The 138,540-nt window shown below is 19.3% G+C and overlaps 10 protein-coding genes across 33 annotated transcripts in view; 4 read left to right on the top strand and 6 right to left on the bottom strand.

Annotated features, from left to right (window-relative positions):
* The first annotated feature begins 22,397 nt into the window (after positions 1-22,397).
* Positions 22,398-27,857, top strand: LOC122714148 (mitochondrial-processing peptidase subunit alpha). Its single transcript, XM_043935225.1, has 11 exons — positions 22,398-22,658; positions 22,800-23,050; positions 23,235-23,314; positions 23,386-23,571; positions 24,989-25,081; positions 25,164-25,336; positions 25,541-25,664; positions 25,764-25,972; positions 26,055-26,220; positions 26,311-26,443; positions 27,508-27,857. Exons 1-11 carry the CDS (start codon positions 22,603-22,605, stop codon positions 27,684-27,686), a joined length of 1,650 nt encoding a protein of 549 aa, XP_043791160.1. The 5' UTR covers positions 22,398-22,602; the 3' UTR covers positions 27,687-27,857.
* Positions 27,858-29,438: 1,581 nt separating this feature from the next.
* LOC122714129 (60S ribosomal protein L5) lies at positions 29,439-36,517 on the bottom strand. Its single transcript, XM_043935194.1, has 6 exons — positions 36,429-36,517; positions 35,710-35,895; positions 35,507-35,641; positions 34,850-35,055; positions 34,411-34,588; positions 29,439-29,676 (listed from the first exon to the last, which is right to left on the bottom strand). Exons 1-6 carry the CDS (start codon positions 36,429-36,431, stop codon positions 29,488-29,490), a joined length of 897 nt encoding a protein of 298 aa, XP_043791129.1. The 5' UTR covers positions 36,432-36,517; the 3' UTR covers positions 29,439-29,487.
* Positions 36,518-46,971: 10,454 nt separating this feature from the next.
* LOC122714149 (nucleolar MIF4G domain-containing protein 1 homolog) lies at positions 46,972-50,839 on the top strand. Its single transcript, XM_043935226.1, has 8 exons — positions 46,972-47,632; positions 47,895-48,406; positions 48,510-48,794; positions 48,881-49,068; positions 49,140-49,315; positions 49,378-49,730; positions 50,345-50,476; positions 50,549-50,839. Exons 1-8 carry the CDS (start codon positions 47,152-47,154, stop codon positions 50,837-50,839), a joined length of 2,418 nt encoding a protein of 805 aa, XP_043791161.1. The 5' UTR covers positions 46,972-47,151.
* A 262-nt stretch (positions 50,840-51,101) lies between these two features.
* On the bottom strand, positions 51,102-53,805 carry LOC122714145 (lysozyme-like). Its single transcript, XM_043935218.1, has 4 exons — positions 53,498-53,805; positions 52,260-52,448; positions 52,085-52,158; positions 51,102-51,290 (listed from the first exon to the last, which is right to left on the bottom strand). The coding sequence occupies exons 1-4, from the start codon at positions 53,562-53,564 to the stop codon at positions 51,150-51,152; spliced, it is 471 nt and encodes a 156-aa protein (XP_043791153.1). The 5' UTR covers positions 53,565-53,805; the 3' UTR covers positions 51,102-51,149.
* Positions 53,806-56,067: 2,262 nt separating this feature from the next.
* LOC122714139 (elongation factor 1-beta') lies at positions 56,068-57,613 on the bottom strand. Its single transcript, XM_043935208.1, has 3 exons — positions 57,458-57,613; positions 56,322-56,740; positions 56,068-56,239 (listed from the first exon to the last, which is right to left on the bottom strand). The coding sequence occupies exons 1-3, from the start codon at positions 57,535-57,537 to the stop codon at positions 56,085-56,087; spliced, it is 654 nt and encodes a 217-aa protein (XP_043791143.1). The 5' UTR covers positions 57,538-57,613; the 3' UTR covers positions 56,068-56,084.
* A 573-nt stretch (positions 57,614-58,186) lies between these two features.
* On the top strand, positions 58,187-62,252 carry LOC122714141 (NADH-ubiquinone oxidoreductase 75 kDa subunit, mitochondrial). The gene is made up of 12 exons (XM_043935209.1): positions 58,187-58,384; positions 58,605-58,800; positions 58,922-59,029; positions 59,136-59,501; positions 59,717-59,938; positions 60,002-60,137; positions 60,345-60,697; positions 60,786-60,971; positions 61,057-61,246; positions 61,339-61,514; positions 61,715-61,849; positions 61,984-62,252. The coding sequence occupies exons 2-12, from the start codon at positions 58,639-58,641 to the stop codon at positions 62,131-62,133; spliced, it is 2,184 nt and encodes a 727-aa protein (XP_043791144.1). The 5' UTR covers positions 58,187-58,384; positions 58,605-58,638; the 3' UTR covers positions 62,134-62,252.
* Positions 62,253-63,207: 955 nt separating this feature from the next.
* LOC122714144 (general vesicular transport factor p115) lies at positions 63,208-67,055 on the bottom strand. Of its 3 annotated transcripts, none has more exons than XM_043935215.1 (12): positions 66,891-67,055; positions 66,469-66,697; positions 66,151-66,407; positions 65,839-66,040; positions 65,623-65,774; positions 65,312-65,502; positions 65,047-65,219; positions 64,497-64,924; positions 64,239-64,419; positions 63,990-64,174; positions 63,523-63,882; positions 63,208-63,413 (listed from the first exon to the last, which is right to left on the bottom strand). In XM_043935215.1, exons 1-12 carry the CDS (start codon positions 66,966-66,968, stop codon positions 63,333-63,335), a joined length of 2,517 nt encoding a protein of 838 aa, XP_043791150.1. In that variant the 5' UTR covers positions 66,969-67,055; the 3' UTR covers positions 63,208-63,332. The 3 variants fall into 3 exon arrangements, with proteins under 3 accessions (XP_043791150.1, XP_043791151.1, XP_043791152.1); XM_043935216.1 differs by having other exon boundaries at positions 66,469-66,647; positions 66,891-67,038; XM_043935217.1 differs by having other exon boundaries at positions 66,469-66,693; positions 66,891-67,025.
* Positions 67,056-70,682: 3,627 nt separating this feature from the next.
* Positions 70,683-73,454, top strand: LOC122714170 (protein charybde-like). 2 transcript variants are annotated; one of them, XR_006346590.1, is made up of 5 exons: positions 70,683-71,018; positions 71,927-72,107; positions 72,272-72,427; positions 72,499-72,665; positions 72,761-73,454. XR_006346590.1 is itself a non-coding variant. In XM_043935271.1 (4 exons), exons 1-4 carry the CDS (start codon positions 70,970-70,972, stop codon positions 72,584-72,586), a joined length of 474 nt encoding a protein of 157 aa, XP_043791206.1. In that variant the 5' UTR covers positions 70,683-70,969; the 3' UTR covers positions 72,587-73,454. The 2 variants fall into 2 exon arrangements, 1 of the variants encoding a protein (XP_043791206.1); XM_043935271.1 differs by having other exon boundaries at positions 72,499-73,454.
* A 3,006-nt stretch (positions 73,455-76,460) lies between these two features.
* Positions 76,461-121,254, bottom strand: LOC122714169 (glutamate synthase [NADH]). 10 transcript variants are annotated; one of them, XM_043935262.1, is made up of 35 exons: positions 121,146-121,254; positions 120,790-121,067; positions 116,077-116,262; positions 115,586-115,716; positions 110,921-111,047; positions 105,364-105,489; positions 102,039-102,182; positions 101,723-101,811; positions 101,427-101,631; positions 101,140-101,300; positions 97,696-97,801; positions 96,676-96,798; positions 95,510-95,512; positions 92,641-92,867; positions 92,280-92,379; positions 91,871-92,205; positions 91,488-91,728; positions 91,220-91,357; positions 90,793-90,978; positions 89,472-89,758; positions 89,132-89,297; positions 88,493-88,693; positions 87,987-88,376; positions 87,524-87,858; positions 87,275-87,413; positions 86,866-87,179; positions 86,073-86,232; positions 85,803-85,966; positions 85,419-85,684; positions 84,898-85,295; positions 84,538-84,783; positions 84,201-84,368; positions 84,020-84,130; positions 83,786-83,942; positions 76,461-77,053 (listed from the first exon to the last, which is right to left on the bottom strand). In XM_043935262.1, exons 3-35 carry the CDS (start codon positions 116,203-116,205, stop codon positions 76,917-76,919), a joined length of 6,210 nt encoding a protein of 2,069 aa, XP_043791197.1. In that variant the 5' UTR covers positions 116,206-116,262; positions 120,790-121,067; positions 121,146-121,254; the 3' UTR covers positions 76,461-76,916. The 10 variants fall into 10 exon arrangements, with proteins under 10 accessions (XP_043791197.1, XP_043791198.1, XP_043791202.1 ...); XM_043935263.1 differs by having other exon boundaries at positions 120,790-120,851; positions 121,146-121,164; XM_043935267.1 differs by lacking the exon at positions 120,790-121,067 and having other exon boundaries at positions 121,146-121,250.
* A 3,212-nt stretch (positions 121,255-124,466) lies between these two features.
* Positions 124,467-138,540, bottom strand: part of LOC122714171 (putative uncharacterized protein DDB_G0282133) — a 49,056-nt gene continuing 34,982 nt past the window's right edge. For all 12 annotated transcript variants that reach the window (XM_043935279.1, XM_043935282.1, XM_043935283.1 and 9 more), the window contains 4 exons: positions 138,410-138,540; positions 138,075-138,337; positions 126,349-126,464; positions 124,467-125,258 (listed from right to left, as the gene is read on the bottom strand). The exon at positions 138,410-138,540 is cut by the window's right edge and continues 695 nt beyond it. In XM_043935279.1, the coding sequence (XP_043791214.1) occupies positions 124,940-125,258; positions 126,349-126,464; positions 138,075-138,337; positions 138,410-138,540 (829 nt within the window). In that variant the 3' untranslated portion in view covers positions 124,467-124,939. The remainder of the gene's footprint in view (positions 125,259-126,348; positions 126,465-138,074; positions 138,338-138,409) is intronic.

Here is a 138,540-nt window from a genome sequence, read left to right as displayed (position 1 = left end):
TTGCTGAAAAAAACGATACATTGCTGAAAAGAATTCTTTCGTTAGAACCGCTTATCCCTATCATTGATGCTCTTATGCTAGTCTCCTGATATATAGCACAAATAAATTTTTTCTTGAATATTCATAATTGTGAATTGTAATGTATTATACAAATAAAACGTAATTATTTTTAATTATGAATCATATGAGAACTTACATCTTATGATTTCAGTAGACCTTATTGTCTTTCTCTGTTTCACAATTGAATTAATATGTATGCCCACATTGAAAAATAGCTAGAAACAAAAATACGTATGAAAATAAATGTTTGTCTTTTATTCCAGAATCGCATTTCTTTTACGGATTTGTAATAATTAATAATTAATATGATTAAAAAATTGTTTTTTAATTATTTATTATTACAAATAAAATTATCCCACTTTAAAAAAAAATATTTTATAACATTTAACTTTTTTTGATGAATTTATAAAGATATTATATTATTGTAAAATATAGCATTAAGATAAGCATTTATTATTATAAAAGAAGACATCTATATTTAACTAAAATTAACTTTAATTTATTTTTTCAAAATTAGATTTAGATAGCAATAAGTTTAGCAATAAGTTTTAAAAAAAAAAGACTTATATATAGACAAGTAAAAATATAAATACACAAGGCTAAGTGGATACTATTATATTTTATGCTAAACAATAAAATACAAAAGAAAAAAAAATTATTAAATTTAATAATTGATAAAATTATTAAAATTATTAATTGACTATTTCATATAAAATCAAATACTTTATTTCAAATTTTATTACATATATGTATATAATATGTACATTTATATGTAATAGAAATAAATAAATTTTATCATGTATATAATTTTACATGATAATAATTTTTTTATCTAATTTTTTATCTATAGATTTTATCTAGTATATATATAATTAATATAATTAATATTTAGTTAATTTTTTTTTTGTTTTTTATTATCTGTCGTAATCTTTTTGGCATATTCGAATTTTCTTAATCTCATTTTTACAATTGATCTTTTTACGATTAATAATATATAATTTTTGTTATATAAATCAATTTTTTGCTCATTTGATCTTTGTATGCTGAAATATTATTTCTTTTCATAATCATTAGATTATATTGATTATAGATATAGATTATATTTTTTCTTATAAAATACTTAGATATTATTGCTATTAATATTGATTTGATATTGACTCTTACGCGTAAAAAATTTAATAATTTATAAAAAAATCTATTCTCTTATATACAATTTTTAGTACATAATCGATTTAACTCTAAATTTTTTGTTTAATTTTAGATAAACTATTTATTTTTCTTCTTCTTCAAAATAAATCCAGAATCATCCAATTGAAGCGATTTATTTTAGTCTCATCAGACCATGTAAATATAATGATGAATTTTAGATTTCTCAAAAAAAACTTTTTGTACAAAGTTTCATGCTGCTACTTTTATTATAAATATAATTACTATTGTGTAAATGATAAATGATTTGAATAATGATACTTATTTTTGTTTTGAATATAATTTTCTTTATTCATTATTAATTTTATCATTATTAAATTTTTTTTTATACCGAATATATATTTATCGAAAATGAATTAAATTGAAAATCAATTGATGAATTGTTATGTTATATTATGAATATAATTTTTTAGTTATATTTGATGTTTCTATTTTAATTAAATGTTTTCGAAAAAAAGGCATAAACCAAAATAGACAATATACTTAGACAATATAAAAAAACTAAATAATTTTTTTTCTTAATAAATACAGCTTTGTTGTGTTGTTGATAGAATAATCCATATTCAATACTCCGAATCAACTACCGAATTACAAAACAAAAATCATTAAAATTGAAATCGAAATATATAATAAGATAATATATAAGATAATATATAATAATAATAGAATAATAGGAAACAACCAATAGATCTACATTTTGTAACAGCAATTGACTCAATTGACAAAGAGAAACATGGAGAATATAGTACTTCATCAATTAGGAATACTATAATTGCAAAGTCTATGTTCTATGTTCATCAAGCTACTTAAATGAAAATATCACACATCAAATAAGTTCTTCATTATAATCCACACGCACTGATATACAAGCACTTTGTATAATAATTATGATACTAGTCTTCAAATTGCTTTGAATGCTAGACACTTTTCTAAACTCATTTTTTTACTATTTCAACACTCAATATAATGTACAAAATGACCTATTAATGATAAAAAAAAGTTTGTAATTCTTTGATTCTAATATCCATGCTAAACATAGGGAAGAGTTAAAAAACATCTCATTCTCATATCATAATACTTATAAATATATAGATTCAGTTTAATCTGACAACTTATGACAAATAATTCATTATAGTAAGTTATTCTAAGAAAAAATATTTTAAAAATTGTATAGTTATAAATTTATATATAAATTCAGAAATATAATAATAATTATATATATGTATATAAGTACATATATATACTTTCATGAAACCATATCATTTTATAATATATATATTATATAATATTATATTATTATATAATATAATATATATATAGTTTTATTAGTTATATATATATATATATATATATATATATATATATATATATATATATAGTATTATAATCAATTATTTTTTTGATATTTTTTTTATTTTTTTGCTTTTTTATCGAAATGAAAGTGATTATTATTTTTTTAAATTGAATATCTAATATGATTCGATTTTGTTTGATATGAAGAAGGATATAATATATCATAAATATCATATATATTTTATATAAATAGATTCATTGAATATAATTCAAAATCATTATAATTCATAATATTTTTTTGATAGAGATGCTGTAATTTTTCTATATCTATCTATGATAATCAATTTTAAAACTAATTCAACGAATTATTATTAAAATTGTTTAATGATAAGTTATACTAATCAATTCGAAACATCCTATTTCTTTTTTTTTTTTTAACACCGCATCGATAACTGATCATTAACAATAATTATTATCTAAATCTCATCTTATACATTTATAATTTGGTGAATTTTCATTTAATATTTTGTTTTGATCTGAATATGTCCTTGAATTCCTTAAGGATTTTGAAACTCTTATATAATTCATTTAATTTTGTGTATTTTGGAATTAAATTAATAATTAAATATTACACTGTGAATAATGTTAAGAATAAAAGTCAGGGCTGACTTATGAAAAGCCATGATAATTTGAATTTTAATAGATTTTCAATAACTTCAATCTCAATAGTTCAAGTTTCCAATTTCTTAAAAGCGAATATAAATTGTTTATTTTATTATTTTAATCTCTCAATAATAGTTATTTGATAAGACATAATATCAATAGTCACTTCATAAATCATATTTGCGTTAAGTACTTTCCGATCGATCACCGACAAAACAATCATAAGAATCCAGCTCTCTATACATTGCAATATAACATCGCGATCCATTTTCAGAAACTATCCTTCTATGCAGACATTGATTTTTTTTTCTTAATTACATTTTCACTCAAAATAATTACTAGAAAAAGAATCAACGCTCGCAATAATTTTTAAAAAGAATTCAATCAAATTTTAATTAGAAGTCGCAAAAGTTAGAATTTTAGTCAGTCCTTAGAGGATTTAAAAATCACTTGATTAAAACACAATCACTATTAGAGATTTCAATTAATTGTCAATCAGCCATCATAAAAAATAATTAAAAATCAATCATCATTAAAGATTCATAATATAAATAATTATACAATCCTATAACAGTATAGCATGGTCTTTTAAAGAACAGTATTCAATTTTTTTACAATATTCAAAATCATTTTAAACTTTAACGTTTGATCCTTCGAGCCAGATATAGTCGGATATAATTATGCAAAAGCGAATATCCATCAACAATAGTGAGTAGATTATTTACGTAATTAATTCAGTATGCAGTCTTGAATAAAAATATTAAATAAATTGAATAAAAATATTAATTAAATAAATAACAATCAGAAGTCCTTATCATTAACAAAATATTCGCTTAATAATTTCACTACCAAAAATTTGCTAATACATTTCGATCTGATTTGAAATATATGTATGTATATTTTTATATATATGTATGTATATATATATATTTCTTTAATTTTTTAAATTAGTTCATCCATTATTATTTTTGAATATATTATTTTTTTAAATTCTATTTTTTTAATTTCTATTTTCTTTTTTTTTCATATCGATTCTCTTTCTCGAATTTTATTAATTTTATTGCAATTTTTATTTTATAAATTTGTCGCTAATCGTATTCCCACTATTTTCTTTCCTTATATAATTATAAATTATAAGTAATTATATAGTTATAAATTGTTACAAAAAATTTAATATTAGTGATATTATATTTTTTCTTTTTTTTTCTTTCTTTTTTCTCTGATCGTATAAAAAAAAACAGTAGTAGTAGCAGTAGCAGTAGCAGTAGCAGTAGCGATGGATTTCCAAAATTTGCATTATAATGCAAAGATGGTTCACTGATAAATACTGAAATATTTTGTATATTATGACCATTCATATAAGCCATATAATGTATCCAAAAATCTGTTATTTCCACAGGTTGTTCATCAATTTTAAGCCCATTAAGGGCACTTTTTTCATTCCCCATTAATTTTATTGATTTCTTGAGAAAAGGAATTTATACACTATATTATTATACACTAAGCAATGATTAAAAGAAATAATTAAATAACAAACATTTATTTTTTATTATAAAAAAACTTTTTTTTATTATAAAAAATTTTCTTATGATCGTTTTAACTTTTAACTTTAAAATACTTCACGGTGACGAATTATGATCAACTATTTTTAATACGATAGATGTCTCAGATACATGATATGACTGTAAGAAAATCTATTTCATCGGTTTTCTGTGTTGTATTAAAAATATATACTTTTATTGAATTTATTATACTATTTATTATTATTTAACATTAAAAAAATATTAAATAAAACATTTTTTATTTGAAAATTATTAAGATAAATTATATTAATATAAAAATTTTTTAATTTTAAAAATATAAAAAAATCTAGATTAATTATCTTAAACATTGCTAAGTATTAAAAAATAATGATTTATAATATTCGTTTTATTTTCATTTTTTAATTATTTATATAAATTAAATTTTCAATATAAATGAATGAAATTATAGATACTCTATAAATTTAAAAATAATATAATAAATTTAAATTTAAAAATAGGTAGCGAGAGTCCATCATGTTATATTATTATATTATATTTTTTAAATTTACACAGAGTAATTTATTGGAAATATGTAATGTATTTCATTACTTTTTATAACATATAAATATAGTATTTAATAATATACATAATTTTGTTTAATAATTTAGTTTCAAATAGACTATAAAAATATACATGCATATATTCAAAATAATAAAAATTATTATAATTACATTTTAACATATATTATTGTAATATTTATATATTTGTATGTTTCATATATGAACAAATGTTTATTCATCTTTTCTAATGTTCGTTTCTAAAATATATAGCATTTCCACAAATTCTATGTTTAATTATAAATAATTATAAATATATTAAAATATATATTTTTTCTATTATTCAATATAATATATGTTATTTATTATTATTATTTGATTGCATTGTAATCGACAGACCCTTGCACCTGCATTTATTCATATTTTTCATATAAAATCCAAAAAAAAAACTACATCGCACACAAACGACAATAGGCAAATTAAATAAATTATGTAAGTTTTTGAAACATTTTCAGATACTTGCATATAAACGATTTCTGTATTATCATTTTACTTACTTATATCTCCTTGATCTTCTTCGTCATTCTTGTGTTGTCTACTGTTAAATATTTATTTGTAAAAATATTATTTGATCACATATGAAAATGATAATATATCATTATTATGATATGTATTATGATGTTAATAAAGTTAAGAATAAAAATATTGAAAATATAATGAAAATTATAATGGCGATTGTGATTATGGAATCGCACGTTATTAATCAAGAAAATAATGATATATCAAATTCATAATTAAAATAATAATGGATTTAATGAAAACGATATACATATATATATATATATATATATAATAATGATGATGATTAGTGGTTATTTTTTCAAATAATATCAATGTAAATGTAAAAAATAATATAAATATGAAATATTATAAAAAATGATAAATAAAAGAAACATATATAATGCAACAAATAAAATATTGATATTGATATAAAATTAATAATGATATAATATGATTAAGAAACTGAAGCAATATTAATAAGAGAATATTATCATAATTAATTACATTATAATAACAATATAAGCAATAAAAGAAATAATTAAAATAATATTATCTGTATACTGATGTTAAATCATTCTAATTTAATAATATTAATCTTATTAATTAATAACAAGAATAATGCTATATAATAAAAAATAGAAAGACTTATACTATTATCATTGAATTAGTATCATTGAAAAGAGACTCGATTCGGAAAACAAAAATTTTAAAACAATATGAGGTAGCATTTTTTTAGATTCAAAATTTTCTGAACATTTTATTCTTGATAAAAATATTCGTGTATGAATCCATAATAAAATTTAAAGAAAAAATTTCTTTCATTACATTTACAATCCTATTAAGCCAATGAAATGGAATGTAAGAAATATAAATTATACGATGGCGAATTCTGAAACAGGATATATCTATTCTATCTTATTATAGAAATATTATATATAATATTATATATAATATTATATTATATATTATATATTGGAAATATTATATCAGAAAATGATGTTCGTCCAGATTTACCAGAAATGAATTCCGCAGCATTTATATCAAAAGTTATTGGATAAAATCTCTGAAGCACAGGGTTACCGTATATTTACTGATAGATATTAGATACCAGTATATCTTTGACAAAAGAACAATGAAATTGAAATGCCACTTGACTGATACTAAATAAAAGTTAACAGGAAAGGTATTCCGATCTTTATGAAAAAACTTAAATTTTCAGATAAAAAAATTTTTGTTTGTAAAAAACGAAAAATCATATTCTTAGCCTGGGAAAATAAGAAGATTGTGTCATTTTTGAATACTTGGAATGATACTGGAATGATAAATTCAAAAAGAATTCTTCGAGGGAATACAAAAGTAAATATTAGAAAGTCTAATGTAATTGCCAGCTACACGAATTCCATAGGCGGTATGGATCAAGCTGTGATCAATACGCATCTACCTATTGTTTTTTGGGGACACGAAGGTATCTGTAATTAATTAATATATCATATATAAAATTGAAAAAACAAAACAAAACGGAAAATCATTGACACACTTGAAATATGTTAAATTACTAATCGATCAACTGATTTAATTCAATATTTTCAATAATTTTCAAGAAACAACAAGAAAAATCTAGAGCTTTTAGAAATCATCTTCTAAGATCAGATTAAACGGGAAACTTCATGAAATGCACAAAGGTAAAAAAAAGAGATTGTGTTGTTTGTTCCAATAGATAGAAAAAAGGTGAAAAACGTAACATTGCCAAGAATGCATCTTGGGGATTCTTTTTCAAAATATCATAAAATGAAGAAATTCAAAAAGTAATTTTTATTTATTATATTTTTATATTTTTTTAATTATATTGTATTAATAAAACATATTTTTAAAAATGTATTCACGTTTTTTTAATGACGAAACAAGATTTTTAATATTTCACGGAGGCGCCATAAATAATCTGGAGTAGTAGCCCATAGTAAAAATGCTGCTCGAAATTGCTGATAGTCATAAAAATTATTCAGAATACAAAGGATTAAAACATAGTCAGACATTAGAGAATTTAGTTAACCATTATAAAAAACAATTAGAAATCAATCACTATTAAATTCGCCAAAAACTTATAATATAAATAATTATGTAAAAATCTGAGAACAATTAGATAGTCCTTCGAAAAACATTCAGTTTAAGTTTTTATACAATATCAAAATCAGACTTTTAGACTTTAGTAGGTTATAGGTTTCACATCACATAAAAGCTTCTCTTTGCAATAAAAATTTGTATTAGTCTTGTGTCCAATTAGCGACTATATATCTTTTCTATAAAATATTGTTTGATAGATATTAAGAATTGTATATTACGAATTTACACCATATTACTATTTTTGAGGAAAATCTATTCTTTAATACATTGACTTGTCATGTTAGTCATTTTGATCGAAGATTGTTTCCTCGATGATGTCATAATAACCGAAATGTCTGAAATGTTTAGAATCAAAATAAAATAATCATAATCAACTTCAAATTTTAAACATCATAACTGATTAGAATATTATGAAATAAAAAGTACATTGTTTAATAATAAAAGAATTTAATGAAACATTATATATTCATTATAAATATTTCATTACAAAAGTTAAATACGATATATTATGTTAAAACATTTTAAGTATAAATAAAATTAATCATCACAATTTTCAGTACGTAGAAAATTTTTTTGTTCGATTTTTATCATTTTTCGAACTATAATTTGCTATATTTTTTTTAGTAATATACTTCGTAAAATTTTTGTATTAATGCTGGTTTTTCTATTTTTTGCATTTTATGATATAATTTTCTTTAGATAGTTATATGTGTTGTTGCTTTCACATTTTTATCATATATTATGAAATATATTGCAAATGGTATTTTAAAATCATATTTTTATTCTTTTTTTTATTGTCTATTTATATAACAGTATATAACAATATATAACAATACATTTGCAATTAATGTATTCAACAACAATTTGAAAGTTAATTTTATATATATCAATTTTATATCAATTTTATATCACTTAATCATTTTTCTAAACAATATGGAATATATAATCATTTAAAAAATTTACAGAATATTTTTCTACGTTTTAATCAATAATTGGTATTGATTACATACGTGTAATTTTTTTTTATATATAATCATCATTTCCGCCGAATATTTTGTAAAAACTATTAAAATATTTTTTTTTTTCCACTTAAAAACCATAATATTTTTCTTCTTTTACATAGCAATCAATTCGCTTCGTTCTAATTTTTTTGATTTTATTTTTTCAGGTATTTCTTTACTATTAATAATTTTCACTTTTCAATACAATTCCGAATAAGTATTAAAAGCAATTAATTATTTTGTTAAATTGAGATTGATATACCAATTATCTATGTAAATTGTATGATCTTTATACATCATTATATATGCGTTACATGTGGTATATTTAATTTTTTCCAAAAAATATTTAAAATTTGTATGTATATACTAGATCAAAATATAATTAAATATTGTAATTCTTCTATGTTTCTTTTTAAAAATTGCTGAAAAATTATGCGTTTTCAAAAATGGTACTAAGAAGTCATTAATACATACGTCTTTATCTAGTTCATAATATTTACGAAAATTTTAATTTAATTCATCTATAATTTTATTTATATATCTATAATTTTATTTATATATCTTACACAGTCTATCATTTTTATTTTATCTGCTGTTTGATTATTATTAAAATAGAAATCATAAGAGCAATTTAATAGTTTTTAAATATAACTGTTTTTGGAAATGATTGACAGTTCGTGTTATCTTTGTATTAATATGAATCAATTTTAGATAACTTCACATCCATATTAGAAAATCAAAAAATCGTTTCATTTTATTTTTATTGATTGTTATTTATTTAATATATTTATTTAATCAAACGAGTTTCTATTTAATTTATAATTTTATAATTTTCTGCAGTATATGCGTTTGTTTCATCAATGGTCATTTGAAAAATCTCTTCCGTAATGAATAAAAAAAAGGTAAAAATCTTGCATTTAATTATTCTCAACCTATACAACAATTTTAGATTTCAAATTGAATTAAACTTAATGCAATTTATATAATTTTGCAATTTATATGCGTTATTGTCTATATTATTACTATTTTCATTTTTATCTGTATCAGTTTCATCCTTGGTATCGATATTAGATTTTATTCGGCGATTTTATGTGACTTATTGTGAGTGATATATGGAATATTTCGCTTCCTGAAAGATATTCGTTGGATAAAATAATTCGTTTGCATAATCGTTGTACAAATGAATCATTTGAATTGTCACTCGAAAAAATATACATCGTTTGTTTCTTTGAGGAATAATCATGAATATTATTATAAATATGTTTCACAAAATAAAATAAAAATAAAAAAAAAAAATATATATAAGAAATATGTAGAAAAAGTACAAGAAATATGTATATATTTTATTATTAGAAATGAACAATTATTGTTTATTAATATCTTCCGCAATGTTTTTTCATCTTTCATGCTTGTTGATCTTTCATTCTTTTCCTCGATACATATATATTATTATTATTTTCATATATTTTCATATATATTATTATATATATTTACATATATATTATTGCAAAAGAATGCAAAAATAGAATAGAAATACTTAAATGTGCGAACAATTTTCTTTTTTGGACAAAGTCATAAGAGAGTTCAAAAATACACAAAATTTAATACTACTAATTACACTAATAATAATAATAATAAAAAACACAAGACAAAATTCAATTAAAATCAGAGTTCAAATAATATACAAAATAAAAATACAGTCACTTTCTCTGTTAATTAATTAAAATCTAAATTGAACGACTTTGAATATTGTACAAATATATAGTCCCTGAACTAATTTTATTATTTATTATTATTTATTATTATTATTATTATCCGAAGAACTATTCATCTATCGTACGGCTGTATAATAATTTACATTGTGAGTTTTGAGTGAACAAATTTACTTTAATTGTTTACGACTAATTGTAATGATTTTAACTAAGTCTAACTGTGAACTGTATCGTTATTGAATTTATTTGATCTATCTGTACTCTATTTCTATTCTAATTGATTTGATCTCATCCTGGGCCTTGATTTTTCCTCCTTTCGTGAAAATGCGCGCTAAGAGAGACCAATAATTGCGAAAGGCGATTTCGAAGGATGAGTCCTCACGGGATCACGTAGCGCGTGAGGCTCAGGATCTTTGTATGCTTATGCTTGTATGCTTTCACGATGATCCATCGCAAGACAAGTATGATTTATGAAATGGTTATCACTGTTATATCTCTGTTTAAATTGAGAATCTGGAAAACATTAGGGAAATATACTTGCTCATAAATTATTGTTAAACTATGAAAATAAAATCCAGGCTGTCTAATCGCTTCATAAAGGTTCTTGGATTTGTCCTTAACAAACTTCTCAATCATCAATTGTTAGAACACGATACAATTAGCAAAGTATAACATAATGCATTCAGTAATAATCACAATTAAATCGCATATATTATAGTTCGAATAACCAAAAAAAATCAATAAAGCAAAAAAATCACACTTATCTGATTTTTTGTATATCAATTTCAATCAAATATAACACAACATAGTAATTTTCAAACAACAAATATCAACAAATATTATAAATATACAATCATTATTCTGCAACAATACAGTAAAAAACTAAACTATTGAGGAAAATTAAAATATTCTTCTGTTATTTTACATAATTTTATTAAATTATTTTACATAATATAAAAGTGTTTTGTTATTTTTTGAGGATTTTAAATCTAATAAATTTCTTTATATCTTTGAAATATTGATTTTATTATTAAATGATAATAAAATAGCTTTTTTAAGATTATCAATTTTCTCGTTACTTATTATACTTTGATGAAAGAGAATAATGATAGTAATTGTATAGTAATTGTATATCCTTTATTAGATGATATTTCCGTATATAGTTCTTATATATTTGAGATTATTTTCTGATTTATTGATTATTGATTAATTCAAATGCTTTGAAAATTACTATGAATTCTATACTAAATATATTTGACATATAATGTATATTAATTTAGATTTTTTTAATGATAACTATTGCTATGTTTACTTTAATATATGTTTTAATATATCCGTAAATATATAAGGAAAATATATAATTATTCAATATATAAGAATATTGTTGAAATTATTGAATTTAAAAATTTAATTCCGATTTTTGTTAAATTTATTTTAGCTCTGAATGAATTGATTTTTTTTTTACAGTTTATATACATATATCACGAGGAAATTGATATATAATGTTTTAAGAGTTCATGCTGGAAAACTATAATTTACATATATTATATATGTCACATATGAAAAATTAATTTGTAATATTAAAATACTATTATTGTTGAAGTAATATCTGCGTATTCTTTAATGAAGTAATTTTGAGAATTTATTTTGTTCGTATTGATTTATTAATCTGTTAGAAAAAATGGTTTTGTACACAGGATTGTTAAACGTTGAAGTTATGGAAATTGCATATTTTAAGCTAAATAATATTTTTCTAGAAATATTTCATCGATATAACAAATTAATAATAATAATAAAAAAAATTAATAATAAATCGTATATAATAAATTTTTAATTGAATTAATTTAAAAAGCATTGTAATAATTCTTGAGAATTTTGAATAGATTCTAACTGTTTAATAAGTTTTATTGAATATACCATTCAATCATAGTATAGTAGTGATCTTATTAATGCTTTATATGTAGTTAACACTAATTATATTATGCTATCAAATAATCGGATTTAAAATTTAATTTAAAATTATATATTCATTGTTATTTTTTTTCTTTATTTAATTATATATAATATTTAACTATATATAAATTCTTATATTATCTGATTTTTCAATTGTTATTTTATTTTTTACTTTTTTTTATTGAAAAAATCTTTTGATTTGTTTACCATGACAAATATATATTTTTTTATAAAGTTTATTACTTAGAATCTTATCTCTAAATTCAACTAAGATCTAAATACCTATAACATATTTCTGAATACAATATGTATTTGGTTTCGCTGCAAACAATTGAAACATAATTTAAAATCTGTATCTATTAAGACATAAACACATATAAAGGATGTCTTATCGAAACTTTTCAAAAAATATCTTCATAATAAACATTTTATAATAAAGAAATGCACATAGATATAACGAAATCTAAGTATTATTTTAAAAATCATAAATATATTAAGACAGATTAAGATCAATCAAATACTAGAAAGAGTGAATAAATTTTATAATATTCAATATATTGGTATATATATAATATTTATATATTTATATAATAGTTATATAATATATATATTATATAAATATTATATAATTGTTTTATTCTATTTCTTTTTATTAATTTTGTTCTAAATATGTTAAAATGTTCAGTGAAGAAGTTATTGGAAAAAATAAAAAATATAAGTAAACATATTGATTATATAAGTAAATATATTGATTATATGAAGGACAAAATTCTAAATTTGAAGATGAGCAAATTGAAAATGAGGATTATTTCTTTGATACTTAATATTTCAGATATTGACGATGGAGAAAAAATATTTTAATGTTTATAAAGAACAAAAGCGCTAAATATTTTTATTAGATTTCAAAAATGAGAGTGAAAATGAGCAAAACACTAAAATGATAACGATACATATCAAATAAACCTGAAAAATTTGGTATCAAGTTTTGGCTAGCGGATATGAAAATAAATACGTCATAAATAAATTCATTTTCCATATTTGGAAAAAAAACAAACAAGACTGTCATCGATATTGCTTAGTGAATTTGTTATTTTAAGATTATCGAATTATTTATTGTATAAAAAATATTACAAAAAATTTTTTCAAATGCATCATTAATGATAAAACTTCTAAAAAAAAAAAAATTGACATTATTATTCAGAATAACAAAAGAGAATTAAAAAAATTTGCAAAAATAAAAGAATAATATGGCATGTTTTTTGGTAATTTATGATATTAATTATAAATCAAATGATTGTATTTTAATAATTTATAAGATCATAATTAAGGAAAAAAATTATAATAAATTTGAAGCATAAATATATAAAAATTAAAAATAATATAAAGCGAATATAAAGCGAATGAAACAATGACGTAAATACAATAATATAAATTCGTCATTGATATAACTAATTAAATGGAAAATCAAAATCTTAAATAGCTTATCCAAATTTTTTAATATCTTTCATTTGACTAGTATCAAAGCGTGGATTCTTTATAAGGAAATAATTAGACAAAGTATATCAAGACTTTTTATTTCAAGCAGAAAAATTTGTCAGATTATTAAGAATTTCAAAAAAAAAAAAAAACATACAAAGAACATCAAATGATATATAATCCATATTTCACATTCAAAAAAAATGCCAAAAAAGATTTTGCAAAGATAATAAAACAACTAAATCTTATATGATAAGAAATATATCTATGGAAAATACGTAAAAAAAGAATTCTTGTAAAATCATTTGCAAAAAATGCATAACAAAACATTTTTAATTTATTTTTAAATGAAATAAATTATGCCTCTATTATTTCCTGTTTATGTTAAATATAAAAATGAAAATATATAATTATTTTAATACTATTATTAAAAAAATTATTATTAATTTATTATTTATTTAAAAATTATATTATGCAATATTTCTTATAATAAATTAACAATCACCTGCATTTTTTTTAAAAAACACAATGTTTATTTCGCAACCAAAATTTTTTTTTTTGTAATGATTTTTTTTTCTTCTAAATATAATCAGTTTTTATAAGAAAAAATTTGAATATCATTTTTTGCTTCAAATAAATAGGTTATCTGTAGTATCTTAAAAAAACTGTTTTTTTATATTTATGTTCTTATCTTTATATATTATGATGAAATCATTAAAAAGTTAGTTATTGTTTCGTATATAAGATGTTCATAAAAATGTAGAACACTTTTAGTAGATTCTAGACATCAAAACGATGAAAAAAGTTATACATTTATGTTTGATAAGGCTTAATTAATGAGTTATAAGCATTTTAAGTTTGAATTAAATGAAATTTATATTAAATGAATTAAAATATTAAATGAATTAAATAAAATAAGACGATAAAAGAGAGAGAATACTCAGCTGGATGCGAGGCAATATTGCAATGTCATTTGCATGGTGGAGCTTTTTAATAAAAATAAATACACTAATATTCTTTTATATACAAATAACTATTTCAAATAAATTTCAATGAAATATTATATAATTCCTTATTTAACAAAACTTTATTTCGAATAAATTTATTAACATACAGAATATTAACATATACATCACTTTATTTATAATTTTATGATATAAAAATTTTATTTAAATTTATAACAGAATCATTGATTTACTGCTTACTTACTGAAATTCATAAGAGCAAATCAAACATTCCCATAAGATTTCAGACTAAAAAAGTTGAATGTTTTTCTACACATAAACTTGCTTATCTTCGTATAAAAAAATCACTAATATTTGAATCAATTTGGATTTCACAGATCAATCAGTCGAAAAATTTTGTTTCTATTTCATTTGAGTTCAATATTTTTCATCTCGATATAAGATTAATAAACAGAAAAAAATAATCAAAATCTAATATCTATATTTTTAACATTTCATATTAATATCGCATTTTATATTTAAAATTCATAAAAAAATCATATAAGCATTGTACTTTTGTTTTTCATATTATTGCATATTAGCGATATTTTTTTTTATTTATTATTCACATTAATTTCTTTGAATAAAATTATTTCAATTATTATTTATTATCGTACAATTTTTATATGAAAATTATTTGATTAATTTAAAATTTTATTTTAAACGAGTATTTAAATATTATGTATTATTTCATCAAACTTGAATTGAACTTGATTCCGTACAGTTTCCAGCACGACAATGTATTTACTGAAATAGTGTTGTTAACAATTAAATGTTGATTGAAGGCATTAGAAAAAGAGAAAGATAAAAAGAAGAAATAAGATAATAATATCCGAAAAAAAATCAATAATCTTTTCTATTGGTAAGATAATATTTCTTTGTCTTAATCTCGATTCTTACTTTATCTTAATTCTGATTCATTGGTATTCGGTTCGTATATTAGAAATAAAAATATAAAAAAAAGTATAAAAAAAGAAATTAGTGAATATGTAATATTTATTCAGGGCATGAAAAAAGCAATTGCAATATGTATGTATTTTTTATTGTATATGTGATAGATCGACTATTATTTCTCTCTACATAAGAATAAAAAATGTGTAAGTAAAATAAAAATAATGATTTGATTAGCTCATGTTTAATTTGAAATTTAATTATTTAAATTGATTTAAGTATTTGATTAATATTTCAGACTTTCTTGTAGATGTAATTAAGCGTATAAAAATATAATCAATCTTTCTAATTTGAAATCTTATAGGAATGTATTTTGATTTGCTTTTATAGATTTTATAGATTATTTTATAGATTACCAAGTACGGCAAGATTTCAATTTGCATAATTAAAAGTGATAATTTTTTTTTAATGATATAAGAATATTGCATAATTAGATTATTTATGTATATTATATATTAATTATATTATACTAAAATTTAGAAATAATCATTTGTGTATAAAAAAATATCAATATATTTAATTTTATTGAGAGGCTTCGTTATGCAAATAACATTGCAATACAATACTACTGCGCACCTAACTGAGTATTCTCACTTTTCTTTCATTTTATTCTATCTAACTACAAATTTTAAATATTTATAACTTAATTAAGCCTCGTCAATATGTGTACATATGTATATGTACTTTTTTTCATTAATTTGATGAATTCATTCTTCAAAAATTCGTTTCGCATTTTTTATGAACACCTTGTATATATTATATATAGATTTTGCAATATATGTAATGATTATTAATAGCTATTAAAAATAAATATTTATTACGAATTCTATTATAGTAAATTTGAAAAGGGCTCTTTTTGGTCTAATCTAAGTTTTTCTTTTTTTTATATATATATATATTTTTTTTTTACATAAGAAATTTTTTATGAAATAGAACATATTCCCATTGATTCTAAATATAAGCACAATTTTAAATATCGTATATCATCATATTATATCATGAACTTTTTCATGTTAGATTTTAGTTAATTATGAATGCATCGTATATATCGGCTTCTAAATTAATCAAGTAATCTATAATAAAGTAATATATTTTGAATCCAGTTTGAAATTTTAAAAGAATCTTTTCTTTTTCTAAGAACAATCGAAGTCATAATTTATTATTTTGTGTAATTATGTTTTTATTTTTTATATAATTAACGCTATTGACTTACAATTTTCAAATTCAATTCCTTTTTTTAATCGATTTTCAAATTTATTGCAAATCTTTATATAAAAGAGAATATTTTATATAGTCAATTAATTTTAATTAAAGTAACTTTTAATTATGCCTAAATTTATTAAAAAATATATTTGGAATATTCTCTAGAAAATTATTTTTTAGTTTGATTCAATATAAACTAAGAGTTTGTTTAGAGATAGAAGAATATTATTCAAATTGATTTAATCAAATTTCAAGGTATCATAATTTTCAGCTTCATATTTATATTTTAAAAAATCCAAATCAAAGTTAGTGTTGTTTGAATTTTTTTGTTTTAAGTAGCAAAGTAATTAAGATTAAAATCTTCCTTGAGATTTATTTTAGTTTATTTCATATTATTATTATTATATTGTGTTTATATTATGAATAAAGTGAAGTCAATCCATGATTGCCTTTTGAGTTTCAATATTTCTGTTAATTTCTTGAATTCTATTGAATTTTTAAATACTTTTTATAATTCTTAAATTTTTTTTTTTCTTAATATTGATTATTCCATTATAGAATCAGTCTTTTACTTTTAGTTTAGTTTTTTTTATTATATCTAATGCTATGTTAATTATCGTGATCTTCTAATTTTTTTAGTTTTTTTTTTTTTTTAAATCTATTCTAGTTAAACGATGTTACAGTATATAACTATTAGAATATTAAAATTTTCTAATTTTCTAAACAATCTGAGCAATTGTTAAATAATATTTTAGATTTTAATAATTTCTAAGTTTTGATTATTTGGCAAATAGATGTTATAAACACATATTTTCTTTTTAAGCATTAAGATAATTGCTACTATTTCAAACTTTGATTTAACTATAATTTCTACAAAACTAATGTTGTTTCTAATAAAGACAACATTAACAATTTCTCTTGCAAATAATAGTATCTGTTATTTTAATAAATTTTATATTTTTTTTTCTGTTTAAATTAGTTATATTTTAAATATTTTAGAGATATAGAATTTCTAAAATAATTTTATTTACCAGTATTTGTGAAATTATATTTTATTATTATAACTCCATACATAATCTCGTATACATTTTCAAAATCAGTATTTTAAATTAAACATTTATTCTTATTCATTTGATGTTTAATCAAATTCGCATAATTTATTTGCATTCAGTCTACTAGTTGATGATAATGATAAAAATAATATAGGTAATTTTTTAGATAATTTTATAGATAATTTGTATTTTCCTGAAAAACATATACTTCCAATTGAAATTTAAAGAAATAGAAAAAAAATAATCATAGTCTTAGCATTTATAAAATGTAAAATATCGGAGATGCGATGACTATTCTAATGTAGCTAATATGAAAATATACAGTCTAAATTAAAATAATAATAATATTCATAAATATAAAAATTATAATAACAACAATATTTTTCTTTCTCTATATAATAATATACTTATGTTATTGAATACCACTGCATAAATAAAATCTATTGAAATCCAACATTTTTTGATTATTTAAAATTAAAACATGAAAAAAAATAATCATTATGATCAAATCATTTCTGACACTGTCAACCATCATAGCCGGCCAAAGAAAATTATGTATTTGAATAATTCTAAAGATATTATTTCATTTCTCAATGACCTTTATATCGTATAAGCATAGTTTCTTCATACTACTTCATACATCTTCATATATCTACAGTATATAGACATAATATAGATTATATAGACACATAGTATAGATACTTTTTTTTATATATCATATAGATTTCAATATAATCAATATTCGCTATTATCGTTATCCGCATGACAAAATAATAAAAAGTATAAAATAATAATCACACCATTATCCACATAAAGAAACGTGAAAAACATCGCATTATGATGTGTCACTGCAAAATTTTGCGAATAATTTGAAAAATAAAATCAATCATCTATTGTATTGTATGAGGGGAAAAAGTTGTTAGAAATGAAACTCTTTTTAAATATATTTTAAACTTATTAAGATCAATAAATGAGAGCTAATTGATTAATTGATTTAATTAAGTATTAATATTAATATTATATATTTATTATATATTTATAACCAAATAGATAATATTTTTTAGACAAATTATCAATTTTATTTGAAACATTTTAAATATCACTATATTATATCACTTGACTAATTGACAATGCAATGATGATTGTAATGAACTAATTGTATTAAGTTTGTAGGCAACATTCAATGTGTTATATCTATACATATAAATAAAATTTAATATATTGTTCCGAAATTTTTTTATTAATATTTTGAAATCTAATAAATGAAGCTCTTTCTTTATTTCCTTTCCTAATTGTGAAGCTTTTTGAAAGAATATCCAAATTTTAAATTTAGAATATTCATTCTTACAAAATTTCAATAAAAACATATGCTTTTCGGAAATATAGCCAATATTACATTCGACACCTACACATTCAAATGAGCAATGCTTGATGATCTGTTCCATGATAGAAAAAAAATTTTATATGCATAATGAAATTATATTTATATACTTATAACTATTAGAATATTAAAATTTTCTAATTTTCTAAACAATCTGAGCAATTGTTAAATAATATTTTGGATTTTAATAATTTCTAAGTTTTGATTATTTGGCAAATAGATGTTATAAACACATATTTTTTTTTAAGCATTAAGATAATTGAAGCAATAAGAAATTCATTAAATAATTTTAATATGAAAAAGAAAATTTTTCTTATGTATCTAAATTTAACTATTTTACTATTTTACTATTTTGATTCATGAAATTGTTTACGGCCTTTTTAGAATTTATTTTTGTATTCTTCATTTGACTTTTTTAGTTATTCGATATTAATAACAACCAATATTAATAAAAATAATTGAAAGAGTTTATTATTAAGTACATTAAGTAATTTTGAATTTCAAATTTCATTGTTTGAGCATTTAAATACTACTAATAAAGGAAAAATATTTAAATATTTCAGCAAAATAAATGGCATTTTTCTTAAACTTCTAATCCAATAGCCTTGCAAATTCCAAAGATAGATAGAATCTTCTCTTGTGGTTTTGGAATTAATCTGGTTGCATTTCAAAGAAAATTTCATTAGTGTTTATTCGCTTTCATTAATGTTATATCGTTTAAATACTTGTTAAAGAATTCATTTTTATATGCTGAATAATCTATTAATTTTCTTAATTATTTTATTCAGATTTCTTATCATCAAGAGATTTAGATTTTTGCCATGCTTTTTTTAATTTTTTCTTTTTTGTAATCTGCTTCATAATAAAATTTGAGTATTTGTTTTGAATAAAATAATTTATTGTAAAAGTTAATTGCTTCAACAATATGTTGTGTTAGATTTTGCTACTTTGTCTATGTTATATTTTGTATTTAATGAAAAGTTATAATTTATTAAATGTTATTTAAATATTCACAAAAAACTATCCAATTTATATATTTATTGTGGATCTATTGTATTACTATTATAATTGATAATGATCAAATGAAAAATCAATAAGGTAAGCTTGAATGTAAGAAGACAAGATACTTTTAATGAAAAAGTATTTTATTTAAATTGATCAATTGATCAAGTAAATTGATTCATCAATATTTATGTGCTTTAATTTATTCACATATTTTTTAGGAATATTCTATCTCTTAAATTTATGATTTTCTATCCTCAAGAATCATTTTTCGCATTGAAATCATCATCTATTTAAAATCTATCGTTCATATTTAAAGTAAAGAAAGCAAAAAATTTTGTTTAGAAATTATATATCTACAAGGATAATATTAGAATGTCAATAGAACTATCGCATTTATTAATTGTAGGTAATCATGCTTATAAATTGAGAGTACATAACATTTTATATTGATCTTGATTATTTTAATTATATTTCCATATGTCTTATTAGTAGGATATTACATTATCATATTCTCTAATCTTTAATTAACTTTTTTTAATAAAATGTATAATTACAATTTAAATTTTTTAACTGCTAAAAGTTTTTTGTTTATGCTTATGTTGCATAATCATAATTATAATCATAATTGTAAATTGTTGAATATAAAAGATAAAGATAAAACTATAAATGATATATATTTTGATTATTTATAAAAAGATGAACTTTTTGTTTTTATTAAAAAAATAATAATTTTTGTATATATATTTTTGTATATAAAAGATGAACTTTTTGTTTTTATTAAGAAAATAATAATTTTTGTATATATAATAATAAAAGCTATAATTAATAATAAATAGTAATTTACCTTTTCAATTTTTTTACATTGAAAATAAAATTTTATATAAATTATTAAATATGATCAATTTTCAAAAATAAGTACATATGATAATGGTACTATTTTATTTAATATTTTATAAATATATCTATTTATTATATATACTATATTTATTTTATACTATATTTTTATATTATTTATACTATATTTATTATGAATTAAAATACTATTTTATATATTTTAATATAGTTTAATGTTTATAATTCATTTAATAACTTTTTCTAAATTATCATTATTATTCATATCATTATTAATTTTTACTTATATGTTTATTTAATTTCTTTCACTTGGTTTTATATAATTTTTTTGTTTTTTCATTTCTATTAACTTATATGCTATAATATTTATAAAAATTGATAAAAAAGCTAATGATAAGCTAATCATTAATAAAGTTAATAAAATTAAGTAATCATAAAAGCTTAAATTTTTTTATTTTAATATTTATTCAATAAATATTTTAAATATAAATAGTATATAATAGTATATTTATAAAATATTAAGTAAATACAATCTCAAATCTATTCAAAATTTATACATTTATTTTATCATTTTCATCATTTTTAATATATATATTATATTCTATTTATTATAATTATTTACATATGATTATTAGAAAAATTATATATATTTAAATCAATTTTTTTAGAAAAATATTTTGTTTTTCAATTTATCGCAAAAAATATAATAATAGACGTTAGAATCACGTTTCTGAAATAAAAAAACAGTATTTTTTATTAAGTTTTACATCACGGATTGTATCTAAAGTAGGTTGTATTCTAACATATTTGAAATTATTCATCACTATGTTTTCAAAAGACTTATAACTGTGGCGCTGTGATTCGTATGAAATTCTTGTTGAATGTATAAGTTCGTTTATTTAATAGGAACTATTTGTTTAAAGTTTTTATCGAAGTTTTTAAGATTGTTCAAATAATCATTTTTTGTTTCTGAACTGTGAAGATAATAAGTTAATTTATATATTAAATGATTTGATACGAAAAATAAAATGAAAATGCTTATGAAAGTGTCGCAAAGTTCCTTGACAGTTGCTTTCACGAAAAGGTAACTATCTCTATAGTAAAAAAAAGCTCTGCAATGATATAAATGTTTTTCACTTAACCTTGTAAAACGACAATAATACGTTTGTTCAATGATTATTTTTCTATAAATTAATTTTTGCATTAATAATGATATTTTTTACAGTGCAATACAAAAAAAGACGTTTCCTTTTCTCAAAAAATGTGATTTTTCCTCTCAAAAGGTATCTAATAATAAAATAACAAGAAAATCAATTGTTACACCATTCCCTCCGTTAACCGAACCGATTCCTAATTTACCTAAAGCTATTTATGCTACTGCTAAAGAAGAACATCAGGGTACTAAAGTAACAGTTTTGTCGAATGGATTAAAAGTTGCTTCTGAAAATCGATTTGGTCAATTTTGTACAATAGGTGGTAAGTTCTAAGAATTATTCTTAGAAATACTTTTATTTATTTGTTATATTCTTTATTTATTCATATGTTTTATATTTATTAAATTATATATTTAATATTATAATATTAATATAATATATAATATATTTAATATATATAATATATTTAATATATATAATATATTTAATATTATAATATTTTGCAGTATTGCTTGATTCTGGCCCTCGATATGAAATTGCATATCCTAGTGGTATTTCACATTTTCTGGAAAAACTAGCATTTAGTGTAAGATTTTTATAATATATTAAAGAATTAGTATTTAAAGCATAAAAAAAATCAGTAAATTATTTTTACAGTCTACCAAAACATATAAAAATAAAGATCAGATAATGCTTGCATTAGAAAAACATGGAGGTATATGTGATTGTCAAGCATCCAGGGATACATTTGTTTATGCAGCATCAGCAGAACGTCATGGATTGGATACTGTCGTACAAATTTTAGGAGATATTGTTTTAAGACCTCAAATTACAGAGGAGGAGGTAAAAAATTTATTGTGTATTATAGTAAAATATAATTTATTTTATAACTTATATAATTTATTTTATATAATTTATTTTATAATTTATTTTTAATACATTTTATATTTATTTTATAAACAAAATGCTTTGTTAGAAATAATATATGTTATTTTCATAAATTTATTATTATATATAGTAATAAATTTTTAGATTTTATAATAGAATTTATATTAGAATTAAATCTAAAAATTTTTGAGTTTTGATAAAAAATTTTTTTAATTTTGATAGAATTAAGTATTTTTCTATTATTAATCCTTAAAATATATGCATAAATAGAGATTATTCATATTCAGATATTTTTGAAAAGATCAAGTTATTCAGTTTATATATTTGCAATAATATTGTTTTCAAACAAATTATTTTAATTTTTAATTTTTATTATTTTAATTTTTTTTAATTTAATTTGAAATAAATTTTCTTAGATTTTCTCAAAGATTTTTAATCTACTGAAAAACTGTCAGATGATTTTTGAATGATTAATGATCTTTTCTGGAATTAAAATTAAATATTTTTTTCATAATAAAAAATTTTTGAAAATCTATAGAAATTTCCCAAATCTTATTTAAAAACTATTATAATTTTTTAAATAACATAACATAGAAATTACTAAATTTAGATGGTTTTATTGAAAATAAATATTTAATGATATATGAAAAATGTAAAATATAAAAAAAATTACATAAATTTACAGTTTTCAAAGAATTTACAATTTATTATATTATATTATTATAATTATTATATTATAATAATTTTTTATTTACTTTTTAATTTAATTTAATTTTAATTTTAAATATATATTGATTCTTTTTTTAATATTATATTATTTGTACTAATATTATGAATTATTAATACTTATAAATTGAAAGAATGGCATGTTTACAAGCTTATTAAATATAATATAATATGATATTAATGATTATCATTGTATTATAAAAAAAAATTTATTTGTATTTATTTTATATTAATTACAAAAAATTATTTATGAAAAATACATCTTTTTTTATTATATCTTTTCATTTTTTATAAAATAAGAAAAAATAATTTAAATATTTAAAATATTTAATTTTATAAAATTATTCAAATTTGTAATAATTTTTATATTATACTATTTAAAAAATTTTATATATTTTTATTTTATTTAAAGATTTTATTAAACTATTAAATTTTTCAAAAAATAATTTATTGTCATTTATAATAATTCAAAAAATATTTCAAAATAAAGATCTGTATAATAAAATATAATTTATATATAAATTTCGATATAATTTATAATTCGATATTATTTTATAATTTTATATTATACATTCTTATTAGTATAAAAATTTATTGTATGCAAATATATAATGTAAAAATTTAGGCAATTTATATGAATTTTTAGATAAATGCAGCAAGACAGATGATCCACTTTGAATTAGAATCTCTACTTACCAGACCAGAACAAGAGCCAATACTTATGGATATGATTCATGCAGTATGTAAATATATATATATATATATATACACATAAATATTTCAGTAAAATTTTAAAAATATACATCTTTTACTGTATATAGGCTGCATATAGAAGCAATACTCTTGGATTTCCAAAAATTTGTCCAAAAGAAAATATTGATCTTATAGATAGAAAAATATTATTTGATTATTTAAAACGCCATTATTTACCACATAGAATGGTAGTAGCTGGAGTTGGTATAGAACATGAGGATCTTGTTGCAGCAGTTCAAAAGTAATTATATAAATAAAACTGTTAAGTATTCATTACTATATATAATTAATAAAATATTATTAAATTGATTTAATTTTTTAAGCTTATAAATTATAAATTCTATATTTATTATATATTTAAATTGTATAATAAATATATTCTATATTTAAATTACAATATTTCATTTTTAAATACATTTTTTGAATTTTATAATAATTATTATAGATATTTCGTCAATGAAAAATCAGTTTGGGAAGAAGAAAGAATAGAAGAAAATTCAATATCCGTAAGAAAATCTTTAAATAGAGTTGATGCTTCAATTGCTCAATATACAGGAGGTTACATACTAGTAATTATTGCTTTAAATTAAATAAATACAATATAAACAATAACATTTATATAATAATATTATTATTATATAACAACTTTAAATTCTATATTTGTATAGGAAGAATGTAATGTACCTGTATATGCAGGACCTAGTGGTCTACCAGAATTATCACATGTAGTAATAGGTTTAGAAGGTTGTTCTCATCAAGATTCAGATTTTGTAGCAATGTGTGTTTTAAATATGATGATGGGTGGTGGTAATAGCTTTAGTGCTGGAGGTCCAGGAAAGGGAATGTATACTCGGTTATACACAAATGTACTTAACCGGTAAAACTTAAAATGCTATTTAAAAAAAAAATGCTATTAAAAAATGAGAAATAAATATTATTATAAACTTATTATTTTACAGATATCATTGGTTATATAGTGCAACTGCATACAATCATGCATATGCTGATTCAGGTCTTTTTTATATTCATGCATCTTGTATACCATCTCATGTTAGAGATATGGTAGAAGTAATTGTGCATGAAATGGTTACTATGACAAATAATATTGTAGACAGCGAATTAGCGGTATAGTTATATTTATTAAATTTTATTTATATAAGTATAATAACTATATTTTTCTATTTTTTTTAATCTTATGTAATATTTTAATAATAGAGAGCAAAGAAGCAACTACAATCTATGTTACTTATGAATTTAGAACAAAGACCTATTGTATTTGAAGATATTGGGAGACAGGTTTTAGCCACTGGTTCTAGAAAACGGCCAGAATACTTTATACAAGCAATTGGTATGTTTTATATTACATTAAAATTCACGAATATTGATAGTTTCAAACAATTAAAAAATAATCTCTCATGCATATACATAACAGAAAGCATGAATTATATAGTCAAACGAATATAGTCATATTTATATTATTATATATATTTTAGTTAAAATTCATTTATTTATTAACAATAACTTAGCATTGATATATCATTGCATTGTTTTGATAGCAGCATAAATATTTTGACTATTAAAATAAAATGACAATTTCTTGTATAGATGACTATTCATTTTATTACTAAATGTACTAATATACATATGTATGTATAATTAATTATATTAATTATATTGCATATGTATAAATAATTGAAATTTAATGTGTTAATTATAATGTTTAATTAATATATGATAATATTTTAAAATTATGAATATATTAATCCGGTACTGTTCATACATTGTATTGTAATAATCTTTATGTTGTTTAATTAATCTACTATCTTTTTTTTTTTAATTGTTTTAATTCATTATTTCAAAGTTAAATGCTAATAACTTTATATATTTCTAACAATTTCATATTATATTATATTAAACCATATATATCATATGGAGAAATTAAAAAACAATTTTCTCTTCATTGAACACTTTCTTTCAAAAAATCTATTCAGCCAATATTCGTGAATTTTAATACAGATTCTCTCTTTAAAAGTTTAGTACTACTAATCATAAATATTTTCGTTTTTATATATATATCTTTTATATAATTTTTGTGTAAATAAAATGTTACTAGATAACAAATATCAATCTTATATATAACATGATGTTATTGGCAAAAGAATCATTCTGTGTAATTATTTTATAAATATTATTTATATATTATTTTTTAATGACCTGACATCAAAGTACAATAGTATTGATTTTCCAATTTTTACTGAATCTTTTATCTTACATTTTATTATAATTATTATAATTTAAAAATTTTTAATTAGTTTAAAAAAATATTAAAATTATTTTCAATATATAATAATTTGATGTCATGTTATCATTAATGATGAAAAAATCATTTTATTCGTTCATATTCATTTGTAGATGAGATATCAAAAGATGATATAAAAAATGTAGCACGTCGATTACTTAAATCACCACCTAGCGTAGCTGCTCGAGGAGAAGTGAGAACTATTCCTTCAATCAGAGATATTCAAGCTGGATTAATTGATGAGCAAGGCAGATTACCTGGTTCCCGTAGTAGATTATCACTCTTTCGTTAATTAAAAAAAGTTATTAATGTAGAGAATATTTTTTGGCAAAATTATTTGCCATATATAAATTGTTGATTTATCTCGAAATTAAGATTTTATATTCTGAATATCATATGTGATTATAAAAGTGTTCTTTAATTTATTTACAATCCATATTTCAATATATTTATTTTAACCTTCTTTCTATGTGTTTAATAGACGACTTTTAAATATTTTTTTTTCCGCATTAAATTTATTATGTATATATTGATATAAATACGTTATGTAAAAATACATGTAATAATATGTATATGTATATGTACATAACGTATAAATAGAAATATAAGCAACAAATATTCTTAATCATTACATATTAAATGAAATATTTATCAGATAATCTAATAAAAATATTTTATGCCAAATCAATTATTTTTTTATGCAATTTTTGGAATTTTATTGAAATTTAAATGCTATAATTCATGCAAAAATAGAAGAGAAAAAAGTTTAATTCATTATTTATATAATTTTGAAATTGTTTAAAAAATATAAATTCAAAGTAGATAATTTTTATTGTTTTTCATAAAAATTATCTTTTCATTAATTATTAAATTTATGAATTTCATTTTTTTATCGTAAGTTTGAATTTATTTTCAAAGTGATGTATTAAAATACAAAAATAAAATAATTAAAAATGTAAAAATATAGTACATTAAAATCGCTATTATGATTGAAAAATTTTATTAATCAAGTTTTTTCTTATTTTTATATTAAACAATAATACCATCCAAAGAATATACATTAATCTTTTAATATATTATTGAAATATAAACATTATATTTGTTAATACAATCAAATATCTTTAGAATATTCTAAACACAAAAATTTATATAAGAACTTATTTATACAGAGTAAGACTGCGATATAAAAAATAAGTTTTATTTTTATTTCATTTCATTTTATCTAATTTAAATTGTTTAATGAATAAGCTTCAATCATTTTTATGTATCAATTTTAATGTATTTTAATTTTAAGAATCGAAGATATCTCATGAATATATTAATATCATATAATTAAATATTTTTCATATAACTGTACTGTTATTGTATTATGATTTATAAATCTTCTAAAATATTAATATTTTGATATTTTTTTGTTTTGTGATTTTTATTAAATTTAATAAAAAAATGAACTGTTATATGATTAATATTATGAAATAATTTTAATAAATCAATGAAATAATTTAAAAATACAATATTCAAAACAGAATACAAATATCTTTTTTTAAACTTTTTAATATTTGAATTTGAAATAAAATTTGCAAAATAAAAATATATATATATTTTTAATAATAATAAATTTTTAATAAAGTTTTATATTACAAACATAATATTATGAAAATTTATAAATTCATTCTTCTTTTATGGATAAAATAAAAAAAAGTGAAATTCATGTCAGAGATAAAAATTGTTTTATAAAAATTTTAACATTATAAATTATAATTTATAAATTATAACATTAAAAGTTTATATTTTTTTAACAATTTCGAAATCAGACAAATTATCAATTAACTTATAATTTATAATATGCCTTTAATATTTAAATTGATTATAAATGATAATATATTTGTGATTAAATATATATATAGATATATATATATATTAATATACATACAACATATGGTTTTACATAAAATCTATATTAAAAGTTGCGATTATTTTTAAATAAATTATTACATAAAAATTTATTATTATATTGATTAACATGATAAAAAAAAATACAAAATTTCTATCGTATATTTTTATTTCTGAACAATTTCTTCCATGAAATACAATTAAGCTTCCACTTCTTCTAATGTCTTAAGAAAAGAAGCTTTCTTTTGAGCAACACGATTCTTTCTTTCTGATAAAGAAAGTTTGGCGCGATTCCAACGTTTTTTCACAGGTATTTTTTCTTTAGTAACCTTCGTATGTTCTGGATTTGCGCGTATAGCTTCATGGGCATTCTTATAAATGCTTTCAATCTGTAGACAAAAATAAGAAAAATATTTTTTTATATAAGTATTTTATGTATAAAATAATATACATACAGTAGATGTAAAAAGTATTTATATAATAATTAATTTCAATAAAAGTTCTGTTTATTAACAAAATTTGAACAAACAAATAATACATTTTATATGTACATATTTTAAAAGTTTTTAGAATAATTTATAAAAAAAAAATTATGCTATTTATATTTATTACTAAAATATTAATAATCCAGAAAGTAGCAAATATATATATATATATATATATATATATATATATATATTATATATATATATAACTATTTATATGGTCATATTTCATTAAACATATGATATAAATATTGTAACTTGAACATAAAAAAGAACAAAATATTACGAGTTGTAATAAAGGTTATAAAATTATTTATAATTATGAGTATTTATTTATTTATTGTAAAAGTTGTTAAGTTTAAAAAGTTTGGACATTAATAAATCTAATATTACATCAATTTTTAATTAAATCAAATATACTATAATCTGTATGTAGTATCATAATAAAATAGCTTGTAAAAAATATTATGTAAAAAAAACTGAAGAAACAATTGCAAATGAAAGAATGAAGTTTTGAAATATTATAATCATGTGATAATGGAGCATTTTCAAATTTACTCTTATCTATATATTTATGAATTATAAAGTTTAATTATAAATCATTTTCTTAAAATTCCAATTTTTTTAGTTTTTATATATAGAATATCTTTTATATAATATCTTTTTCTTTCATATTAAATATGAATGTTTTATCCTTGTGTTTTTATAATTCATATTTTCAATAAATTTATACATTACATTTGTTATATTATTTATATTGTATATGTAATAAAATATGACTAATATAAATACTTACTAGTTATATAATTATAACTTTCTAAATATTTATTAATATATTTTAATAATAAATCTGGATAACATTTTTTTTTAAATTATTCAAATTACTTTAAAGATTTCTAATATATTATTATATATAATTCTATCTATATCTATCTAATCTATATATTATTATATATAATTTATTTGTTGAGATTTTATTAAATATTTTTCGATATGATTATTGATTTTGGTTGATAGCCATCGAATGAATATAAACGATCATCGATTTTAACCTTTTGCGCTCCAGATCTTTTTCACTCGGCCGAACCAACAAATTTCAGATGATTTTTCGCACTCGTTTGGTGAATTTTTTATAGCTAACTTAACACGTTGACTGCCGCATCACCCATATTCAGATAACAACAAAAGTTCTCATCGGGCCGCGTCACCCATTTGGGTGATGCTTATTTGACTACTTATGAACGATCTTCGTAGGTATTTGGAAAGATATTCTGCACGGTGTAATAAAATTATTAAATTGTTATAAAAATAAAAAAATAATTTATTAAAAAAATTATTTTGAATGTAAAATTTTAAAACATTTTATATAAAGCTGAGGTAATCCAAATAATTTGGACAAAAAGTTGTCTTTTTTAAATTCCTTCGTGCGTTTGATCGATCCATTTGTTGTCTTTTATCCGAATAACATAATTTGCATGCAGTCTAATACTTATACCAGAATTATTTTTCCGAACAGCAATATTATGTTGACTCCGTTGAAAGTTTTGACAAGGTTTTGTTGTATTTTCGGATAATCCTAACAATTTTGCAGCTAATAATTCTTTAAATCTTCTAATTTTGGAGTATCACGAGTCTCATGGTAACGACATTAGATAATTTATGAACATATCGTACTCTGACCATTGGACACGAGTACCTGCTGTGACCCTAATCTCTAATAGACAAGCCACACGAATAATTTATATACAATTCACAACTAAGAAGTACATTTGTTACGACTAATCGAAGACATTCAATAGTCATATTATCCAAATTATAATCCAAATTATCCATATTAAAATATCCAAAATATACTATATAAATCAGTACTATTCAATACTATTGTCAATACAATTACTATTATCAAGTAGAGAGGTACTATTGTCAATACAATTACTATTATCAAGAAGAGTAATGATGGAAACAAATGATGCGAGACATTCTTGCAACCATCAAATTAAAATATCGGTAGAACTACTGGATTACGCTTGATACAGCGGCGCACATGGCCTGAAAAAGATTTCGTTAGAAATATGCATGGCAGTCAACAATAATTTCACACACAAATTAACGTATAAAACTTTTATATTTTAATATTTGTATCTTTATAAAGAAAGAAAATTTATTGAATATTAAAGTCTATCTTGTTTTGTATAATATTTTAGTAATAAAATGTCGTTTCTTATGTCTTTCTTATTTCGTCGAGAGTAAACCTTATAATCCCAATAACGTGCTCTCATATTCACTGTCTATTATTCTTATTTTTTACCTTTTCTTATTATATCTCTATTTTCATCATTATTTTCTTTCTCTTATTGTCAATTTCTTAATAAATAAAAGTAATTTTATCATTCAATAATAAAAAATCAAACTCATCTTCATTTGAACTAATTTCATTATCATTTACAAAAAATTCAGAAACTTTCAAAATGATATTTCTATTGCCATGACTACCAAACTCGGATTAACGACGAAAAGTTCGATCTGCGTCTATTTTGAGATAAAAAATCTAGCTATTTAACAGTATATTATTTTATACTTTATAAGATTATATATAGAGTTTTAGGAATCTATTCATGAAGCGATATTTTAAAAAATCAAAGATAAATAAATATTGTCGCCGTTCGAATTGCCGCATCAATCAAAGAGATGCCCGAGAATCACCATTGAAGCGCAAAAAATTAATATCACAATAGATAAATATCGTACCAAAAAGATATAATAATAAATAATAATATAATAAAAAATAACCGAAGTTTTTGTTGAAATTAATTACTACATACATATTTTTTATATTTATTATATACATTATTGAATATGGTTATATGATAAATATTCATCACTAATTTTACAAATTATTTCTTGTTCACATTATTTATTTTTCTTTCATTTATATTTTCAAATTATCTATTCATATAATAATAAAATGAATATTCCTATAAGCAATATTTTATACAAGATATTTGTTTTTGTTGTAAACATGAAAAAAAAATAATTTTGATAATTATTTAAAAAATTAAAATGAAGAACTGATTTCAATAAAAATATGTACAGAGAATAAAATTTTAAATAATTTTTTCTTGTATATATATTTGTTTAGTTTTAATTTTTGAAATATTTACAAAGAAAGATTATTGTTAGATTGTTGTAGAATTTTGTTTACAACATACTTATGTGTTAGCATACTGCCATTTTTCATAATTTATTTTTTTTTTATATAAATATATGATAACAATTGGCATCTAAACATATGTATAAACTATCACTACTCTTAGTATCTTATTAGAGACTTTGGGCATTTTATAAATCTTTAGAATCCATGAAATGCGAAAATAAAATATAAAAATATAAAACAATAAAATATAATAAAATAAAAAATTTTTGATTGAAATTAATCAATACAATAATAAATATTAACTATGAGATTAATATTACTATCATTTTAATCTATCATTATATTTTTGTTTTTTAAAAAATTGTTTTATATTTTCGTTCGATTCAAAAGAATTCGGGAAATGATCAAAATTTCTATGAATAGATACTAAATGTAATTTCACGAAATACTTAAACTCGAATGAGATTAAAATATTTAAGCTTAAAAATTTGTGAAGTTTTTTTTAACCACTTCATTCGTATATTTTAAATTTCAGCTATTCTGATATATTTACATTAATAATGTAAACATTATGTACATTTGTTTACATTAATAATGTAAAACAATAATTAATGCTACTAAGCACACATATATTTATAAATGTATAAATAATGAATATATGTATAAATGTATAATGTATAAATGAAATTTAACATTATATGTTTTATGTCAACAAATTTAATAAATAGTAAAAATTTTTTTTACAAATATCTCAAAAATTAAGAATGATATGCATGTATTATATGCACAAGAAAAAATTGTTCAAAATCTTGTCCTTTATATATATTTAAAAATTAGTGAAATAATCTTTCATATAATCACTATCATTTTTATTAGTAACATCATATTTTAAACTCGTATTTATGTCAAATCATATTATATAAAAACATTCAATTAATTATGAATATTTTTAATTTAATTATATTTTATGATTATATCAAAAATTTTATTTATAAAACTATCTTTATCAATTAATATCTACTTCTATTTATACATATCTATTTCATATAGATATGTATAAATAAATATAATAGAAATGTAGATATATGATAGATATATAAATACATATCTATATATACATCCACCTATCTTTTTCAATTTATATTGATTATTATTTTAGAATTAATTAAAATGCAGAATATAATACAATTGTACTAGTTTTTTTTTATTTTTTTTATAATTTATTGTTTATGAGAATATTGATTAATAAATAACTAGTAAAAACAAATTTTATATAATAAAATATTGATATATAAAATAAAAATATAAATAGCAGAAAATAAATAAAATGTAACATAAGTTGATATGATAAATGCTATATCATGCATTTATTTCTTACAACCAATGCACTTATTATTGTCCAGTTGCGACACTGCAGAAATTATGAAAGTCTACAGTAATTATAAACTGGACGAATCATAATCATAAAATGAACAAATACTTACACTATCAGCCGTAATACCATTTTTTATATATTGTGAAAATTGTCGTTTGAAAGCTTCATCATCATCTTCTTCTAATGTTTTCATATAATTTGCAACATGTTGTCCAAAAATATGTTGTCGATGAACATCAGCATTAAAAGATTTGGACTCGCTATCATAACCAGGAAACCTCTTGGTACTATATTATAAGAATAAGAATAATTATAAATTATATTTGAAATTACTTTATATTATTTTTATATTTAGAAGATATTATCAGAAACATAATTTTTAATCTTTTTATGTCTATGCAAAAAAGTAAATTGTATTGTAGAACACAAATACAAAATCATGTCTTGCTATGACTCAGATGACGCGCATGTATTATATAATCATCATAATATTAATGAATATTATTTTTCTATTTAATATTTCCTAAAATAATTAAGTTAATAAATACCTATGTGGAATATTCAGACCACCATCAACAGCACCTTTCATAGCGCCAAAAACTCTAGCACCAGTAGTTGTACGCATTAGACCAGTATCTAAATAACATCTAAATGCACCAGGGCCTTCATCATCTAATTCTTCAACATTATATTCATCACCAGTTACTTCAGTTGTTCCAGTATATAAGGTATCTAGGCCTAACTTTTTTAATAACTATACAAAAAAAATAAAAAATCATTATTTAAAAGATATTATATTTAATTTAAACTATATTTAACATTATGTAATTATTGTTCAGAATTATATATAACAGGGAACAATTAAAGTTTCTTCAGTTATGTATCAAAGCGAGCTGAGTATTTCATCATCAAATAAATATCTATAATATATAATAGAATATATTAAGCTGAGAAGTTGATATTTGGAAAAAGTATAAATTTAATTGGCCAATTTTAATTAATTTTTATATAATCATAAATACATTAAAAACCACATTTATAACACAACATAATATGACAATCAATGATTAAATAAAAAACTTTTGTCTTCATTTTATTCTAAACTTTCAATTTAGTCAACTTTTCACCTATATATATATTTATATAATATTATATTTATATATAATATAATATATAATCATAAAATATAACTATAAAAATCTTACTCTTCGTGCTAAAAGAAGACCTGTACAATATGCAGAAGCATAATTAGTAAGACCAACTTTAATACCATATTTTGGAAGTTCATGACTATAAGCTGCACATACAATTCTATCTCCTTCAATTCTTGAATATGCAACCTATATATAAAAAAATTTTTAATAATTCATAAATAAAAATTTTTAAATATTTTATTCATTATATTTACCTGACAAGTAATGTATTTCTTTGATAGACGTACAATTAATCTATATTTAGGAGTATTATATTTATTTTTATCCTGAATAGTTAATCGTTTACGTGCATAATAATCAGTTTTTCCCTCACGTCGCCTTCTGAATTTAACTTGATAACGCTTAAAATATTGTTTATTCTTAACAACTTTTACAAAACCCTAAAAAATAGATGATATAGATATATTATTTTTCATATTAAGAACGATTATATATTATGCTTCATTTATGTATAATATTCAGTGACATTGAGACAATTTTCTCATTTCTTTATCAATGTGAGCTAAAATTTTCATCATTCAAGAAATATTATTTATTAAAAATTATATTTATTTTAATATCTAATAATATTATTTATAAAACTAGTATCATTTTTGACTTTATTATTTTTAATTTTATTATGAGTACATTAAACAAATATGCACATTTCAATTAAATAAAAAAATTATTTTCAATATACTGTAAGACATAAAATTAACCAATTCAAAATAATAAATAAAATATTATTGTATTTTTTATTTCATAATATTAAAATGATTTATAACATTCATTTGTATAAGCTGCAATAAATATCATTTTTCAAATCCTATTAAATAACATACATCTAACATATTTATTTATATTAAATAATTTGTACAAATAATCAAAAATTTTATTTATTTAATTATACTAATCTTAAGAAAATTTTGCTTACCATTTTGTTCGTAAATATAATAAAATCTTTATACCGAACAATATTTTCTACCACTCCATATACGAAAAGGAAGTTATCGCTTATGCACGAAACATCTAGGGATGAATCGATTTAAATACGAGTATATTCGATATTTCTCGATACTGAGTATATTCAGTATCGATATTTATAATTCCGATATTTAATTAATATTATAAAATTATTTTAAATAATAAATATTTATTTTTATAAATATTTATATTTCAATACCAAAAATGAATAATTATTCCATTTCAAATTTCGAATTTCAATTCAATATTATAATAATTCTGATATATTTCATTATCTAATAAAAAATAATGGTACTAGAATTCACTAGATAAAATTATATCTTATTGGACATCTGCATCATGTGTTTGATTAATAAAATTTTAGATTATAATATAAAGATAGGAAAATATACAGTTAAAATATAACAGTAGAATCATATTTAAACAATATAGATTTTTGAAAAATTTTGAAAATTTTATATTTTTTAAATACAATTTTTTAAATATTTAGTTTTAAAGAAATAATAAACAAAATTTAAAAAAAAAATCATTATGATAAATAAAAAAAATTATTTAAAAAAAAAAATTTTATATAATTAATATTATATATGAAAGTCAATTTTGATTATTTTTTAATTACGAAAAAATAATTTAATTATTTTTTAATACTTTATGAAATTCATTTTTTACTTTATTTCACATGTATTTTTTTTCTTTATATATATATATATATATATATATATTTATTATAATTTTATATATTATATTTTTGTTTAAAAAAGTGATGAGATGAATAAAGTAAACGAATATAACGAATATATGAATTATGAATTGCTTTTTGAACTTTGGTTTTGCAAAGTATAATCCTAGTTAGGAAAATCCTAGTTAGATAATATTAATGTATATAAATTATTAAGTTATAAATGTAAATTATTTTTTACAATAGTAAGTATATAAGAAAAGTAGACAGAATTAGTCTGAAAATAGACAGAATTGAAAAATGCAATTAAATTTGTTTTAAAAAGAAAAAAATGTAAAAAACTTTCTAAAAATTATAAAATCTCAAACTGTCAAAAATCAAAAATTTAACTTAAAAAAATATATTAAAAAAGAAAAAAAAATGAAATATGTTTATTTGTAAATAAATATAATTTATTTTTTTTTTTAAATAATCTTATAATTTCTTATATAAAATTTTATGTAATAAAATATAATAATTTAAAAAATAAAATTTATACATATAAAAAATAATAATTTATACATATTTTAAAACATTTTGAATTTGTAAAAAATTTATTTATGTACATATATGTAGGAAAAAGTTATTATTTAATTTTAAATTTAGAATTAAACTTTATTTCTAAGACAAAGAAAATATTTATATGATTAAATTTCATCAAATTTTTGCAAAATTCATGGTTGTATTTTTATTTATTTTTGTATTTTTAAAGATATAGAGATACATGATTATGCAAAGAAAAAAAGAAAATTGAAAATAATTTTAAAGATTGAGTTAATTAATTTATATTGATTCAAAAAATTTTTAAAAAGACATTATTAAGACATAATTAAACTAAACCAAAACTAATATTTATTGCAAAAACTAATGATTTTAATAAAATCATTGTGACTATTTTTTTAAGTAACATTTAATATTAACGAAATAAAAATTTTATGTATTTTATGTAAATTTTATGTAATTTAAAATTTCATTTTAAAATATTTCTTGTTCAAAAAGAAAAATGATAAATTGGATCATGAATAAGATATAAATATTATAGCAATATTATGAATCTCAGCAAGAAGTATATATGTCTCCATTATTAATTTTCTCGTGTAAAATAAAGAACAAGGTTGTTTAAATGAAATATCTCTCAATTCATAGCCTGCATTCAATTAAAATAAATAGAAAATTTATACATTTCAAAATTATATCAAAACTATTATTTTATCTCTTTTTCATAAGCATCTAAAGATAATGTTATGCAATTATTAGTTGATTCATTCATAGTTGGACATTCAATATATAAAAAATGTTTAAAAATTTTGAAATTATTGAACTTGTTTAAGAAGATAATTTATTTTTTTCTATATTGTCCTATATATTATCCTACATAATTATCAGACATTTTATAAAATTTTTTATTAGTTATTCTGCAAAAAGTTAATAAATAAAGAGTTATATATATATAAGTTATATATATTATATAATATAAGAGATATTGTTTCAAATTGTTCATTCATTTTAAAGACATTTTTTTTCAATTTTTGATTAAGCTTTCATAAAAGTATTATCTATAAAAATTATAGAAACTCAATAGGTTTTTAAAAATTTAATCTTTAAATTCTTACATGTTTCATAGTGACATTTTTTATTATCCAATTTAGTTTAAATGAAATTAATTCACTTTTGCAAATGAAAGTTTCATTTTAATAATTTTAAAATCTTCAGAACAATTCATTTTGCTTTTAAATTCATAATCTATTATATAAATATACATCAGTAATTGAAATATCTGAAATAAAATTAATGTTATGATCTATTAAAGTAAAAAATTTAAACATTCCATTATTGATAGAATTTTTTTTCAAAAATACTATTAAGATTATGAATATTTTTTAGAAATATTTATAACAGTGTTAAATAATAAAAATATAATTAATTTATAATAAGATTTATTAATAAAATCAAACTTTTGAGATTAAAAAGAAGAGTATAATAAGAAAATTTATAAATAAAAAATCTACAATAATAATATCTTTTGATGAATGAATATAAAACAAAATTTGTTGAACTTATTTAAAAAAAAAAATTATCTGCAATAAAATTAGAAAATAATAAAAGAAGCTTTGTCAAATTGTACTATATGAAAAGTAAATAAGTAGTAAATATAATAGTATAGTATGATTTTATTTTATTATATTATATATAATAAAAAATATATATATAGTATATAGATTATATTATATATATTATAGTATGACTTATTAAGCAAATTAATAAATAAATAATAATTATAAATATTATTATTTATTTCTGGATATCTGAATCTAGATATAGTTATATAATTTAGTTAATTTATTAATTTACTTAATTAGTTAAATATACTAAATAAATGTTTAAACAAAAATAATCTTGATCTTGAAATTCAAGATCAATTTTTTTTTATTGTATTCTATTCATATTCTATTCTATTCATTAGGATAAAAAGTTTCAAAAAAATCATGAATGGCAATTTTTTTAATAAAAAATATTGAAATTATATTATTTTCCAAATTCATCATTATTTATATTTTTTTGATCAATTGCAAGAAAAAATTTACATTTATTATGATTACATTTATTATGATTATTTAAATATCATCATATATCCTACTTTTTTGCTTTTTTTTTTCTCTTTTTTTTCTCACTATTTAAACAACAATTTGACAGGCAATTCGCATATCTAAAAATCATTGAAACATAAATATTGCAATGCATGTATCAATTTGAGTGAAATTAATGACTTACACAAGACTGAAATATTATTCTATCATTTTTATTTAATTGAATTAATTTATCTTATCATTTAATCTAATTGAATTAAAAAAACAAAATTATTGATTACTATTTATTTTTTTATTAAATTGTCTATTTTCTCTCAATCTAAAATCTAATCTAAAATTTAAAATCTTTTGGGTAAAATAGTATGAACATTTTGATTATCTTTTATATAATTTTATTTTTTAAAAGAATAATTTATTTTTTATACTATATTTTTTGTATTATATTATTATCTTGTATTATATTATTATATTATCTTGTATTATATTATTATATTAAATCTAAAATTTAAAATCTTTTGGGTAAAATAGTATGAACATTTTGATTATCTTTTATATAATTTTATTTTTTAAAAGAATAATTTATTTTTACTATATTTTTTGTATTATATTATTAAAAATTTATAGAATCATATATAATAAATTTCAAACTTTATTCTTAATATATATATATAATGTATGTAAAATTATATATAAAATATAATCTTAATATGTATATTTAGAAAATATTATAAATAGTTTATTACATCTCTATATTCACGTGACAATCATTAAAAATTATGAACATAATTTTCGTCGTTCATTAAATGAGATTCATATCGAGATATTATATTCCACAACGCGATATCTATTTTTTTATAATTATAAAAATTTAAAAAATTTCACATCACAAAAAATATATTTTAAAAGTGATGACATTATAGGTCTTTAACTATAGATGATCTCAAAATCGACTATTGATTCTTAAGCTTATTTTAAACTTTTATTTGCAAAAATATTTTCCATTTTCACTTTTAACGAGTTATTAATATAAAACACTTAATAAAAAAATGCATAGAATTGTAATGTTGCAACTTGGATTGAACAAACAAATTGGAGCAACATATATCGAAATAATAATAATAATAATAATAATAATAATAATAATAATAATAATAATAATAATAATAATAATAATAATAATGATAATGATAATGATAATGATAATGATAATGATAATGATAACGATAACGATAACGATAACGATAACAATAATAATAATGATAATGATAAATAATATATTGAAATATATTGAAATAAGTATGCTGGATAATTATTGGACAGATGTTACATGTTCTAAAAAATAGTGTGCAGATATATTTTCGAAAATGAAGTGAACTGAGAAATAAAATGAACAAATAAATTGATAAATAAAAGTATAAAAAAAGATAGATATAATAAAATATAAAATAAAATACAAAAAAAAATGTAATATATATAATAAAATACAAAAAAAAAAGAAAAGAAAAAAAGGAAGAGATTCAACAGTTTCTCTATGTTCTCTAGAGTTGAAACAGTTGAAATTTTTTTTTAAAAATAAAATGTAAGAGAGAAACACTCAAAAAATACTAAAAAATAAAAGAAAGAAAATGAAATGAAGTTAGATAAGAAAAGATTGACAAAAGATTTAGTAAAAGATTCAAATGAAAAAGTTTATCTCAAACTATAAGATATAAAAAGAAATAGAAATAATAGAAAACTATAATAGAAATAATAGAAATAATAGGAAAAAATGAATTAGAAAAAAAAAAAGAAACAAAAGGGATAAAAGAAACAAAAAAAAACCGATGATATGTAAATTGATATGTACTTGTAAACTGAGTTTTTCCAATGAATAATTAGAGAGAAATTTATAATTTCGTTTTTTTAATCGAAACCTTCAAAAGAAAACCTTTTTCACAACATCTCCAAGTATCATCCTACTTTCATTAATGAAAAACACTCTATAAACAGAGAAGATGACTATGAATATTAATTGTGTTCATTAATTGACTACTCAAAAAAATATTAATTCATTAATTAGCGACATTTTGAACAAACTAAACAAAGCGGATGAGTTTTAATACAAAATCAAAACAATCAGGAAAAAATCAATATCAATCATCAAGCAAAATAGAATATTTTCATATATATATTCAATCAACAATGAATTTACACTAAAAAATTGCAAACATTTCATTCATTCATTTTAGAAAAAAATTAGATATTGCATTATTAATTTGAAACAAAATCAAGATACTAAAATCGATATATTATACTATTAGTACGTTTCACAACATTTAATTTAAATGACTCTAATTTATTTTATTATATTATAACAATTTAAATTTTTTTCGCATAAATATAAAATATAAAATAAATATAAATATAAAATAACGTAAAAAAGAAATAATAATTATTTAGAAGTGAATTTGAAGAATTTCATAAATTCCAAATACTGTTAATTTGCAAATTATAAAAACATGACAAGATAAAAAAATATATATTTGAAAATATTAAAATTGGCAAAAATAAAAATTTTTAATGTAAGCATAACAATTGGATATTTTAATATGATAATATAGCTAAATTAATTAAATATTAGCATGAGAAATAAGAAATAAAATGTATAAATTAGTCGGTTTATTATTATAAATTTAAATATTGTTAAAAATATTTAAAAATCTTTCAGAACAAATTTATATAAATAATCATCAATTTTCTGACGAAAATCGTAAAGACCAAATGGAATAAAATATAAAAAAAAATAACAAAAAAATGAAACAATATTATGATAAAAAACAAAATAATGAAAATAAAAACACATATATATAATCTAGCTTAATAAATTCAGTAATAAAAAATAAAAAAGAAAAATATTCACAATGTTAAATATAAACCATTATTAAATATAAACCATAATTTAATTGAAATTCAGAAAAAAAATAATAAGTTAAATAAATAATAATAATAAGTAAATATATAAATATGAAATAGAAAAGCAAGACATTAATTTCATGAAAATATATGTGAAAAACATGAAAGAAAATGAAAAAATTGGAAAAACATACAACCAACAGTGAATATATGTATAAAATTTAATAAGAAAAGACGAGAATAACAAAAATTCTGGCATCATTTCTACTGAAGATGAAAAAAAGAAATTTAAAAAACTGTAGGAAAGAAAAAGAGAAAAGAAAGATTAAGAATTAATTAAAAAAACTTAATAATTAAAAAAACTTAAGAACAAATTCTATTTTTTTAACGATAAAAATTCAAAATAAATGAAAAAGAAAAAGAAAGAAAAATTTTAAGAGAAGATGAAAGAAAAAAAAGATAAGAATTAAAAAAAAGAGTCGAATCGTAATTAGAGATGATCAATGTATAATATATAAAATACAAAAAGAAATAAAAAAAAAATAAAAGATTGTTAGAAGAAATAAAAAATATCAAGATAAAAATTTATATACATATATATAAACAAGATTAATATTCATATAAAATTCACAGTTTGAGAAAAGAAAATATAAAGATATTGAAAAAAAAATTGTGAAAAGTTTATAAAAATTAATAAATATTTATATAAATTAATAATTAATAATATTAAAATAATAATTAATAATTAATAATATTAAAATAATAATTAATAATATTAAATATACATATATTTATATAATAATAAAACTGAAAAACTATAATATTATAAATATAAATATAATATATATAAGTGAATAAACTATCATATTGAAAATATAAGTTATTTTGATATTTTTGATACTTTCATAATTTTGACGGTTTTTAAAAGAAAATTTCAATTCAAAAATTTAACGTAATAAATATATTATATCCGTTTTCCGATGGATGATAATCGATAATAATTTCATAAATCGTCGAATACATCTAAATAATTTGTTAATTTCAGATATTTGTAAATGTTGTAAGTTTAATCATTATTCTGTTATTTAAGGATTATTTAATTTTAAATTTCTATCAGCCTCTCTATTAAATCATATTTGAAATATTTTAAAAGTCATTTATTTCTGTAAAAAATGATCATAATTTTCAAATTCAACTCAAAGAACCTTCGAAATAATAACAAATTTGATCAAACATTTTATTTGAGTTATATTACCTACATTCTTTGATATTTAAAGTATAAATATAGATAAAAAAATTGAAATAAATATTAAAAAATACTACGTAGAAATGCATGAATATAATTGAATAAAATTGTAACAACAAAAGAATACAATATATAAAATATTCTAAAAATCCATATAGAATAAGAATCAAGATAACGAAATAAAGACAAGTATGTCTTCGCTATGACATTTCTATGGCACAAATATATAGAAGAAGAAAAACAATATTTTACTAGGAGGAGAATATTACAATAAACAATATTACAATATTACAATAAACTAAATTAAACTAAAATAATTATTTGACAAAATATTTGACAAAAAATTATATCGAATTGTATTTTATTTATGAATAATGAATAAACTAATAAACTTTGACACATTAACGCATCACAGTATGTAATCTAAAATAATTATTTGACAAAAATTATATATATTGTATTATTTTATTTATGAATAATGAATAAACTAATAAACTTTGATACATTAACACGTTACAGTATTACGCACTAGCACTTAATATAGTATCCTTCGTTAATAAGTTAATAAAATAAAATGAAATGTTTTACAAAAAGTTGCTTACATGAAAAAAAATTTTTAATCCCAATAATTGCCAAAAGCTTTAGATTTTTTTATGTCTAATATTACATTCTGATTTATTTAGACCATATACAGAATATCCCAAAAATACGAAAATATCTGTTAACTAAATATATAATATAACAAATATTTTTTATCGCTAAAAAATTATATCGAATTATAATTTTATTATGAATAATAAATAAATTATAATATTTAACACACTTTCGACGTATATTTGGATTTATTCTTGTTCGATTGATAGTACATAACCAATATGGCGACTTATCTAGGCTATGCACTCTATGATTGGCCAGTATTTTTTTTTTTTGTTAACGAGTTAATAACTCGTTAACAAAACCATAACGAAAGATTTTACAAAGGAAAATATTGCTTTATATAAATAAAATTATCTCAGGAATCTCTTGTTAATAGATATTTCCATATTTTTGAGATATTTTGCACATTTATAGACACAAATAAAAGACAGGAAATAACAACATTACTTGTGGAAAAAAGATAATTCAAAATGATGAATGTAAATCAAATAGAAATTACAAGCAATTACGTATAAGTGAAATTATATATTTGTCTATGAATAATTTTTAAATAATTAATAATGATGTTTAACATATTGAAAAATTATAAAAAATAATAAAAATATAATACAAAAAATTATTATTATCTAATATTCTATTTTCGAACTTACTTCTTTTTTTAAAATAAGTTCTTTTTAAGATAAATTATAAAGAAATAATTATAGATTGAATATTATCAATATCTTAATTAAAATTTAATTTTTTCGAAATAAATTTCTAAGATACATGTTACAATGAGCACTATTTAAAATTATAAGAATAAAGTAAAAATTGACATATAATAAAATAAAATATATATTTTAATCTTAAAAATAACTATATTATGTTTCGTAAACAATAAAAAGAATATTATTATAAGATACAATTGATAGAAATTTTTTTTTCAATTTATACTTATATTTTCTTTAGCTATATTCAATGTAATATAGCTAAAATTGATAAAAATCAATATTTTTTATTTTCTAAACCTGATAAATAATTTTTACGATTTTTTAATATATAATATTTTCCATTTTCATCAAAATATACTTTTTCTAAAATCATTCAACTCTATGTTTTTTACTATGAATAATAATGATAAAAATCGAGCTAATAATTTTTAATGAATATTTATATATTATATAATATAAATTGATTTGAAAAGACTAACTTTGAAAAAAAGCTAACTAGAACTTATATAATGTGATTGCTATCTTCCGATTCTATTGGAACACATTAAATGTTATGCTTTCATTCAACATTAAATATTGTAACTTCTTTTATAATGAAATTATATATTATAATACCAAATTCAATGCTATGATAATTTAACGATGAATAAAAACCATAATATTTATTACAGATATCAAATAGTAAAAGTTATAATAACTAAAATAAATTATAAAAAAATAAAGAAATCCCAGTAAATGGTCGCGTCCTGTTACTCCTTCCTCTTTTCTAATTAACTTTTTCTGTATTATTCTCAATCAAAATGTATATTAAACTTAGTTTCAATAATTTAATCAAATAGTAAATAATTTAGTAAGTTATTATATGTAAATATTAGAATTTAATCGAATAAGTTACTAAAATGATTTGATCGACTAAATTTTTCATTCATTAGTAATCAAATATACTTATCCGGATCCATTTTTTTATTCGAATATTAATAGAATCTGTTTAAAAAAAAAATTGTTTTTGTTTGATTTTATTGTTCATTCTCTTTTTTTATTCTAATTTATTTTTTTTTTAGCCATTCTTTTTTTATTTTGTTTTAATTTTAAAAAATCAAATTTAAAAGGGCTAATATATTTCAAACAATTAAATAATTTAGCATTTTATTTTGAAATATTGAAATTTTTTTAATAGCAAAAAATGTAGAAAAATTATTTTCAACTTGGAATAAAGAATTGGAAAAAAAATATAATAATACATAATTATAAAAAAATAACATAATTTTATAATGAAATAAAAATGATAAATATATATATATATATAAAGAAGATTAGTTTAAAAAAGTATAAAATTTTGAAACCTATAATTAAGAAAGTTTTATTGTGATTTTTTTAAAATTATTATTATTATGAATTTTAAGTTATAAGTTATAATTTTGTTTTTTATTCATAAATATTCTATTTTATTTGAATAAATGAATTATATTTAAATAAAAACGCTCTTTTTTCACAAATTGATGTGAATAAATATTATAAATACTATATTTATATATTTTATATATCATTTATTCTTTTTTTAATATCTTTTTTTTTAATTTTCTTTATATATATTTTCAAGTTCTATTGTTCATTTTTTTCAATTTCCAAAGCTCAAATACTAATTCAAATACTTTTCTATATATTAAATTATTTAATAATAAGTAGTCATTCGCTATTCGGCATATCTAAATTAGTGAACATATTTAAAATCTTTTAATTTTGTAAATTTAGCCAGAGCCCGCTTTTGGGAATTCTACTGATGATTCCCAATTCTTGATTGAGTTAATTCTTATGTCGGTTGAGACATTTTGCATAACCTATATAATTTAATAAAATATAAAATGAAATTATCAAAACAATCAAAATTAAATATTAAGAAAGTAGAATTAAAATTAACAGGAAAATCTCGGAAACAAATGCGCAAAGAACTTAGAAAGCAAAAAAAAATTAATAAATCAATTTATTTTAAAAATAAACGCGAGTTCTGTGTGGATATATCTAATGTTAATGATGATAAAACAAATCATAACAAAATCATTAACAAAGAGATAAATCGATTAGAAAGTTCTAAAAAATGTACAAAAAATAATTGTTTTGAAAAAGTACATCACTCGATAATATCTATAACCAACTGTTTCGAACAGGTTAAAACCAAAAAAAATGAGGAATTTGAATATAAAAAAAAAATACAAAAATGTAAATTACTCAAAGAAGCTAATTTAAAAGAAGATAAAGAAATTAAAAAATTGGAAAAGAAATTAAAATTAACTAAAAGAAAAAAGAAAACAATTCCTAAATCTTTTGTAACTGATGGTTTAGATTGTATCCTTTTTGATTATAAAATATTTGTTGAATAACTTATTATTTTATTATCATTTTCGCTGATTAATTAAATCATGAGTTCATTTATTATAAAGACTTCATCAGCAAATAGAAGAAAATTGCCTATTAACAGTAAAAATATTAATTATATATAAAATATTAATTAATTATAAATTAAATATAAAATATTAATTATATAAATTTTTGTTTATTGTTAATTTTTTGAAATGAAAATTATAATATTTCCTTAATATATGAATAGATCTTTTGGATTTTTGTTTACAAAAAAACAAAAAATATATTATAGAAACAAAAGAAGAAATTTTAGAAGATGAATTTAGCAATCAATTTAATATAAATTCTTTAAAAATAGAAAAAAATATGTATACAAGTAGTGTATTAGATAATATTAAAAAAAATAAAAGTGAAAATATCGAATCAAAAATGTCAAAAAATTATACATTGATTATAGAACAGAATAATAATAATAGTTCAGATAAAGTTTTAAATACACAAACTAAAAAAATTGATAGTATTGACTATAGTATTAATGATAAAGATTTTTGGGAAGATATTTATGGAAGAAAAAGAGATAAAGAAGGTAATGTTATATACGCAAATAATGCAAACAAATATGTTCCACCTGCTATACGAGCAACTATTGCACATAATATAAATTCAAATGAAGATGAAAAATTGCATTTTTTAAGAAAACAATTAAAAGGTTGTTTGAATAGAGTGGCAGAATATAATATGTATAGTATAGTAAATCAGGTAATCATATAATTATAAAACAAAATATAGTTATATAAATAAATGTATATATTTAAAATGAATTTGCTTATTATATGATTTATATTTACATTATATATTACAGATAGAAGCATTGTATATGACAAATAGTCGTAATAATATGAACAATATATTATCAGAATTAGTACTTGAAAGTTTAATATCACATATAATTACACCAGATCGTCTTATTTGTGAACATATGATGTTAATTGCGATTTTACATGCTAATATTGGTATTGAAGTAGGTGCAAATTTTTTAGAAAAGCTTATTAAAAAATTTATTGAAATCACGGAGAAATTTCAAAATATAGCAAATAAAGAATTAGATAATATAGTTCTTATTATCTCACATCTATATAATTTTAAAGTATGAAAATTTTGTTAAACAATAATTTATATTATTATTTATAATATAAGAGAAATTAATAGTTATTTTAATTTTATTTTATACAGGTATTTGGATACAAGCTTCTTTATGAAATACTTAACAAATTGATGATAAAATTTACAGAAAAAGAAATTGAATTAATATTACTTATCTTAAAGACAGTAGGATTTTCATTGAGAAAAGATGATCCAAATGCTTTAAAAGAATTTATACAAAATTTACAACAAAAAGCTATTCATGAAAATGAAAAAAAGTAAGTTTTCTTATATATTTTAACTATAGAATAAAAATTATTAGGAACTAATCAAACGATTAATTGTGCAGTTCAAGAGTTAAATTTATGTTGGACATTTTATTAGCAATAAAAAATAATAATATTAATAAAATACCTCAATATGATCCTTCTCATGTGGAACACTTAAAGAAAGTTATTAAAAATATAATACGAAAAGGCAATACAATAACACAATTCAATGTATCATTAGAGGATTTATTAAATGGTATATGATATTTATAACTTTAATACTAAAGCATAATTTATTTATATATACTTTCATTATAGTTGATGAAAAAGGAAAATGGTGGATTATAGGATCAGCTTGGTCTGGTTCAAATAATATAAATGACAAAACAAATTTAAAAGAACATAATAATTTTAATTTTAGTATACAAATTTTGAAATTGGCACAAAAACAAAGAATGAATACTGATATAAGAAAAAATATTTTTTGCATTCTTATGACAGCTGAAGACTATTTAGATGCTTTTGAAAAACTTCATCATCTTGGTCTGAAAGATCAACAAGAAACAGAAATCATACATGTATTAATACATTGTTGTTTACAAGAAAATAAATTTAATCCTTATTATGCAATATTAGCTCAAAAATTATGTGAATATAATAGAAAATATCAGGTATGTAATAACTATATGTATTATATTAAACAGTACAGAATATATGAAAAAAATTATAATTATATTTCAGTATTAGCAAATTTTTTACTTAAAAATTTGTTAAATAAATTAATATCTAAAAAATACATTTCATATGTATTTACTTATGTATAAGATTATATATGAGATTTATATATAAAATTAACTATTATATAAAAAAAATTAGATACTAAAATTAATAAATTTATAGCTTAGAAGTGAAATAGCACTTAAATATTTATGAAAAAATTACAATTATATTTATTTACATATCAAGAAAAAAAAATAGCACATAAAAAAAATGGTCAAAAAATTGTTTCATCTTAAAACAAATTTGATTGTACATATATATATAAAATATAAAAATTTACTTTAAATTAATATTAGATATCCAAAAAATTAACAATAAATATTTAGTATTTCTATTGTTATAAGATGCAACAATAATATTGTTATTTAATATGTTAAATAATATTTACTAATTTCAATTATTTTTCAAAAATTTTAATAAATTTTTTTGTATATTCTGTGTATTCATATATGTATAAATGATTAATAATATATTTTAATGCTTTAATATAATAATAATGGTTTAGCTTGCAATACAATGCAATTTTTGGGACAAATTGAAAACATTAGAAGCATACAATAATAAACAACTAATTAATTTAATACAATTTTTAATTCATTTACTCATTGAAAAATGTCTTGCTTTGTCAATTTTGAAAGTAAGTACTATATTCTTTATTTAACAATATATATTACAAATTTATCTTGTATTTTTAAATTGTTTATTACAGGTTATTCAATTTACTGAACTTGAAAAACATACTATAATATTTCTCAGACAAATTATATTGGGAATTCTATTGCATGAAAATGAACAGGCTTCTATCCAAGTATTCGAAAGAATATCTGTTTCTTCTCAATTACAGACTTTTAGGGAAAGCCTTCGTTTATTTATAAATTGTTTCTTGGTAAAAAATATAGATATGTGTACAGTATTAGATAAGGAAAAAATAATATTAAAAAAGAGAATCGAAATTGTAGATAAAATATTAATTTTACATGGATCTAAAATTATGTTTTAAATTTTATATATAACAAAAATTGTAATTTTATTGAAAATATAATAAAAAAAAAATCACTTTATAAAAGCACTAAATTATTTAATTTCTCTTATCACTAATCATTTATCATAAATGAAGATTTAAAGCAAAAATTCTTAAATCAATTTCTAATTTTTCAGGATTAAATAAAATTATTATCATATATTTATTTTTTATATATATATTATATATATATATTTATTATTATTATTATATATATATTTATTAATATACATATATATATATGTAAAATATAATCTTATATTTTTTATGAGTGTTCCTGCATTGTTAATTATTGTTTTTCAAAAGTCTGCATGCAAAGTTTATAAATATTTTCATATTTTGAATTTAATGAACCATTGCATCCATATCCACCTAATCGATGAATGCGAAGAAAATCATCACAATTAATATTACCATCATTGTTACAATCCTAAAAATAAACATATAGAGAAGAAAAGTAAATAATTATGTTTTAATATATATAATCTTTTGTGAATCATTTAAACTTCTACATATAATTATCAATCGAATTATTCATTATTACAAAAAATGTTTCAAGTAAAACTCATATTTTGAAATGTTATGCTTTGATGGAAATAATTTAATATAAATGATTTCTTCATTATTAGAAATATAAAGGACATATTTTACTTTTTTTAATAAAATCATATATTTTTTTGATACATTTTTTCATTTCTCATAAAGAAGTGCTATCATTTATAATAAATCATTTTTGAAGATATTTTAATTTTTATTTTGAAAAATTTTGTCATATGCCAAAAAATATGATACATAGCTTTTTATATTCATCTCTTTACATTATAATAAATTTTACAAAATTAAAATGTTTATTAAATTAATAATTTTTTATATATTTTAAAGTTTAATTTTTTATAAAATAAAAATCCAATTGCATCAATTAATATATATATTATATATATATATATAATATATATATGTATATATGTACATATATATATTTATATAATATAAATATATATATATATAATATACTTAAAAAATAAAATTGATTTTCAAAATCTTTTTTTTTAAATACTTTTCACTTATAGAAAAATTATTTAAATTCACATATTTTTTTTAAACAAAATAAAAAATTAGTTATAAGTAAATATAGTTTCTTGAAATAAACTTTAAAATAATGAATTCGATAAGTAATCACATGCGAATGCTTAAATGAAATTTATATTAATGTATTTTGTATACCTGAGCAAATTTCATCATGTAACCTTGTACTGTACGAGCTGCACAATAAGGATCGTTTACACATCGTGCATACGCTAAATGAAAAGCAAATTTTTTTTTTTTAATTATTTCAAATTATTTCACTAATTATTTCATTAAATTTAATTTATAAATTAAATTTTATATATATACTAACCATTTTCGTTTAAATTATCATCAAGTGTTAGTTTACCGGCATCAGCCCAATAATTCCATGTTATACGAAATGGTCCGCAAACAGATTCATCACAACCAATTGTAATATTACATCCAGAAGCAGCTTCACATATACATCCCAGACATACCCTTGATACCATTTCTGTTGCTATTACTAATGTTTGTTGCTCTGTTATATTTGTTAAAAAAAGATTTCTTTGAAATATTTATTATAAATTATATAATTATAATTTATTATAAATTAATACATGCAAATTCAGTAAATAAATTTAAAAAAAATGAATAAAATATATTTAAAAGAATATAATTATGAATCAATAAATAAATATGTCTTAATTATTTTGAATTTTTTTATATATAATATGTAAGCGTAATTTGTCATATGTATAAGTAATATATAATTATATATTATAAAAGAATTATTTCTTTAACAGTTGTATAATTACAAAGAAAATTGCCGAATTCTGAGTTAATTTTTTATTCTAAAGTTAATTCAGGATACTAAAAATTATTGCCTTTTTTATAATTCTCAATTCTCAATTTGATAAATAGATTCTAAAATAAAATATCATTTTTAATATTAAAAAATTATTTTATCAAAAGTTACAAATATTAAACATAAATTAAAATTGATCTAAATCTATATTTTAAATTCAAAAATTAATAGAACTTATTAATCTTTAATAATTCAATATAACATATTATTAAATTCAATATAAACCAAATTTTCAACAAATAAAAATTTAATTATAATTTCATTTGAAATACATACAGAAAACTAAAAAAAACTGTATTATCTACAGTTTCATCAACGAATGTAGGAGGCATTTTTTGTCTACAGGTAGCAAATCTTGTCTATAAGTAGACTTATCTCATCAGCTATATTAATATTAAGTTTTACATATACATAACTGTTCGATCAATTTCTAAAAAATGGTATTTGAAATCTAAATTTAAATATTAGAAAACATAAAAAAAATCTATAATTTTTAAGATCCCAAAAAAAAAAGGACAGCAAAATTTTATTCTATATTCTTACAAATTGATATATATATTTTATTTTATTTCTAAATTGTTATTTTATAAAAAAAGTTTGATTATTTTATACAAATTCAGTTTACTATAAAAATTATATATAAATTTGTTCTAATTTAGTTTATAAATAATAATAATTGAAATTTATTTCTCCTTTATTATTAAAAATAAAATCATGCTTACCATAAATCAAAGATAACAATAATAAGCACATAATCCCGGAAAAATTCAACAAAAAAACCATCCTCATTTTAACTAATGAATTCTTGAAAAACAACAATTTCTTTTCGAATCTTCAATTTTGTTAATGCTATTTGAAAATACCTGCACGATGAATGGAAGAATATATACAGGATTTTTAACGTTCTCTTTTATATATAAGAGAGTTGTCGCTTGTTGAAGTGGGGATTTTAACAGAAGTCAGTGGCAAGGACTATTTCTTGGAAAAAATTATGAAAACGATTTAGAATTCAACTTATCGTGATTTTAAGTATTTTAAAATAGAAATTGTAGATTGATATTAATTATATATTTCGATTGTATATATTGTATATTAATTATATATTGATATGTATTACATATATATATATATATATATATATATATGTACATACACATTATATATTGTATTTATATTTATTTGTTTTTAAAAAAGAAACTATTTTATTATCATATACTATTTCAAATTATATTTTAATATTTATATTTAAATTTTATTGAATATAATTTTAAAAAAATAATTAATTTTTTTATTTACTAACAATCAAGAACTATTCAGTTTCGTAATTCATTTCATTCAAAAATACTTTTTAATTTATTTTTTTTTGTATCATATCTTTCTTTGGCGAATAATTTGCATATGAAATTTATTTATGAAACAAAAACTATACTAAAACCGGATTTCAATGTCAAATAATATAAGTGTTAATATATTCGTAAAAGATCATCTTTGAAGGACCAAATTTAAGAGATATAAACATAAAAATAATAATAAATGTTGATTAAAACTTATTTATTAAGTTATAAATAATTTAATTTTGCATTAGATAAAGTAAATCAAAAATAAAGTGAGATAAAGCTGTCTTTAATGATCTTTATCTTTAACGTAAATTTCAATTGCTTATAACATATTAATAAATGCATTCTATCATTGTCCATGATAGGTATAATCGAACAAGAATTACTTATGAAAAAATAAAGATTTTTTTTCATTTGATTTTCAAAATAAATCTATATAATAAATTTATTTTTTGAAATTAATCAAATTTTTCAAATATAAGTTGGATAGAATGTTATTATATATATATATATATATATATATAATAATTAAAATAAAATAATTAAAAAATGTAGAATAAAATTTAAAAGTTGAAAAAAAAATTTCATTCAAAAAAAATTTCAATTTTCAAGTCTTTATTTTCTTTGAAAATTGAGATTAAACATATGCAATCAAGAAATCATATCAGTAAATTTTCAAATGCAATTTTCTCGGAAATTAATTTTTAATTTTTGTTATTAATTATTAATATTTTTCTATATTTTTTCATTAATCATCATTTTTATAATCTGTATATAGTTTGCAAATTTTTTTAAAATTTGCTTGCAAATAACCAATTCACTGTTTATTAGATAATTCATTGTTCTATATTATCAGCAAATATAGTTCACATTGCGAATTATTTATTATGAGCAATATGAATTCAATCTAATCATTAGTAACAAATAGAACTGGAAAATATCATTTTTAAAAAAACAAAATTATTAAAAATATAATAATACATAATAATAATAAAATAAGTTTAGACTATAATAATAAAAATAAAAATGAAAGTTTTAATCAATAGAATAAACTGCTAAAATATAAAATATAAAATAAATAAAAAATAAAATTTTAAGTTTGATCAAATATTTTATGATATTTAAATACTATGATAATATAGATATTAAAGATTTTATTATAAGTTTACTGAATTTTTTATTGAAATGTTTAATAGGAATTAGATATTTTTAATCATTTTTTTATATTAACATTTGAAACTTTCATAATAAATTTGTATTTTACTGCAAAAGTATTCCAAAGTTTTGATAATATTATATTCTCAGAAGACTTAAGCAATACTATAATTTCAATAATTTTCTTAGAGAGTTTCAATATGTTATACAAGACTTAGTGATATATAAAAAAATTATGTGTCTGCGAAAAAACATGACAATATTTATGTTCTGTCTATACTGAACATAGAGGAGATATCTGGATCTTTCTGTCATGAATAATAGAATATTTGCATATGAAATCTATCTATGTTGATTAACAAAAATTTTTAACTTAATAGATAATGTTCCAAGCATTATATTTACAAATATGTAAAGTATATGTGATAAATAATATCTTGTGATTAGTGATTTTTGATAAAATTATATAGATGAAACATTGAAATTACTATTTTTATTTTGCAAAATCATAATCTGAACTTTAAGATATATTATCAAAGTTTCAGAATTTTTTTATCTTATATGAAGTTGAAATTTAATTTTAAACAATTTGTTTATCATTGTTTTTTAATATTTTTCATTTAATTAAAATGACAATTCTTTTTTATATTTTTTAGTTTTAAGTTTTTCTTTGTAATAACAAAAATATATAAAATAAAATATCAATTTTTAAATTATCTATTATAAATATTAAAGCAATATCATTAAGTAATACTCCAATTATAATTTTNTATTATTTATTAAGTTTACATTGGAGATAATAGATATAAACAATTATTTATAATTTATTGAATGATTCAATATCAACAGATTGAACATATTCTTCAAAACTTTCTATTTGTTCTATCAGTGAATCTACTGATACCTTGTCATCTTCTATAATGCACATTATCCTGAATTTATGAATTCCATAGCCCACTGCAACTAATTTAGCTGGAAACATAATATGTATAAAACTGATAATTTTGTAAAATTGAATTTTTGATTTGATTTTGAAAACAGCAAAATGATTTACATGCTGCCCAAGTTAGACCATCCATTTGAATAGATCTCACAATTTCTTCTATAGCCTTCATGTCAGTTTCATCATCCCATGGTTTAACATCTAATACAACACTGGACTTAGCAATGAGTACTGGTTTTTTAGATTTCTTTTCTGCATATTCTTTTAATCTTTCTTCCCTAAGTCTTACAGCTTCAGGATCTTCTTCTTCATCGGATTCAAAGAGGTCTACGTCTTTATCATCATCTTCTTCATTCTTTCCTGCTATATTATTGCTACCTAATATGACAGGTGCTTTCTTTTCTCCTGGAAGTGTCTTTAAATCATATGATTTGATGTGATTATACCATCGTAAAACATGAGGATTTGAAGATGTTGGAGTTTTTCCTAAAGCTTCTAGAATTACTACATCTGCTTGAGTAGGTTGCCACCTTAAAAATATAATAAAAATATATTAAATAAATAAATAAATAAAATATAAAAAAATATATTAAAAAATATAATAATATATGTTTGACATTCTTATAAAAATTTATTTCTTTATTTATTTTTTCTTATTTATTCTTATTGAATTTAAAATATATAAAATATAAATAATATATAATATTTTATTATAGATATATTAGAATGAATAAATAATATCAGAATGTTTGAAAACAAATTCGAAGACAGTTTTTTCATATTCATTGATGATATTATTCAAAATATTATTCATTTTTCAATGATTTTTTTTTTATCTTCATTTTCATCAGTTTCATAATTCTTTTTTTTCACTTCCAATTTTACTTTAGTTTTCTATGAAAAACTCAAATTCAAAAGAAACTATGAAAATTATTAATTGTCAATAATAATTATTCCTTTTATCTTTTATATATTTATATTTTTTTTAATTTTAATTTATATTTCAATATGCATATAAATGGAATAAATTACTATGTTAAAAAATACTCAAAAGTATTTTTTAAGATAAAAATACGTACTAAAACACAAATATATAAAAAAATATATAATTCAAAGTATTGTATATACAAATTAAATGAAAAAAAAATGAATTAATGGTTCAATGATCTTAAGATTTTGATAAGTATAGAACCACGTGTATATAAATATGTTCAATATAAATTTTATAAAAATAAAAATACACTTACCCTTCGATATAACTGTGATCTGCCAAATAAGAATTCAAATCTTTGATACCTTTATCAGTTTTAAGATCACCAATAGCCATAATGGAAGATTAAATAAAATGTAGACACTTAACTGAAGTTACTTGTAAGTACTTGTTGTTCCCCTTATCTACTTACCGGAAAACGGAGCTATGTTCAATGAAAAATTGACGGTTCATTATTTGTAGCATGACGTCATTCCGGCAATTCTTGGGAAATAATAAAATAACTAGAAAGTAACTATAAATTGTAATTTTTTAATTGCAAAATTATTTTAATTAATTTAATTATTTTTTTCTAAAATATAATTAATTTATACATTATAATATTTCAATTTTTATTTAGACAATATTCTATTTATTTTAATCTCTATTCATTTTATTTTTTTAATTTATTCTACTTCATAAAGATTTGATACAGATATTTATAAAAATCTTTTATCTATTGTACTTTTTTTTTATGAAATTAATTAAATTTTAATTGTAATATATAATTGTAATATGATATTTACTTATTTTTAAATTTCATTTTAAAAATTTAAAATTTATATATATGTATATTTAAGTATATACATATTTATAAATATGTATATACTTAAATATTGCATATGAATTCAAAATTATTTTTAAATCATATAAAGATTGATCATATAAAGATTTTTAAATAAAATTGAATAATTATTATTTATAATTGAATTTATTTACATTAGAGTAATTTTTTTGATAGATGTCGTGAAGTATTCTAAAATTAACTCAAATCATGCAGATACTACTTTGTCAATGCTCGAAAATATATAATTAAACAATATATATATTATTTGTGGTGAATTCTATTTTACATTGATTTTGTAGATCATCCATTTTAGGTTTGCGAAGTTTAAAAGAAATTTGCATAACGGATAAAGATTTGGTAATTTTGATTAAACAAATGAATATTTTAATTATTATTAATATAATATTGTAATTATTATTAATACTTAATATATATTGACTTATTCGTTTTATAACAATTAAAAAAAATATGATTTTATTAATTATATATTTAGATTATTATTTATTATTATTTATAAATTACATTATTATATTTATTATTGTAAATTTTGAAATGGTAAAATTTTCTTACATAACAGCATAACTTTGACATCTAACAGTAATTGGAGCAAAATGTTAAGATTTCCCGTGATAAGATTATCTACGGGATTACAGAATGGCAGATTTCCTACCGTAGGATTATATACAACATCATCTAAATTTCAGCAAGAATTAGTAGAAGTATTCATAGATGACAAACCAGTTCAAGTTTCACCAGGAACAACTGTTTTGCAGGTAATATAATTTTTTTATTGATCAAATATTATTTATATTTAGTATATTAACTTAAGTAACTTAAGTAAAAATATTTAATAAAAAATTTTATATTATTACTTAATACATTTATTACATTTAGGCTGCTGCAAAAATAGGAGTAGAAATTCCTAGATTTTGTTATCATGAACGTTTAGCTGTAGCAGGAAATTGTAGAATGTGTCTTGTGGAAATTGAAAAACAAATTAAGGTATTTATTCTTTTTCTTTTTAATATATATATATATATATATATGTTTATAAACATAATAAATTTCAATTAAAATTATATATGTATTTTATTGTATAAATATTTAGCCTGTTGCAGCTTGTGCCATGCCTGTAATGAAAGGGTGGAGAATAAAAACTAATTCTGATCTAACTCGTAAAGCACGGGAAGGTGTCATGGAATTTTTATTAGTAAATCATCCTTTAGATTGCCCTATTTGTGATCAAGGTGGTGAATGTGATTTACAAGATCAAAGTATGGCATTTGGTAGTGATCGGAGTAGATTTGTTGATATTAATTATAGTGGTAAACGAGCAGTTGAAGATAAAGATATTGGTCCTCTAATAAAGACAGTTATGACACGTTGTATTCATTGCACAAGATGCATTCGTTTTGCATCTGAAGTTGCTGGTATTGATGATTTAGGAACTACAGGTCGTGGAAATGATATGCAAGTATGTCTAACAATTTTTCATTCTTAGTTTTATTATTGGAATTATATAATTATTTCTATTACATCATCTATTAAATTTTATTATTTTATTTATTATATAATTTATTTTATATTATTATATTAATTATATTATTATATATATACATATATATATATATATATTATATATTATTATTATATTATTATATTATAATTTATTTTATATTATTATAATAGGTAGGAACATATGTAGAGAAAATGTTCTTATCTGAACTATCTGGTAATATTATCGATTTATGTCCTGTTGGAGCATTAACAAGTAAACCATATGCTTTTGTTGCTCGTCCATGGGAAACACGTCGTACAGATAGTATTGATGTTCTTGATGCTGTTGGTAGTAATATAGTTATATCTCATAGGACTGGTGAAGTTTTGAGAATTTTACCAAGAATTAATGAGGTATTAATATGATAACTGTTGATGAAATATATTTATAAATATTCTTTATGATATATTATACAGGAAATAAATGAAGAATGGTTATCTGATAAAGCTCGTTTTTCTTATGATGGATTGAAACGCCAAAGGCTTATAACTCCGATGATAAAAATTAATGGAAAATTAGAAGCTGTTGAATGGGAAGATGCTCTTGTAACAAGTATGTTGTATATAATTTTATATTAATTTTATATAATTTTTAATATTAAAAATATTCTAAATTCTTAAATCTTATTATGTTTTTTTTTTTACATAATTTTAATCAATATATATATACATACATACATATAATATATTATATATAATAATATATTGAGATATATTATTTATTATTATTTATTATATTGAGATAATATACTTTTTTTAGCTGCTCAAGCTATTCGCAATTTAGCCCCAAATAAATGTGCTGTAATTGCTGGAAAATTAGCTGATGCTGAAGCTCTTGTGGCTTTGAAAGATTTAGTAAATAGACTTGGCAGTGAAATTCTTGCAACAGAACAAAACTTTCCAAAGCATGGCACAGGTATTGATATAAGAAATAATTATTTACTAAATAACACAATTGCTGCAGTAGAAAATGCTGACGTTGTATTATTGATTGGTACTAATCCAAGATATGAAGCACCTTTAGTTAATACTCGAATAAGAAAAGGATATATTCACGGTGAACAAATCATTGCGCAAATTGGTCCGAAAATAGATTTAACGTATAATTATGAAGTAAGTGAAGAAACTCATAATATATATTTTGATATATCATTTTCTATTAGCTAATATTTATTTAAGATCAATATTATTTAAATATTAGCATTTAGGTCAATCTCCAGAAATTATAACACAATTAAAAAACGGTACTCATTCATTTTCAAGTACTTTGAAATCTGCTAAGAAACCTTTAATTATCTTGGGTGTTGAGCAATTAACCAGAAAAGATGGAGCAAAAATTTTATCTGAAACACAATTATTGGCACAAACTATAGAAGAAAACATAAAAGTAAGAAAAAAATGATAAAAATATCTTTTGTTATTGTAATTATATGCATAATTATCATGAATGTTGATTACATATTCTTTTTTAGGCTCCCAAAGAATGGAAAATATTAAATATTCTTCATACAAATGCATCACAAGTGGCAGCTTTAGATGTGGGTTATTCATCATCTGTTGAAGAAGTTAAGGAGCAACAACCGAAAATTCTCTTTTTATTATCAGCTGATGATTCAAATATTAAAAAAGAAGATTTTCCAAATACTTTTATCATATATATAGGTATGCAAGAAATATCATTATTTATTTTTATAAGTATATAATAATATTATTTATTAGTAGAACATAAATAATGATTTTTATTAATGGTTTAGGTAGCCATGGTGACGAAGGAGCTTCGATTGCAGATGTCATATTTCCTGGAGCTGCATATACTGAAAAAGTTGCAACATATGTAAATACAGAAGGTCGTGCACAACAAACTCAAGCTGCAATTACACCACCGGGTATGGCTCGACCAGATTGGAAAATTATACGAGCTCTTTCTGAAGTAAGTTAATATATAATTAATTACTTTCTTTAGTTAATTTTTTTAGTTTATTGTTATTATAATTATTATATAACATATAATTATCTACATAACATATTATTAATTTAATATTTTAAATTATTAAATTAATGCAATTATTAAATTATATTAAATTAATGTAAAGTAAATTGGAAAAAAGAAAATAATTAATATTTTTATAGATTTGTGGAATTTGTTTACCTTATGATAATTTGGCTGAAATAAGATCTAGATTGGAAGAAATAGCGCCACATTTAATTAGATATGGTAATATAGAATCAGCTAATTATTTCACTCAAGTACTGGAATTATCAAAGGTAAATATTTTTTTAAATTAATTTTAAAAAATTTTTTAAAAATAAATTTTTAAAAAATAATTTTTAAAAAATAATATACTTCAATGAGATTTGTTATATAATAAATAATATTGATTTTTATTTGTTTTTTATAGGAAGTGTCAGGTTCATTGTCTTCCAATCCAATAGAAATTAAACAGAAAACATTAGATAATTTTTTTATGACAGATGCGATATCTCGTGCTTCGCAAACAATGGCAAAATGTGTACAAGCAGTTATTAAGCAACGGGAAAATATCTTATAGACACTTATATATATATATATATATACATATATACATATATATATATATGTATATAGATGTATACATATATGTATATATAATATCTAATATATATAAAATAGTACATATTGTATTATGGTAAATATGTAATAATATATAGTTTTATTAAATATATATAAATAGTATTTAATTTAATAGAATACATATATACTTTTGTTAAAATTCTTATTTTTTAATTTAAAATATTTACGTGTAATAAGTTGATATTTGAGAATTGGGAATGACATGGTAAGGAATATACTTTTTTTTATTGCTCATTGATACATGGTATTTAATAATTTTATTTGTGGATATTTTCAAAATCAATTTTATTTCCTTGATTGCCTTTTATCAGCCATTTCCAATATTTATTTTTATATCGTTTCGGAAAATATTTTAATATTATTATTTAATATTTTAAGATATAAATTTAAATAATTTAATTTAAATCATTATGATTAATATCTATTTTCAATCAATGCTGTTTAAATTTATTTATCCCTTTATTCATGAAATAAATTTTATTTTTTATAATATATAAAATAAAATATATATAGATAATGTTAATATATTGGGATATTTTTAAAGAATCGATTCTAAAACAAACACAAAATTGATGTACAAAAATATTAATTGAGGTTTATTAAGTTAATAACAATTTAAATTTATATTAGACGAAATAAGATAAATATAAAAATATATATAATAAATAATAAAAATAAATAATAATAAATAATAAAAATAGACTGAAGCAGCTCTTGCCATCTTGTTTTATTTCTGCTTCACTTCTAATGTAAAAATAATGTAATCTAATGTAAATCTAATGTAAATTTAAATATTTTAAAGCTTCATATAACCAATTTTTTTATATATCATTTTTTGTATTTATTTTTTCTAAATTCTATATAAATTCTATATTTTAAAGATATTATATTATATAAATAATAATTATCTTGTATAATATGTGTAATAAAAATAATATTTAATTTTTGTATTTATAATTTATCATGTTATAATAATATACATAATATAATAGATCTATTAATTTATTATCAATAATTTATTATTTTAAACAAATAAAGAAGATAAAAACAATAAAGTAAAAAATTATCGAAATAAAAATTTTTTCATCATTATTATTTTTATAATAGTTCTTTTTTAAAATTAGATAGATCTTTATATCAATCAACACGATCGACAGAATTGATATATTCTGGTTGGTCATCAGTATCTATTTCAATAGAACTTTCATCTGTTTCAATCTAAAGATGAAAAATAATATTAAAATTATAAGCTGTTATTGTTTATCTAAATATATAAATAATATATATATAAATATATACATAAAAGGTTTTATATAGAATTACATACTTTTTCACCTAATGCAACCAATCTTTCTTTGTAAAGTATAATTTTACTATCTTGTTCTGTTAAAAGTTCTAGAAGATCTTCTTGATCTTTTTTTAATTTTTCTAGTTCCTCAGATTTTTCTTTTAATTTATATTCAAAATCATTTTCATATTTTTTTATCATTGATGCATATTCTTCTAAACGATTTTCTAATTCTGTAATCAAGGTCTTATTCTTTTCTATTTCTTTTGTGCAAAGTTCATTGGATGCAACATTATTGGATTCACTTTCTTCTAATAATAAATTAGTTTGTGCTGCTCGTAAAACTAAATTTTGATCTTTTAAATGACTGACAGTTGATTGAAGATCATGTATCTGTGCCTATATTGAATAATATTAATTATCAATCTTTAATTATAAATTATAAATTAAAGATTTATAAATTTTATTTCATTATAAAATCTTATTTATAAATATATATACTATACTTCGAGTTCGTGTTTTTCTTTAATGAGTGATTCTGTAAGTTGATTAAGTTTTTGTATTTGAGAATCTTGTTCTCGAATAACTTCTTTATATTGAGTTTCTAAAACAGAATCTGGTAATATAGGAGTTGTTATCTGATTTTTATTATGTAAGCTACTTCCGTCTAGAACAGACTTTATAATAACACCTAAAAATTGCTTATTTTAAAGTTTGCATTAATAGAATAATATAGAAATATGATTAGTAATTACCCTCTAATGTTTTTGATAATCTACAAAATTCATGATCTAATAAAAGTTCTGAAGGATTCTTTGCTGAAGGTTGAGGATGTTTTAAAGTTCTAGAATACACTTCATGTCTAGCAAGACCACCGATAGCATCTTGAAATCTTTCTAATCCTATTCTATTTTCTATTAAATTACATAATTTTTCCTAAAATAAAATAAGAAAAATATAATATATAGTTTTTTAACATGTTTTGTTTCGTTTATATCTCACAATTTCGTTACCTTTGTATAATTAGAAATACTATTGTCATTGAAATGTACACACAATCCAATAAGTATGGCGCACATACTTTGTAATAATGTTTCTTGCAAATCATCATTATTTTCTTGTGATGATAATAAAGCTGTTAAATAAGCTATAGATGAATCGATAAGCAAAAATGATTTTACAGCTTTTAGACAATGTGCAATCCATCTGCAAAGTAATATTAGAAGACCTAATTTGCATTGTGTTTTATTCTCTTGTTGCAGTAACATGACACATTGTTGCATCAAAGTTACTGGTGGTTTTCCAATATTTGTTGCAAGCAATACACGTAATAATTGTTCTTTTTGTGTGTTGTCATCAATCAATGCATAAGACAATGCTACAGCAGAAAACCAATTTGACAAAGAATCCAAAGAAAATAGACCTCCACATAGCAGCTGTCCTAGCAATATTACATTTATAAAATATTTTTTATTCCTTTTATATTCCTATTATATCATTTAATATATTATGAAAAGAAAATTTATAAAATAAACGAAAATAGTTTTTTAAAAAAAAACAAACCTGTCGTTAATGATGGTACTTCATTTCCTTGAGGCAATAAAGTTTGAATAAGTTGACTTTGCCCTATTTCATTTTTATACAAAAAACATTGAAAACAGTAAAGAACAGAACATCGTAAAGCAAATGGCTGTTTTTCATTTACCATAGACATAAGTAAGACAACAATTGCAGGTCTAAAAAAAATATATATGGAAATTTTATAATAATATAATAATGCAATAAATTTAGAATATTTAAATATTTTATTATTAGAGTATGAAAATACCTAGGAGGATTACTAGGTGCCATTACTCCAGCTAAAAATTCTTGGTTATTGGAATTTCCTCTAATAACTTCAGCTACTGTATTAATAGTTTCAGTCAAGACATCTGCAGGTACACCACTAGCCATCAATATATTACACAAAGCTTGTAAAAGTCCACATGCTTTCATAATCCGTTGACAATTTGATACTGCCTTTATATGTACGTATCATAATTAATACATTGGTTTTAAATATGAGATTTTTTTAACACTCAAATATGTAAAAAAACAAGAAATATATACGTATTTATTAACAATATTTATAACAATTACCTGTGCAGGTCCACTTGGTGCCACTAACGCACGAATCACTTGGACCATGCAATGAACATTTGATACTTTTTGTGAACTCCATGCACTTAGAGGATTATCATCAATTTCAGATGATATTTGAAACATTGGTGTTAATTTTTGAATATAACTGCCTAAAATATAATAACATTGATTTTCACATTGATATAGTAAAGTAACTAGCTTAATTATATGTACCTTCTTTAAAAAAATTTTGATTGCTTATATTACCCCTTAGAAGATTTAACATTAGTAATAGACAATCTTCAACAACAATACCACCTTCTATATTACCTTCTTGCGCAATGACATCAAAAATACGATCAAATGCATTTTCAAATGCAACAATTTTTTGAATATTTGCATTACCTTTTGTCAATTGAATAAGAAGCAATAAAACCTATTAAAAAATTACAAAATATAATTTTTAATAAATTTTTAATATTTTAATTCAATAAATAAATAAATAATAAACAAAACTATTTATATTAGAAAATTATAAAAATGTACATCGTTACGTATGACTTCTCTACTATCACCAAGAAGATCCATTAATTTAGAAACACCCATAGGACTAACTAAAATTATTTCTTGTATATCTTTTAGTCTATTAGTAGATAAATACATCAATAATTTTAATGCTGGCCATCTAACTTTAAATTCAAATTCTTCCAAGAGTGTTAATACTAATCCTACACTATCTGTATTTTTAATAAATATTTCAGTAAATTGTTCTCCTATTTTATTATTGGGTCCATGCTTATCAACTGAAAATATATAAAAAAATAATAAAATTTATATAAACATATAATTATATGCAGATATTACCTTCTTCATCAAATGTCTTAGGATTTGTTATATTACAAAGAGTATCTAATGCTAAACCAATAATTTCACAATCAGTTCTATCCATTTCTAAAATTTGTCTCAATGCATCCATTCCTTGAGCTCCTACCTCAACACGGTAAGTTCGTGAAAGAGTTTTAAGTTCTCGACAAGCATCTCGTCTATCATTTAATAATGTCGATGATTGTAACCTATCTACTAATCGCTCTACCTATACAATTATTTTAATTATTTCATGATATAATATATTCATATTTCATGAAATACAATTGTTTAATTAAATAAGCAATAATATAATTGATAATTATTTTTTTACATGAAAATATTGTGATCATGTGTTAGAATACAAAAAGACTTATAAAGACTAAAGGTATAAAATTAATTTATTAAAAAATTCGAAATACCGTATCACCGCCTGATAATTCATTTTCTACAGATGCAGAACCCAAAACAGACTTTAAGCTACTTTTAAAATATTCCATTTTGTTGTCGTCAACTTAAAAATTGTAATATACGTCATAAGATGTCGATGACATTTTTCATTAAACTCACCGAAACAAATGATGATTTAATAGAGGGCGTTAGTAATAAGAATTTTTCACAGTAATCTTAAATATGAAAAATCAACATTTTAAAATAGAATTTTTGATAGATGATTATAATGAACTTATAAAATTTTTTTATTAATGAAATCTTAAAATTATTATATATAATTTATATATAAAATAAATTAAAATTATTATATAAAAAATTATATATATAATATTATTATATATAATAATATTATTTTGTTCTAAGTATGATTTTAATATTTCATTTTCACAATTATTTTTTATGATTTTATAAAAATATTTGATATTTACTTATAAAAAATTTATAAAAAAACATATAAAATATATATAAACTTAAATAAATTGTATTCTATAGTAAAATATGCATAATTACATTCATAATCAAATTATTGATTTAATAACTTATTATCATCAAAAATAATTGTTAAAAATAACAAATTTTATAATTTATTTATTAAATATTACTATCAACTTAAATTAACAAAATAACTTAAAATAATTTTTTTACTTTTCAAATAATCAATATATATAATAACATTTTATATAAAAATTAATATATCTATTATAAATTTACAAGTGTGTTTTATATAATTAAAGATGAAATTTTATTTTAATAGAAATTTTGTTTACATTTTTATATACATTTTAATGAAAAAAATTTAAAAACGTAGATGTTGACAAATAAATTAAGACATTGAGTTAAAAAATATATCTTTATAAATTTTATATTTTTATTATAATTTATGAATTATTGATCATTAATCATCAAATTAATGTCATATTATAAAGAATGTTAATATATTCGTGAACAATCTTTAAAATTTAAATTCTTTAACAAAAAAAATAATTTGAATTTAGTATGTTAATGTTTCTCTTGTCTAATTATTATATAAAATGTTAATATAATGTAAATGTAATTCATAAAATATTTAAAAAACAATTTTATGTACATATAATTTTAAATTAATGAATTCCAAAAATTAAGATTGTTATTTCTAGATTTTACTTGCTAAAAAATATAAAAAGAAGATCAAAATTTTTAGTATTTCAAAATCAAGTTTAATTAAATTAAAAATAAATTAAATTTAAAGAAAAGATTAGGAGAAATGAATTGATGATTTTAAAATATCATAATAATAAAATAATTTAAATTATAATCACTTTAATATAAAATATGAATTCAAATTTTTGTTTCAAGAATCAAAAAAAATTTAATAAAAATATTTATATTTTTCGCTAACATTTATTTATATACATACTTTTTTTATATATATATGCTTATGCTATGAACCTATATATATATATATATATAAGCGCATGCGCATATATAAAGACATATACTATATTATACTATATAGATATAGTATATAGATATACATATACTATATAGATATAGTATGGAAATATTTTTTTATTGATATATGTATACTAAATTACTTAATGAATTAATAAGATAAAATCAGTTGATTTAATTATTAATTATAAATAATATTATTTAATATTATTTATAAATATTATTAATATTATAAATAAGATTATTATTTTATGTAGAATTAAAAAAATTATTAGAATAATTTTATTTTAATTCAAATTGATTTAAAGTAATTTTTATTAATATTATATTAGGAAGAAAAAATCAACAATTATAAAACTTATTATTCCTTTAGAACAAAATTATTCGTTTTTTGAAATATATATAATATAAATAATATAAATAAAATTGATTCAAAAAAGTATTTACTTTTGAAAATAGTAATAAAACAATTGTAATAAAATAAAATCAATATAGTAATAAATCAATTTGTTTATCTATATATATTTTCTTTTAATTCTTTATCAATTCTTTTATTAATAGTTTTAAATGAATATAAACAAACGAATAAAAATAAATTATCTTTTAAAATTATTTAATGAAAAAATAAATATTTTTGCATGAAACATGAATTCATGTAAGGTAGCAATCAAATAACATATATTGTATACATATTAAACATATAATGTATGATAGAAAAGCAGTTGTATCATTGATATTAGTTCTATTTTTATAAAGAGTAGATAAAAACACAAGGTAAGTATTCAAAATATAAGAAACTATAATTACTATATTTATTATAATATATGAATATTATTTTTTCTTCTACTTTTATTTGAAAAATTTTAAATATTTATATATTTTTATGCTAGCTAAAAAATTTTGTTATTGAAATAAAATATATTGCAAAATAAACTCAGGATCAAACTAACAATTAAATCTTGATATAATTTTTATGATATTCATATTTAATGAACATTTAAATTTATGTTTTTTATTAATTTCAATAAGAAACACCGATTAATAATAATATAAAACATAATATCATGTTTTAATTTTTTTACAGCTTCAATTCACACTTCCCTTTTTGATATTACTATTATTACTGGCATTGATATTTTTTACTGGCATTTGATATTAACTACTATTATGTAGTCATCATCAATTATTAACCAATTATTTTTTGTATCGATAATTACTTAATTACTTTATATGTTGTTCATACATATGTAGGACATGAATATAAATTTTTATTAATCGCTATAAAAATATAATTTTTATAATCATGTTGGATAATCAAAAAACAATAAAAAAAATAATATTTGATTCTTTTTATTGAAATCTTTATTATGATATCAAAAATATAATATATTCTTATAAAATTATATTTAACATAATCTTTTAAAATAAGACTACAAATAAAATATATACATATTTTAAGGCATATATATATATATTTAAGACATATTATATATAAAAGAATAGAGAATATAAAAATATATTTTCTAAAAATGAATATTTGGAGAAATATATTATAAGAAATTTTAATTTTAATTATTTAATTTTATTTTTACGAATATTAATTGTATTTTAAATGAGGATATAAATGATAGTATGATTTAATAATGAAATAAATATAATATATTTATATTGTAAGAAGACTTTATTACAAAGTAAGAAAAAAAAGGATTTTTTATTTTAAAAAAACGATGACTTATTTTAAAAATAGAAAAAGAAGAATTTAAAAAGATTAATCATCGAACAATAATAATAAAATAAATAAACAATCAAAAGTAATTTAGAAATAATTAAAGTATAAAAATGTTTAACAAAAAATGATTATTATTATTTTTTAATTGATTTTAAAAATGAAAAATTAATTATAAAAAATCAATTTATTATACATACGTACATAATTAATTAAAATTATATTCTATTAATAATAAATTAGTAATTATAACAAAATTTTTTGCAGTTAGATTCTAAAAAAATAATAAAAAAAAATGGATTAAAATAAAAGAAAAGAACATAATAATGTTGAAAATACTAGTAAGCTACGTGATTAAGTTAAAATGAGATGTTTCGAACAATCAGAAGAAATGGAGGAAAGCATATGTATTAAGAACCGAAGATATCCGAACGACAAGAAACGGAAACACCCGAAGTGGATGCAGTGCGAAACATCACGTAGCTGGTGTTGCTAGGCGGTCTGTTAAAGAACGATGGAAGGGAAAAATTAAGAAGGAGGGGAGTGTTTATATAAAAGGCGTCATCATTGGTCGACAAATCAGTTGTGTCGGCTAAAGCATGATATGAGTAGAAGTGTGTTACATTTGACAATATAGTGTTGCAGTTTCCAGTGAAAGTTAAAGAGAAAGGATAGTTATGATTGTATTGATATTTATATTTAAATAATTAAAAAAAGTGATTTTGTCGGGTTTATAAAAATTGTTGAATTATTATTAGTGAAAATATAATATTGAAGCTCTGAATACATTCACAGCATTGAAGAAATAATATATATATTGTGTATTTCAAGAAGGTCATTCTGACATTAACTGTATTCTGTGTTATTTGTGTATGTGTAACATCTTTCGACATGGAAGTTTTACCATGTCCTGTAAATGTGAATTTTAGTAACACGAGAGGTATATTTTTCTATTTATTCTTTCAATAAATTTTCATAATTTAATATAACTGATTTTCTTTCTTTCAAATTTAACTTTTTTTTCATATTATATCTGTACATATATATATATATATATATATATTATACTTAGCTATTAAGAAACAATAATCGATATTATTATTATTATGAAATTATTTAAGTTTTTTAAATTGACTGATTTTTTATAAAATAAACGAATATGATATTATAATGATGAAATATGAATATGATATTATATGATATTATAATGATGAAATAAATAATAATAAATAATAATAAATGAATATGATCATTTTAATGTACGGTATTTATTTTTTATTTCTAAAACATTCAAAGATTATTTAGAATCGATTTTTTGTCATTTATTCAATTATTTGTTTTTTCGTTGTTTCGTTTCATCATGCTTGAAATATATATGTATAAATCTATATAAAATTGAACAGAATATATATAATCTATAGTTATTTTTTTTTTTTTTTGAAAAAGAAATTTCTTAAAAAAAATAATCAACAAGCAATATTATAATAATTATATATATATGTATTATAAGGAACGTTTTACTTTACAATATCAAAAAAATTTTAACTTTCTAAGTTATTCGGTTACTGGTACAGCCGGCCGGTTGTCATAATATTTATGTAGATATTTGTATTCATACATGCGTGCGCAGCTAATAAAATGCATTTGCTTATTGTTAAATCTATATATAAGGATACATAAGATAAATATATTCTTAATAACATATTTATTATTATTGTTATTATTAATATTAATTATATAATAACATGACATTAGAATTTATTATATAATTGTACGAAAATTCGTTTGTAAAAAGAAAATAGAAATAATGATATAATTATAATTAATTAAATACGTTTATCATTATAGTTGGAACAGCTGAAGAATTTGATGGAGCCTGCCAGGCTCTAGCAAAACGATTGGAAGTTGAATTAAGAAGAGCAAAGCATGTACAGTTAGCATGTGGTGAAGTTTTGTTACCTGCTGATCTTTTGCCAAGAATAGCTAAAAATGTACTTAGCATGGCTGAAAATGAACCTTGTGGTCTTAGGTAAGTTTTGATATTATGTTTAGTAGTATTTAGTAGTAGTAATATTTTTTTTTTTCTCCAAGTGCACACATATATTTNATATATATATATATATATATATATATATATATATATATATATATTTTATATGCTTTTTATATTTTTATTTTATATTTTTATTACAGAGGATGTACATTGTTTATTAGTTTTGAAACGGACAGTGTATGTAGAAAACTATCAAAAATACAATGTGACCCTAATACAGTATCTACCTTTGAACTTTATTTAACTTTGAAACAAGATCATACATCTTGGCATATTCTGTTACCTCAGTTTCTAAAGTAAGTCAAATCACTATAATGAATAATAATTTATGAATATATATTATTGATTTATTTATTTTTCTTTTTAGAAATCTTACACGAGGAGGTACTATTATGATCAGTAGAGATTTTACTTTGGAGAAAAAAAAATTATATAGATCATATCAACAAGTATAATGAATAATCTGATGAGATCTGAGAATCATTGATTAATTTTTTTGATAAAAATGATTATTCTAAGCTCTTCTAACTATAGGTGGGCTCCAACATGGCTATTTTTATTTTCCGAAGATGGATTTTTGTGATTTACATTTACATATTTACATATTTTACAATATATTTGATTTAAAGGTAACCAACATAAGGATCAGAAAAATAAAAATAATGAAAAGAAGATAAACATGAGATGCAAGATAGAATGGGAAGGGGCGAAATTCATGGGTTTTAACAATTGTGATATTAAAAAAAATTTGTAATACTATTAAGTCTGAAAAATTTCTTTACGTGATATCTAGATTTTATATATTGCCTAACATTCATAACTCGGTTTGAATAATATTTTTTTAAAAATATAAACATATCTGATCAAATGATATTGTAAATTAAAATATATTTCTTTAAATATATGTTGATATATTTTGTGAATTAATTTTAAAAACATTGGTGATAAAAATTTCTAGATTCTCGTAAAGAGACATTTTTTCATAAGAGATATAATCTATATCTTCATTCAAAGAAGAAATGACTTGTCATAAGACTTGTAATAATAATTTTTCTGCATTTGTACGTAATAATGCGGTAAAATTTAAATCAAATTTTGTTAGCAAGAATTATTATTCTTGTTAAATGATAAAACTAGTAGTAGTAGTAAAAATAATGTATACATGTGTTATACACTTATAAGCTTCAAAAATACCAATGGATATCTAAAATAATTTTGTTTGATACAAATTTTGTATATTTTTCTTTTGTGACATCCTCTTTTTATATATCGATTATTAATCGATATATATCTATATAATTTTACCCACTTATAATAAGTGGATATAGTTATATTCATTTCTTTATTTATCTATACATATACATATATATATTCAATCCTATCGAAATTTTTTTATTTTCTATATGTTTTGTTTTTGTTTTTTTTTTTTTTCTAAAAAAATTACAATAATTTTAGATATTGATTGGTATTAATCTTGTGATATTAATAAAAAGAAAAAAAATCGCAATTTACAAAATACAAATCTACAATTTCAAAGATTGCAATATCTATAAAATTATATATAATATATAATATCTATAATATTAAGAAGAATAATTTGTCTAATTATCATATAATTCATTGTCATCATTTTGTATAATCATGTTATTGACTAGTTATATTTTAATTTCGAAATTTAAAATAATCGCATTTAAACAAAAAAAAAAAAAAATATGTAGAATAATCACGCGTATAACTTTATAAGACTGATCAGCGTTACAATTTTCCAAACAATGTTTATACCCATCCAAAAGCAATTGAAATGATAAAAATTGAAATATTGGATCACACATCGAATGTGTTACAATTTGAAAAGAATAGATTATGTTTATACGAATTTCGTAGATTAAAAAATAGTTATAAAAAATACGATTTTTTTGCACTTGCTAAGATAACAACAAAAACCAAGAAAAGAAGAAAGAACGCACGATGTTCGTGATTCATTTTGTTATATAGGAGTATTCAGAGTATAAGACGCAATTATATATTTTTTGTATTTCGTTAAGGACAGAAGTATAGTGGAAAAAAGAGTGCGCATATTTGCACGTGTGTGTGTGCATATATTTAATTTTTTTTATACTTAATATATCGTTAAATATTATTTGCTTAAAAAAAAATGGCAAAAAGTGAAATAACAAAAATAGAAATTTTTAAAATTATTATTTGACATTGTTTTTATTCATTTTCCTCATTTTTCAATTTAAATTTATTTAAATTATCCTGTATATTCGACTTTTTGAATTATAAATTTTTTAAAAACTTGTAATAAAATATTCTTATTATATTGGATATTATATTTATATTCTTTTATCATGATCTTACGTATCTACAAAATATTCAAATTTTTTTTCAATTTATTATATGTGATATGAATTCTAATTTGTAATTTTAACAATAAATAAAAAAGTAATATCTTACCTGTATACATAAAATTATTTAATTCATTTTATAGAATTGTTTGACTCAAGTTGTTCGATATGATCTGGTAAAATTGTATACAAGATTTCTACCCTGAAATAATTTTTAATTTTTTATAATTTTTTTTATAATTTTTTTTTCACGAAGAATTATATAAAAATTTTTAAAATAATAATTAAATTTTCATCTTAATTTTTTTTTTTTTTGATAATTTGTATATTACCTATTTGATAATGGTTGAAATTGCATTGTTTCTTTATCATATATTGTAATTGTTTCATTTTGTTGTAAATTTTTTGATAATCGAAAAATATCTGTTATATTTTCCTGTTTACTTTTAGGATTGCTGTTAAAATTACTCTTATGATTGTTATTGTTTCTATTGTGTTTCAAATTTTTTTCAAAAATATTGATTTTATTCTTTTCAATATTATTTGACTTATCATTTTTATTTCCTGTTGGACTATTTACGATATGTTGTTCGTGCAAAGATAAAGAATAGATATTTTTTTTTAAATAACGATTTGTTTTTTTCATTTCATGAATTATACCATGCAATTTTTTTGCTTTGAAAGATGTTATTTTTTCTTTATTGTTTGGTTTCAATTTTTCTTTGTTAATATGTTTTGATTTTATTTGATGCTGTTTCTTTTTGTCAACAAGATGATTTGAAAGTTTTATAGAAGTTATTGATGGGAACAATGGAGAAATAAGTGTCTGTGGAGATGGTTTTTGAGTTAAAATTTGCAAAACATTTTTAAATATCCAAGAATCCATTGGCAAAGATTGCGGTTCAATATCAACAATCAAATGTATTGCTTTTCCAGTTATGTAATGTGTCTGATAAGAATCTAATGTTGAGAACACCCACTAGAAAATAAATAAGCAAAAAGCAAACAAAATAAAGGAATGTTAGAAAAATTTAGAAAATCAATACTCGCATTGAATAAGCGAAGCCAAACTATACGGGCACATTGACTATTAAATTCGAACAGTTTCTTTTCAAAATGATTTTTCTCAAGTCCATTTGCGATTGCTATATTAATAATTTCTTCGCGAATATGTGCAATTCGATGCTCTTGTAATTGATCTTGTAAGAATTCTTGCCACTTCTGTTCTCGGATATTAGACGGAATCAAATGATACATGCTTATTAACTTAGTTGATAATCCAGCCAACTAAAAATAAGATTGCTTTTTATATATAATGAATTCATTTTTTTTTTATTCATTTATTTCAATTTTATAAGAAAATATTGAATAATACTGAAATTAATAATATTAAATAGTTTAAATATTTTAATACATTAATTTTATAAGGGTAAATATATATTGTGCATATGTAATTGTATGTACATTATTTTGTAAATGTAACATGTTACAATTCTACACACAATATAAATATAATTAAATTATATTTATTTAGAAGTTAAATATTTTATTTATTTATTGTCTCGAAGTATTTTCTTTCTCTTCATACAATAGAATATACAATAATATTGTTATATTGGATATTGATATTGAACGTACAATAATTTGCATTATAAATAATTAAACATTATTGAAGAAAAATTTTTTAATAATCAAGAAATTATATCATCATTAGTGTTTTTTATAAATATCTGATAATAAATTCAAAAAATGATACATATGCTATACATATGTTATAATGTATAAACAAATTATAGATTTAAAAATTCATAAAATATATGTAATATTATCCTCAAAATATAATTTATAATTTTAATTTGATTTCAATTTTGATAAAAATATTTAATAATTTTATTTTATTTAATGATTTAATTTAATTTTTTTCTCATATTGATCGTAAAAAATGATTTTAATTATATAGAATAATTTATATTACCTCATGAAGTAAATAAATTTGAAAGAATAATAATATATTTATAATTATTTTTTTTTCGATTTCTGGCTTATAATATTATTATTTAATAGTTATAGTTTCTTTCTTTTTTATAGATATTAATGAATATTACACAAAATGACAATTCAAAACAAAAGAGCAAATCTTCTGTACTTCAACTATTCTATATCCAACTAACATTCTTTTCGTGAATGAACACAAATGACGATAAGATCTTTCGATATCGTGAAAATTCACGATAAAATAATACTGATTTCCTTGTATTGATCGTGCTTTTTTCTTAGTTATTAAATGTACTTATTCTTCTACCTCTATATCGCATATTTTATATAATTCAACTATATGAGAAGATAGAAAGAGAAAAATAAGAAAGTACGGTAGAAGAAAAAGGTTAGAAAAAAATTATTGATTTCTAATTGATTAACAATGAAAAATATTTCTGTTTTAATTCACGACACTATTTATGATACCACCGGAAACAGGAAGACCAGTTTTTCCCATTAAGGCCAGATCTATTTCTCTTGCGGCTTGTCTACCTTCTGTGATTGCCCAAACTACCAAAGATTGTCCACGCCGGCAATCTAGGCAAAACAAAAATTCTTAATATATTAATCACTCAATGAAATAGATAAAACAAAAAATAATAGATAAAAAATAGATAAAAAAAAAAATCATCCTATCATTTTTAATATTTTTAATATTTTTCAAAAAGACTAATGCAATGTATTTTACATAAATATAAATATAATATAATATAATTACATAAAATTATATAATATAATTATATAATAATATAGAAGATTAATCGTAGTTTACATTTTTTTTATAAATTTGATTTGTTTATGAAAAAAACTTTGATAATAGATATAATCAATAAATTTTTTATTGTCTGAGAATTATTACATTTACAAAAATATTTCAAAGAAAATATTTTTTAATATTTTATTTCAATAATTTTTTTTAATATTTTATAAAATTAAATTTGATTTATTGTCATAAGATTTATTTTATAGAGATATTATGTTGTTTTGGAGTTATTCAATTTTTGGAATAATTAATATGAATATCAATATGAATAAAAGTTTATAATATTAATCTTTTATCTTGATATTCTAAATATCATAAATATATGTTTTCACTCTATTAGACTTTAACTCGAAAAAATAAGATTAAATCTTAGTCTTGTTAGTAAATAAAATAATAAGTTAAAAATAAAATAATTTCAATCTTGATTTTATAGAAAAATTATTATTATATGATACAATTGACAAAAATATTAAAAAAACTTTTTACTTTTTACTTTTTACTTTTTCTGGAATATTTTCGTAATATAACATAAATCGATTTTATCTATAATATTTTATCTATTTATTTTTTAAATCTAATATTATTTTTATATATTACAATAATTAAGCTATCTTTCTAATGACCAATAGATTAACATATATATTGTTATTTGTTGCCTATTACCGATCATAGTGAATGTTGAAACGAGTACTCTTTATGTTATATTTATTTGGCATATATAATTATTATTTATTATATTATCTAAACATGTACTATATAAATGTGATATTGACATATTATCCGATATCTTAGCAAATAAAAACTAAAGCGAGCATTAACTAAATAATTAATATATAGTTAATATATGTATTTTATTAATATATAGTTAATATATAATAATATACATTGACAAAAATTTGAATACATGTAGCTAGAATAACATATTAACTAATTTTATAGAGATTCGGATTCAGAACATCTTTCTATTATCAAAACAATATTGTTGATATGTTTTATCGAACTTGTGTTAAAAAATTCATTTGTTTGGAAAATTTAATAAAAATTAGAATGTATTTATTAATTTTTGTTGTAAAATGTTGATTTTAATATTATTGAATGATCTCAAATTAGTTGGATTAAAAAAGAAGGTTCATAGTGTGAAAAAATGGACTTCAAATATTAAATTTTATATTTGATAAATTCAAAATAAATTTTAATTTATGTGTTTAAAAGATATAGAGAAGATGTTTTAAATATAGATTATTTAAAATATTCAGATATGTTAAATACTTCACTCTATTGAGAATAAAATGAAATAAAATTATATTTTATGAACAAAAGAAGGTATGTGGAAGAAAAGAAATATGGAGATCGATATTTTGTTATTTTGCATGTTATATTGCAAAATGTCATTTTTTCATTTCAAAATATTTTTTCAAATAAGTTCATTTTATTTTTTTCAACAATAATTTATTGAATTAAAAACTAATTGACTATAATGTATTGAATAGAAGCATTACATTGATGATATTATAAGTTTCATTTTTAAGTTTTATTAAATATCATCGCGTAACAATATAATATATAATAATCGTTTTAAATGTCCATAATTAAATGTAAATATGAGTTACCATGTTAATTTCAAATATAAGCTAATCAATATTTTAGATTATTTTTTGATACATATTTCAGGATATTCCAGAATTATTTCAATACGTTTGACAAAATAATAGGGAATATTGAAATAAAAAGAATATGAAAAAAAAAATTATTATAGCTATTATAATTAGAAAGAAAAAAATGAAGATTTTAAATGATGAAATATTTCAGTATATCTCGTACAATACTTTAAATTTTAAATAAAAAACTTGATTTTATAACTCAAGTAGCTAATATTAAATCTATAAAAAGAAAATCTTATTTGGATAAAAAAATCTAAGAAGAGCTGATTACTTGTTTGTTAGAAAGTAAAAATTCTTCTTATGTTTATACGAATTTGATGGATGGCATATCAGCTTTTAATTCAAAATAGTTTATAAATTATTTCTCAAATCGCTAAAATTGATAGGACTTGGATAAATTTTTTTTTTGAATCAGCATAAAAATTGCCTATTTTTTTACAAATCATACGAAATTAAGAATTATTAAGAGCATTTTAATAAAGAAAATGTTCAAATTTTTTAAATATTTTATAAGAAATATAATAAAAATATAAAATATAAAAAATAGAAATCTCTCTTTCATAAAAAAATAGACTAAATTATCCAATAAAATAAAATCTTTCATATTATAAGAAAAGATAAAAAGTAAATAGAATTAACAGAAACTTCTACAAAAAGAGATTGTATAATAATTGTATAATATATAGTAATTGCCATATGATGGCAATGCTTCTGGATATTTCATTTTTCCTTTAATTATTTTTAGAAAAGAATAATTTAATAAAAGATACTAATGAAAGAATGTCCTTCAAATTTGGATTGGCAAAGCCTATCCTTTTGGATTCAAAATCATCTTTATTGAATTTGATTGAAAAATTTGATCCAAAAGATAAGTTATTAGTTTTACTAATTTTAAACATTTATAGTCAAATGCTCATGTTTCTTCATCACTGATATGATTAGAATAATAATAATTTCTTTTTCTCTTTATTCCATGGATAAACTCGTTTTAATAAGACATTTATAGGATCATTAAAATTTTTTTATAGCGAAGAAATAAAATAATAACTTCAAAAATAATAATAATAATAACTTCAAATATTGAAATCATTCTGTTTCACCATACGACATTATGGAGCTGTTTGAAAAAGATTAATCCAGATTGGAAAAATTATAATAAATAGATTTAAAACAAGAATATTTTTACTTAATAAATATATTTTTTTTAATAATAATTTTTTAGTTTTTTAGATTGAAATAGAAAGAAGACATATAGTATAACACCGCAAATATAATTCTTAATTTTCAGAATATATATGTTTTGATATATCAATTGAAACTTATTCAATTATTTTTTTCTACTTCAAATAAATTCTTTTGATATTTCTCTAATTCTTTTTATAAAAAAAATTGTAAATTGTAGCTATCAAATTATAAATTCTATATTATTACTGAATAATTATCTGTTTGTTATCTGTTATTTCTAAAATATTCTATAAGGAAGTATTGTTTTTACTTTGAATTCATTTAAAAAAAAAAAGAAAAAAATTAGAATTCGATGATTTTAAAAATTATAATAAAATCAAAATAAAAAAATGGAAATAAATAAAAAACAAAATAGAAACAGTTATTAAGAAATTTAGAAGATAATGTTAATCAAAATCATGATAATAGCGAAATTCATTAGAGGACACGAGTCTTTACAAGTTGTATATTTTATGATGAATTTCAGATGACTCAAGAAAAAATTTTGGATAAAATATTTTTAATTTTATATAATGATACTTATATCTGTTGAAATATATACGTAAATGTTCTAAATAACAATTAAATTAATTTATTTATATTTTAAACATATTTTTAAATATTTTAATTCAATATATATAGTTTTTTTTTCAATTATTTTATCAATAATTCATATCACATTTAGACCATATTTCTAAGACAATTTTTATTTTAAATATATAATTTACAATATATATTGTTTTTGTTTAATTTATTTTGATTTTATGTTGTAAAGTAAATATATTTTTAATATTTATTGAACTGTTATATCTTAAAAATTTTTAACAATAAATCTTTTGACAATAAATCTTGAAATAAAACTGCTAACTCATATTTAGGTCATCTTTTCTAGTGTAGTGTATTATCTTGCTGAGACAATGATTTTACAACGATTGGAAATTTAATATAATATAGTTAATTGAATAATCTTTGTAGTCCGGTCAACACAAAATTTGGAAAGATAATAGAAGAGGAAATATTCAATTACTCCGAAAAGTTTATTCGAAAATTGGATAACTAATTGTAAATAATCAACCATTATTATTTTATAAAAATATTATTGATATTTATTATTAATCAAAGGAATGATTATATTTTGAAAGAATTTAGTTATCATCGATATGATATTTGCTAGAAAAGAAAAGATAGATTTTTAATTTAAAATTTAATTTTGAATTTATTAATTTTTGAAATATTAATAAAAAATTTTCGATATCAATTCAATTTTACATATTCTGCTCTTCACGAAAACTGTTTTTTTTAAATTATAATTTAATCTTATTATTTATTTATCTATTCAAAGCATGTCTAATAATAATATAATAATAATAAAATAATAGTAATTGTGTATAAATAATTACATTTGTCAAATACTTTTATCTGCAAATTAAATTTTTTCTATTCCTGCTCGTACTTGACATCGTACTTAATATAGTAAGTCCAGTGTATTTATGAGATGAATGATTAAATTTTTGATATATTCTGAATAAAATATTTTATAGATAGTGAGTTCAATTAATTAGATATTATTGACAATGATAACTATTATATAATGAAGATTATTTTATTTTAATTAGTAATATCTAGAGGAAGTATTAATTATTAACTTATAATAATATAAATTATAACATTTGTATTTTTATAACTTTCAATATAAAAAATATGTAAATAAATAAATGTAAATAGAAATAAAAAAAATTTAATTAATATCTCAGAACTAATAAATATTTAAAACTAAAGTTTTAGATTTAAAATCTATTTTTCCTCCAAGTTTATATATCGATTGGTAATTAGATCAAAATAATAATTGACAAATAATAATAATTTATTTAGTATCCAGTTCTCGAATAAACGATTCGGATTGATCGAATTATTTTTGTGAACAAATCAAATTCTTTATTTTTAATTTTTTTTTATATTCTTTTAATTTTTTATTTTTTATATTATATTTTTTATATTATATTATATTTTTTTTTATATTCTTTGCAAATACTTGCAAAGATGATAATCCAAATTATTTTTTTCTTCTGAAATTATTTCAGTAACTTTTATTAATATTCGATCGCATAGATCATTTATACATGATTTCTGAATATTTTAATCATTGAAATAGCAATTTTGACTATCTCTTGATAAATCATAATATAATTATTATTATTATTATTATCATATTTAGACGATGCTATTTGTGAATTTATTAATATTAATAATAAAGAGGATTATTTGTTGATTCTAAGTATATTAATATTTTGAGTATAATATTTAATACTGCCAAATATCTACTATAAAGAATGTTAATAAAAAAATTGTGAAAATTTCAACAATTTATTAGTATATTATATAAAATTTAATTGTTAATACAAAATATAAAATAATTATATAAAATAATTTAATGCTATTATGATTAATATTCTTAAATAAATAATTATATAATTAAATAATTATTATTTTCTAGTTTATAGTAATATTAAAATGATCTTTTATGTATGAGTGCGTATAACGCAATATAAATATAATATATTTTTAATAATATATAAAATATTTAATAATTATTATTTATAATTGTTTATAATTGTAAACATTGTATTATTTATAATCGTAAACAATTTATTCAATCGCGAATTATGCAATTTTTAATAAAATATTAACAAAATTTGATTTTGAAATAAAAAATACAGTGAAATGAAATATAAATAGACATCATAAATCTTCTATATTTCTACATCAACAATTACATAAAATACATAAAATTATTTCTCGATAAATCGATCATTTTTTGATATTGTCAAAGTTTTTTTTTACACTTAAATATATAGATTACATGAAGTTTAAAAATAAATTTGAATTATTACTTTGCTGATTTTGAATCTCTTTTAAAAAATATAAAAGTTTAAATTTTACAATTTTTACCAATTTCCATAAAAATATATTTTATTCTAGAAATAATTTATTAAATCGAAATTGCTTTTTTTAAAATTTTACTTCAAAAAATTTAATTTATTTAAATAAAATTTTACAAAAAATTAATAAAATTTTTAAAAAATAAAAATTTTAATAAAATTTTTAAAAATCAATTTATGACAATTTATTTATTTTGTCCAATTATTTAAAGTTTTTAAAATATATGGAAAAATATGGAAAAATTAGTAAAATAAACAATTTTTTTAATCAAATGAATTTTTTAATATTTAAATTGAATAAAATAATTATATAATAATTTTATAGTTTAAATAATTGAATTCTTTATTCAAGAGTAAACAATTATTTAAATTATTTTTCTAATCTAATAGTTAGAGATATTTTATGAAATATGAAATATATTTTCAATCCTTTAATTTTGAAGATTATTTTTTCGACATGAATATTACTATTCTAGAAAAATACATGTTAAATATTTTTTTGAAAATTGCATCATATATATGTATTATTACTTTATTATTTTATTACTTTTTGTGATTTAAATTTCAGAATAATTTTTATCAATATGATTTTCTGGTTTTATTATATTAATTTTTAATAAAATATTGCAATAAATGAGCACAAGAAAACTAACAAACTTTAAAATGTAAAAAGAGAACGTACCTCCTGCTGCATATATTCCAGTTAAACTTGTTTCGTATTTACCAAGTGATGTTTTGAAGTTACCTCTTTCATCCATTGCTATATTTAATTCTGTTGCAATATATTTTTCAGGGCCTAAGAAACCCATTGCGAGTAGAACTAAATCACATTTATAGATCTAAATAAACATAATAGAATCAAAATAAAGTAAAAATTATCTAATAATAAAGAATTGTCATTAATCATAATTTTTACCTTTTCTGTTCCAGAAATTTCTTCCATTTTCCAACGTCCGTTTTCCATCATCCATGATACTGAAATTGTTTTGATACCACTTACGTGACCATTTCCATTATCTAGAAATTCCTATTGGAAGTATGCAAATAATATTTATCAAGAATACTTATATTATATATTTAATTTTTTACATACTTACTTTACTCAATGTACTAAATTGACGAGGATCTCGACCAAATTTCAGGGAAACTTCTTCATGGCCATAATCTACTTTAAATACACGTGGAAATTGAGGCCACGGATTATCATGTGCTCTTTTACTTGGTGGTTCCGGCAAAATTTCAAAAGTGGTAATTGATTTAGCACCCTATAATTATATAATTTATAATGACGATCAAAAATATAAATAGTAACATAATTAATAAATATGAATACTTATTTATTGTATCTTATCATAAATATGAATACTTATTTATTGTATCTTATATTGTATTTTAAATATAAAAAATTATATTAAAAATAAAAACAATGTTAACCTGTCGTAAAGATGTAGCTATGCAATCACAACCAGTATCACCGCCACCTATTATAATAACATCTTTATCTTTAGCCATTAAACATATATCTAATGAGGCATCGTTTCCCATTTGTTTCTTTTGCCAATGTTCTAAAAAATTTACAGCAAAATGAATTCCTTCAAGATGTCTACCAGGTATTTGTAAATCTCTTGGCCAAGTAGCACCCGTACATATTAACATTGCATCATATTGTTCACGTAATTCCTATGAAATATATAAATACAAAAAATTCCATGTACAAATAAGTAATAAATGTTCAATGAAAAATTAAAGATGTATAATTATAAAATGCATAAATAGAAAATTAAAATTTCATACCTTAACAGAAATATGTTTTCCAATATCGACACCAGTCTTAAATATAATACCCTCTGCTGCAAGTAGAGAAACTCTTCTTTGAACAACCTGTTTAGATAATTTCATAGTCGGGATACCATATTGTAGTAGACCTCCAATTCGATCATTTCTTTCATAAACAGTTATTAAATGGCCTGCTTTATTTAATTGATGAGCTGCTGCTAAACCAGCTGGACCAGAACCAATTATAGCTATTCGTCGACCAGTTCTCATCTTTGGTGGATATGGAATTATCCAACCCTGTTCAAATGCATAGTCAATTATCGCGCATTCAATGTTTTTTATTGTAACTGCTGGTTCCGATATACTCAAAACGCAGGCACCTTCACACGGAGCAGGACAAACTCTTCCCGTGAATTCTAAATATATAAATTTTATTATATATATTAAATTATTAGTTATTTTAAAAGATACGAATTAGTTTTTATTAATTTTATTAATTTACGAATAGTTTCTAGCAATTAATATTTTTTTGTAATTACCTGGAAAATTATTAGTTTGTAATAATTGATTTAAAGCTTCTTTCCAATTTGATTGAAAAACAAGATCATTCCATTTAGGAATGATATTTCCTAATGGACAACCATGGCTACTTTGACAAAATGGTACGCCACATTCCATACATCTTGCGGCTTGTATGCGCAATCCTTTACGGACACTTTGAAAGTTATAGATTTCATTCCAATCGGCAATTCGATTTTCAATTGGTCGGTAAACTCCCATTTGTCTTTTGTATTTCATAAATCCTCTAAAACAAAAAATTAAGAAAAAATTACATACCAATTTTTTAATATAAAATAAATATTCAATTTTAAGTTTTAATATTAGTTTTTAATTAAAACATTGAATTTAAAAAATACTAGCACCTTATCTTATCCAACTTATGCTGTGTCATATCAATATTTGCAATAGCATCTTCAATATCTTTAACCTGAACATTTAATGTTTGAGAACTTCCATTGGATATTGGTTGTATTTGTTTAGTTTCTTTGACTTGTTTTAATGCTCGTTGATATTCATATGGAAATACCTTCAAAATAATTAACAATATTAATAATTAGCATGTGTGCATTTTATATATAATAGTTATGTAATAGTTATGTTTTTTAATCTAATTAATTAACGTTCTATATTACCTTAACAAATCGTGTTGTTGGTTCAGGCCATAACATTAAAAGATCTTGAGCTATTAAAGAACCAGTTTTCTCAACAAATTCTTTTAAAAGTTCTTTCACATATGCAATATCTTCTTGCTTGTTTAAAGGAAGCAATTCTACCATATCAGGATTACATTTACTAAATATGAAAAATTATAGATTAAAAAAATATACAAAAATAAATAATGAAAGTATAGTATAGTATATCCGCTAAAAGAAGATGAATATTTATTATTTGTATCGATTTCTCTTTCATTATGTATTTTAGATCAAAACTTTTAAATAAAAATACATTTAATATACATTTAATATGAAGTTAAATTTGCAAACTTAATACATGATCTGCAATAAAATCTCTGAATAAAGAATGATTAATGGAAATGGAATAAATCATCAATATAAATGAAGCACTACTAATATAAACATTATATTCTTAATAAGTTAATAGATGTTAATGAGTTAATAGATGTTATATTTCTGGATATCTTCAGATCAATTTATATTTAAAATCGATTTTAAATATAAATATAAAAATATATTTATATAAAAATATATAAAAATATAAAAAAAAATATAAATAAATAAAAATATCGATTGAACTTATTTATCAAGTCTATAAGCAATTTAAGTTTGAATAAAACAAGCACATATAAAGAATGAATTTTATATTCATATATATTATTCCAAATATATTAACATTCTATATATGTATACACAGAGCATAATAATATAATAAGAAATAGAAAAAGCACAAATTATGAAGGATTCATACCTTTTGAATGATCCATCTACATCTAAAACATAGGCTATCCCACCAGACATTCCAGCAGCGAAATTCCGACCAGTAAGTCCCAAAATTATCGCACAACCACCAGTCATATATTCGCATCCATGATCACCAACACCTTCAACTACTACTATTGCACCACTATTACGAACACAAAATCTTTCAGCAGCAATTCCTCGAAAATACGCTTTGCCAGATGTTGCACCATAAAGACAAACATTACCAACGATTACATTTGTATTGGAATTAAAAGTACAGTCCTTTGGTGGATATATAACAACTTCTCCTCCACATAAACCCTAAAAATTATAAAAATGTAGTATACAATATATAAATGTATTAATACTTATGTTGATAATCTTTTTCTTTTTTTTTGAATGAAAATTAAATTTACTTTGGCAACATAATCATTAGCATCTCCCTCAAGAGTAACATGAACGCCTTTGGTCATGAAAGCACAAAAACTCTGACCTGCAGAACCTTTCATTTTTATATTAATACTACCTTCAGGTAAACCATTTTCACCATATAATCTATCAATGCAAAAATAAAAAGAAAAATAATTAATTATTGAAAGTATATGTTTACATATTTAAAAAGAAATTAAGAAAAAAATTTTAAAATGTAACAAAAATCTATTTACTTTGAAATATGATAGCTTAATGTTGCTGCAAATGCTCTACATTCATTGTTAATATTTAACTCAATATCAACATGATTTTGTTTTCCATTCAATACATCTGTGATCAATTCAATCACACAATTATCCAATCTATTTTCTAATTGAAAATCTTGTTTTACTGATCCTCCCTGAATATTTACTCCTGGCCTGAGTTCAAGTGCATTACGTAAAATATTATCGAGCTTTAATGTTTTAGCCTTTTCTATTATGATATCATTGCGAACTTTTAACAAATCTGTACGACCAATTAAATCTTGAAATTTACGTAATCCAAGATCAGCCATATAAGAACGTACCTAAATAATAATAAAAAAAAAAAATTGTCTTATATGTTTTTTAACATTTTTTATTATAATATATATATTAATAAATATATTTTTAATCAAATTTGGAAGTTTTTTATTTTATTCTTAATATAACATACCTCTTCTGCCAGTGCAAAGAAAAAATTAATCACATGTTCTGGTTTCCCATTAAATTTTTTTCGAAGTTCTGGATCTTGAGTCGCAATACCCACAGGGCAAGTATTTAAATGACATTTCCTCATCATAGTACAACCCATGGAAATTAAAGGTGCAGTGCTAAAACCAAATTCATCAGCACCTAAAAGAGCTGCAACTATTACATCAAATCCAGTACGCATTTGACCATCTGCTTGTACGATAACACGTGAACGAAGATTATTCAGAGTTAAAATTTGATGAGTTTCTGCAACTCCTAATTCCCACGGTAATCCAGCGGACTTTATTCCTGTCCAGGTACTAGCACCAGTTCCACCATCATGACCAGATATTACGATATGTTCTGCTTTACCCTGCATAAAATTTAAATAAAAGAAAATGTAATGAGAGTTGAAAAACGACATAATAAAAGAAATACATATTTTATTAAATATAATTATCTTATGTACTTATTTATTTACATAATTACCTTAGCTACACCTGATGCAACTACGCCTACCCCTACTTCTGATACCAATTTGACAGAAATACGAGCATTTGGATTTGCGCATTTTAAATCATAAATTAGTTCTGCAAGATCTTCAATTGAGTAAATATCATGATGTGGTGGTGGTGAAATTAAACCTACACCAGGTACTGAGTGTCTAGTTGCAGCAATTTCAGCAGTAACCTGTATAAATTGTATTCATATAACTTGATATTTATAATTTTGTATTATATATGCAATACAATTAATTTTTGCTTGATAATTACAATTAATTTATATGAAATTTTTATCTCAAATATACCATCAATATTTGAACCTCATCTATATTGATCAATAATACGATATTTATTTAATGATAAATAACAATTCTTTATAATAAGAACTCGAATAAGATATAATAAATTATTTTAAGAAAATAAATATAATAAATATAAAATATAATAATATATAATAAATATAATAATATATATAATATATATAATATATAATAAATAATAATAATAATAAAATATAATAAATATCTAGATTGTAAGATTGTTTGCTCTAAATAACAATTTCCATGTATCATCTTTTTGATGATTAAATTGATGAATAAAAATCTAATTTAAAAAATATGTTCACCTTATAACCAGGCAATTCACCTCCTTCTCCTGGTTTTGCTCCTTGTGACATTTTGATTTGAAGATCATCAGCATTTGCCAAATAACTCGATGTTACACCAAAACGACCACTTGCAACTTGTTTAATGGCTGATCGTTTATTAAATTCTGGATTTTGATTTAAATATCTAAAAATAATAAATTTTATGTATATTATCATTTATTATATGATTCTTTGAAAACATTTTAGAAAACATATACAAACAAAAAAATTAAAAAAGACTATTTATTTTTTTATATGTATGTATGTATGTAACTTATAAAAAATATAATTTTTATAAGTTTATAGTTTAATTAAATACCTATCAGCATTTTCACCTCCTTCACCAGTATTTGATTTACCGCCGATATTATTCATAGCAATTGCTAAAGTAGTATGTGCTTCTATAGAAATGCTTCCAAAACTCATAGCTCCTGTTGCAAATCGTTTCACAATTTCAGATGCTGGTTCAACTTCTTCAATGGGTATTGACTTTTCTGCTTTTTTTACTAATTCCAATTGACCACGCAAAGTACAAGCTTTTATCATTTCCATTGTAGTTTTTTGATATTTATCATAAGCATTCCAATTCTTTGAATTCACATAATCCTAAAAAAAAATATTGAAAAGAAATAATAGTAATTATCATCTTTCTATTTGTTGAAATAAATGCTTGTCGATATTTTTATATATAGAATGTATGATATATCTCACCGATTTTTCATAAATTTTTGATAAAAAAATTTATAAGAAGAAAATGTTTCAAACAAAATAAATTATAAATTGCAATATAAAAAATTTCTAAATAAAATTTTTTTCAATAAAAAATTAAAATCACATTGAATTTTTTACATGATACTATATTTTCTAATTTCTAATTTTATATTATTGTAAAATATGGAATTAATAAAAAGAAATTTTATTATGATAAATTATTTTAATTGTATCAAATTAATATAATATATATATTAATTTATATGTATCAATATATATGTATCAAATTAATATAATAATAAATAATAATAATAAATATATTTATATATCCAATTACAATAATAAATTTGTTCAAATTGTAATTATAAACACAATTGATGAGATAAGTTAATATTGTTACTATAATATTATCACAACGAACTTCTTAATAATATGAATTTGCTGTATTTGAATCTGCTCAGTATAAATTATAAATTCCATGAAATTCCATGAAAAAAAAATCTAATAAAGACAAATCAGGAAACCAAGAAATAAGATTAATAGGATTAATATGACTCTAAAAATATAAAATTAGGAGAATAGGATTTAAATATTTAATTATTGATCTCAATTTTGTTACAATTAAATCATTTGACCTCATATTTTTAAATTAAAAATCATTTTAATGATATAGAAGTTATTAAATTGTTTTGAACATACAATACTATAAAATTAGAAATACACAATATTATATAAATTTAATGTAACCTTGATTTTTATTTAAATCTTCAATTTTTTATAAATTGTATGCATTTGTAAGATTTTAAAAATAGATTAATTTTTGTTCAAAACATTTTTTTATCAAAAATTCAAAAAAATCATAGTAACAATTATATTTCCTATATATATTAAATTGAAAAATTTTGATATTTATTATTAACTTATTTTACCTGCAAATTAGCAATACTTTCAGGATCATTTATGTGTTTTTCTCCTCCAGATCTCCAATGATAGATTCCTGGATTGCGAATAATAAGCATGTCCATAGATTTTTCCCAATATGTAATTTGATGTCTTTCAAATGCTTCTTTTGCTAAAATATCAAAGGTTACTCCACCAATACGAGACTGTGTACCCTGTAATATAAAAAATAGAAAAAATTGCAAAAAATTAAATATTGTTTTTAAAGAGTTAATATTAAAGTTAAATATATTAAAATTGAATCTTAAAAACAATATGTACGTCATTGAAAGTATTGAATCATAATAATCAATTTTCATTAATTGGATCCAATTCTTAATCATTCGTATTTTTATAAAAATTTTTTAATTATATATTATAATTAAAAACTCCAATAACTCATAATATAATACATACTTTGAAACATTTATCAATAACTTCATCGGATAAACCGACTGCTTCAAAAATTTGAGCTCCTTTATAAGATTGTAATGTAGAAATTCCCATTTTTGCCATTACTTTTGCTATTCCTCTCTCCATTGCTTCTGCATAATTCTGTAATATTTTTTGTTTATTTTTATCCATGATCATTATTATCACTGTTTTTTTATATTTATTTTATTATTAAAATATGTAATATTATACATTATTAATATATTAATTATAGCGTTATTAATAGATATACCAAACATAAAGCATTATCAGTTAATGATGAATCTAATACACCATCCATACGAAGATTTCTTGCCATTTCAAATACAAGATATGGACAAATAGCATCTGCTCCATAGCCAAGTAGCAAACATATATGATGCACTTCTCTAGCCTCAGCAGTTTCCAAAATGAGACCAACTTTCATACGTTGTCGTTCTTCGATTAGATAATGATGTACTGCACCCAATATTAATAAGCTACTTACAGGCACTCTAATAATAATAAAATATTATACTTAGTATAATATATTTTTGTTTTTTTAATATTTATTATAATATTTAATAAATTATATTAATATAAAAATAATAATTAAACGCGTACAAATATATACATATTATTAAATAATAATCTTACCTTTCAGAACTACCTTGTCGATCAGATAAAACGAGAAATTGATAACCTTCTTTTGCGGCATGATTAGCTTCTTGACTGACACGATTTAATGTATCAACTAATCCAGATGGACCATATTGTACGGGATATGTTGCATCAATTATTTTAGTTTTCCAACCGCGATATTTTGTTCGTTTGATTACTTCAAGATCATCTAAAGAAAGTATTGGTTGTGATAAAAATAATCTATGCACTTGTAGTTCATTTGGTTCAAGGATATTGCTTTCTGGCCCAATAGGACAAAGCATTGACATTACGATCTTTTCTCTAAACGGATCTATCGGTGGATTTGTCACCTGAAAATGAATTTTGAAAAAAAACAGAAAAAAATGTTATACTTATGATGCTAATAATGTTTATTTATAAATACCTGAGCAAACAATTGCTTAAAATAATCATAAATAAGTGGTTGAAATTGAGAAAGACAAGCTAATGGAGCATCATTACCCATGGAACCCAATGATTCTTTCCTATATAAAAATTTTATAATTTCAATTCATATGCATATAATAAATAAAAAGAAAGATCAATATACATTAAGCAGAAAAAGATGATGTATTTACATCCTCATTTCGTTATCATCTATTGTTTCTTTTCATTACACCTACTGGTCCAGGAAATGTAAACATTATCTTATCTTTTTCTAGCAAATTCATAGTACATGCATATATGTATTTTTGTTTATAATATTGATTATAATTAAAAATATTTAAAATATGAAAGTTACATACTTAGATTGCATCATTGGTAAAAGAAGTAAATTAATAGTTTCAAGAGTATATCCGTAGAGCGATAATCTTTTATCTCCTCCCCAAACTCGATTAACGACAGATATTGGATTTGCATCATTTAATATATTTTTTTTAACTACTTCTTCATCTACGGCCGAACCGTTTTCAATTGTACTCGATGTTTTTTTATAATCAATGTCTGCAGCACGAAGTTCTTCCATTGTAATCTATGAATATATATTTTTTTATACTATTATTTATTATATCAATCAAATTGATATTATTATAAAAAACAGTTCATTTAAATATAAAAAAATCGAAGAATATTTTTTCGATAATTATATAATAAAAGAATCTTCAAACTCTATTTACTCTATTTATTTCTTATATTGATAGCTATATATTTTTAAATATATCTTTTTCAATTATGATGGTGATATTTATATCTTCTGTATTTTCTAATTATATCAATATTTGATTAAAGTATCAATTAGCACCTTTTTCATTATTTGAAATATGCATTGAGTAACTTCATTTTTTATACATAATTAGTGATCAGCTTTCAGATTATTTGCAAAAAACTCAGTGTTAAATCATTGAATTCTATCTTCATATATCTGTGGCAATATATGCATCAGTATGCATTTTTTACCAATTATTTATATCATATCAAATTGATCAGCAATTGATATGTAGAATGAACGTGTAATAATAACTAATAAGTACCAATGTTATGTTTTCACATAAATATAGTTAGAATAAGATTTTAAATAATAATTTTTAAGCTATCGATATGCATATAGATAAAAAATTTTTCTTTTATCATATAATTATCTTAAATAATATAATATAATATAATATAATATAATATAATATAATATAATAAAATGATATTCTTTTTTTAATTTAATTGATTTTAATTTAATTGACCATTGTTCGATCGTTAATTTTAAAAAACTTTTTTCATTATATTATATTATTATGATACAGTATTTAAAAAAGTGTCTTTTATATCGAAGAAAATAGCATTTCGAAATATTTATATAGGTTTTTAATTTTTTTAATTACGAAAATCTTAAAAATAATATATTAATATCCATAATAAATTTTTATAATTGTAAAAATATAGATATCATTTGTTTGGATAAAATCACTATTTTTAATTTTTTTTAATTTTAAAAAATTTTTTCTAGTAAAAAAATCTGAAAAAAAAATCACAGACATATATTCCATATGCTAAAAATTCTCAATTTTTTTCATAATTTTATATTATGAAAAATGGAATATAGGAAATAAAGCATAAATTACAAATTAAATATATTTTAAAAATATTTTATTTTAAGTAATTACTCTAATAATAAAGATTTTAAGTTGAAATTTGAGATTTCAAATTTTTAAGATTTATTTCTATTGATTAATATTAAGTTGTATTACTTTAATTTGATTTTCAATTATTATTTATTTGTTTAGTTATTTTTTCCCCATTTTATAGCATTTATTATCCATTTTCTTTTAATTTATCATTTTAATAAATATTTTAAATGTTTTTTTTTCTTTATGCAATATATTTTAAAAATAATAATAATAAATTGAAAAGAATAATAATAGATTGTAATGTGTTTTCAATTGTTTCAAAATAGTACTAAAAAAAGAAAAAGAGAAAGGGAAGAGGGAAAGAGGAAGGAAGAGAGAGCTTTAAGAATTTTATTTTTACTTTAATTTTTTCAATGATTTAATATTTCCATATATAATATTTGATACTGTTATACATTTATGTATTTTTCTCTTGTCTAAGTTAATTTAACTTCAATTCAATCTAATATTTTTTTCTTTGATTTCAATGAAGTTGTAGAAGAGGAGATTTTAAATAATTTTTTTCGATATACATAACCGGTTAGTTTAATTTTCAAGATAGATTGCAGAAAGATTGCTATTATATAAGATTTCGTTTATCATATGCATCTATGATAATATGTATATATATGATACATAACAGCATATGATTATTATTTACTAAATAGTTTATATAAATACATCGTAGCAATAGATATTAATATATAATTAATATATTATAATATATTATAATATATATATTATAATAATATAATAATTGAATTGATCAAAAAGCTTTCTCATAGATTTTGAAGGCTTAAAATATTTCAAATCCAATCAATAACAAGTTTTCGGATTAACGGAATATGAAAATAAAATATAAGATCTTTGAATGATCGAAATTATAATAGATATAATAGATATTAAGAATGAGATTAATGCATACTACTTACAATATATAACTTATATATATATATATATATATATATATATATATATATAGGCGAAATTCAATATAGTAATAATAATAATAATTTTTTATAAATATCTCAAAATCTAAAGCTGAGCGATATGATAATTATTTGTATAGGAAATTTAGAGATGTATAGAAAATTATGAATATAGATAAAATTATGATTATAGAAAATCTTGTTTTGTATAATATATTTAAATATTATCAAAAAAATGTTCCATAAATATTTCATATGCGAATGTATTTTAATATCAGCTATATTACTACAATGATCCAATAGGAAATTTTTTTTCAATAGATTTGAAAAAAAAATAACTCTAAAAAAAATAACAAATTCTTTGATATCATTCAAATTACAATTACAATTTCAAACAAAATGTATTTTTACACAATTGAAAAAAAGATAATTTTATTTATTATTAAATAAATCACTTTGATATATAAAATTAGAATTACTTAGAAATTAAAATATTTTTATAAAAATTATTCATAGAATAAATATAAAATAACTATAAAACATACAATACGATTATTAGAAGAAACAAATATGAAGAATATACTCACCATCTATACATAATATGAAGTATGATCACAGTATATAAAATTGTTTGCAAAAAAGAAACATTTTGTTTTTATTAAATATATTTTGTAAATGAAAAGACATAAACATAAATAAATATTTAAGTATCGATTTGGCTAAATTTCAGTTAATTTTAAGAAAAGATTAAAAGATAAATCTCGAAAAATTCGAATCAATTGATACGAAATTTAGAAGAGAGATAAGAAAGAGAGGAGTTTAAATTAGTTAATAAAATTTTAATTTCGAAAAATTATTCATTCGAATATTTTCTGAAATATTAATACAAAACTTTTAGTTGCTATATATTGAATACTGTATATAGATATAACTAATACAATGAATGCTGCTTATTCAAATATTATTAATACAATCATCTTTGAATATCATCATCAGTTATCGATATAGATTGATAACAATATCATAACTGATGACATTTTGTATATTTGATATATATTTGATGTATTAGCCTCAATATCTTTACAAAATGTCCCATACAAAATTTCGACGCTAAAACCTGATATTGTTGACTTTCCAGTTTAATCTAGCCCAAAATTATTCGAATGACAATATTTGGTAACTTAAGTATATTTAATTCTTCGATAACGAATAATTGGATTTTTTGGACTATCAAAATTAAAATGTAGCATGATAATAATAGAATAAAAATTATTATGAAATAGAAATAGAAAGTCAGTATAACTCTGATCGTCATCAAATGTGTTTTTGAATTATATTAATTAAAATATATGAAATATTTGAAAACAATAGCGCGAAGAATTATACTATAGATATCATTTTTTTAACTGCTACAGTTTACAATGTTTGCCGCTGAAATTTTGTATCCTATACAGAATCTTATACATAGATATAAAGCCAATATAATATTATCTGATAATTCTTACAATGAAAATAGTTATATTAATAACAATAATCTTAAAAATTATTATATTAATCACATTTACATATGAAGTATTCAATATGATGCTGGAAATTTTTTATTAATATCTCGAAAAATAATTAATGAAATTTTATATTTGGGATCAAATTTTATGTCAATCAATCATCGAAATTTTTCAAAAAATTAGATTAAATTTCATATATTAATAATATATTATTTAACAATCGGAAAAAAAGAAATAAAAAAAAATACCTGATCTTTTAGCCATTTAGAATGTGGTCTACTTCTCGAAATTTGCAATTTCAATTCTACATCCTCTATGATCTTCTTTTCATATGTATCAACCAATAGCATTCTACCAGGTTTCAAGCGACTCTATAAAATGAAATATAAATAATTATTATTAAATCATATATGTGATTTATTATAACATATTTCTAAAATTAAAATAGATTTAAATTTATTATTATAAATTATATAATAATAGATTTAAATAAATTTGTATAAATTTATTTTTTTAATTAATTTTATATTATATCTATGGTATATTAAAAAAATATTAAAAAAAATTAATAAAATATAACTTAATTTTTTTTTCATAAATTCAAGAATAATACATAATAAAAAATGGACATTATATTAGATTTAATACTAAATCATTCATTTATAAAATTACTCCTTAAAAAATAATAGTAATATAATAAATTTTAAAATATAAATATTTGATTAACCATTTCAATATTTTAAATTAATAATATTTTACTGCGAGAACAAAATAATTAAATAAAATTAATTTATGTTACATAAATAGAAAAAGCTATGTTACATAAATAGAATATCATATATTACAAAATACAGACAGATGCGCATATATTTTATAATTTCTTGTGATCAGTTTTAAATTTATAACATAAAATTTAAAAAGAAATGTAAAAGGAAATGTATAAATTAAAAAGAATAGAGAGCAAAGCGTACAAATAAGAACTCACCCAAAATAAAGAATTAGAAAAAGATATTAATTTGCTTCATAAGAAAAAATTACCGTTTATAAATATGCTTTAAGACACGAATTCGTTCCGAGCACTGTATTTAACTTGCTAATTGTTCAGAAAAAGCTTTGCTCCTTGTGTGCATGCAGTATTCCTTCTAGAACTGAAATTCTGTATATCGAAAATAATATAGAGAAAAAACATGTGAATGGCTGATTATATATGAACTGTTGTTTCTTCAAGGATAAGATCTGATCGATATCATATATATTTTCTCATTTACCTTTAGAACTATGTTGTTGGATGGAGTATCATAAACACCCACTTCAGAAGCCATTACCATCATATTATCCTTAGTGACATAGAAACGCGATGGGCGCAGGCCATTTCTGTCAAATAAAAATTTTATATTATTATCTCATTTTTGCGTATTAGTATCAATTAAAACTTCTTCTTAATACATTTTACTTATTTTTTTCTATTTTTTTGACTTTTTTATACATATAATTAACTTTCGATCGGGGGATGCTTCGGGATACAATAGACTTAATGTGAGTCATTGTAAACAATTTTTTTTCTATTTATTTTATTTCTTTTTTATAAGTATTTTAAGAATTTTAAAAAGATAATTCTATTTCAAAATATTATTTCAGTGATCGAAAAATATTAGTTATCAATATATCGTATTTGTTATACATTTAGGATTATGAATATACTATTACATAAAAATAAAAAAATATGTATTAGAGTAATCATCGCATTTCCAATATTTTATATGAAATATTCTGTAAATATCATTATCATTATCATATCATTGACTATTCGACTAATATGACTACTATGAAAGTAATTGTATTAATTATGTCTAGATAGATAGAATTTTTTATTAATATTTTAAAAACTAATAAAAATTCAAAATTAAAATTTTAGATTTAAAATCTATATTCTCTTTTTTTTCTCTCCTCTAAATTTTATTTAATATTATTATATGCTTTTCGAAAAAATATCCAAATTATTTTTTTAATATCTTTGAAAATTGTAAAAAAATTGTAAAAAAATTTTTATTTCTTAATTTTTGATTTCACATCATGTTTTTAAAAAATAAAAAAAATGGATTATTATATTTTGCGAAATTTTTCTATGAAAAAGTTAAATGAAATTTTAATAAATAATTAAATCTTATTTTGTTATTTTAATTTACAAAATAATAAATTGGAAAGCCTATTTGCCTTAGATAAAAAAATAAATTGTGTATTGCTCTAATACAACTATATTTTAATGAAATCTACGAAGAAATATCATTTATATTTATAGAAAAATTTGATTAACTTTTTTTTAGCAAATAACATTTTTTTATAGTAATTTGTAATATGCTTTTTTATTTTAAGTGTTTATTTTAAGTGTTATATTCATATTTATAAAAAAAATATCATCAAATAATAGAAATCACAAGATGATTACTTCCATTACGAAAGAGATAAAAAAATATCAGAAAAAATAGAAGGATGTATGTGATATGCGCTTCTTAATTCCGAGACTAAAAAACTTTTGATATATTCAATTCAATTCTACATATACATCTATATCTTTGACAATGTATGCATTAATACGATATGATAGTTTATCTATTGTTTTTATAAATACATCGCGACATTCAAAAAATATATATATATATATAAAATAGATAGATGAGTAAAAAATTAAATGATAAGAATTCTTTATGGATTATAATTACAACAATAAATATCAAGAATGATGATATTTATTATAATTTCAATTATCTAAAAAAATTGTTTTATATTTTTTAATATATTTTAAGTTGTTTTATATTTTATTTTTGCATTCCACAAATCCAAAGAAATACTCGATATTAGAATCGAAACATTTTACATATATTTCGAAACATAATCTATAAAAAAATAAGTTTTTGACTGTCTATCTGTTATATATTTTAGACTATTTGCTGCAATATATTTTAAAAAATAATAGATAAAAAGTTGTACCATGCTGACATAATATTGTTAACATATTCAATATATTTCAATTGTAACTAAAAGTTTTTTATTAATATTTCGAAAATTAATTCGATTCGGAACTAAAAATTTTATATTTAAGATTCTATCCCTTTTTCCTTTCTCATTTTAAAATTTCAATTCGTTCGGCCAAAGAATACATACTGCATTTAATCCAAATAGGATAAGATTATCCAATCGGATAGGACAATTTCGAATAATGGTATTAATATTAATTATATAATTATTATGGTATTAATATTAATTATTAATACAAAAAAATTATATTAATTAATATTAATTATAAAAAAACCGAAATTATAACATTGTATCAAAGCTATGTTATTTTCATTAAATGAAAAAATTTTGCATAAAATTTTTTTTTGTAATAATGTAGCTATGGAAGCTAGTTATTAGCTAATGCTAATAATGCTATAGCAAAGTGAGTTTATAAGTTAACTATAGTATGTTTTAATTGTTTTTTTTATTTATGTAATAAAAAATAGTATTTTTATAAGTGATATTTTTACTTTCAAATAATTCTCACAATATAAGAATTTGATTATTTAATGGCTTTGCAAGCTCATACGTGTTACAAGTCTTTTTATATCTTCTCGTCATGTGGTTTTTTACCATATACAAAAAAATCTAATTTAGAAACATCAAAATTTTTAATATGATGAATTAATAAATTTGAATTTTAAAACGAATTAATGAATTTATAAATTTTCTATTTTTATATTGTGCAATAAGAAAAATATATTACATTTTTGGAAAGATATTTTTCAGATTTGTTCTTAAAATAAACGAACAGTAGTTATTTCATAATATAAATTTTTATAAATTAATACAAAATTATAATAAATTTAATCTTTGCTATATATACACTATAAAAAATAGATAGTTATTTGTTTGTTATTCCAATGATAATTTTATATTTCATCTTTTACTAAAATTATAATTTTCAGAATATATAATGGGTGAATTAATGACTACATTTAATAAATACATATTTATTCATAAAGAATAAATGCAAAATGCAAAAAATAAAATATAAAATAATCCTTAAATGATTAAAATTATGATGATCGAAATGATAATGATTTATTATATCAATCGTATAATTGTATTGTATTGTAAATAATTGTTGCATTTCATGTACATGCTACTATAAATATATATGTATAAACGAAATTCAATATAGTGATAATACTATTTTTTATTTTTATTTCAATATTTCGAAAATTAAACTCGATCGCTAGTTATATTTATAAGAAAAGATTATTTAAAATTTCATCCTCTGTGTATTTAAAAATTATCAAAATTGGAGAGATAATTATACGTTTTACTTAACAAAATCTATAAAAAGATAAAAAATATAAAATTTTTTTTTTATTCCATACGTATCATTTTCATAGACAAGAGTTTCTCATCAATATTTCAAATTTATTACAAAGAAAAAAAAAAAATAATTCTTATTAATAACACTTTATGTATATTTTATCTATGAAATATTATGGCAACATATCATTCGCTTTTTCTTATTTAATACATAAAGTTTTCTGTAAAGTTTATGACACACACACATACATACATGTACATATATTTTATCGAAATATTACATAAATAAAATTAAAGAAAATTACACGAGAAAAAAATGAAAAATAAAAATTATAACTAAATAAAATGAAAATTAAATACATATTAAATTCTACCTATCTAAAATAGCACCAACATAGCGTCCATCCGTAAAAGTTAAAAGAGCAGGACCATCCCAAGGTTCCATCGCACATGCAGCCCAATGATAAAAATCTCGTTTTTCTGTTGCCATCGTTAAATCGTTTTGCCATGCTTCTGGTACCATTGTCATTACTGCCTAAATATATATTTTCTTCAGATTTCCTTCAATCGTCATAAATAAATGAAAAAGCGAATCAAAACTACTATACTATATAATATCATACAATTTCACAATTATATATTATATATATGTTTCACGTACCTCTGGTAAAGATCGTTGACCCACCATTACCAAAAATTCTAAAACACAATCAACGGCTCCTGAATCCGAGAGATTTGGCTCTACTACAGGATAAAGCTGTTTCAATTGTTCGCCAAAAAGTTTACTACTCATCACTCCTTCACGGGCTTTCATTAGGTTCACGTTACCTCTTAAAGTATTAATTTCACCATTGTGCGCTAATAATCTATAAACATCGAATTATATGAATATTCATATAATATCATGTGTATGCGCATATATATTATATATGCAATTTATGATTAAACATTGTTTACCGAAGAGGATGCGCTCTTTCCCAACTAGGAAATGTATTTGTGGAGAATCTTGTATGAACTAATGCCAAATAGGTTTCAAAATTTGGAGACTATAATAAATATAAATAAAATATTATTTATATATATGGTATTTTTATAAGATGATTATATATTTATATGTATAATCTGAATAAAAATATAAAAAGATCATAAATAATTGTTATTTATATATCAATCGACTGTATTCAGTGTTAAAATAATATTTATAATTTTTTTTTAATTAGATTTATTTTACGATCTAATTATATCTCTAAATAAACTATATATTATTATATACCTTCAAATCTAAAAAATAAAGCCATAATTGATCCGCCGTCAATTGTCCTTTGTAAACTATTGTTCGTATAGAAAGTGAACATATGTAGTATCTAATTCCTAATTGTGGTATAGAATGGGATGATCTTTTCCTCAAAATAAAAACCTGTGTGTAAAAAAGTGGAAATCTAAGTTAGATTTAGAATTCAACAAATTAACATTATAAATTTAAATGAAAAATTAAAATATTAAGACGACATAATTATTTTTATTTTATTTTTTTATTTATCGAGATATTATATATTAAAACTATTTATTTTTTTGTATTTCTTTAAAGCTATCAGTTATTCAATAGTTATTTTGCATTTATATAAATTAATATAATATAATTTTATTAATGTTTTGGTAATATTAAAATTGAATTATATATCAAAAGTAAGAATATTAAAGAATTCGACTTAATCTTAAAATAAGAATAGAAGACAATTATGAATATATGAGCATAAATAATTATTATTATAAGTTTTGTAAAAAAAAAATCAAATAAAAATCTTGTAAAAAATAAAAAATTCAAAGAACAATTAACATGCATATTTTTATTGCAATATTATTTTATATTATTTTTACATTTTTTAATGAAAAGTTTTTTATTTGAAATAAATTATTTATATTTTATGGAATTTCGTAAATATTTCTGGAAAAATCTATCTAAAATCTATTTAGAAAAAATATAGGAATGAATTTATCTAGAAAAATGTATCTAAAGAAAATATAGGAATGAATTTTAAATTAGTATTTTTTGAAAAAATATTTCAAAGGAACATATGCATACTATATATTATCGCTATAAATAGTTTATATGAATTCAATATTTTACTAAAAATATGCAATAATTAAATATCAAAATCAAAAATCAAAAATCAAAAATATTTCACAATTCAAGAATGTTACTATTTTTGATAAATTCAAATATATTGTATGTAAGATACCGAATGATGCAACAATAGGAAAAATTCAAGTATTTTATATGATAATATATGATAATATTTTATATGATAATATATACTTGCAAATATGGCAATGATCCCGTCTCTTCGTTCACAAATAATAAAACCGAATGAAAATAGGTCGAAATAGAGAAAAAGAAAAATTAAAAAGATTAATTAAAGTAAAAAAACATTGGTTGTTTTGAACATTATCAATAAATTCAATTTTATAGAGTTTTTCTAATATATTTGCGTGTACGATTACTATCGATATTTTTTTTACAAACTTTTACATATTTTACATAAAAAGATCAAATATTGAGCAATATTTTTCTGTACAAATAAGCAATTCGATTTTAATTTTTAAAAATATTTACAAAAATTATATGTTTAAAAATTATTATTCAAACGAATATATACGTTCGTGATATATAATTGTTTTTACAAATAAAAATACATCACAGCAGTTGACATCCAGATGAATTGATTAAAAAGTTATTTCTCCATGAATTTGAAATATTTTAATCTAATATACTCTAAAAAAAAAATAACTCTATAAAAAGTTTAGAAATTGAATTTTTTGAATCTGTGAAAAACGAAAATAAAATATAAAATTTTTATGCAACTGAAATTATAATAATCGAATGATTACAATGATAATCATAACAATATAAACTATTAATATCAGCATAATATTTAGGATCCATTAATGAATATTATAATATATATATATATATATATATTTTGGTTGTCAAAGGATTATTTTATATTTTTCTTTCGAACTCTGCAAATTTGAAAAATCTATATGTCGGAATTGAAATATTTGAAATCTATCAAAATCCATAAGAGAATAACTTTTTGATTGGTTAACTTTTTATTTGTTATATTTTTTAAATATCGACTATTACGATATATTATTATTAATATATTATTTATTTTTATATTATATGTATCATATTATATAAATAAAAAATATGTGTAACAAAATTCTATATGAAAGTAGCATTTTTTTTTGCAAACATTTGGAAAATAAAGAATATATGAAAAAATTCGAAGATGTATACTTACTTAATAAATATTAGTGATGGGATATTTGTAAAAACTACATACTAGCAAACAATTTATTTTTTGCATGAGCGATTCTCATAATGTAATAATAGTGGACAAGTTGAAGTAAATTGTACATTTTAAAATACTAGATAATAGATACTGATGAATATAATTAGATATCATCAATTATTCAATACTTGATTACTATAGTGAAAATTATTATATTAATAATAGCATACAACATATTAGTAATGTCTATATATACAACTTTCAATTATATTAAAAATTTTTATTAATATCTCAGAAATTAATAAATATTCAAATTAGAGTTTTAGATCTAACAAATAAGGTTATAACTTTTAATTGTAAGATTCATTTCTTTTGTCCTATATTACTTTAAAATTTCTTAATGATTAACAACTGAAGCTTTTCGAAATAACAGTTTTTTGCGAATAACTCGAAAATTAAAATCGATAGTTATGTTTAAAGGAAAAAGTTCAAAACTTCTTCACAATATATTTCAAATTTATTAAGATCGATGAAGAGAAAATTAATCAATAGATTGATTGAAAAATTTAAAATATGTTTTGAAAAATCACTATCAATTTCCATTAAAAAAAGTTTTTTTATAGTTCTTTTAAATAAATATTCAATTTAATTTAAGTATTAAAAAAAGTATTATAAATAAAAATATTATAAAAAATTTATTATTTTAAAGATTTTTTAAATCCCTCATTTGTCACAGAAATAAGTGATTTTTATTATATAAAATATTTCGAACGTTATTAGTATATTATTTGCTGCAAGATGTAGATAAGCAGCAATTTAAAAAATAAAATAATTTTTAGACAATACAATAATTAAATTCATAACTATAAAATTTACAATCAAACCAAATTTATTTAGAAAATATCTATAATAAATTTGAATTAAAAATTTTGTTTTAGCGATATAGAATAATGATATCAAATATTATTTAAATATTTGTATATGATATGCATAATATTTTTTTGTATTTTTTTTGTATTATTTTGTATTATTTTATGTATTATATATATATATATATATATATATATATATATATATATCGTTCAAAACGATAATGTTGATAACATATATATTTCATATATTAAAATATATTATTTTATGACATGAAAATTAGTGAGATAGTTTATATTTTAAATATAAAAAATTTAATTTTATTTAAGATGAAAAATTTAACGTAAGTTATCTAGTAAATTGAACAATTGAATATTGAACAATATAATTCAAATAATATCAGATATAAATAAAATTCAAAATAATACATACTTGACGTTCAAGATTAATATTGTCTTCATTACCAACAACAAAGACTTGACGCATGTAAGGTTCACATTTTCGCGCTACTTGACCAATTCGTATGTTGTCTGTTGGAATATCTCGCCAACAAATTACCTAAAAATAATATTGTAAAAAAAAGATATAAAAATTATTATTTTAATTTTTTATTTTATAATTATGTTATACTATATAATAAATATTGAATAAATACAAAAAATTCAGAATTTAAACATTATTTTTGTTTATTTATTTTTGATATAACTTGAACAAAGTTTTTGTAAATATTTTTTAATATAAAAATGGATAGTGAATAAAAGCCAAATTTGAAAATCGAATGTAAAAAAACAATATTAATACAATATTGAAATTTTTTTTATTAAATAAAATTATCAATATTATTTGTAAAGATTTATTAAATTAAATTAAATTTAATACAATTTAAATCGTATTTATCTATGTATAATCTATGTAATAAATATATTTAATAAATAATAATTTTTTTCATCTGTTAACTTTTATAATAAATAAATAAATATAATTCAAATTATTATATTCTATTTATATAAATTATATTTTAATGATAATCTTAAAAATTCTTCAAAAATCTTAAAAATATTCATAAAAATTTCATTAAAAAAATAAGAAATAAAAAAATTCTATTATTATATTACTATTCGAGGCATAAATTCGAGTAAATCAGATTACTTTATTTGATCATTATCAACTTTAATTAAGATACACATATATATATATCAATGAATAATTCAAGAACATTATTCGTAAACAATATTTAAAAGTCAATAATTTGTTGCATATTATTCGCTATTTGCAAAAATATCCATATTATTGATAATATACACTCGCTGCAGAAAGTAAGTTGATAAATTTAAAAATTATATTTTGTTAAACTAAATTAAAAATGAAATTAAAAATTGAATGGAAAAAATAGTTAATCGATAATAAATATTAAAGTATTTCATATATTTAAGTTTACATTACATGGAATTTATATTAAGAATTATAATAAAAATTATAATAAATAATTTGTATAATCGTATATATTATAATATACATAATAAGAATTATAATAAATAATTTATATAATCGTGTTCGAAAAATATGTTGACATAAGGTAAATCATGTAAGAAATAAAATTTTAAATAATAGAAAATATATGATAGATAACTTAATATGAAATTTGATATTTTCAATTGTTTTAAAAAACTTTTTGAATATGGATTTTTTTTTATATATTTTCTATTAATTTATTATTTATTTTGATAAATTTCAAATCATGTCTTTGATAATATCTTTTGAAATAGCAATTTATTATTTTTCAATATTCTAGTATATTTTTATAAAAATGATGTTATGAATGTTAGATAAAATCAAAATTTTATACTGATCATCACAATATTAAAATTAATATTATTTTCTTTGAAAAATTTAATGCTAATTTTATCTATGTATTTAAAATTAATGTTTAATTATAATTAAAATAATTGGTGCTTTATAATATAAAAATATTTATTTTTTATTATTATTAACTAATTCTGTTAAATTGTGATAGAAAATGTGATAGAATATTCATAAATCCCTAATTTTGTCAATATTACTAATTCATTGATAAATAAATCACTAATAACAAAATTCTATATTTAATAGTTGAGATAAAATTTTTATCGATTAATTTTTATTTTAAAAATTTTTTCCATTTTTTTTTTTACACGAAGTAGTAAATATCTTCGTTTATTTGAATAATATTAAAATTTGATATATAATTATAATATATATTTTATAATATATTTTATTATTTACTTTATTGTACTATATTTGTATTTATTTATTTACTTTATTGTACTATATTTTACTATATTGTTTTTTTTATCTTTTATATGTAAATTTTACAAATTTTAGTTAAAATATCTTCTAAATCTATGATTTTTTTTATATAAGTAAATTTTTTTTAGGAAATACACAAATCTCTTAAAATATATTTTATTAAAAAAAAAACTTAAAAGAAACATTATTTTATATAATGTTTATATTACATTTCTTTCTTATGAAGATATGATTCAAATCTTAATTTTTTTATGAAATGAAAATTTTGTACTACTTCTGTATATCATGCGATCTTTATGATTTCATAAATATCTATGAATGTTTTGATTTTAAAAAATTATTTTTTAAATGTTTTACTAATTTTTTTACATATTTTGTAATATGTAACGATATTAAAACATAATATACTCTTTTAAATATGTGTTTTTTCGTTTGCTAAATATTCGTAATTTTTATTTTTTACATTTTAACATTTTAATACTTTACAAACTTTTAATATTTTAAAATAATATTATTTTTTAAAAACAAAGAAATATGAAATAATACGAAAAAAAATATTAAAAAATTAAAAAAATTAAAAAAAATATTAAAATATTAAAAAAATTAAAAATACAAAATATGATTTAAATATTAATCTTTTAAAAAGATGATTAAAAATAATAATAAAATTTAACTAAAAATATTAATTTATTAATATTAATTTATCTACATATACATATTTTATATACATTTTGATTCTACATTAAGAACAAAATTTAAATATGTGAATTTCAAGAAATGATAATAATAAAATATTTTAAATAAATGAAAAATATTTTTTTTTTTTTGAAATAAAAAAAAATCAGAAATAAAGAAATTTCAAGTAAATCAACATATTTCCCGCGAATTTATTCTTAGAGTACTCTCCTTTTTTATCACGCCAGCGAACAATACTTGAACAATTATCTGTTACCATTCAAACTGAGGTCTGTTTTTCATTTTACTTTATTTAATGCAAATTTTAATTGTTCATAATTTAATAAATAAGTTTCATTCCATATTTTTATATACCAATTTTTGTATTTGTTTGTAAGGCTCTGAATGTATCGATATATTAAACAATTTGTAAATGCAAAATAAAAATATTAAAAATAAGATTATTTAAATATTAAAATAAAATTTAAAATTAAATTAAAATATTATTTTAAAATAAAATAATATTAAAATAATATTTTATAAAAATATTTATCATATAAATTAAAGAGACTAATTAAATAGAAACTTTTAATAAACTTATAAAAATTTGTTATCTAATTCAATTATCTTAATAATATATTTTAGGAAATTATCATTATAAAAATTGTTTGTCGATTAAGATTAATCAATCATTTTCTCTTTGATTTCTATTTTAAATCATTATTTCAAATACATATTAAAAAATAGATATCTAATTGAAATGTTTATTATTGTTTATTATACATTTGCAAAATCAAATAAGTATTTGAAATAGTAATTTTATTTGATATAAATATTATTTCAAATTAATCTTATCTAAGAAAATTAAGATATATTTTTATTTTTTATTTTAAATATTATTATAGAATTAACACAAATATCTAGAATGAACACAAACAAGAGAAAAAAAGGATGGTGATCTACGAAAATTTAGATATATATTATAGAAATTATAAATTACAGTATGAATTTAAAATAATTAAAAACATATATATCTTTGTTGTTTTTTTGACTTGAATGATCAAAGAGTTGAAATCTAATTTTAATATATTTGCTAGAATAAACATATAATAACGAATAAAAACTTAATTCAATGCTTGTTTTATGAAAAATGTGATAATAATTATTTTAAAAATAATTAAAATAAAAAATAAAAAATAAAATTAAGATAATTATAAAATGAATCTAATAAATAAAATATAACATTTTTTTTCTTTATTAATAATATACTATATATTAATAATTTAAAAATATAAAAAAAATAGTAACTTGATATAATGTAATTTATAATTTTATATATCTCATTGAAAATTTAAAGAACGAATAGTATTAAAAAATAGATAATAATAATTAAATAAATAATAATTAAATAATTAAATAAAAAATAAAAAATAAAAAAATAGAAAAATAATTAGTCATTATCTGTTGACAATTGTAGAAAATAATTTTATTTTAAAATCATTTCTTCGATTTTTCAAGTTTGAATTATGAAATTCAACATGAAGTCATTCACGAAAGAAAAAAAAAATCATTTTTTTCATATGATAAAAGGATTATTCCTTTTGAAATTGCAAGCAAATATATAATTATGTCTTAATTTCGAAATAATATATTACAAAAAATTTTGCGATTACATTCGATGAAAATGGAAAAACACTGAATAGCAGCCTAAGAAACTACTAATAAGAAATAAATTAATGAATAGATCATTTATCATTTGTTAAAAAAGTATTGATTTAAAAATTAAAGAACAAAAAAACCTGATATGTGTGTTATTTTTTTATTAGAAAGTATATATATATATATCTTTCTAATAAAAATATAATACAATCTATGAAAAGAATTTATTAATAAAAATATTAATTTATTAATAAAAATGGATTGTAAATGATTAGGAAAAAATGATATAATTCGTTAAAACTAATACTAGTATTGAATTTCATAAATAGAAATAGATCAAATATCGAAAATAAAACGAATTATGAAATTTAAAAACAAATTTATTATGGAGTTAAGTTTTTTCATACAAAAATATTAGACTTTTGATAAAAATTGAAAGAATAATATAATATTTTACGAAATAATTTACCAACAATTGTCAATTTCATCATATAATAAAAATTATAATAAAAATCGTTTCTTTGCAAATTGAGAATTCAAAAATACATAAAAATAATACAGTAAAAATAGTAAAAAATTGGCTTCATAATTAAAATTTTTCGAATGAAACGATATAAAACTCTTAATATTAATCCAATTGAAAATTTATGAATTAATTATTATTAAAAAAAAGTTAAGTAAATTCGAGAATCTATCAATAAGTTATGGATATGATAGGGGATGAAAAAAATATAGAAATTATAAATAAGTTAATATGTTTCTTAGAATATAAACATTGAAAAAAAATGAATAATATTAATAATAATAAAATACAATAAAAAGTTGATTTATATATAAAATATTAAAGTACAAAATATTGCGTTATATTTTTTTTGAAAATATTTTATATATTATTAATATAAACTAAAATAAAAAATTATATTTCATTTATGAGGTTATCTAATTATAATAATTTAATTTTATAAAATATTTGAAATTGGAGCATTTTTCATGAGACAAACATTGAATATTTATATTTTTGTTTTTTGTTTTTATTTACACTTGCTTCTTATATATATATATCAAACAAATATCATTTATTATTTGCTAATCAATTTAGTGAACAATATTTGCAATATATGCTGTTTGCATGGGAATTATTACGATTATCGAGCACTAATATTTTTGTAAATGAAGTGTTTGTGAGCAATAATTGCAAAATGATACAGCAAACGGACTTAATAAAAAATTTTTTCTTTAATAAAAATATACAATTTGTAAGAATATTAATATTATTATTTTTTGCAATTATACAATATTTATTTTTATCAAAAAATGCTTATAATATAATGAATCAAAAAAATTATTGAAAAAAAATAATATATCATACCCTCAAAAAGCATTCTTCAGCTAATTTTTCAAATGCAGCTTCAGCTTGTTGATGTGAATTTTTATCAAGAAACAGAATACCAGTAGCATAATGACCAAATTCTGGTAATTCGATGTTTTGTTGTTTGCTGAAAAATAAAAAGATTTGAGGAAAATACTTATAATAAGTTTTATACAGTATAAAATATGCAACATATAAATTTTAGTTTTAATCATCAATATCAATAATAATTTCATACAATACATTCATTGCTATAATATTAGGTAAAAATAATATAAGATAATAATATAATATATATAAGAATAATATTTTTATGTCTATTCATATTTATTATTAGTGAAAAGTTGGTCAGTTATGAAATTATTATTAAATTAAATTAAATTAAATTAAATTAAATTTTTTATTATTTTTAAGTTAAATTTTATTTTATTTTTTAAATATTATTTTATTATTTCAATTTATCAATAAAATTGATATGAAATCATATTAATACAATTTTAGACTTGAAATCATTTGAAATAACGAAATTATTTAAATAATCAAGAATGCATTGTACTATATAATATTCTCCATTCATTAGGTTTTAGAAAATTTTGATTTCTTTTGATATGTTTTAACATTTATAATGCGACAAATGTGAATATCTGATGTTCATTTACTGTTGTGTTTCTAAAGCGAACTATAATGTTATGATAGGCATCAATAAACAGTAGATTTAAAACAACGATGGAAACATACTGGAAATGATATAATCATTTTCAGTCTCATATGAATCATTAAACTCATTACTACATCATAATAGATTTTCATATCTATTTATATATATTTTTACTATATATATATATATAGAGAGAGAGAGAGAGAGAGAGAGAGAGCGCTTTAGTTTTTTCATGTATAGTGTATAGCTCATATAGTATACAAAAGAATTAATACGTTGAAGAACAGTGTTAAAAATATTATTATAGTAAATATATTCTAAGTTTATATAAAATTAAATTTAGAATATATATATATATAATTTAGAATATATATAATTTTATCATGTATTTTTTAATTATGTAAATAATAATTTGAAAATAATTTAGAAAATTTTTTAAATACTTAAATAAACTGATAAGTTATTTCAGATATTTTTTTTTTTATTACATATAAACTGATGATATTGGATGCTATATAGATTATATTTTTTATAACAAATGATTTAGAAAAAATTTTTATACTAACAAAAAAAAATATGAAAAGTTCTGACAATATTAACATACAACATGTACTAAAATTGAATAATTTAGATTTAACTTGATGTTTAAATTTATTTATTTTGATATTTAAAATTATTATTAAAACAATTATAAATATAATTAAAACAATTATAAATATAATATATAGTTGGAAAATTTTGTACATAAGATTAGTAATACTTAATAAATATAATTAGATATATAATTTACATTTTACGATTTTTTTTTACGAATTTATAATACAATATGATAAATTTTGCCTTTTAATCAAAGATAAAATTCTGATTAATAAATTAAAATTTGCAGTACTAATGATGCAAAAGTATAATAAAATATTATTATTAATACAATCTATAAATACTATTAACACTAATTAATTATATTATTAATAAAATTAATAATATATAAAAATTTTAATTTTTCCAAAATAAAACAGAAAATAAAAAAAAATTAACGCCTATAATATAATACTTATAAAATATAAAAATATATTTTATAAAAAAAGACAATTTAGATAATTATATATAATTATATAAAAGAATATAGAAATGAAATATAAAATATTAGTTAATCGCATGAAAATTAACGGACTTAAAAAGAGTTATAAGAAATAGAAAATATATTTTGAGAAATAAAATTATATTCAGTAAAAATAAACTAATCTATTTGTTTAAAATATCAATACTAGAACAAAAAGTAAATAGATAGATAATATTTAATTTTTAAAAAATAATTAGCTAAAATGGAACATTAATGTTTCTTTTAAACAAAAAATAAAAATAAAAAGATATCATATACTAATAAAGATATCATAAATTTAAAGGAATTATTAATTTTGTGATGGTTCCAAAAAGCATTTTTTATGTACATCAGAATAAGAAAAGTTGACATATTGAAGTTTTAATAAATTGATAACATAATAATTATTTTTTTAAATTGAAAAAAATCATTAATAAATAAAGCAATGCTTTTTAGTTTTTATATTATATTTTAATGATTTAATTGATTTTTTATAATTTAATAAATCAACATCGTAAATTCTTAGAAACAAAAGAAATGTTACGTATAAGAAAATTAAAATTTTTATTTATTATAAATTGTATTATTGAGTTGAAAATATTTGTATTATTTTTAAATTATTACTTCAAAAAAAATCAATTAAAATTCTTAATAAAAAGTTAGAGAAATATTAAATGGATAATTATCAAATATTAATTAATATAAATATAATAATTAATAAAAATTCATTTGTTTATAAATGAAATAATTAACAAAATTCAAGATTAAATATTTGAAAGAAAAAAATATTTCATTTAATTCAAATTTCATTTAAATCATTTAAAATCAAACAAAAATATTTTAATTTGTGCCACTTCTTAATGAACTAACAATCGAATGAAATTTTTAGTAATTTGAATATTTTAGTAATATTTTAAGAAAATATTTGTTTAGAAAACAAACAATTTAATTCGATAATATGAAATCAGTTAATATAATTTTACAATATAAAATTAATTTCATAATGAATATTATTCAAAATCAAATAGAACATTGAAAAATTACATGAATTTTATAATCATTTTTTAGCGATCAATTTTTTGATTATTATCAATCAAATACAGTTCTGTTCTGAAAATAAACAATTCGCTCGAAAAAAGCAATTATTTATCAGGTATACTTATTATTCGCTTTTATTCTAAAACGGGACGAAAAATTCAAGATGACAATAAATTGTTAAGTTATAAAATGAACAACAATATTATCCTTCGAAAAAAGAATAAAATAATAAAATTAATGATAGATTAATCATTTTAATCTATCATTACGATTTAGAGCTTATGTAAAGATTTATGGCTTTTTATTTTCATCAAGTAATCCTAATATTTTTCATTTTTCAAATTATTGTCAAGTTAATGTCAATGGATTTTATCAAGTTACATATTTCAGATATATACCATGAAAAAATTAGGAAATCTGATTCTTCTTTGATAATGATGCTTTTTTTATTTATCAATTTTATTATTTTTTTTTTGTTTTATATTTTTTGTTTTATAAGGAAGAAATAGACATATATATACATACCAAATTATGTTTTGCCATAACTTTTCAAAATATCAATTGAAAAAAATGATATGAAGTATAACTGTAAATCTTTCTTAGAAAATTATTTATCTTAAAATTCCATTATGGCACCAATTGTTCTATCCTTATTTTAGAACACATTCATTACTTCTCTTTTTCTCGGAAAAGTCAGTTAAAGATATGAAGAAAATACCAATAATGTACATATATATAGTTTTGAAATTTTTAGAATAAGACATAGAATTATAAAATCATAGAATCATAGAATCATAAAATAATCGTACATTGTTGAAATAATTAGATTTCAGAGAGAATAATAATAAAATTTACATAAATTAAGATCTTTGAAATAATCATGTTTTAAAAAAAATAGTAGTTTTTAGAATTCATAAATCAGACTGAGAATTAAATTTGATCTAAAAATTATATATGTAATTTGAAAAGTTTTTGCATTTATAAACATCACAATTTGTACAATATTCAATAAAATGAAAAATCAAAATTGCTATATCCTAACATGAGTCTTATCAGTAAATGCGTTAATATTTGTAACACAATACATATATTATATGTAATATGTATTTGTTTTACTATTTCCGTGTAGAATTAAGTTATCTTCGGATTTTTTAAATACATTTAAGTAAAATATATTAACGATAAATACAAGATGAGTTATTTCAAATAATTCATAAATTATTTGATATATAAAAAAATGAAAAAAAAAATATGAACAGAAAAGTATTTTTTCACAATACAAGTTTTATAAAATTCAAATTAAAATATCGTCTTATGATTTTTTATTATAAATATATTCTTTGTAATTTAATTTTATGTTCAATGAACAATAAGAAATGATTTTTATTGTATGCATCAATTAATTGATTAAAAATTCACGATTTTATATAAGAAAACAAAGTTGATTTTTATAGATTTTCTACATGTTCATAAAATTGATAAGTATCAAATTATGTCCTTCTTTTGCACCATGAAATTTTTGTATGAAAAATTTTTTACAATTTAATTTATGAATTATTTGAAATAGTTATATTTTATAATTCATTATATATATATGATTATATAATTTGTGATATTATTTGCTAATAATAATAAAAATAATAAATAAATATATATAATAATATTAATATTAATAATAAAGTTAATAAAAAAATAAACATGCAATATTTATATAAAAAATATAAACATAAAGCGAGATAAATTACAATTTCATCATCGATATGCATAAATTATGAAATTGCGGGCATACATTATTGAACCAGTACATTCTATTAATATATCACAGAATGATAAAGCAATAGAAAATCCATGAATTGTGGTTATCTCTTACCGCAATTCATCGGCGTAATACTCATGTGGAATTGCACATAAAACACCGGCTCCATCACCAGTGTCGTTATCACAAGCACAGGCACCCCGATGGTTCATGCGCGCTGAAAGAACCTCCGCATCGCGAACAATCTACGATAAGAAAATGAGAAGTATGCATATTTCGAGCAAACGATAAATAGAAACCATGATCTTATATACAATAATTATACTAGATACGAATTCGCGTGAACATGGATGAAAAATTTCTACTTATCACAAATTCATGTCTATTAAATTAAATTAAATTAAATCAATTATAAATATTATCGAACATAAAAAAAAAGTATTTAAATAATAGAAATAAAACAATCCTTTCAACAAAAATCAATTCGTTGATTAATTTGCCATCTCTTTCAATTTTCTTTCTTATTCGTTTAAAATAAATAAAAAATAAAATTCTAATTATATTTAATCAAATATAATAAAAATTTATGACTATCACTATCTTACCTTATGTGATTTTTTTCCATCTATGGCAACAATAAATCCGACACCGCAAGCATCTTTTTCAAGAAGTGGATCGTAGAGAGCTTGTTTTGGAGGAAGACTCCAAAATTTGGCTTCATTCATATTTTTCATTTAAAAATTTCTACCAATTTCGAATTAACTCGTAGAAATTTCACTTTCACTAAAACACTAAATAGAATTAAAAAATTTATAAAATATTATGACTGGAAAAAAAGAAAATAGAAATGATAAACTTTATTAGAAAAAAAAAAAAAAAAAAAAAAAAAAAAAAAAAATAAAAAAAATAAACTTTATTAGAAAAAAATAAAAATGATAAAAATATAATTGAATTGTTATGATCGTAATTTTACCAAAATGAGATCCGTAAAGTTACATACGTCGTCTAAGAAATACGAAAACTGAATATACTTGGGCGCACACTCCTGCCCCATTGATTCATTACGTAAATTGTATGCGCGTAAAGTCTATTTAATCGTCTATTGCAAAAGATAAACTATGACCGTGAAGAGGGAAATTGCCGCGTTCAAAAAGTAAAAGAAACAGGTGCTGCGTAAATTGTTCGAAACATCCAAATTAAACAGAAAAGAGAATTTATTTGAAATTTGATTAATACTTTTTTTTATATAACTTATTTAAAAAATATTAACAAATTTACAAGAAGATTCAGATTCAAGTATAGAATAAAACTGAATACGTATGTTTTGATCTTTTGCGTTGCTCCTCTTCTATATATACATAGATATATGTACATGGTATAGAATACTTTAAGCACTACTTACTTAGTTTCTCTCTCTCCCTCTCACACGCGCACGTGCGCACACCATATACAATATTCAAGTTGAAATTTGATGTGTCGCGAATCCGATATGGTAAATTGTTGATATCATTGATCAGAGGTCACCTCTGCGGTCGAATTCGAAGGCGTAGATTCTTATATACATATTCTTCTATCAAAGGTAATATAAAACTAGACCTTGTTATTGTATTATACCGAATTGATCGATTGAGAACAAGAAATTTCATTCTTTATACTATTGTCTAATAATTATTAATATTATAACGCTTATAATTATCACGATAAATTTTTACCTAAGGGGAAAAAAACGTGTTCATTTAAAATAAATATTTTTTTAAATAGAAATCCTTTTTTAAATAGAAATAGAAGAATAATATAATAGGCAAAAATTCACCTACTCTTTCATCAATATTTTTGATATAATTTTCAATTAGTAACTCTTATTCATATATGGCTTTCATATAGTTACATAATAATTAGTTCTTAATCAATAAATTGTAGTAATCATAATTAAATACTATGTGTAACACAAGATTTGTTGAAATAGAAAAATCTATTTTAGAAGATAAAAAAGGTAAATATATTACATATATATATATATATATATATACATGTATAAATAGTAACATATTAGATATACTGAAAAACTTTCAAAAGAAAAAAATTTCAATTTTTTTTCCCATTAAAATTAAAAAAATAAGAGAGCAAAAAATATGTTTTCGATAGATTCTTGATAATTTCAAATATGTGTAAAAATGGATTAAAATAAAAATTATTAAATTATTAAATATTCATGCGACACAAATAAATATTTCTTGAAATTATTTTTAATAATTTCTCACATTTCACATTTAATAACAGATTTATAAAATATGAGTATAATTTGCAATTAGTTGAACATGCTTACCCTTGATTAAATTTCCTTATAACATTTATACTTTTTTTAAACAGTTTACAAATATATTTTTTTTTTATTATTTGCAAATAATTATTTATAAATATTTGAAATTTTAAAAAGAGTATGGACTAAATTTTTACTGTTATAATAATACTGTTATAATGGTTATCGAAAAATTTTTATTTTATTGTTGTTTCTTCAATAATTATATTTCATTTTTTTCTTTCTTCTTTTTTTTTTAATATTTTATTTTCTTTATTTTTCTGACATCTCATCATTATTTTGTCATATTATTATCAATATCATTGAAATTGGTGCCATATATCGCCTTTATTGTCATATCGAGATATGGATAAAATGACGATTATTTTTTCTTAAGGATTTTTTACGTATTGTTGTTGAATTTCTTCAAACTTGTCTGCACTTATATTGTATATAATTATATTATACTGTATATAAATATTCTTTACTAATAAGTAAATACTTATTTTTTTTTCGATTCATGTTACTACCATATTCTATTCGCTATATGTAAATTTTATTTCAGTTTTGTTTAGCTTTATTTTCTTTTTGTCTGTCTTCGTCTCTTCTCTTTTCCTCTCATCTTCTTAATCCGCTTAACATCATACTACAATCACTATCATTTCATTCTTCTATTTTTTTCTTTTCTTTTATCTTTTTCTCCTTCTGCTTTTTCTAGTTCACTATCTAAATCTGAATATTCTACATTTATGTTTCAACTAAATTTCAATATATTTATATTTTATTATCTGTTTTCCAAAATTTATGTAAAATTTTTATATTTCGCATTTTCTATCGAGTATCTATCGCGCAAAATTTATCTATATAAATTTTTTTATTTCATCGAATTTCATCTAAATACATTAAATATATTCATATATCTTTTTAATTTTAAACATAATAAAGTTAGAATTTGTTTGATACAATTTTACAATATATGTATTTTTATAATAACTTTATAACATTATATACTTTTATAACTTATTTACTAATGCATTTCAAAATTTTTAAAAAATTTTTCTAATTTTCAAATATTTCGATTTTGAAGAATATATGAATATAATAAATTACATGAAATTACATGAAATTGCAAAAAAAATATAAATTTAAAATTTAAAATTTAAAAAGAATTGAAAAAACACAAAATTTATCTTTATTCTATAAAATTAAATGTCAATATATATTATATTAATATTAATAATTAATACTCATCGCACAAATTTTATTCTTATATATACCCATACGCGACACATCAAATTTCAATATTTGACAAATCAATAATATTTTTTGTTTATACGATAATTTTATGAAATATTGAATTATGAAATTTATAAATACGTATACAACGACGAGCTTAGCTGATGTAGATATACATATGTACTTAGATATTTGGCATTTTGCCAATGCATCAATAGAATCTCGAAAATTTTCAGTTTCCCTTAAAATACATTTCTTAAAATACATTTCACATTTTAACGCGAAAATCATTGATAACATTACATTTTAATTTATATATTTTCTATATTTTATTCGCTACATATTTTAGTTTGTAAATTTTTTATAAATAATTTAACTTGTAAATTTTTTGTAATGAAATATTTTTATAACATCATTTATTCTTTTTTTAGATAAATATTAATTATCCTATTTGATTCTTTTTATTCTATTTTCTCTTATTTTCTCTTGTGTTCTATCTTTATCAAAGTTACATTATCTTTATATACAACATACTAAATTTTTATTTATAATATATATTATATTTATCTTATAAATTTCTATAATTTTAATTTAAAATAATTAGAAGAGAGAAAGAGAGAGAGAGAAAGAAGAGTGAAAGAAGAGAAAAAAAAGAAAATATTCTTTTCTCCATTACATGTATATTAAATATCATATTTATATCAAAAAATATTATCTGAAACTTTCCTCTTGGGAAATTTTAATTTTAAAGATAATAATAATGTCAGAACAGAAAAACTCGTTATCGTTATGAATGCAATAGAGATACATTAAGAAATATATGTTTTGTGTATTTATGTATATATATATATATATATATATATAAATAACATATATATATATATAATAACATGTAAATGCGTATATTATTTAATCTAATTTTTCAATCACATCTAAATATTCATCTAAATATTTTTCTTTTAAGAATATCAATTAAATTAAATTTTACGATATCTTTGAAAATATTTTAATTAATCATTCATAATTAATTATTAATAAATAATTAAATTAAATTTTATGATATCTTTGAAAATATTTTAATTAATCATTCATAATTAATTATTACTTCATCATTTAATTTTTGCTAATCTAATTGTATATTAATTATTTTATAGATTTATAGATTATTTATTATTTTAATGGAGAAAAGATTGAATAAAGAATATATAATTTTATATAAATAAAAATAATTAATATATCACTTCAAAATTTCGATAAATTATTATAATGAAAATTATACTTTATACAATTATTATATTTTGAATTAGCAAGAATATTTTATGAATAATAAAAATTATATGAATTCAACTTGAATGTCAAATAAATATTGATTCCAATCAATTTTACATGATCCTTATAATCCGATCAATCACTTATACACATATATAATATGCGCACGCACATAACATGCACAAACGACGTCAATGATTCTATATCTATAACGTTAACGATCGATAATTTACATATATCCCATTTAAGATATTATAAAATTAATATTTCTATTATTTGTTTCACTAAAATAACGAAATATCTATAAATAAACTTTCATATTTTAAATGTTTTAAATTATATATCTCATATAGCCAGTTTTATTCAATATTTTTTAGATTAATTAAATCAATTTCATTTTATTTATATACATCTTATATATATATATATATATATATATATATATATATATATAATTCTAATTATAACATATGTTTATGTAAAATTAAAATAGAAAAATAAAAGAAAAATTTACCTATCAATTCGTATCAATGATTAATATACATGTGCTTAATCCGTAATGGTTAGTTCGCAAAACTGCAAATTACGTTGCCACATTCAATTTTAATATATAATTTTTGTTTGTTATATTTAATAATCTTTTCTTTGATTTTCTAACCAATTCCTGTATATTAATACACTGCCAGTAAATCAACTAATATTTTGTTCAAAGTTTATTCATTATTGAAACAGTTTTCTAGTTATTGTTTTCAAGTATCCAACAATTGTATCAATGTAAAAAATCACTTGAAACTAAGTAAATTTTTATTATTGTTTTAAATAATTCACTATTATGAGTATCATGTAATCGGATAACAAGAAATCACTCACAATCCAATCAATTCTCTGACTCTGAATTCAGTTTGAAGTAGATATGACCGTATTTTATGAATTGAGAAGAAAATGTTTCCTTCCACCTGACTGCGACTATGCCGCCTCTCTCGGCAAATTTCTAGTCAATATCAGCTAAATTGTAATATGTATGTAGCATGCGCTCTCTATAGTACAAAAAGTCGATACGTTTAAAACATCTTTGATTGGTTGACTCATTGTACGTCTAAAAATCTAAAAATACTTTATTTTAATATAAAATAAATTTGATTTAATAAAATTTCACCATAAAATTCTTTACTTTTAATTTAAGAGTTTCATCATTAAATCTTGTTGAAAATTATAAATTATTTACTTTCAATTTATGGACACGGTATAAGATATATTTAAGATAGAATAAGATAGAATTCTAGTTATTTTTTTTTTTTAAATTATTAATATAATATACATTGATATATGATGACAATTCTTTATATACATATGAATTCTTTATAACAATTTATACATATATATGTTTGATATTATATTATATATTTAATTATAAAAATATTATATTATATTATATATTTTAAAATTTATTTAATGACATTAAGTTGAATATATTACATTTGTAAGAAAAGTAATTTTAAAATTATATATTTGTCTATAATTTTTGTTTAAATATATATTATAATAATTAAATCTTCTGAACAAACGGATGTTTCAAAAATAGATGAATTATTATTAAAAATTATAATTACAAATTAATTTTCCTAATCTTTAATTATTATTTATTAATTAATTCTTCATTAAATCTATTTTTTATCTATTTATTATTTTTTCATTCATTTTATTTTCATTTATTTATTGCTACTTTCAAAATATTTTTATATATTCATATCTTTCGAAATATCCATTTGATGTAATAAAAGAATATTTTCATATGCAAATGAACTTTTTTAGAGATAGAGTTTTATTTCGATAATTATTTTTTTCAATTACATATTATTTTTTATCTAAATTATTTTATTATTTTTATGAAACTAGGTATTATTAAAAAAAATTTTAATTTTGTAATAATTTTAATTATATAAAATATAATTTTTTTTTATCACTATAGATTGCAAATAATTTTTTTTATTTTTCAATTGCATTATATATTTTTTACAATAATTAAAAAATACGTGATTTATAGATATAATTGTTAATGTTTACAAACTGTAAACTGTGATAATGGTTTGCAATAACATATACAGTTATAATATATTCATTTTAAATCATTGTTTTGTTAAAAAAAATGTAGTGCAAATATATGTATGTATTTATATATATATGTATTTTATATTCGATATATAACAAAAAAGATATTTTATTTATTGCAAATTCTTTTTTATTATTTTATCTATCTTCTATCAATTTAATTTTAATAATTTTTTAATACTTTTTTTAGGATATATAATAACAATTGCAAAAATAAAAAAGGAATTTAAGTTAAAAAGTTAATTTTAAGAAACATAATTAATTAAAGGATTTTTTTTATTACTTTTATATAATAAAATGAAATGAATTAAAATGAAATGTATTATACCATATCATGATTACAATGACTATTATATTTATGTAATAAATTGAGAAAACAGAAGAATTATAATAGTCATAAAATATGAAATTAGTTGCATATAATCATGTTTTTTCATAGTAAATTTCTTTTAATCAAATATGTCCATTATTTCATTTTTTATTTGCATAATTACTGTTTTATTTAAAATCTGTCATATTTGATTAATTAATATTATTAATAAATTCGTCTATGTTTTATCTGTATATTTTATCAACAATTGATAATAAACGATTGATATAACGGTTGATATTAAAACTATCGTATTTTTTGGCTATAAAACGAAAAAATGCATATACATAAATCAAAATATTCTATTCGACACTCGTTACATCAAATATAAATACGAAACAACATCGTAAATAACAAGTAATTTTAAAAATTTAACTAATTCTATCTATGTACAATTCATGATATATAATCTTTATGATATTTTATCTTCATAAATCGATTTAATAATTCTGAAATTCAATATACTATGACTTATATAAATATATAAGTCAATAACTAACATATAAAATAACTTGTCTTAACTTATCTTTTACTCATATCAAAAATGAAATAATTAAATATAATATATAACGTATGATATAAATGTATAACGTATAATATAATAATGTAAAATATATATTGCAAGAAGTATAAAGGAGATGAATACAACTTTTTTTTATATCTTATATTTTTACGATTTTTAGCCTCAATTTTTTGCGTGATCAATAGATTTTTTTTTAATATTGAAAAAGACGAATTCAACAATTTATAATAAATTTAGTTTAAAATTTTAGTTGATCTTGAATCTCAAACTGAGATAAAATATTTAATTTATTATTTTATTTATTTTGTTTTATTATTTTATAGTATGTATTTAATCTATTACATTAACTTTTATGCATTCACTTTACTTCCGTTACATTTCGAACTGTTTTCTAAATATACTGTTGCATATTCTGCAGTTGTATTATATCACAATATCTTTTATTATTTTTCATAAGAAGAAATTCAACGACGAATATGCGGATTAATCAATAAATCTATTTCGACTAATTCATCGATTTTAAAATTGTTGTTGGGCAGTTTTTCTCGAAATTAAAAAATAATGAACAAAGCATTCGTATATATATTTCATTTATAATATTAGATTTTAGATTGAATGGATGAAATTTCTATGTAATAATTCATTTCACAAAAATTTCATATATTTTGTGCCATTTAATATTCCATTTATGAAAATAACAGCATATTCGAAGAGCGTTTGAAGAAATTAATCCATATTAGTAGTTAATCCAAATTCATTGTGATAATGCTTAGATAAATATATAAAAATTAACGATAGATATATTTAACAGATATAATGAATAAAAGCGCATAAAGTATGTGATTTATATTAAATATTTTATCTAAATATATCAATTATAAATCAATTTATTATAAAATATTAAATTCATTTTTTCAATGCATTACATTAAAAAAAAAGTCATAGCATTAAAAAAAAAATTATTGATCAAAAAAACCATATCAGAAATAATGAGATATAAAAAAATTTAGTTGCATTTACTTGTTTCAATTAAATATTTCATTTAAATCATTTAAATTCATTTAATTTTTTGATTTTAAAATTTTAAGAAGATAAGTAAGAAATAATAAATTATTTTAAATGTTATTTCTTATTGACTTATTTAGTATATTTTATTATAAGTCTTATTCATAGCTATTATTATCAAAAATCATAAATTGGTCCAATCGAATAAGTAGATTTCAAATGCATTTAATATTCATTATGTTATTAAATACTAAAAATATGAAGACTGATTTCATCATATGAACGCATTTATTCTCTATTCTAATATTTTTAATTGTTCTATTTATTTATATTCATTTTTATAATATATAATATTTTGGTCAAAATTGGGCAAATTGTTGGAATGCATATATGTTCGCATATATGTTCATATTCATAATGAAATAGTTAGTATTTATATAATAATAGTTAGTATTATCAATATAATACACACATTCTATATATGGTATAATAACAATTCGGTATCGGTATTCGGTATGAAATAGTTAGAATCATTACCAATATAATACACACATTCTTTATATGGTATAATAATAGTTCGGTATGATACACCAATTTTTTTCTGATCCATGTAATATGATTTTAAAAAAAATAAATCTCAATTTTCAGTCTTAATTTCTATTGTTGTCGATTGCTATTGTTGTTATTGATATTATTGCCGTTGTTGTTATTATTTTGATTGTTACTATTATTGCTGCTGATGATACTATTATTACTATTATTGTAATAATTATTATTCAGTGCGGGATTTCCAATATTATCTATTTCACGCTGTGCACGTGAAATTTTCACTTTATCCCGTGGAGTTCCATCTTCACCGGTTTCCATTGCAAACATTTTCATTTTTTCTTTAAAACTGAGCTTTTCAGGTACTTGCCCAACTTGAGAACTTTGCTGCTGTTTCTGTTTTTCCGCGAGTCTTTTTTGTCTGGGATCTCTAAAAAAAAATAATTAAATAAAAAATTGTTCGTTTAGGATTATATTATATCTATTATATTAATATCTTAGAAAATGCAACTTAAAGAAAATTAAAGAGTTGCATTTTTTGAATTATAAGCATATTTTATTTTCTATCTTTTGAATTCGGGATCACAAATTAAAATGTTATTTTATGGAAAAGATAAAATAAAATATCAAAAATTTGATCTCAAATTTTAAAAATTAATATGATAATTCTGTCTTATGTTTTAACTTCGGAATTTATTTTGTAACAAGGAATTATTGCTATATAAATTATCATAAATCTTTTTTAAAGTTGCATAAGCAATTACATGTATTTTATATTGTTATATTTAGGATAATAATTATGCAAACTAGAAATATAAAATAAAAAATTATAAGCATACTATAATATTTTATAATTTTGATTTTCTAAATTATATAATTTTTATATAATTTAATATTTTAATATTTTATATTTTTATATTCATGAGTCCTATTCATATAAAATAAAAAAAAATAATAAATAGAATACATTTTGTTACAATATCAAAAATCAAAATAATTAATTGATTAATTTATTCATATTTTATATAATTATTTATTTTCATAATAAATTTATAATTATTTATATTCATATAATTATTTATATTCATAAATTTTTATGATTATATTTTACAATAAAAATAATTAAATTTTTATTTTTTTAAACAAATAGATTTCTAAAAAGTTTTTTATATAGCTAAATTCAATATTTGAAAACAAATATATAATTATTATTTATATTTAAATCATTCTTATGAAACTCATTAAAAATTTTTTTATATACTATAAATATTTCTAAATCACAAATAGAAGTTGCTTTTCAATTCTTTGACATAAATATTAACATGTAAAAAATACTGCATCTCAAATATTTTTTATAGAGAATACATACATAAATTTCATTAAAATCGGCAATTTACACTTGGAAATGATTTATGAATTATAAGAATTTATAAAAATAGAAAAGTATTTCCTAAGGAATTGTAATAATTTTCTGAGTATAAAAAAATATTAAAATAACAAATAATAAAATATAATATTACTTGTATACTTCTTGAGCACCTATAACGCCAGGTGTGCTACTAGTAATCGAAGTTCCACCAGATCCTTCGGGTGTTTTTGGAGATGCCAATAAAATTTCTGCATCATTTATGAAATTCTAAAAAGAAATATATTTTACATAATTTTTACTTTTAATATACATAATATAAGTTTGTAAAAAAAAATTGTAAGAAATTGTAAGAAATGAAAAATAATGATCATTGAATTCTAATAATATATAATAGCTCGGATTATAAAATTCAATGATATTTTTGCAAGCAATAAAAAGCAAATTTTTTTCTTATATTGATATTTATTGAATGTAATAAATTAATTCTTTAATGTCTTAATAAATAATAAATCCTTAAATATAATAATTTATTTTTTAAATATCCATTAATTTAAAAATTGAGAATATAAATAAAATAAAAATTTAAATAAAAGAAATATTTACAATCAATTTTAAAATAAATGTTTTATCTATTAAAACTGTTTTGTTTCTTCAAGATTGTTGATGATATTTGTTAAATATTTTCAATCCGTTTCTTTTCGTTAAATAAAGAGCCTATTTTCGCGATACTAAATCATATTTTATTTTGATTAAATTTTATTATTATTTAAATATTAGTATACAAAATAAATTTAAAAAATGCTGAAAGAAACATAAATTCTTTAAATTATCTATACTTGACAGGAGATTATTTATTGAATCCTCAAAATTCTTTCTATATTTTAACAAAATAGTATAGTGTTTTTGTTATGATTTTATGTAGTATGTAAAAATATACATAAAAAATGATTTTTTCTTTCTTGTAATGTTGAAATAATATATAATCTTGAAGAATGTAATAATATAATAATTTTGAAGAAAGAATTGAATCTATCAAAAATATATTTTTTAAAAATTATGTATTATATGATGCAAAATTATATATCAAATGATGGAAAAAATTTCAAAATTAAAATTAAATAATTTTTGTTTATTAATGAAATCGTATATTTTTTTTTTTTATAATACGATGATAAATTTAATGATGTATTATATGACATCTGTTATTGTTATAAAAGATTTATCGTGTTACGGAAAAAAAATATATAATTTTATTTATTATAAAAATGAATTTGACTTTGGAATCTTTTTCACTATTTGATATATAATTTGCACCATATGATGTTCTTCTTCATACCAATTAAATTTCATAAAAATATATATTTTTTTTGATAAATTCAATTCTTAATTATGAGATATTTCACTATTGCAAAATAATTATATCTTCGAATTATTACTCTTTAGGTTAAAATCACACAAGTAACAAAAAAAGTAGATTTTAAATTGAATCCTGCTATTTTAAAACATCAAAAACTTAAATTAAGATAAATTTATTTTGAAATTCAATTTATATATTCAAAATAGTGATTCTGCTTCTAAATAGTTATATTTTAGTTATATTTTTTATATTATTCTGTATATTGAACAGCATTGATTTACGAATTTACTAATATTTGATATTTATTTTCAAGTTTTTTTTATTGTTAATACAACATAAATACATATATACTAAAAAGTTTATCATTTTAAATAGCTAAAATTTTATATTAGAATAATTTTATTTTAATTACTTTCTAATGTCTTGCATTTTAGATTTTAGATTTTTTTTTATCATAATTTTTTAATTATGCAGAATAATGAAAAATATTTCAAACATTATTCAACTTTATAAAAGCTATTTTTTAAAAATTAATATAAAATAAATAAATGAAATAAATACAAATTAATTATGGTATTCTGTTAAAAAAAAATAAGAATGGTCTTCCTATCTTGTAAAGGATACTCTGTTTTATGAAAAAAATTCTTAGGACAAAATTATATTATTTAAAGAAATATATATATATATATATATATTATATATAAAATAATTTTTTTAAGTTATTTTTTATTTAGAGATTTCAAGATCATTAATATTTTTTTTGACGGAACTCCATGTTTTTCTTATCTCCATAGAACAGAAAAAACAAAAACCATAAATCTTATAATGAACTATTCTATTATTTTCTATTCTATTATTTCTATTAGCATTTCTATCTTTCAATTCAAAAAATTTATATATAAAATTTATATTTTATTTATATGTTCCGTAAACATATTATAGTATCTAAAATGATAGCTATTATTAAATCTCATATATAATATAAGATTTAATATTCATATATAATATAATAAATAGATTGATATTGATATTGATAATTAATAAATCTTCCGGCATAATTAATGGGTATATTACTTTGAATTTATTTTATATTCTAATTATATTATAGATTTGATTGATAGTATTATATTCAAACTTAATAGTATTATATTATATTTAATATTTTTAATAATATTTTAAAATTTTTTATATATAAAAATTTAATGGAATTGAGATTGGAGATGTTTTTCTTTATATAATGCAACATCCATATAAATTTAATTGAAATTGAATATTATTCTTACTATTGTAGAATAATGAAGAACACTCATCATGCTGAAATTACATACTCTACAAAATATTATTGAAAAAGAGTAGAGAAAGTTGTAAAGAAATCAACATATTTTTGTCTGTAAATATGGCTTGTATAAATTACTTGATTTAATTATTACATAAATATTACATAAATGTATGAATATTATTTTGAACACATGTATTTTCAGAATGTCTAAGTATAATAAATTTCTTAAATTGAATGATCAAAATAATTTATCATAATTTATTTTATTTTATTTAATCACACAATATAAATTGAATATATTTCTTATAGATTATAATTCTAGATTCATGAGCTAGAACAATAATAACAAAGTGTTAATATATCCGTAATCCATATTTTTGAAGAATTTATTCTAAAAGCCAAAATAAAAGTTGATATATAAAAAAATATGGATGTCAAATTTTATTTATTAAATATTAAGTTTAAATAATTGAAATTAGATGCGAGATGGAAAAAAAGTAAAACCATTCTCCATCTCTGCTGTTGGTCTTTCAAAACATTTTTTTTTCTTCGTTTCTTATATTAGGCGAATGCTTAGTAGCTTATAGACATTGTATCAAGTATCAAGTTTTAAGTTTCAAGTTTTATTTTTAATTTCTTCTTTTTTAATTTTATTATTTAATGTTAATCAAATTATATAATAAGTAAAGAAAGCAATAGTGAAATAATTCAAGTGAAAATAAAGCAAAAAAATTGTACGTATAGTAGTGAAAACGAAAGGACTGAAATGAAAAGAAATACTGTCTTTAAATTTTATTATGTGACAGCCTATATTATGGATAATATTAATAATTATTTATAATGAATTATGTTTAGAAGAACAAAAAAATATAAATAGTAAAGATTTATTTGTAATGGATTTTGTCCAATAGAAAAAATTCAGAAAATAAAAATTTTCATTTCAATTTACAAAATAAATATCAATCTGCATGATAAATATAATAATATGTATTTCATTTAAAAATAATAAAAAAACTATAAGAATCATTTCAAAAAATGTTGTTTTTTAAATGATTGGTTTTTTTATTTCATTTATTTATTTTTTATTTTAATAATTTATTTTTTATTAAAAATTCATTTGAATTTCGGCATTTATAATTTCGAAAACGACAGTTTATTATACATTTGTTATGTACATTTATCATATTATATACATATATTATATATTTGATGCACATTACAAATTTTAATTTTGAATTAAATTTTAGAAATCTATAATAACAAAAATTAATAAAGTTCTAAAAAAACTATTTCTTCTCCAATTTTGATGATTTTGAAATGTATTGTAAAAAATCAATATTTTAAACAACTCTTTTTTATACATATAATGATATAACAATCAATCTTAGTTTTCAAAATATTTACAAAAAAGAATTGTTATTATTATACATTTATCTATATATACATTTATGATAGCATATGCTATATAAGTATAAAATTGCCATTTATCTTCCATTAATATAAGCATATTGACAATAAATAATTAATATTAATATAAAAGATAGATTTGATCAAAATCTACTTTCTCATACATTGTCTTAAAATCTCAATTTATACTGAAAATTGAATATTGCGCGAAAATCATTATATTTAGTACCTATAGTATATTCATAAAGAATTTGAACATTGAATTCTTCAAAAAAATAAAATAGAACGATTGCGACTAAAATTATAATGATCGATGTTACATCAAACTTAATAAAACTGTTGTTGTTATTGTTATTATCATCATAATTTCAATTATTTAAGAGTTGTTTTATTTTCATATTGTTATATTTTATTTTCATATTGCGAATTCGAATGATTATTAGATAAATGGTAAATCGTAAAATCATATTTTCAATGTTTATGACTTGGTTATTAAGAGACTAAAAAAAAAATTCAAACTTAATGATCAAACTAGATCAAATTTTATAACAGAATTCATACATAATGATTCGAAAATTATTAGAAAATGTATAATAAATTTATCTTGGACAAAATTTATTTATTCTATATCAAAATTATTTGAATTTATTTCATTTAATATATTTCGATTATGGCAATCAACTATCATTTATGTATTGCCTGTGTTTTCATTATTGTTTCAATAATGGCATGTTGATGCTACAACAAAATACAATTTGTATATTTTTTTTAAATCTAATAATATTTAATGATCTTTGATATTTGATTGAAAATCATTAAAATCATTATACAAAAATAGACTATCTGCTTAATTGATATTATTTACTTTAATTATCAAATACCATTATAATAAAAAAAAATATAAAAATACACATTATTAACAATAAGATTAAAAATTATTCAAAAATATCATTTAATAGCATAATTCAAAAGAAACATATAAAAATTCAACGTTAATATATCTATAAACACATATAAAAAACAATAATATTGAAAACCTATAATCATAAATATGAAATTGGAACAAAAAAGCTATTTTTTCTCCGATTTTGATGATTTTTAAATATGTTACAATGAGATTTTGAATTTATTTCTATAATATATATATTATATTCTGCTATATTCTACTTATATTCTATATATTATTATATACAGAATTTTATATTATATTATTATATAATTATATTCTGTATATTATACTATTATAGAATTTTATTATATATATATAATATAACATATATAATAAACAACGAATAACATATATATATATATATATATATATATATATATATATAAACAACGATTGATTTTAATTTTCGAGATATTTACAAAAAAAATTATTATTATTACATAGAATTTCATCATATATATATATATATATATATATATATACATATATATACATTTATAAAAATATATCCGTAAAAAATATAAAAGAATTCGTCTGCCATCTATCTTTTGTTAATATAAATTATTATTAAATTATTGTTAAATTATTGTTATTAAATTATTATATATAATTGTTAATATAATATTGCTACAATAAACAATTAATATGTATAATGAATAAATAGATTAAAAATTTATTTTCTCAAATATATATCATATATAAATGAATTCTGATAAGTTTAAAATATCTTGATTTTCACGTCATACCAACCTTGAATATTCTGCAAAATTCATGTATGAGTGTTGTTATTCGTTACAATATATATTTATATAAACCTTAAATATTTATTTATATACAACTTCGGATCCACGGATTAGAAATATAAAATATAAAATAATAATCTTGAAGTGATCGAAATCACCAAAGTTACAATAATAGCGATATTAATCTCATAAATAGCATCTATTATTTTATTGCAGATTTGAAAGATTTGTGGAATACTCAAAGTCTCTAAATAGATAATTTTTAAATTTGATATTAGCTCATTATACGTTTTGAATATCAGCAGCTATATGTTTATAATCATAATGTATTTATAAATAATTAATAAATGACAGTTAAATACTAATTTTCACAAATGTAAATATATACATGAAATTCTATGTAATAGTAATAATCTTTTTTTCTGAATATTTAAAAAATTATAATTATGCTTAAGAAAAGCTGTTCAAAATGTCTGTAACATATTTAAAAATCATTTAAGTCATCAAGAAGAGAAGATGCTTTTTTGCAATTTTAATGTTCGCAAATTCCATCTTTATAAAATTAGATTAAATTTAAATTAATTTTTACTATTCAAGGAATATTTGATACATACATAAAATAATAACAGTAAATTGAAAAAAGGAAGAAAAAATTAACAAAACTAAATATACAGGATTCACAACAAAAAAATAAAAAATTTCAGAAACTCCTTTTAGATTAGAACATTAAATAAAATAATTAAAATAAATAAATAATAAATATCATTTAATTTCAAAAATAATCAAGAAAATATATTTAAAAATGTACACACAGTAATGACAGAATACAAGAAAGAGATATGAATAATAAAGTTATTATATGATAAAATAATATTGCAATATTATTCAAACAAAACGCAATTAAACAATTCATAACAAAATTTTTTACTTTCAATATATATATAAAATCCATAATTTTATGATTTAATTAGATATAGCTTTTTTGCAATAACACTATAATTATAAATAATAATTATTACAATTATATAACATTTATATAATAACATAATATTTTAATAAGGAAAATTTTAATTTATTAAGAAAATTTTACAAGAAAAATTAAAGATTTAAAAATTCTTTTCTTCTAATAAAAAATTCTTTTCTTCTAACGAAAATTGATAAATTTATATCGTTCTTGATATAGATTTTTTAATTTTCTACAAATAAAAAAATGAGAATTCAGAAAAAAAAATTCACAGCAATATAAAAAAAAACAAAATATAATAATTAAACAAAAAAAAATTAAGAAAAATATATATATAATATATAACATAATAATATTATATATAAGATATAAATTAAAAAATTCAAAAACTTTTCAAGAATTTATATCAAGACATAATAAAATTTATGATGAAATTCAAAAATAAAACTGCTTCTACAAATATAATTTTATTAAAAGTGTTTTTTCTAACTTATAATATATAAACCGATTTCAAAATAATTTTCAAAACTTTTTTCGATTATTTTCTTCCGTTTTTTCACATAGCTGTTGTATCACGATAATGTATATAATCAATATTAATAATCAATATTATTAAAATTAATAATATAAATTATTAATTTAAAAATTCTTAATACAAAATATGTTATTTGTGCAATTGTCTATTCTTTAGATTTATTATTAGCTGACTTCTTTTTCCATTTTTTTCAAATATTTCAAAATTTCAAATAATCATTAAATTGAAAAAAGCGTTGAAAACGATTGTAAAATTGCATTATAAAATGTTGATTCAAATAAATTAATTAATAAATATTTTTAAAAAAAAATTCCAATGATATACAATTTTAAAAGAAGTCTATTTTTAAGGAAATTTATTGTAAATTTTATTATATCTTGAAATAAACAATTTATGATAAAAGTTTTTAAATTATTTGATTATATCTTATATTATATATATATGTATATCATATAATAACGAAGAAAAATTTGTGTAGAAAATATCATCAAAAAAAAAAAAAAATAAAATAAATATGTAACAAGAGATTACAAATTGATAAGATTAAAAATATTATTGACGAAACAAATTACATTTAGTATACAAATATATATAGATACCATATAATAAAAATGATATATTACATTACTACATTAACTACATAATATTAACTAATAAAAATATATGTATATATGATACTATAAATATAAAATTTTCTTACAATTATTAAAGCAAATGCATATAAAAAATGAATCAATACATCATAGATTATTACTTCAAATAAATCGAAAATAAATAAAATAAAATATCGATTCCAAATACATACTTTTCTTAAAAAAATATTCATATGTATTACAGAATAAAGAATAATAGATTACAAAAGATTATAATGTAAATAACAAATTTTCTTCATATAAAATTGAAAACATCAAAAAAAAAAAAAATAAATAAAAACATTATACATTATACAAACAAGTACAATATTAAATAAAATTAAAAAAATATTAAATAAAGACAATATTAAAAAAAAGACAAGTACAACTCAAATACCATCATCAATATGCTCTATTATATCACACATGTCTGATGGCATAATTTCAATCACTTGTTAATTTTTTTAATTATACTATCTATACTATACTAAATCAATGTCAAAAAATTAAATCTTTATCATTGACATCACAAGCAAATAAAAACATAAATCCCAAAATAATAGAAAATGAATTAATGAAGTAAATTACTGAAATGTGAAACAATAAAAAAAAAATCTAAAAGAAAGATTAAAATTTGAAAGATTAAAATTATATCAATTTTGATATAATTTAATGTACACATAACAATAAATTATATTAATAATTTTATGATTATTAAATATTAAATTATGACAATATAATATATTAAAATTATATATATAATATATTAAAATTATGACAAGCAATCATATTCATACTATAGAAGAGTTATGTGTAATATCTAATAAACAAAATCTTATGTAAATGAAAAACAATAAATTCAGAATTCTAAAATAAAAATATAAGAAAACATAGTACATAATGAAAATAATTTGATTGAAAAAAATAAAAATACATATAATATTGCTATATAAAAGTATACACCAAAAATTCTATTACATTCTATACAATTTGAAACAGAAATTAATTATCTATATATAAAAATAGAAAGATATAAGGAAGCAAAAGAAAGAAAAAAAGAAAATGATATATTCTGAAATAATGAAAAAAAATTCTATAAAAATATCATGCAACAAAGAAAATAAACAATATATAAGAATAAAATTATGATTTCCTAATAACATGTGAGATAAACTAACTTTATGCAATAATGAAAATAAAAAAAAATGTACAAAATATTATAATCAAAACAGAATTTCAGAAAATAATTTCATAAATATATAATTAAAGACTAAGCATTAATAATATATAAAATATAACTATTCAAATACAAACTTTATCATATAAGTAATAAATGATCTCATTATTAGAAAAATAATAATATAATAAAGAAAAATATGATATATGAAATCAAAAAATCAAAATACCTAAAATATTTTCAAATCATTGTTCTATTACTTATACTGTCTATAAATAATATATAAAAATAAATATATAAAATAATATATAAAAATAATATATAAAATAATTTCATTAATTATCAATGACACACATATATATACATAGATAATGATATATACATAAGATAATGATAGAGAAACAAAAAAGCTATAAAAAAAAAAAGAGTTAAGAATAAAGAAGAGTTAAGAGTAAAGAAAATATATGAAATAAATAAAATAATAAAAGAAATATCTATATTATTATACATATAACTCTAATTATAACTCCAAAAATATAAATGTAATTACAAAAAAAGTTTTTGATTCTGTTTCATATGTTTCAACTAATTAAAACAAATATTAAAAATATTATAATTATAAGTATATAAAGTTTTAAATATGATTATAAAATTCTTCAATTAAATTATAAAATATAATTATAAAATATAATTATAATTATAATTATATCTTATACAATGAATGAATGATAGAGAACAATCTATGAAGATAGAGAACAATCATATAACTTAAAATGAAAAATATGAATCTAAGTATCAACAAAAATAAAATTTAAGTATGAAAAAACATCTTTCAAAATAATTCATTGATTTTGCATATGCTTAAACCCAGTTTCAAAATTTTTTAATAAAAAAAATATAGTTTTTATATACAAAATAGAGAAAAAATATGATATATCATAAATTATACTAATTTATAAACTTTGAAATTTAACACTTACACAAATAAAATAGTTAATTAAAAATAATAGTAAAATATCTTATTGAATTTTTAAATAAAAAAAAAATTAAAATACTAAAAATCAAAAGGAAAAATAAACTCAAAGTAAAATAATAGAAAAAATATGAATAACAAATTCATAGGTAGATAGAATAATATGTGTACAAATATTTAAAATTTCAATAAAATAACAAATATAACATAACAATGAACATAATTAAAACAAAAATATGAAAAGTAAATATCATTTATATTACAAGCAAAACTCAATTCCAAACACATCAATATCTATATAATTCTATATCTAATATAGATTTAAAATTATTAAATGAACAATTATAAATATTGAAAATATAAATTTATAAAATAAACCAAATCATACATAATATATAGGAAATGCAATATTTCAAGATATGTAAAACTTTATAGATAATAAGAAAAAAAAATTAATAATCAATGAATTATATGCAAACTTTATAAAATTTTTTTTATAATAAGCATAATAGTTAACTACTATATTATAATTGTAAAATATATGCCATTGATCAATCAAATATAACAACAACAATAAAAACTATATAGAACAGAAAATCATATTAAATTTTTTTGTCTACAATTTTTATGTAGACAACATTATTATATCATGTACTAATTATACATAGAATAAAATATATATATATAAGGTTCATTAAAAAAACTATATCCCAAGACAAAAGATTTAAAATGATATAAAAATGTCATAAATTTTTCAATCAAGAGCTGCACAATGAAATTAGCATTAAAAATTTTTTAAATTGATTTCATGCATTATTAATATTTATTAATATGTTATAAGTTACATAAAATATTAATAAACTATTTTCTTTAAAAGTATCATATATTAATATTATTTAATTAAATAATTCAAAGGCATTATTTTAATTAGTAATAAAATATTTTTTGAAAGATGCTTCTTAGGATATAAAGATCTCTCTGTTCATTTTTTTTTAATGAAGTAATTTATTAACTTATTAACTTAATTTATTAATGATACTTATTTCTATTGTCAAATCAAATAACTTATTAAAAATTTTTTTTTCTATTTTAAATAATAATTATGAAATTTGCAAAGATTTTTTTTTCATTTAAATATTTGTTTCATATTTATGATTATTTGTTACAAATAATATTTTATAAAAATACATTATTGCAATATTATATCAAACATACATCAATATCATTCAAGCCTGCATGTATACTTTCATCTTTATATTCTTCCTTCATTCCATATTTCTAGCAAAATTGATAGATCTTAATAATAACATTAATACATGTTTACAAATAAATAGGCAATATTTTTAATTTTAATCAAATAACTTTCAAAATATATGTTTTTTTCAATACTTTTAATTTTTTTTATATTGAATTATATATTTTTTTTATAATAATTTATTATTATAAAATAATAATTTATTATTATAAGTTATAATAATTTTTAATTACACAATAAAAAAGAAATGTCTTAAATAAATATTATTAAGTTTGATAATAGTTATGTAAATATTAAGTGATTAATATGCCATTTTGTTTAAAAAAAAGAAAGAGCTTTAATTCCAATGAGCATCTCTAAAAAATTTCTTATACTCCATCTAAATAATTGATTCCTTAAAACATTTAATTTAATATTAAATAATAATTAAATAATAAAGAAAAAATCGTAATATCTGCATATATTATAAAGTTATAAATTCAATTTGAAAGTTAAGCAATTTTTTATAATATATTTATGTGATATATTTTTTTATGTAATTAAAAATATGTGAATCGATATATTATTTCAAAAACAATATATATATATAATTATTATCTATCTTACATTTGGATCTTCTGTAATGGCATCCATAGTCATAGTTTGATTCGTGCTCAAATTTCCAGACGAGATATTTCGTATAGATTCTACATTTGCATTTGAATCGTGAAATGAGACTCTTTTAACGGATGTTGTTTGCGGTTGAGATGCTAATATTATATTTGATATGTTTGCATTATTTGATCTGAGTGTATTTTGCTGCGACATAACCGCAAAACTAGAACCTCGTTCTGGAGGCAGAGGCGCATCATTGATATCATTTTGTGTAGCTATTAAAAAATATATATAAAATATTATTTTTTTTAAATTGATTTATTAGATCTAGTAAAAAAAATACTTACGAGATGCGTTTGATCCATTAATGATTAAGCTATCTAATCGCAACATATTAGAATGCAATAATTGTTGAGTTTTAAGATGAGATTGCGATTGTTGCGAATGATGTTGCTGTTGATACATTTGTTGTTGTTTA

This window comes from Apis laboriosa, unplaced genomic scaffold (assembly GCF_014066325.1).
Source record: "Apis laboriosa isolate Shangri-la unplaced genomic scaffold, ASM1406632v1 scaffold289_cov146, whole genome shotgun sequence".
Taxonomy (NCBI): domain Eukaryota; kingdom Metazoa; phylum Arthropoda; class Insecta; order Hymenoptera; family Apidae; genus Apis; species Apis laboriosa.
This window is presented reverse-complemented; position numbering and strand designations above follow the sequence as displayed.

Coding starts and splice junctions, on each gene's coding strand:
- LOC122714170 (XM_043935271.1), top strand. CDS start 70,970: ATGGAAGTTTTACCATGTCCTGTAAATGTGAATTTTAGTAACACGAGA. Junction 71,019..71,926: donor GAATTTTAGTAACACGAGAG/GTATATTTTTCT, acceptor TTATCATTATAG/TTGGAACAGCTGAAGAATTT. Junction 72,108..72,271: donor AATGAACCTTGTGGTCTTAG/GTAAGTTTTGAT, acceptor TTTTTATTACAG/AGGATGTACATTGTTTATTA.
- LOC122714141 (XM_043935209.1), top strand. CDS start 58,639: ATGTTAAGATTTCCCGTGATAAGATTATCTACGGGATTACAGAATGGC. Junction 60,138..60,344: donor GGAAGATGCTCTTGTAACAA/GTATGTTGTATA, acceptor TACTTTTTTTAG/CTGCTCAAGCTATTCGCAAT. Junction 60,972..61,056: donor CTATAGAAGAAAACATAAAA/GTAAGAAAAAAA, acceptor ATTCTTTTTTAG/GCTCCCAAAGAATGGAAAAT.
- LOC122714139 (XM_043935208.1), bottom strand. CDS start 57,537: ATGGCTATTGGTGATCTTAAAACTGATAAAGGTATCAAAGATTTGAAT. Junction 56,741..57,457: donor GATCACAGTTATATCGAAGG/GTAAGTGTATTT, acceptor TATATTTTTAAG/GTGGCAACCTACTCAAGCAG. Junction 56,240..56,321: donor TGGTCTAACTTGGGCAGCAT/GTAAATCATTTT, acceptor TTATGTTTCCAG/CTAAATTAGTTGCAGTGGGC.
- LOC122714144 (XM_043935215.1), bottom strand. CDS start 66,968: ATGGAATATTTTAAAAGTAGCTTAAAGTCTGTTTTGGGTTCTGCATCT. Junction 63,883..63,989: donor AAGAAAAACACGAACTCGAA/GTATAGTATATA, acceptor TATTCAATATAG/GCACAGATACATGATCTTCA. Junction 63,414..63,522: donor TGGTTGCATTAGGTGAAAAA/GTATGTAATTCT, acceptor TTTCATCTTTAG/ATTGAAACAGATGAAAGTTC.
- LOC122714145 (XM_043935218.1), bottom strand. CDS start 53,564: ATGAGGATGGTTTTTTTGTTGAATTTTTCCGGGATTATGTGCTTATTA. Junction 52,449..53,497: donor ATTGTTATCTTTGATTTATG/GTAAGCATGATT, acceptor CAAATATAACAG/AGCAACAAACATTAGTAATA. Junction 51,291..52,084: donor ACATGATGAAATTTGCTCAG/GTATACAAAATA, acceptor GTTTATTTTTAG/GATTGTAACAATGATGGTAA.
- LOC122714169 (XM_043935262.1), bottom strand. CDS start 116,205: ATGAAAAATATGAATGAAGCCAAATTTTGGAGTCTTCCTCCAAAACAA. Junction 87,859..87,986: donor TCTTTGCACTGGCAGAAGAG/GTATGTTATATT, acceptor ATTATTATTTAG/GTACGTTCTTATATGGCTGA. Junction 77,054..83,785: donor TGGAATATATGCAGCAGGAG/GTACGTTCTCTT, acceptor TGTTTTGCCTAG/ATTGCCGGCGTGGACAATCT.
- LOC122714148 (XM_043935225.1), top strand. CDS start 22,603: ATGAAAATGCTTATGAAAGTGTCGCAAAGTTCCTTGACAGTTGCTTTC. Junction 25,082..25,163: donor TTATGGATATGATTCATGCA/GTATGTAAATAT, acceptor TACTGTATATAG/GCTGCATATAGAAGCAATAC. Junction 25,973..26,054: donor TACACAAATGTACTTAACCG/GTAAAACTTAAA, acceptor ATTATTTTACAG/ATATCATTGGTTATATAGTG.
- LOC122714129 (XM_043935194.1), bottom strand. Junction 35,056..35,506: donor GTCTTCTTTTAGCACGAAGA/GTAAGATTTTTA, acceptor TTTTTTGTATAG/TTATTAAAAAAGTTAGGCCT. Junction 29,677..34,410: donor ATGGTATTACGGCTGATAGT/GTAAGTATTTGT, acceptor TTTTGTCTACAG/ATTGAAAGCATTTATAAGAA.
- LOC122714149 (XM_043935226.1), top strand. CDS start 47,152: ATGAAATTATCAAAACAATCAAAATTAAATATTAAGAAAGTAGAATTA. Junction 47,633..47,894: donor TGTAACTGATGGTTTAGATT/GTATCCTTTTTG, acceptor ATATATGAATAG/ATCTTTTGGATTTTTGTTTA. Junction 50,477..50,548: donor TTGCTTTGTCAATTTTGAAA/GTAAGTACTATA, acceptor TGTTTATTACAG/GTTATTCAATTTACTGAACT.